At 41.4% G+C, this 102,363-nt stretch overlaps 7 protein-coding genes and 1 long non-coding RNA gene across 11 annotated transcripts in view; 2 read left to right on the top strand and 6 right to left on the bottom strand.

Annotated features, from left to right (window-relative positions):
• col15a1b (collagen, type XV, alpha 1b) overlaps positions 1 to 2,068 on the top strand; it is a 56,481-nt gene extending 54,413 nt beyond the window's left edge. For all 4 annotated transcript variants that reach the window (XM_080440658.1, XM_080440657.1, XM_080440656.1 and 1 more), the window contains 2 exons: positions 1,144 to 1,259; positions 1,655 to 2,068. In XM_080440658.1, coding sequence (XP_080296784.1) covers positions 1,144 to 1,259; positions 1,655 to 1,877 — 339 coding nt within the window. In that variant the 3' untranslated portion in view covers positions 1,878 to 2,068. The remainder of the gene's footprint in view (positions 1 to 1,143; positions 1,260 to 1,654) is intronic.
• A 1,852-nt stretch (positions 2,069 to 3,920) lies between these two features.
• On the bottom strand, positions 3,921 to 6,773 carry LOC308094169. Its single transcript, XR_013933925.1, has 2 exons — positions 4,675 to 6,773; positions 3,921 to 4,624 (listed from the first exon to the last, which is right to left on the bottom strand). It is a non-coding gene; the product is annotated as an uncharacterized lncRNA (long non-coding RNA).
• A 12,200-nt stretch (positions 6,774 to 18,973) lies between these two features.
• On the bottom strand, positions 18,974 to 36,123 carry LOC308093913 (cysteine-rich secretory protein LCCL domain-containing 1-like). Its single transcript, XM_080440308.1, has 15 exons — positions 35,899 to 36,123; positions 34,463 to 34,787; positions 28,657 to 28,775; positions 28,117 to 28,249; positions 27,555 to 27,670; positions 26,839 to 26,939; positions 25,998 to 26,159; positions 25,602 to 25,662; positions 24,161 to 24,227; positions 23,078 to 23,208; positions 22,919 to 22,962; positions 22,749 to 22,821; positions 22,430 to 22,499; positions 21,148 to 21,281; positions 18,974 to 20,638 (listed from the first exon to the last, which is right to left on the bottom strand). The coding sequence occupies exons 2-15, from the start codon at positions 34,718 to 34,720 to the stop codon at positions 20,587 to 20,589; spliced, it is 1,521 nt and encodes a 506-aa protein (XP_080296434.1). The 5' UTR covers positions 34,721 to 34,787; positions 35,899 to 36,123; the 3' UTR covers positions 18,974 to 20,586.
• A 7,749-nt stretch (positions 36,124 to 43,872) lies between these two features.
• Positions 43,873 to 46,186, top strand: mrps14 (mitochondrial ribosomal protein S14). Its single transcript, XM_080440097.1, has 3 exons — positions 43,873 to 43,962; positions 44,837 to 45,001; positions 45,214 to 46,186. Exons 1-3 carry the CDS (start codon positions 43,894 to 43,896, stop codon positions 45,394 to 45,396), a joined length of 417 nt encoding a protein of 138 aa, XP_080296223.1. The 5' UTR covers positions 43,873 to 43,893; the 3' UTR covers positions 45,397 to 46,186.
• LOC308093762 (uncharacterized protein) lies at positions 45,472 to 52,274 on the bottom strand. Its single transcript, XM_080440096.1, has 5 exons — positions 51,847 to 52,274; positions 49,205 to 49,298; positions 48,960 to 49,071; positions 48,599 to 48,845; positions 45,472 to 47,889 (listed from the first exon to the last, which is right to left on the bottom strand). The coding sequence occupies exons 1-5, from the start codon at positions 52,234 to 52,236 to the stop codon at positions 46,369 to 46,371; spliced, it is 2,364 nt and encodes a 787-aa protein (XP_080296222.1). The 5' UTR covers positions 52,237 to 52,274; the 3' UTR covers positions 45,472 to 46,368.
• Positions 52,275 to 60,123: 7,849 nt separating this feature from the next.
• On the bottom strand, positions 60,124 to 69,184 carry amotl2b (angiomotin like 2b). The gene is made up of 11 exons (XM_080440501.1): positions 68,948 to 69,184; positions 67,238 to 68,055; positions 66,363 to 66,531; positions 64,780 to 64,924; positions 64,567 to 64,656; positions 63,521 to 63,816; positions 63,245 to 63,420; positions 62,924 to 63,025; positions 62,506 to 62,690; positions 62,019 to 62,144; positions 60,124 to 61,502 (listed from the first exon to the last, which is right to left on the bottom strand). The coding sequence occupies exons 2-11, from the start codon at positions 67,987 to 67,989 to the stop codon at positions 61,417 to 61,419; spliced, it is 2,127 nt and encodes a 708-aa protein (XP_080296627.1). The 5' UTR covers positions 67,990 to 68,055; positions 68,948 to 69,184; the 3' UTR covers positions 60,124 to 61,416.
• Positions 69,185 to 83,297: 14,113 nt separating this feature from the next.
• Positions 83,298 to 91,209, bottom strand: aire (autoimmune regulator; the record flags this gene model as incomplete). The annotated part of the gene is made up of 12 exons (XM_080439862.1): positions 83,298 to 83,378; positions 84,483 to 84,572; positions 84,958 to 85,036; positions 85,740 to 85,861; positions 86,236 to 86,370; positions 86,961 to 87,027; positions 87,323 to 87,444; positions 87,546 to 87,676; positions 88,375 to 88,503; positions 89,901 to 90,026; positions 90,622 to 90,796; positions 91,063 to 91,209. The coding sequence occupies 12 exons, from the start codon at positions 91,207 to 91,209 to the stop codon at positions 83,298 to 83,300; spliced, it is 1,404 nt and encodes a 467-aa protein (XP_080295988.1).
• A 2,903-nt stretch (positions 91,210 to 94,112) lies between these two features.
• Positions 94,113 to 102,093, bottom strand: LOC308094045 (ras-related protein Rab-6B-like; the record flags this gene model as incomplete). The annotated part of the gene is made up of 8 exons (XM_080440489.1): positions 101,962 to 102,093; positions 99,668 to 99,726; positions 98,812 to 98,865; positions 98,080 to 98,185; positions 96,667 to 96,778; positions 95,985 to 96,078; positions 94,990 to 95,056; positions 94,113 to 94,177 (listed from the first exon to the last, which is right to left on the bottom strand). The coding sequence occupies exons 1-8, from the start codon at positions 102,029 to 102,031 to the stop codon at positions 94,113 to 94,115; spliced, it is 627 nt and encodes a 208-aa protein (XP_080296615.1). The 5' UTR covers positions 102,032 to 102,093.
• Positions 102,094 to 102,363: the final 270 nt, after the last annotated feature.

The raw sequence follows: 102,363 nt of genomic DNA, 5'->3' as shown, positions 1-102,363 counted from the left end.
GCATTCACATTCAAACAGTTTCTCTCCTCCAGGGGAGAAAAGACAAAGTGAAGAGCCATCATCACATCCCCATCCCCAGTCTCTTAAGTCTAATTAATCAATAGTAGATCTGTGTTGACGAGATGCAAATTGCCATGGGTGGAACAACTGAAGTCCCTCACCAACCTCTCAAAGCATTTACTAACAATTGAGATGAGGGCGACAGGTCTCCAGTCGTGTTACCTTGAGGTGCCTGGGGTGCTTGGGGACAGGATCAAAAAAGGTGTCGCGCACATCCATAGATCATGTAAAGGCAGGTGATTAACTTAAAATGACAAATATAGGAGAAAATGTAAAGTTTGCACACTGTAGCTCCCTTTGAAATTTTTCTTTTGGTACCACCTGAGTGGGCTGAGCGACGTTTCGAGCACACTGCTCTTCTTCAGACTAGTTTGGCATAACGGAGACGCCACTTTAAATACAATGCACAGGTCAAGTGATAACCTGATAGGTGACCAGTGTGCAATGACCATTGAAATGATTTAAAGTTAACAAAGTGAACATACAAAAGACAAATATCATTAAACACAGTATCAGAAGTGAGCATATACGTATGTAAATGTGAAACAATCCATTTCAATAATAAGCCTGCACAGACTCCAAGCCTGGGAGAGGGAGAGGTTGAAAATATCAGGAAACACACAAGCTCCAGGGCCTGGAGCCTTCCGGATGTTCACTCACTCTGAGCACGTCAGCCACGGAGATACTAGAGGTCTGGCCATCTCAAGGGGGGCTATCTCTGGCTTTTTGGGGCTGTTTGCCTCAAACCAAGCGACTCCCATTGAAGTCTGTCATTGTAACACCACCCTATTCTCCTCACATCATTGCTGTTGAACCGGTCTCCCACTCTATTCTTGTTCTGCCGTTTAGCCTTTCTGATGGTTTTTAGTGGGATTTTGTTAAATCCGCCGTGGTCCTGGAGCTGTGGGAAGTGTCACACAAGTGAAATGCTGTGCAAACGCTGCCAGTAAAAAATCAACGGTTTCTGTTTGAATATAATATATATATATTCAAACTGACATCTTTGGCAGGTCATCTATGCACTTCCTGATAAATGCGATGACTGTCTTAATACTCACTGATGTTATTCTCCTCTCCTCTCAGGGTGAGGTGTTGTTCAGCAGCTGGATGTCCATCTTCTCTGGGAATGGAGGCGTGTTCAACCCAGCCACACCCATCTACTCCTTTGATGGACGTAACATCATGACTGACTCAGCCTGGTAAGTGCGTGCGTGCGTTTGCAAGCTAGAGTCTTTAAACAATCTACAGTATTTAACCCATTTCGACCGGGAACCCCTATATGTAACTATACCTTTCAATCTGGGAACCCCTTTTGGGGTAGTTGTAGCTACTGTATGTACAGTATATAGCAGCATACCTTTTTTGTAATTGTTGAATACATTTTTGAAGTTTTTCAGAAAACTTTGGTCAGGATTTGGAAGGCCTTTTTAGAATCGGCCTTAGGTCTAAATCTCCATATACATTTTTCCTCACCACACATGTACAGTTGTAGCTGGATTAGATGCAGGCAGAGTTCCTATTGCAATCCCTCACATGTGCTATCTCTCTCTCTCTCTCTCTCTCTCTCTCTCTCTCTCTCTCTCTGTGTCTCCAGGCCAGAGAAGTTGATATGGCATGGTTCCAGCACAGCAGGAATCCGTGTGACTACTAACTACTGCGAGGCGTGGAGGACAGCAGACCTGGCAGTGACAGGCCAGGCTTCAATGCTGCAGACGGGTCGGCTGCTCGGACAGCACAGCCGCTCCTGCTCCAACCACTACATTGTGCTATGCATAGAGAATACCTATGTGGACAACACACATCACAGAAGGAATTGAGGAGAGGGGAGAGCACATTTGTAGGCAATGCACACACACACACGCGCACACGCGCACACACACACACACACACACACACACACACACACACACACACACACACACACACACACACACACACACACACACACACACACACACACACACACACACACACACACACACACACACACACACACACACACACACACGCAGGCATGCATGCATAAAGTGCAATGCAGGAAGTTTAGTACAACATACAGGTGCTCCATTGTTGAATGTGAACAGCAAACATTTACACTCAAGCTTTCACATGTGCCGGTCCGCGACCAGTGTTGGGAGTAAACGCATTACAAGTAACACCGTTACTGTAATCGGATTACATTTTCGGGTAACGGAGTATCCTAACTCGTTAGTTTTGCTTTAGATTAATCGGTTACTTAGTTACTTTTTCCATAACAATGGCGTTACTTTGATACATTTAAGACCTATATTTCCCTGTTCCTTCTGTTGCCACAAGGGGCAACGGAGAGTTGCACTGATGTTACACTCAAATCTGTGACTGATGCCTTGCTGTGTGTTGAGTGCGTAATAATTCTACTCAATAGGTCTCCACTTTTGGTGTGACAGTGTCACACGGCTGACAGTACTACTGGTTTGGTTTTGTATTACATTAATTTGTCGCACCTGCGACATGGCAGAGCTTGATAGAAGACAGAGAGGTTATCCTTTAGTAAGGTCGTGGAAGTATTCACATTATTTTTGGATTTGTTGGTGAAAAGAGAAGTAAGAACTTCAATGCAAATTAGCCTATGCCAGTATGCCTTGGTGAAGCCCAGCACAACTCCAAAACACTGTGGGCACTCCGGTAATCCTGTAACGTAATGAGTTACTTTTAAAAGTAATGTTACCCAACACTGGCCGGGACACACGCACACATGGTGTATACAGGTGTAGAGCTGTATATCCTATGAATGTTGGTATATAGATAACACATTTGTACAAACATGCACACACATGTACATGCACAAACATGCAGACACACACACACACACACACACACACACACACACACACATGCACAAAGCACATTTGGCAAGGAGTACACAAACAAAGCTGTACAAATGCAGAATCACAAACACACACACACACACACACACACAAACACACACACACACACACACACACACACACACACACACACACACACACACACACACACACACACACACACACACACACACACACACACACACACACACACACACACACACACACACACACACACACACGCACACACGCAGGCACCTACACTCCAGTAGGTGTGCAAGTATAAACACAAATAAACAGTCTAAGATAGTACTGTAGTGTTCACAAGTACAGTAGTTTAGCAACATGCACACGTGTGTGCACACACAGATACACACAAAGAAAATATATGTTCAAGTGCGCAGTGAACCTCCACTTACGATACTTCAGAACAAAATATTTGTTTTTCATGTATTTGTTTTGAATATGACCCCAGTCTATAGGGTAAGAATCCAAATCACTATTACATTAATTTATGCCTTTCACTAAGCACCTACTAGTATTGTATAACATCACACAAGATCTTACAATACAAAATAAGTCACTCTATACAGTCTGCTGTGGAATGGAAACATGTATATTGTGATATCAGTTCTCGACAATCTCAGTAGACTAACTGTAACAAACTTCAAAAGTCACCATCACAAATCCTTGGCAAAGATATCATTGTTTGATCCATTCTTTTTAAGAACAAAACAAACAGCCAAGGCTAAACTTGTATCATCTTTGGAATCGTTGTTTTAATATCCACTCTGTTACCATAACAGTATTGTTACCATGGACCCAGTACTGTACTGTGTATCAGGTGATGTTTTTTTTTCCTGAGAGTTACTTTACATCCTTGTCCTTCCGCTACTGTACCAGTAGTATTTACAGTTGTAGACCAAACCAGATTGTCAAGCTGATGTACAGACATACAGATGTTTTGGGCCACTAAAATAGCCAAACCTAGGTCTAATAGTTTTCAGAATCAAATTGTTCCTCTTTTCTTTGGATACAGTACCTCACCTCACCACTAAGGGTTTCATACTGAATGGACCCAGTTAGTCCATGTTGTTCTTCCATGTCATACTATTTACTTCCCATCACTGATGTCACCATTCAGGCCTCATTCCAATGTTCCAACATGTCTGTGCCTTGAAGGAAGATGTAAATATTTGTAAATTACCTTATGGCATCATTGTCCAATCATACCTGATTTCATTTATACAACATCTATGTTTGGATAGTTGAAAGACATAGACTGGGTTCATCTGACAAGCAACGTTACGTGACACCACACCGCATCACATACTGTATGATTATGTGCTGCTGTTTACTTGTTCCCAAGATGATTGGATTTGAGGAAAGCTCAGCCCCCCTCCCGTCTTAGTGGTGTAGAAACTAAATAACAAATAGATGTATAAAATATATTATATTCTCAAAAACTTGATTTAAAACAATTTTGAATTTTGTTGTATTTTGTATTTTTTTATTTCCCCAATTCCATTCTCCACATTGACGTGTGAGTACTTTACCCCTACACCCCCTGGACACCCCGTGAAATAGATTTTTTATTAAAATATAATGTTAATCCAGCAGGATGTGATTGCTCTATGAGTGATCTAGGGCGGCCAAGCTCTGATTATTCTTTTAGTGTCCAGTGGTTTACATAACATGTCTGAAAGGTTATGATAGTACTGACCATCATCATTACTCACACTACTCTTGTCTCCTGTATATGTGCCACGTCACAATTCTATTGGATGTAAACACACTGACTGCATACTAAAACTGTATGGGTTGGTTGGGAACTTTACTGTAGCTATGTGTTGAAACACCTGGATGTGTTAAACGCATAGTCTTTGTGGCACGATGAGCTGTCAAGGCGATACACATTACACACTTTTATGACGAGCTGAGAAGTCTCCCTTTTAAATCCAGTGAATGGTTGTTGTTTTTTCCTTCTGTCTTGCTGATATAACAAATCTTCATTTGTTATATTTGAAAGCCTGAGATCATTCAATCAAAATTTCTCCCATTTGTCTGACTGGTAGACATAAGGCTTTCCACATGAACCCATCTATGGGCTAGTCCAGGAAGTAGGATTTCACTGTGAAACAGGTATAATCCTGATCATTGTATGACGAATAGCCCATCTACAAGCTCACAATGCGCTGGGTTGTGAGCTTGTATATGTGCTTTTTTCCAGCGAGTGACATTGTTGTACGATGGAGCATAAATTCAGAAATAAGGTCCAAATGAGTAATGGCAGTACAGGTGTTCCATGTTGAAACATTGTACCAAAGTTTGAAGGTATGTTTTCTTTGGGGTACAATAACTGACAGCATGTGACAGCTCAAAATGGGATTTGAGAAAACTTTATTTTTTACTTTGCCATGTTTGTAAAGCTCAAAGGCATATATTTCATTCAGTTAAACTCTTCAAGAGCATTCATGAATGTGACCAAATTGTAAATCAAATCAATTCATCCAGATCAAATTGCGAAATAGTTTCAGAAGGACTGATTGGCACTCAATAACCAAATATAAAATATTGTGATTTGACAGATTCCAAATTCAGATAATCTAAATACAGCCTAGTGTTTTCACCATCAGGCCTAGATGGTGAACCGCATTATCCTGCTACCTAAAATAGCATCCAGGATTAGAATTTGGTCTCAACAACAAAATATGTGTTTTGAGCATTAGTATTAAAGTTAAAGTTAGTTTTTTTTCTTCTTTAAATTCTTAACAGCACATAATCAGGAAATCTAGTGACTGTTCACATTTCAACATTTCCATGAAAATGTATATAAGTGTTGTCCAAACCTGTATTTTTTTACTCTGTAGAAGTAGGTTTTTGTATGGCACTCACTAATTGACTAAATATGTTCCTTCACCAAGCGATGATTGAGATGTAGTGACAGTATATTCTGCCTGTGAAAAGGATATAGGCCTCAATCTGTTTACGAGGCACATAAGTGTTTTAAATATTTTTATTTTTAACCTCAAAGAACTGCTAGTTTTTTATTGTGTCTGATTCTGTTATTTCTTCTTCTTTTCTTTTTTTTTACAAAAAGAAAATTCGGTAGACCTGAGGAAAAAAAGTTTTTGTTTATACTCATTGACTGGTGCTCAGCGAATAAATGTCTTGTTTTTTTTCTAAGTACCGTCTCCTCGACATTTTTATTTTCATGATAGTTTGTAGACCTAAATGTCTTTCGTAAAGCCATGAAGTAAAGAATCTCCCATGAATCAACAGCTAATGAATCCTGTACTGTACTGTATGTGTGGGCATGTGAATGAAAAACTGATCGTCCACAATCTCACACATACACATACTAACTCACATTCACATACTCCACAATCACACGCACTAACCATGTGTCCTCCTTAACTAAGTGTTTATATAAAGTTTACTTATCTACTGCATACAATTGTAATTTTTTAAATAAGCCATATTGGACATGTCTTCCATCAAGACAGAGAGCAATCCACATAGCCCGTTTTTTTCCTGTCATAGAATGGACAATCCACCAGAGGGAAGTGATGTACTGTGCCACGTCTTCATACACTGGCAGGCGATAAACCTCAACAGGGACATTTAGATTTACACGAAGGCATGGAGGACACAAAGCATTTACACGTCCTGGGTCCCCAAGACCCCCTAGCACCCATAACCACATGCCACCTAAACTGCAGATACTGTTGTGCGGGCCTCAACACTAAACTTTTCTTGGTTTCCCTCCCATGAGCACAAGACATGCAAGGTCAATTATCATGTATCAGTATTTACTGAACATATGGAGACTAACAATAATCTGACGTGTCTTTTAGCATGCCATTGCACCCCTACTCTTTCCTCTCTGTACTGTTTCATGTGCACGACTGAGAGAGGCAAAAACTCCAATCGCCTTGGATTAAAGACAAAAAGAAAAACGATCTGTTATGAAGTATGTGTCCTTGTTCTGTTCTGTTCTGTTCTGTTCTGTTCTGTTCTGTTCTGTTCTGTTCTGTTCTGTTCTGTTCTCCCACAGCTTGGCATCGGTGCAATATTACCTGGTCCATGATTGAGCCACCACAGTTTCTCCTTTCTGAACAAAACTGCTATTTTATACGCCTCACATGGCTTAAGTGTGACTGTTGAAAAAAGTGAAAGAGAGAGAGGTAGAGCTGAAATCAAATCCCTTTAGCAAACAGCAAAAAGGTCAGTGCTGACGTAGGCCCGAGAAAAACCAGCTCTCCCTCAAGACTATATTCTTAAGTGGCTAGTTTCTATTTGTAGCATTTCTACCTGTTTACCAACTCCCCCGCTCCTAAACCAGGTAGCTGGACAAACATACTGAGGGGGTTTGGGCGACCTCTTGTGTCATCACATATTTCAAGGGCTTTTACTGTTCTGTCAGACAGCAAGATGCATTGTGAGTACATGGATATTAATGGTTTACCAGGTTGGGGTCAATTTACTTTCAAATCTGTCAATACAGGAAGGCTTGCTTTAAAACCCAAATGCATTAACGCTTTTGGCAAGAAAGAGTACAGCTATTGTACACAATATAGTAACCTAAAATAGTAAACTCTAAGAGACATGCAAATATATCTTTGATCTATTTACGATAACAGATAATAGTTATTTCAATGAGAATTTAATGACTTTATAAAAATTTAGTGTGACAATCCATGTCAATCAATTATTTATCAATTTTTTTCAATCAACTGTCATGCAGACAATGCTGACAAAGTTTGCATAAGGCATACATTATGGCACTGGCTCTCGGTCCTTGAAGGGGTTCCATGGGGTCCCCAGCTAAATTAATTACACTACAGTAGCATCAAAATTTAAAGTTTAACTCTATTTTATACATCGGTTATGCGAAAATAGTCAATCTACAAGCTCACTATGCAATGTGTTTTTAGATTGTGGATCTATTTTCAAAACATCTTGAAAGATTGTGAAGAATTTTGAATCATTTTGAAATAAGTTAACAACTCAAATCTTTTATGGGGGTCCCTGGCACAAACTATTTTCATATGGGGTTCCGTGGCCAAATACATATCAATTTGGCGGTCCTTGACATGAAAATGTTTGAAAACCACTGCACTATGGTACACAGTATACAGTATAGTGTATTCACTAGTTTCCTAGGCTGTGTGTTTTCCACTTCCTGTCGGATTTCATTGGATATCATTAGTCATCTGACCAGTTTCATTGGATTTCATTGGATCAAATCGACAGGAAGTGGAAAACACACAGGAAGTGGAAAGCCTAGTATCAGGTGAATACAGCATACAACAAATTGCAACAATTGCTTTTAGACAATGCATGCTGGACTGCCTGGTACAACCAGTAATTTACATATGATATGTTTTATCTTCTGCTTATTTCAGTTGCTGCCTACTATGCATTAGCATTAGATCTCTCTCTCTCTCTCTCTCTCTCTCTCTCTCTCTCTCTCTCTCTCTCTCTCTCTCTCTCTCTCTCCTTCTTCTTCTCTCTCTCTCTTACACACACCCACCTAAGCAAACTGAATATTCTACTGCATCTGCACAGCAAAGAAGAAAAAATAATTAATGAATTTCATAAATATCAAGATGAAAATAGTCTTGTCATCAGTGTGTACTTGGCCAACCCGAAGCGTCAGGGGGGCACCAGAGGAAAATGCCAGGGCGTCAGACAAACTATTCTTGGGAGAGGCAGAAAATTTCCATGGTTTTTTTGGGGGGGGTACAAACGGTGAAAGAAGGGGGGGTGTTAAGAACCATGCCTGTGAAGAAAAAAAAAAGAAATGTTGGTGTGAGAGAGAACGAGACAGAAAGAGAAAGTGAGAGAGAGGGACTGTGGGAAATACTGACCCTTTGCCACACTTGGTTGGCACTAGAGGTCTGTGTGTGGGTTACCAACAAAACAGGAGGAGGGAGAGTGATGCCAAAACCACAATTTGGTGGTGTGTGTGTGTGTGTGTGTGTGTGTGTGTGTGTGTGTGTGCGTGTGCGTGTGCGTCCGTGCGTGTGTGCGTGCGTGCGTGCGTGCGCACACACTCTCCCCCTCTCTTTGGGGATAAGCTACTCCTTTTTGTCTTTCCTACTTTCTTATTGTCTCTTTCTTGTGCTCTCTGTGTGTGCATACCTGCCAACCTCAGACCGTCCAATAACAGGAGATTTTTTCCCGGGGGGGGGGGGGGGGGGGGGCTTTTTAACAGAGTAGGGGGGGGGGGAATTTTTTAACAGAGTAGATGCATGTAATTTCCAGTATTCTGGTGGATTTTGGGAGTTTGACACTTTTATCAGGCTTTACTTACATAGGATCCATTAAAAAGTTAAAAGTAGCAATAAAAGAGCCATATTTAATCATAACATTTTGCTGGGGACCCCCTGGAACCCCCCCAAGGACCCCTGAGGGTCCCCGGACCCCACTTTGAGAACCAATGCTTAACGCTTTTTGAAAGTCCTGAAAAAAAAAACAAGACTCGCGCAACAAAAATCTGCAAGACACACCATCTCCGGTTTACTTCCCGTATCTGCATAGTCTCGCGTATCTGCGTGAAGTGTGCGGACGCCTTTTTAGGAGACTGGAAGCAGGTTGGCGTCTGCCCACTTCACGCTGATAGCTCTGCGATTCGCGAGACTATGCAGATACGGGAAGTAAACCGGAGATGGTGTGTCTTGCCAAATTAAGGTTTTGCTATTTTATAATGTTTATGCTGAAAAGTAACAGTTTTGGCCATAATGAGGTTTCCGCCAGACAATATATTTATATTTATATTGTACATGCAAAATTGCTGCTATACGAAAACGTATTGTTACTGCACTGTTTCTTATTTTTATTTTCATTTGTAATAAAATGTCACTGACATCACAACATTCACAAGGTGGTATTCTTTATTTTACGTATGGTCCAGTATATTATTAAGTATATCAGTCACTGTATTCCAGTGGGGCAAGGCAGCCTGCTGTAATATATAAAACATAACCCTAACCCTCAACAGTGGGATAAAATCAATATGGTAATGTCTTATGCAAATGAGCCATGCGGTCGAATGTAAACATTAGCCATGGTTCACATGATTGACAGTCATGTTTCAGGGCTAGTGTGACATATGATCTACAGCCTGTAGATCATGTGTTTACCTGTAGACTACAGGAAAAATATGTATTTATTTTCAAAAGAACCTGCACTTTTATTTCTACATTTACATATTAACATATTTGTATTCATTTATTCCTTTATTATTTATTTTTAAATATGGGAGCTATCTGGCCCTCCATACATTGTGTCTATAGGGTACTTATACTGGTCATAGTGTCTATAGGGTACGGTACTTAGGCAATAGACTGATTCACGACAAGTGAAAACAGAGGAAAACACCAAGCGATAGACTGATCCACGACAGGTGGAGTAAAACACCAGGCGATAGACTGATCACGACAGGAGGAAACGTAGTAAAACACCAGACTATAGACTGATCCATGACAGGTTGAAATGGAGTAACACATCAGACTACCCTGCTGGGAAAAAAATGCAAAAAACAGCTTATGATGGTTAATGGTTTTAGCTGGTCTTAACTGGACTTAGGCTGGTTTTGCTGGTTTACCAGGCTGATCAAACTGGTCATGCTGGTCTTGCTGGTTTGTCAGTATAGTTGGTCAGCTGGTCACCCACTGAGACGGATTCTGTGGGTCAAGCTGGTCGGCCAGCTGGCTGGCTGGAATGACCAGCAAAGCCAAGATAGTAAGCTGGGCAGTCCAAAAGAACACTTCCCAGACCTACTGTAGTTCAATGCAAAATTGCTGTGAATTTTTCAATGTTAACATATAAACAAACACTTCAAAAGCACTAAGTGAATGACTGGTGTAGAATACTCAGGGCCCTATCTTGTGCGGCACCTTATACTTTATGCCTAATCTTCTTATTTTTAGCAGATGCAATCTGCTCTACAAAGAGACAGAGACATCGTCATCTGCGACATCTATTTCATCCGCGACACCTATTTGTCATTGGCTGTCCTGGCTGTACTTCACTACTTTAAGCCAATGGGGAGCATTGGGGACACTTCCCCGTTTAAGCCAATGGGGAGACGGCCCGTCGTCCGCAGTACCACCCCTTCCGCCCCCTCCCCTCCCTGAGGAAATCAAGGCTTCTCAGTCCTGATTGCGGACCACAGACTAAATGCTAGCGTGCTTCCTCAGACCTAGTTGGACTATTAAGTTATTATTTGGCCATGTTCACCCTGACTTTAATCTTCGCTATTGTTGGGAAGACCTGTGTGTTGTCTAAGAAGGTTGCCAACACTTATATAAAAAACATAATTAGTGTTTAGCGGCGCACATTCAATGTGCCTCAACAACGGGGGAAATACCAAAACGCTCGCCCCAAAACGCTAGCGTGCTTCCTCAGACCTAGTTGGACTATTACGTTATTATTTGGCCATGTTCACCCTGACTTTAATCTTCGCTATTGTTGGGAAGACCCGTGTGTTGTCTAAGAAGGTTGCCAACACTTACATAAAAAACATAATTTGCGTTTAGCGGCGCACATTCAATGTGGCTCAACAACGGGGGAAATACCAAAACGCTCGCCCCAAAACACAGTCGCCCCTGGGCAAATCCGGCGGTATTACAGGCAAATCGGCAGTATATAGAATGGGGGGCGAGTGTGTTTTGGGGCGAGTTTTTTAAAATTTTCTCATTTGTTTTCCGAGGCGAACTTGTCCGCCCAGCCCAATACTTATGGAATACTTTCATTGCCGTAAGCAAGGAAATACTTCGTTTTGTTGTTACTTTTGGGTAAATGTATTTATGTATTTATTAAGTAGCCGTGTAATAAGCGGGATAATGCATGGGGAGGTAGTCATTATTGAAATTTAAAGCCCTTCAGGGCGATTAGGCGAGAAACAAGCAGGTCTATGATAACAATCACACACACACGCTGACAAGCCGCACACACACGGCGCGCGCACACACACACACACACACACACACACACACACACACACACACACACACACACACACACACACACACACACACACACACACACACACACACACACACACACACACACACAATACAGCATGCATCTGCTAATAATATGACTGTCAAGTCATAGTGTAGTGATCTAATGATCAGACTCTCAGCACAGAGATTCCATGGTTAAATCCCTGTCCTTCTGTAGTTCAATGTTGGAGTACTTTGAAATTGTCACGGCTAAAATACAAAAGAACGCTTCAACAGCACTAACAGACATGTGCCATGAGTGCCTGAGAGGTAGTGTAGTGGTCTAATGATCCTATGCCCGAGAGGTAGCGTAGTGTAGTGGTGTAATGATCTGTCTTTCAGCACAGACATTCCATGTTCAAATCCCTGTCATCCTATAGTTCAGTGTTGGAGTACTTTGACATTTTCAAGGCTGAAATACAAAAGAACAACTCAAAAGCATTAGAAGACACCTGCTGAGGGCCCAAAGCTGCCTTGGTGCAATGTTGTGGTGTGCTTGATCGGTTGCCTCTGCTCCAGACAGTTTGCAGGTTCAAGTCCCATGCCATCAAGGTACTGGGGGACCGCCTCACTCCCCCTGTTTCCTGAGAAGTAAAGGTGGGGGGTTATGTCTGAAAGAACTCTGTCCAGCTAATGTTTTACAGAAATAATTATATATAATAAAGTTCACATGCTGGTGCGCCATGTGGGCCTACCTTACAGCATGGGAAAGTAAAGATCATTTTTAATTTCTTTCTGTAAAAGGTTAACTGGACAGAGTTCTTTCAGACATAACCCCCCACCTTTACCTCTCAGGAAATGGTGGGGGGGGGGGGGTTCTATGTGTAAGTATGCAGGCATACTTACACATAGAAACCCCATTCAAACTTGAAAATGTTCAGCTTACTGTGGACACGAGTGCTTGTACATGAATCTTTGAAATGTTTTGTAGTTTTAGAAATATTTCACTTTAAACGTTCAGGAAATTATAATGGAAATCAATGGAAGATTTTGGTACCTCACAAACATACTTTCACCTAGAACCCCATTCACAATTTTATGAACTTCTTACTTTGACATCTTTTGTAGTTTTTGAGATATTTAACTTTTAAGAAAACGTTGGCACCTCACCGTTCCTTCATACTTTAACCTAGAGACTTGATTAACAAAATTCCAGCTTGCTGTGGACATGCACGCTGGAATAAATTTACATGAATGTGATGGGTCATTCCCCCAAAATAATGAAAGGCACTTGGCTCATGCACAAAATAAAATATTTTGAAAATGTCAAAATACTCCAGCATTGAACAGTATAGGAGAACTGGGACTTGAACATGGAATCTCTGTGCTGTGAGTCTGATAATTAGACCACTACACTATCTGTCAGCTGTTTTCAGACGGTCCCTGATGGTCCAACAGTACCTTGATGGCATGGCACTTGAACCTGCAAACTGTTTGTAGCAGAGGCAAGCACATCACACCATTGCACCAAGGCAGCTTTGGGCCCTCAGCAGGTGTCTTCTAAAGGTCGTTTCAGACGGGAAGCGGCCGACGGGCCTATGTAATTTTCGATGAGAGGCGGGCGATTATTTGGGATGCGCAGAGAAGCTGAGGGGCGGTGAGGCAGGCGGGCGCGGTCCAGTGAAATTCTCACGCGCGTGCTCGTTTGTGCACACACGCAGTTACAATAATCTTGACTTGACCTCATGTATTATATACATACAATACCCAGAAGTGAACCCCACAAAGTTTTTGTCAATTTCAGATTTTCTTCTTTTTTTGATACCTATCACATCCCACAGGGGATCTTCAGTTTTCAGCTTCCCCCAACTGTGCTACCAACAGAGGAGCGCGGAGGGGGGAGCAGTTAGGGGTTATGTGTCTTGCTCAGGGACACTTCGACACATTGCTTGTACCTAGGACCTTCGGGACCTCCGGAGTCCTAGGCGGGCTCACCAACCATTCAGCTATGGCCGCCTGACTCCTAATGTGGGAAAACAGGATATAACTGGACATCTGGAGAAACATCTATTGCATAGCGTAGTAGTAAGGAACCTTGTGGCCAGTTAGTGACTTCAGCATGGTCAATGAATTGAGTTAAAGTTAGCCACTTTTATATGGGTACAGCAATAAATAGAAGGACGGATATTAATACAAAATAAGTGGAGTAATGCAAATTGATTACTGCAAAACGCCACGGATAAAATACACATTGGGGACTTTGAGAACCTTTCAAGCTCTGTACCATGAGAAAGTGGATTGAAACAGTTCATAGTTATAAATACTTCATGACCATCATAAAACCCAGCTATGGGCAGATGATTAGCATGTTTCGCCACCAAAACACAGCTGCTAACTATGTTAAAATAATAAGAATGTCTAAATCTATGAGTGGTGCAGGGATGAGAGGAGGAAGGCCAACCACACACTCACACACATACACATACGCTCTACTTCTCTTCCTGTCCGCAGTGATTGTTGGCCCACATGCACGGTGTGTGTCCACCCAGGAGGAAACCACCTCAGGGACCGTCTAGAAAGCATGGGAATGATTGTACGAGTCACTTTTAGAAACTGCCTCACCTACATACATGCTCCACACACGCAAAAGTGCACTTTAATGGACACGTACAAGTATGAATGCTCATATGGAGGTGCACACGTGCACCCTCCAGACACGCGCAAGGACATTATGCACACACACACACACACACACACACACACACACACACACACACACACACACACACACACACACACACACACACACACACACACACACACACACACACACACACACACACACACACACACACACAAAAACATGATGATTCTCTCATGGCCAGCTTAGAATTTATTTCAAACCAACTTCAAAACCCTCATAATTGCTAACTCCGTTTTACATTTCTGTATTTAACAGACCAACACACACAATCAAAAAGGGTTTTATCGCTAAAACTGGCAACGCAGAAGTATGTTGTTACAGTAGCATTACACGAATAACTTCTCAGGCTATTTATTCATTTCCGATGAAAGGACTTTCCCTGTGCAGTTAAGTAGTGTGGATTAAGTGTCCTAGGCCTGTAACTAAGATTATTTAAAGAATATAGACAACCAAAGATGGGTGACTCAGTTGGGTTTTGTGCATAAACTCTGATACACGTTTACTGTGTGTCAGAGTAGGCTACTACTATTCTGTTCATGTAATGTCTTACTCAGGGGATGGCTGCTCTATGAGCAGAGATGGGAGAATACAAAAATAATACAATACAATACAAAATACTGGTCTGAGAAATGTATTTATGGTACAAATATTTTATATCTTATTTCAAAATACATGAAAATACCTTTTTTTAACTAATGCAATGATTAGTCAATTCATAGATTGATTTCCACATATCAAATTAATTGCCTATGTGAGAATTTCGAAGAATAAGTTGATCATATTACAAGCAGTGTGTTTTACATGGTGTTTGGAGCAGGCAGCCAAAATGTTTACCGCAGTGTGTGAGAGCGCAGGCCAGAGTGACCTTGTTAACGTTGAAAGCTAGACAAAAACTATGGCATGAAATGTACAATCCTACACCTCTGCCTGTACTTCACTGACACGAGGATACTGACCCCAGAATACTGACAACAGGATAATGACACAAAGATACTGACCAGGATATTATACTGCCACCAGGATTCTGACAACAAGATACGACACCAGGATACTGACACCAGGATATTGACACAAAGATACCGACCAGGATACTGACACCAGGATACTAACACCAGGATACTGACACCAGGATACTGACCAGGATACTGACACCAGGATACTGACCAGGATACTGACCAGGATACTGACACCAGGATACTGACACCAGGATACTGACACCAGGATACTGACACCAGGATACTGACACCAGGATACTGACACCAGGATACTGACACCAAGATACCGACCAGGATACTGACACCAGGATACTGACACCAAGATACCGACCAGGATACTGACACCAGGATACTGACCAGGATACTGACACCAGGATACTGACCAGGATACTGACCAGGATACTGACACCAGGATACTGACACCAGGATACTGACACCAGGATACTGACCAGGATACTGACACCAGGATATTGACCAGGATACTGACACCAGGATACTGACACCAGGATACTGACCAGGATACTGACACCAGGATATTGACCAGGATACTAACACCACGATACTGACACCAGGATATTGACCAAGATAGAGACCAGGATACTGACCAGGATACTGACCAGGATACTGACACTATACTGATACTAAAAAAGTACGAGTTTTTTTCCCTGGTTTGTGCCTGGCTCTAATTTTTCACTACCGAATAGCACACAATAGGACTAGTTGAGTATGAACCAAGGTGGTACGGTGGTAAGATACATGACTCAAAGGTCTGAGACTGTGAGTTCAAAACTCAGACTGGGAAGTCTATTGGTTCAAAAACAGATGAGGTTTGAGTCTGGCTCTAATCTTTAACTGATGAGCATGCAATAGAGCTAGTTGAGTATGAACCATGGTGGTACAGTGGTAAGATACATGCCTTTCAAAGATTGTGAGTTCAAAACTCAGTTTGAGAAATCTCATTGTAAAAAAAAGTGGTGAGTTTTCACATTTCCACTCTCCATCTAAATTCTACAAGGTTAAGTATTTTGTTCTCACATGCATCTTCCACATCCTTCCAGCAGTTTACTAAATATAGCCTAAAGGTTTACACCTATTTGCAGCCTAGACAGGTGTAAGTAACCTAATCCAAATTAGTTAAGTCTACAATTTAGCACTTTTGTAATGGAGCCCCTGAATACCTAGGTACCATATGCCCATGTCTTTTTATTTTGTTGTAATATAGAGAGTGCAGATACACATATCTGACATACAGCACTGTCATTGTAATAGGCAGTGTATTCTATGTGTGTGTGTGTGTGTGTGTGTGTGTGTGTGTGTGTGTGTGTGTGTGTGTGTGTGTGTGTGTGTGTGTGTGTGTGTGTGTGTGTGTGTGTGTGTGTGTGTGTGTGTGTGTGTGTGTGTGTGTGCGCGTGCGCGCGTATGCTAGTGCACGCGTGTACTGTATTTTATCCACTTGAAGTTGATGAAAGTGTAGATGTTCGGGCCGCTCCCACCTTCGACGCACCGCCAATCCGACCGATATGCCCATATGGAGATCTCTGTATCTGTCAGTCCTTTTATGCCCATATATGGATATCCCTGATGTCATCAGTACAATGCCCCTTCTGTGCCCATATATGGAGCTGGCTGATTTTTTTGCGCCTGATGCCTGACAATACCTTGAGGTTAGAAAACACACTCCATATTTGGGCATGGCTGCATTGGGAACTCCTTATAGGATTCCACATTTCAGTGTTCCAGTTTTCCTGTATATTATCATATAATAATGAAACATACTGGTTACACCAATTGACACAACCCATTTACACCACTTCACAATGTTGCTTCTACACCATCCCTATTCTGGCCATGTTATAATAGGAGAATATTCAGTGAAAATAGCCGCTCACAACGAGTCACAACATGACTAAATCTCGTCACTATATTTGGTGAAGACATTTGATGTGTAGAGGAAAAAAGGAGCGGGCCAAGTATATACCCCTGGGGGACACCGGTCAGCAAAGTATAGGGTTTAAAATTGATTAAACACACACAACATCTCTTTCTGGGTGACTGGCTGGCTGGCTGACTTTCTGACTGGTTGACTTTAGCAGCACACTGGAGTCCTGTGCCAATGGATGCCTCTACAACACAAGCCTGTGAATTTTGACAGCGTTGCGATGCATGCCTCTTCGCTCCGAGCAACCTTGGCAAAACTCAGTTAGCACCTTAACCCTTGGTTCATAGTTCCTTTGTGTGATATACAGTCAGGACTGAGGTCAAAACCTTTTCAATCCTTTCAAGTCACATTATCCTATTTTGAAAGTTTGAAATGGTCTCTTTATCTCCGCGTGCATGTGTTTTAATTAGTGCGGAAAACATAATCCACAATGGAAACAAGCCCTGGGGAATTTGTGTTATCCTTTTAGCATAACCTTTGAAAGTACTACCTTTACTAAAGTAATCAATCAATCAAAAAATCAGACATGTCTGTGATACACTGAATTAAAAGTATCATGCTCTTGCAAGCAGTCCTTTGCATTTCTGACAGGAGGTTAGTGCTACATTCCTAACATGTAATGATGCAAAATATAACCTTGAGTCAGCATTCTTGCTGCTATGAGAGGCTAGATGTAAGATGCTTTCTCCACTGCACAAAGGAGCCAGTTGTTTATATTAAAATGCATTTGGTTGCTCAAAAACACTACAGTCAGCAGTCCCTCTGCAGTGAGGTTTAAAAATGTCAAAATTAAGTCATCCATCCATGACGTTTCCTGAATCCTTTATTTGGAAGTATTCTTCTTATTATCTTGGCTCTGGGCAACAATGGGTTTGGCTATTCTAGATCCGCTGGTCTACTGTAATAACAATTACTGTAATGAATTTGACATTATAGGTCAACTTGAAATAACACAGAGTCGACTACTTTAACAACCACATGATCCCTAGCGTCCTTATTCTGGGGCAAACTTTGGCGATGCGTTGTGAACTTGTAGATCAGCTATTTTCAGCAGAGAGATTTGGTGTAGAGGCAAAAAGGAGCAGGCCGGGTATAGCGCCCTTGGTATAGAAGTATATGGTTTAAGTGCTTTAACATCAGCCCTGTCCCTGGAGCTGAAAACAAGCAGCTTTCTCTTCCTCACAAGCCCCCCTCTCCCATTTCCTGGAAGCGCCGCTGAGCTTTCTAGAAAGAAATTTAATTTGAAAGTTTGATTCACGGCTGAATTTGAGATGTTGTTGAAAAGTGAAAGCCAAAATTCCTGAGGCCTTTCCGGAAGAAGTAGAGCAGATATTAAAATAGCTTCTGCCACACGTCTCTGAAAACTGAACACAACTGTAACATAAAACAATGTAAACAGTCTGAGACAGCATTTTAGACATTGCTACATCATTCAAGGACAGCATATTATTTTACGAGACTTTAATGATGGACAGAGCATAAAACGTATAGAATATTGTGAGGTAGTACTTTATGATCTACAGGGATGTTATGTTAAATGAAACACGACTATAAGCTGCATTGTTTGATATTATAATTACATCTGTAATATCACAATGGATATTCGCACTGTTCACATTGATAAATGTGGCAGAGTTTCTGAAAATAAATAAAGCATATTTTGATTTTTTATGTAATTCTGCCATGCACAGACCTGGCCAGCCAGGCTTAATCTGTATTTAATGATAAAAGCTGGTCACATGTAGCATAAAATACAACATCATTATGTTACAAACACAGTGTTTACATAAATATGAATATATTGAAACAGAATATGTCACTTTAAAAAGAGCTTGAATGAAGAACATATCATGTGCATGCAAAAGCTGTGTTGCCATCCCCTGATTGTGATTTACTGTGATTGATATTGCGCTAGAAATATGCATCCTTTTAAAGAAAAGGGCAACGATAGCAATACAGCATTTGATAAAATGTTAAATATTATTTACAACAACCGTACGTATGTACAAAAATATACACGGCGTCTTTGGACTGGGTGTGCTGTCCATATTACTGTTTGGACTATTATGTTAGCAATACACCAGCCATTTTTTGGCAACTATGATGAGCAACAGTGTACTGTAAGTGGAATTACATTAGCATTACTACTGTAATCACAGTGCAACATCAGGCCAACAGGTGACATTTATGAGGCGTGTCTCACTTTGCTGCCCATCGACATCTCCGAACACATTGCCTGGGTTATTACGATTTAGAATTGATGCACACCACAACGCATTGTGAAATTACCTGAACACATAGGCCTAATTCTCAACACCAGTGTACAGAAGAAGTCTAATACAGTATTTCAGCTATATTTTCTTAAATTGTGTGAGGTGGCATAATTAAATGGGGCTAAATTTGATCAACATTGTTGTGTATATCAAGAGTTCATATCCAGATTGACTAAATGGTGGCTCATTTTGTAACAAAAACCTTTCTCTCCATCTTAACTGAATGATATAGGAATAGTGGGCTAATTGAACGTGCTCAACTCCATGAATGTTGAAAAAAGGTTTTGATGCCACTGCGAAACAAAAGCAATTAGAGGTATCCCAAATGTAAGTGTATCCACCTGGATTCAAACCCAGGTCTCCCGCAAGGGTAACCAAAATATATCACTCAGGTCAAAGGGAATCCCCCTTGGCAAAAGTAGCTATGAGGCTCCTGGTCTTCAGGCAGGACTACTCTGCTACTGTACATACAGTAAGCACTCTTGAAATGTCTTCTAAGAGAGACAAGATAAGGGTGTCCAAAGGGGGGAAATACTTCTGTGGATGGACAAGAAAAATACTGTACTTAATACTATAGATTATCAAAATGATCAAAAAAGGTTTATAATTGTATATCTCCCGCTTGGCTGTTACATGACTTATTTTCTATTTTGGCCATAGTGACACGAGAGGCCAGGCTACAGTTTTAGTGTCAGAGGCTGAATCATTCAGTCATGCGTGTACTGTAATTGCAGGTTGTGAGATGATGATGAATGGGTTTGCTGAATGTGAAGTAGCCATGTTTGATGGGCTCTCTGCTGTCGGAGTTTGACTTTTCAGATGACTGCAAACACTCTGAAGGCCTTTCCCCCTGTAGGGTTCACCAGGCTGGAGACAGGAGAGAGTGAAAGATGAAAGAAACAGTTCAATAATATACTGTACGTCATTAATTCATGAGAGTGTGTGTGTGTGTGTGTGTGTGTGTGTGTGTGTGTGTGTGTGTGTGTGTGTGTGTGTGTGTGTGTGTGTGTGTGTGTGTGTGTGTGTGTGTGTGTGTGTGTGTGTGTGTGTGTGTGTGTGTGTGTGTGTGTGTGTGTGTGTGTGTGTGTGAGTGATTGAGAAATTCCTCTGTGGATACAAGCTCCTTAAACAAAGTATGTATAGACACATTAGCTACACATGATATGGTGAATTTAATCATTCATGTTTCATTGTAATTCATGGTTGCTGGTTGCTTTATAGAAAATCCAGAATTGGATTGACAACATCTCTAAGGGCAAAAAAATATGCATTTTCCAAATACATGTTTTGAGTTAATTCTCATGATAGAAATACATGAACTAAGCAAATAAAAATGCATTGGACTATACTTAGAAGAATATCATTTTTTGAGGTACCTCTCTGAGGTGATACTATTCTGATAGCTGCCACTGTACTGGCTCCTCTTCTCTACTGGCATCACATCTAGATAGCCTCCTGATTCATTCTGAATCACCCCAGCATGGATGGCTGCTCGACATATACTGGATTTCTGGAAAAGACATACAGTAAGCCATCCAATCACATATTCATACAGTATCACATTTTGTACAAGATTTTCAATGCAATGTGCTTTAGAATTACAGAATACATAATTTTGCATGAAAATCAATTAATGATAGAAAAGAAATGATCATAATATGGTGAAACTTCCCATTTTAACACAATTAAGTTCTCTGTTGCATAATCAGGATAACCCACTAGTATGCTAGCTTAGCAACATAAATCTTAATCTTTTGGTTAAAATAGGGGTGATTCTTGTTGCTACTGTAAATGCTAACAAATGTGTTATAAAAGCAATAACACAATTGAGGCTGCAATATATCATGTAATACCATGGCAATCCCAATATATCACATCCTCAACATCCTATATTGTATCATTTACAAGTAAGACGCGCGAACGCGGTAAGCGAACGCAAAAAAAGAATGAAAAAAAATATTAAAAAAAAAAGTAACCAATAAAAAAAATAATTAAAAAAACAAAAAAATTCTGCGTTAAAAGGAGCATCTTAGAAAAATACAAATTCCCCCCAAAAAAACTTGGAATGTTTTTGAACAATTCAACAAAGTGTTTGAAGTGCCTGTTTCACCCACTTCCGGGGGGCGGAGCCAAAATCCGAGCCCGAAGTATTTGTTCGTAGACCCCCACTTAGGGGGGGTAGAAAAAGTTTGGGAGCGATTCGGGCACTTTTCATTTAACATGGGGTTTCAATGGGGAGTTTTTAGGAGCCTTCTCCGGGGCGTGGCTTCCGGGGGAAGGGGCGGGCTTAAACGCAACCTTGACAGGTGTGTTCAGTTTTCAAAGACCTTTCATTTGATGTATGGTACGTCTAAATTGGACATTTACTTATCTCAGAGGAGCTGCACACAGGCAGTGCACACAGAGAGACAGAGAGAGAGAGACACAACCCAAGCAGGGTTACATAGTAAGCTCCACTTGGTCGGAGGCGCGGCTTCGCCGCGCCTCCTCCCGCGTTCGCAATCATTTCATACCAAAGTTAGGTCAAATGATTCAACATGGATAACACTATAATCATTCAATGATCAGCATTCACACATGTCTCAGTGTAATAATTCAGTGATTATCAATCAAGTGCGTGATGATCATTGGGTTATCACTCAACAAGAAAGAACTTACATCCGAATAAAATTTTGTTCCAATGACCCTGGCTCGACTCTCATGCAAACAGTTCCTGGGACAGTACAACCTAAACAACAGACCAGGAGGTAATTTGAGTAAGATATTTACAGTACAGTGCGTACAGTGGGCTTATGTTCTCATTGGTAATATGGACTGATTGCACAGTTAGATGTAAAAAATGACATGTCAAACTACTCATATGGCACATTGTGGATTGTTTTATATACATATATGATATTTGGATATTATTAAAGCTCTCCACTTTACATTAATGAAACATCATTATTTCGAATGAATAGATAAAAGAGACCCAGACCGTGGACAGTGCCGCACAGGTTTCTTGAAAGGGCAGAAACTTGCCACAGTCATCTCACATGTCAGTGCCTTGACTGGGAAGGAAATACAAGAAAAATACTTTATATAATGAATATGCTGCTGAGTGTATTTTAAATGTTAAAATGTAATGCAACTGATTGCAATTCCTACCGGGCACTGTAGCTACTTTGAAAGAATTTGCACTTCTGTTTTTCCTGTAAATAAAAAAATAAAAAAGTAAATGTTGCTGTACAAAAACTAGATACTTTTAGCGCCTAAAACTAGATCATTCTAATAAATAATAAATGAATCAAATAAATGTATCCTCACCCAATAGACTGAATTCCATTCTTGTATGATTTGTTGAAATGTTGTTTTCTGCCTAGTCGGGTCACATCCAACCAGCCTCCATCGTTGTCGATAATGCCAGCATGTAACCCAGCTCCACACACACTGGATTGCTAAAGACAGGGACAGAAATAAAGACAACATGATGTACTATACTATCAAAATGCAGTAACTTACTTCAACTCATTATAAAGATATCTTGTGTCCTTGCTTACTGTAAATCGATTAAGAGCGTCTGCTAAATGCCTAAACTGTAAACTGTAAACTCATGACTGATATGAGAAGGTGGTTGGTTCGATTCCCCATGCTAGCTGAAGGTGGGGGCAGGGGGTTGGGGGGGGGGGGGTTCTAGCCCTAGCCCCCCCACCCCCACCTCGAACTGTTTACTGTCTCCAACAAAAAGGTTGTGGCATAACATTTTAATGGAGTCAGTGTATCCCTAGTGAATACATTACATGCTTGTTGCATTCCAAGTTGAACAATTTCCACAAAAGCTGGGATCCATATTTGGACTATATTGGACCTACATTGTCTTCCACTTTAATAAGAGGATTTCCTCACCAAGTCTAGCCTGTCTGTATACCAGCTTTTTAATGTTTCGTTTACAAACATACCTGTGTATATATATATTTTTATACATCACATGGTTTTTCTTTCTTCTAAAATCTACGGATGGACAGGAGGGGATTTCTTTTCTTTCTTACTCTTTATTTTTGTTTTTGTACTTTCTGCTCTTTCAATTTGTCATGTTATGTGTCTGAGCTGTCTTGTTGTTTTGTTTTCGTGATTGTGTTTTGCATATTTCGCGAACAAATAAATAAATATATGCCTTTGGCGATTCATTTCCAACCCCGGTAGGGTTTTGAAATGGCATTGGGGGAAAAAAATCCCACCCTCTGTAGTCTTCATAAACAAATGACGTGATTACGGGCCAATTGACAGAACCATTTATGTTTTCAGTCCGGGTGAGGAAATTTCTCATTTAGGCATCTAGTTGAAAAAGATTAGGAACGACTGTTACCAAACCGTTACCAAACAAATTGTAAATCTCAAATGATGACTTACCATGTCATAATATCCAGTCCCAGCAACCTTTCCTGGCCTGTCAAGGCAGCCAGGTGGACATTCATACCTATACATACATATGAAATAAATGATAGGTAAAGGCAATGCAACCATTATATACTGCATACACATTATTGTTGTACTATATTATATTATCATATACTATCTTACACTATTATATTTGCTACTATTGTTATTGTTACTACTTGTATCTCTTTCTGTCTCTCCTCTGTCTCTCCCTCTCTCTCTCTTCTTTCCCCCCGACACGGTCGAGGCAGAAGGCCGCCCACCCTAGAGCCTAGGGTCTGCCTGATGTTTCTTCCAGTTAAGGGGGAGTTTTTCGTTGCCACTGTCGCAAATTGCTTGCTCAGGGTGGGACTGTCGGGTCTCTGCTCTACATGTAAAGTGTCTTGAGACAACTTGTTGTGATTTGACACTTTAATAAAATTTAATTGAATTGAATTGAAGCTTATTTGTGTAGCACATTTCAACAATAAGGAAATTCTAAGTGCTTTACACAAAACATTAAGAGATTCAAGACAGAAGTGCATAAGAAACACAAAAAGGACATTTTAATTCAACTGAAAATAGTTATTAAAGAATATTTAAAAAAACATATATATGAGAATAAAGTTAGAATGCGGCACAATAATGAATATACATGTTTTAATTAATGATAAAAGGTAGCAACAAATAGAATAGGTCTTAAAGTTTGACAAGCAACTGCAGTTTAGATTAGTTTTGATTCTGGGTACAAAAAGCCGACCTGTCCCAGATGACCTGACAGGTCTGGATGGTTCATAATGTAGCAGAAGATCAGAAAAGTATTTTGAACCTAAACCCACTGAGTGCTGTACAAATCAACAGTAGTATTTTAAGTCAGTTCTTTGACAAACTGGAAGCCAATGTAAAGATCTGAGAACTGAAGTTTTAATATCGACTTTTTTGGTCTTAATGAGTACTCGAGCATCAGCATTCTGAATCAACTACAGTTGTCTGGTCCATTTCAGGGTAGTAGCTGAGTCTACTGAAGATGAATACATGCAGAAGTTCTTTTCAAATCCTACTGAAACATAGGTCCAGTATTCTTAGGTTTTGTCCAATTTCACTAGTTTTTGCCTGTATCCTGTATAAGTTCTCTCTCCTGATTGAATAAAGTTGTTATCCTGACCTGAAAATGCATTTTCTGTTTACTTAAGAGCTGGATAGATGGGGAGACCCTTGTTGAACAAACTCCTACAGCAATGATTACGGAATATAGAGCTATTTAATACTTATTTGAACAAAATAAAATACTTACTCTACCTTTAAGTATTAAGTCAATTCGGTAGTTTTCTCTGACATAAATATTACCTATTACACTATCTTAGATGTCCATATTAATAGTGAATCTTAATGGATGCAGGTCACGTATTGGTTAAAAGTATTCGTCAGTGTGTACCTGTTACAGGTTGTCCCCTTGCATTGATCTCGCAACTTTGTTTCACATTCCACCTGTTGGCCTAAAATAACGAACACAATTTCAATCAACATCTTTTTCATGTACTTTTATGTCAGTAGTCATATTGTACTGTATTTTAGTTATTTCTTTTTACTATAATGACTATTGTTTATTGCTTTTTTATTATTTATTTTTGCTACAATGTCAAGGAACCGAAACCTTGGATTTTACTCTTGTATTCCTGTATACTGTATGGGATGTAACAAATAAACTATCTATTCAGATCAATCAATCAATCTACACACACACACACACACACACACGCACTCTTTCATGAATGTTGAATTGATGCATGTTCCCTCTTTGAAGATACAGCATTGTGGGCCTGATTCTTACACATCTGCTCTGTGTTGACCACCTGGTTCCTCTCCAGGTGCTGGTTAGGGTCTGGAGACTGGGTCCTGGGCTGGGCCTCCCTGTCCCTCACTGGGTCAGGCTCTGGTTCAATGTAATTGTTCTCCTCCAGCTCTGGAGCAGGGCGCCTCTCAACACCCCCATCTGATGACAAAAGGGCAAGCAGAGAGTTTAAGTAAAATTAAAAAAATGTCTCATTCTTGCACATCCTTACACAAAATCTATCTATCCTTAAACCAAATGATTGTCTTATTTGGTGAGACTTAAATAAAAAAATTGGGGGGGAAATGGGACATCTATGTTCAATCTCACGATACTGCTTGGTAAGTTTCATATAGGCCTACACAAATCCACATTTTCTAAATCTTTCCCCTTTTAAAGGGTATTTTTAAATAGATTTTTATTACAATCTTTGAAACAGGTTAAACATGAGAAATTGTTGTCTACATTACATCATTATTATAATTAATTATTTGGTGATCTTTAGTCTAATATCCCTTATCACTTTGAAATGCTGTCTTCATTATTACATTTTTTATTTGAACTCTAAACTGTCATTTATATTTATATTTATTTTGTTTAATATAATAACTATATAATATATAATATATAATAATTATGATGTCTGACTTTGTATATTTGTTTTCATAAAGATGACATGCAAGGTTTCAGATCATTTCAGATGCAAGGAGAGGAGTGTAAAGACGTCATACTTTGCCACATGACTGTGTCACTCAACGGAAATAATTGATGTTTAACTGCAACTTGGTTGAGTGATACAGTCGTGCGATAAAACAAAATGTTTGGCTTGACCCAAACCCACCTTTGTAACAGAGGTTGTCCCTGCAGCCTCCTCCATAACTGGATGGACAGGCAGAGCAGGGGGCTCCATGCTTGTAGGGGGCATGACCCCACCAGTTCCCACTAGAAACACAACCACGACAGGGATTTTAGGACTCTCAGCAGCACCAGGTTTCTGAATAATTGATGATAAACGGCTGGTGCAAGATGACAAAAACAATTGACTTTGAAAGCTGCAATCCGTATTCCGTAGGTCTCATTCATGTCCTACCCAGGGTTTAAAGCCAGGTCTCCTGTGTGTGAGACCAAAGCTCTAACGCTCTTAAAACAGAACAAAGTGCCTGCTTGGCCAGGAAAGATAGTGCTCTTATGAGTTTCATACAGCACTACTGGTCAACGGGTGTCCTACCCAACACCAGGGACAACATTTCTCAATGGAAGAGTAAGGAGTCCACCAATGCAGATGTACTGGTTATATTGTATTAACATACTATTACTCTACCATCATAATATACTATTATATATTATCATTGGATTGGTTAGAATAACTTTTTATTCATTCAAATGAGCTTTAAACTCATTTATTTGCTATGATCCTCAATACATTGAAGAAACTGCACAGCGATCAATTCCTAATCATTGTGCATTTCTCAGATACATTTGTGTTGATCTTTGTTGATGTGGAGGAGGTTGGCATTTTGTATGATCTACTGAAACTTAGGAAAAGCCAGATCTTACGGTGGGGAATAGTTGCACACCAGGTACACAGCTTTGGTCCAGATCATCCCCCATACGTTCATGTTGTAGCACACATTGATAGCACAGCCAATGCGATTACTGGTTGCCCACACCATCTAAAATTCAAACAGTTTAAAAAAGAAAATAGTCAGTTCTCTCACATTTCTCTGTGGATTTCTCACATCGTCACTGTCGGGCGGAAAACTTGTATGTTCAAAACTGTTACTTTCAGGAAATGAAAAAACAGAGAGATTGTTTCAGTTCTCTAATGGTTATAATTAATTGGTCTCTCTCAACCTGGCGTCCCTATTTTGGGTATATCATTACAAGCGAAATCTTTCAAAAACAGCAGATCTACAAGCTCACAACACGTCACGATGTGAGCTTGTAGACCGGCTATTTCTTCCTACTTTTGCCCGAACCTATCATACGACAAAGTATCATTTTGTCATTCATTTATGAAAAAACATAGAAAGATGATATACAGAGACACAAGGTATCTGCCCAACAGCTTGGCTACACTAAAACTGGAACCCCCTCAAGGACCTATGGGGGTCCTTACCTGAGTGTAGTGAGTGCAAACAGGTCCGGAGCACCTGAAGGGACAGTGGGGGTTACACTCCTGGGGGTACGGGTAGCTGAAGTAGCTCACCTCATCATACCAGGCCTGTACGTGAAATGTAGGAGGACGGTCCCTGGTGGAGAGGAATGGGAACACTGATCAAATGTTGGAGGACGGCCCCAGGAATGGGAACACTGATCTCATTATTAACTGGAGCTACAGTACTACACAATACAATTCTGAGTGTTTGTTCATTTAACTTAATTAAAATAGGCCCCACCTTTACCAACCGCAACATTACAGTGATGTTCAAGTGAAAATGAATTCATTACTAATCCAATAATAAGATTGAGAAATAGGCCATTCTGCATAATGAGTACTACTACACTTGGTACTGTAAGTATATTTTGATGCCAATACAACTAAAATGACTCAAAAAGAAACATTTTGAATACAGGACATTTACTTGTAACAGAGTTTGTGTACATTGTGGTATTACTAATTTTACTTTACACTACTACAGCGTCAGTACATACAGACCTGCCCCAGTGTGCGCCAAGGTTCTGTCCTATTTGTGTCAACATGTGACTGGGGCCATGCTCCCACCGGCAGGTGTGTGCCCAGTGCTCCGAACTCCTCTCCAGCTCATAGTCCCACATCTAGAGAGCACACGCGCACGCGCACGCACGCACACACACACACGCCCACACGCACGCACACGCACGCACACGAGACAAGAGTGGTTCACTATGCACCATGCCAACATAACCATGTCAACACATCAGTATCACTGAAGATTTTAACGATGGTTTTATAGGATTTGTACCTTTATTACGATTCCTGTCATTTTAATCATTAGTATTATTGTCATCACCCGGGGAGGGGGAGCTGTGTAAGCTGTGTGTGTAAGGCAACACACAGCCAGAGCCTGCATTTGTCACAGTGCAATTTTGAGCTTGGGGAAAGGTGTAAAAATACACCTTTCCCCAAGCTCAAAATTGCACACAGCAGCACAGCATCCCACAGCAGCAGTGTTTCACCATAGTGTTATGGTATTCCTATTCTTCCTATTCTTTTTATTCATTTAGCTGATTATCGTCTATATGGTATGAATGGGAGTATGTTGTGGTCCATTGATTGGCAGGTGTCTAATTGTGCTCTCCTCTAGTAACATGGTTTACCTGGGCAGGGTTAAATATACACAATGCCAGCAGAGAGAGACAGAACTGGCTCAATGATGCAAAGTTATCAAGGACTGGAAACTCATAGCAAGCAGCAGACCCAAGGCTTGGCACACGTAGCATACTGTATATAGACATGGTGCGTATGTGGTCAATTGTGTCAGCAACAACCCACAGTAGCACTCAGCGTGCTACAGTGACATAAAGATCAATCGGCGGACAGGGACTTTTATACATTTACATTCTCATGCATTCTGGCGCATTTTTCTCCTCGGGTATCTTAATTATTATTGTTTTCAATTTAAGATGTTTATTAGCATTTTTGCCGTGAGCTATGGGATCTTTAGTGGCAGTAATCAAGGCTGCACATAGTTTGGGAGTGCACATCCCTGCCCTGGCTGTAGCCTTTGGATCGTGTACTTTTAATTGTTCAGTATACATTTGTATTCGTTCTTTGAGACATATTTTTGCTCAGTAGCGCACCACTATCGTCACGCATATTACGTCGCCCAGAAGGGCTCTTACGCACACAGCACACGTTCACGTTCAACGTTCAGTAGCACTTCCAGCCCCGGAAAAACAGCCGTTTACATTCACGCCAAAGACCAAAGCATTTACAACAAATTGGTCATGAACGTCCCATCACTACTTTCAAGTACTTTTCCAGTTACACAGTGCATGCGTGGAGAGACGCACACATGCTGTTAACGGAGAAACAACAACACAACAACACGGCTGGATGGCCAAAACACACCAGCCATGGGACCACACAACAAAACATCACTGGTCTTTCGCACACGCAAAGCCACAAAACAACGCGTGGCTCGAGCAGCTTCTGCAGCAGCAACAATAGGTAATTCTTTACGGTGCGTGCAGCCGAGGACTTTACTTTGTGTTTGTGTGTGTGTGTACGTATAAGGAGGACACTTGAGCTTTAGAACTCCATATACCGCGACAGTTATGAAAAGGAAAAGGACTTTATTTTGTGCAAGACGCAAGTGTCCATACTTGCCACATCAGCTAGCACTGTGTTTCTCTCTGTGTCTGTGTGTGTGTGTGTGTGTGTGTGTGTGTGTGTGTGTGTGTGTGACTCTGCGCTCATCTGTTGTGCGTCCTCTGTTGTTGCGTCGTGTTTGTCATTATGTAGCCATGTGCATGACCACAATAATTGTAATAATAGTATATAGCCTATATTGTAGGCTACTAGATGTGAGGGCCAGGCTACTAGATGTGAGGGCCGCGTAGCGGCCCGAACCCCTAGTATATTAAAATTGCCAAGTGGAGGTCAGTGGAGGTCACAAACGTAACATCCAGACTTGAGAGGCACACTGTTGCTCCGATCCGCACCAAACTTGAGAATGAGAATAGTCACAGCAAAAACTACTTTGCACACATATGGAGTGCTACAGCAGTGTTACTTCAGTATTTAACACTTAAAATGGCCATAACTTGGTGACCATTGCTCTGCCCCCGATCAGTGTACACGCACGCACGCACAACGCACGCACGCACGCACGCACGCACGCAAGCTTTCATGTCTAACGTAAAGTTTGTCTTGTGTTTTTTTGTGGATGTATGGTGGATGTAATTTAACACATGCCTCCCACAAGTTTAACACAGTATAGTTAAATCTAGGCTATGCCTATGAAACACACACACAGATTCGCACGCTTGTGCTCTGCAACCGCAAAGATGGAGAGATGGAGAGAGAGAGAGAGAGAGAGAGAGAGAGAGAGGGGGAGAGAGAGAGAGAGAGAGAGAGAGAGCACCATCAGAAGCTTAAATCTTGGTGTCAAGCCTGTTTTATGCTCCAGTGACAAAGTATCATGCGACAATAACACATTTTCAACTGCAAATATCTTTTTCCAGTTTCCAGTAAAAACCTTTACCGTTTTCCAGTAAGTACGCAACTTTTTCTTTATCATTGAAGCATACTGTAAATCAAGATTCATTATTCACCATGCTGGTTTCATACCAGTACGTTTTGGTCTCTTAAGAAAAGAAAAAAACTAAAGTAACAGAGACTCATTGTCCATCTTTACAGTAAAACCACTTGCTTTCTTTGCGTCAACTGTACACAAAATCAAACGCAATTGAAGTCAAAAGACCTGGAAACTATTTGCACACTTGTGGTTTCGGACAAAGGAGACCTGCATGGGTACGAGGCTTTAAGGAATTCTAATGCAGCTGCAAAGTGAAGTTACTGTCGAGATCGCTGGGGGTACAAAGAATAGGCCCAGTGTGCTGTTGGCATGCTGTTCAGTTGCATTAGGCCTATCACACATCAAAACTAATAGAATAATGCTACAGAGAGTACTGAATGACCACTATAATGTGTCCCATATGTTTGGTAAAAGCAAAATACAGAACACACTGTTGCCCATTCACTGCTATGGCCTTGGTCCTGGTTCCCGGCTCATTCATAGTCACATACTTGCAAGAGTGATGTTTGCACCCGTAGTACTTTGGACAAAATCCAACAGCGCAAGCCATCAACACACATTAAGTGTTTTTCTGCGCTAAAGTCACAGCTTTTATGCATGGTATGTTATTATGCACACTTGGAAACCACATGGACCCTAGCGTCCCAATTCTGAGCATGCCATAGTGGGTGAACATTCTGCAAAGATAGGCAAAAACATTCAGCAAAAATAGCTGATTTACAAGCTCACAACGCATTGCGACGAATTGTGAGCTTCCGATCTGCTATTTTCTTGAGGGACTCCAGTCAACCAAGTATATAGGGATTAAGTGGATAAGGTAATGGTATACAGGCATCAATTTACAGAGATGCAGATGAACAATTGTGGCTACAATTGTGACCAACAATATATTTGTCCACACTACTGTACATGTAGCTTACTTCCATACTTGCACTTCTGTCCATAGTAAATACTATGGTAGTATGGTGGTCCAATTGGATATACTTTTGTTCTTTGAAATCTGTCAAACTTTTGTATTTTAGAAGAAGTAGTCTTTGCATCATTGCTATTACACGCTGGGATGGTATTCAAGATGGGGCTCCAACTTTGACTGCCAGCAAAATAGTGTGGATTGTAATGACCCTTGGCAGCCCATTATTTTCTCCATGCCGTCCTTACTGGTCATGGTCAATTATCCAGCAAAGAGAAGGATGGGCTGCCCACCTGCCTAGAGAAAAAGATCACAGTAACAACTGCAGTGCAAATCTCCCTCTGCATTCCACAGAGCATTAACCCCCCCAAGACTCTGGAACCACCACTGCAACAATGGCAGGTGTAAGGCAAAAAGATAAGTCTGCAAAAATGTAAAATCTTACAGTTTCATTGTTTACATTGTTCAAGACATTGTAAGGGCATGATGCCTTAACCACTGGCGTCCCTATTTCGGGCATGTCATTAGTCCAAATATTAAAAAATCATTCAAAAACGCATGCAACATATTGTGAGCTTGTAGATCAGCTACTTTCACCATGCAACGCAGACAAAGTATAAAATAGGGCTTAAGTGGTTGAAGATAGTAAGCCAATCGTCTGAATGCCAAGTGTAAGGCAAAAGTGAGAGGGAAAAAAAGCCTGTAGGCGAGGTGAGGCACAGAATCCTGCTTTCCACATCATGTACTTTGAAAACCAAATATTCTAGTGCCTTCTTTGGCACAACCCTGCCTTACCACCACATTATCATCAGTAATAGTATACCTTTGCTAAAGAAACACTGGATTAGTGTGTGTAGCATAACATACATTTACACTGCTGTACCCCACACTTCAAACAGTGACGCTCCACGCGGCCAAAATAGATTCACCACCTCTGCAGCCGAATGAAATCCATGTCGGATCAAATAAAAGATAACATTCTCCCCAGCCAAGGTTTGAGTGAGTTGGGATGGATGGGGAGAGAGAGGATGGGAGTGCAAGGAGAGAGAGATGCAGAGAGAGACAGAGTGGCGAGAGGTGAAAGGGGGCTTGAAAGCATGCAGGAGCAAGGGAGGCTGAAGATTAAGAAAGGGAAAAAACGAGGGAGCAAGAAGAAATTGGAGTGAAAAAGAGGGTGAGGATAGCAAAGGTGGGATGGATGGTTGAGGTGAAAGGCAGGACAACACTGCGGGGGTGAGAGCTGGCACTGGGCCAGGGTTAGCAAGGGCAGGCAGACAGCCATAGAGAGGAGAGGTGGCTTTGCTTTGTGAGTCTCTCTCTCTCTCTCTCTCTCTCTCTCTCTCTCTCTCTCTCTCTCTCTCTCTCTCTCTCTCTCTCTCTCTCTCTCTCTCTCTCTCTCTCTCTCTCTCTCTCTCTCTCTCTCTCTCTCTCTCTCTCTCTCTCTCTCTCTCTCTCAGCGGTGGAAGAGGCACTGTGGTTTTCTTGCTTGGCAGCGAGTCTTACGCCTTTGATCAATCTGAGCTCTATGTGCTCTAAGGGCAGAGTGTCAAACCTCCCTCATCTGGCAGAAGTCGTGCCTCTAGCAGCACTATAGAGTTGTACTCTATTTCTGAAAGGGAATGGGGAATAGAATAGAATAGCTTGGCTTAACATGACAGCTGTCCAAGCACCAAGGGGCGTTTCACTGGACCTGGTTATCCTTAAGTGAACCAATAAATTCTGTCTGTTTGGTTGAATAACACAGGCTTGGAGTGATGATGACATTTGATCCTCTATCATAATTACCCTTTTTTGCCTTAAATCTAATATCCTGGGCTTATTTTAATGAATAAATGTTATTATAACCAATCTGTATGGTATATGTTAATACAAAGCACTTCTCTTTCCTTGTATCCCTTCTTGTCACCCATTTCTTGATAGTTAAACAATGCAGATACATGTTGGTTACTTGTTCAAAATTAAATATGTTCTGTGATTTAGATAGACATACTGTTTGTTTGACCATAAATGCTAAGAATATTATTTGGATAGATGCTAGGTTTGACGTTTACCTGGTATCTATCTGAGTTACCACTATTTTTTTTTGTTTTTTTTGTATCTACTTAAGTGACCATTTCCCTTTTTGTGTGTTGACTTGTGTGTCTGCTAAATGTCTAAATACAAGGAATGACACTTTGGTGTGCCAGACACCAACAGTAAGACAATAAGATGATGAATCATGAACACTTCTACAACAATGTAACAAAAACCACAAAATGCTTGTGTCTTGTACAAATCCGTCCATCGAGCTACCTAACACAAAAATGACTCACCATGTATTCCATGTTGGAGGCCTGGGGGTAGACCTGACCACGGAGCTTGTTGTGCAGATCCAGGATGAGATGCATGTCTCCCTCAGTGATGGCCCTCTTCCCCCTTGACCTGGCCCTCCACCAGTCATCGTCCTTGTCCTTGTACTTGTCCAAGATGGACTCCAGTTGTGTAGCGTTGGGGAAGACAAGCTGGGTCAGACAAAGGAGCAACCCGCTCACTCTCCAGCAGCCCAGATAAAGAGGAGGAATATGCTTCATGCTGGGTGCAAGTTGGAATCAGATGGATCCTGGACTCTGGGATGAAAAGTGCCAATTGTTTCGTTACCTGAAAGGAATAAGAGACAGAAGGGGGTGGAACATTATGCTGAACAACAATTTCAATTTGTGCATTCTCAACTGAAAAAAGGTGTCAGTTTTGCTGGGGATGTGGACACATGCATCCACTTGATCGTTGCGCTCTTGGCGCCTGTAACTTTGGAAGGCCACGAGAATGATGTGTGGAAAATAATGCAATGTGAATAATTACACTGATTGGTCATCATCATCAATATTGTCCTCTTAAGTAATATTTAAAAAATGATCTTTTCAGAATGTGTGCTTTATTTATGACAGTGGCAATGAATAGACAAGTTGGCAGGAGAGAGATGATGAATGACATGCAGTAAAGAACCTAAAGTCGGATTCAAACCGGAGCCCAGCTGCGAGAAAGACTATTATGGTATATACCAGGGGTTCCCAAAACTTTTAGCTCGACACCTAATAGAGAGTCTCCCCAGGACCCAAACCCAAACTAAAGAAAATAGCAGATCTACAAGCTCAAAACACATAGCGATGCAATGTGTTTTAAGCTTGTAGATCTGCTATTTTCACTACTTCTTGAAAGTATTTTTTTTACGTCTAATTAATGGATCGAATATATATGGATTTCTTTAGAAAAAACATTTGTTTTGGTGATTTTTTTTGAAAATCTTTTGAAATAATAATTCAAAACTAAATCTAGGAAACAAAAAATAAAACGGTATTTACTCCCATAAAAATTGGTCCGTGACCCACATATGGGTCCCGACCCACTGTTTGGGGAACCGTGGTGTATGCGCTCTTACCAGGTGAGCCACCAGAGAGTTGCGCTTTTGTAATAACATTATGATGATAGGGCCAAGGGACGTCAAATGACAAAGAAACATAATTCACAACCTCGTCAACCCTATGGGAGCATTATATCTGGTCCACACATTTCTACACAGTGCGACCTGACTGTGTAAATACAGTTTTCACACATTATGTCATTGGGAAAATATTTTTTGTTGGACACATGCAATATTTTATGCGCATGCGTGGGCTACCTACAGCTCAGTCCAATGCACGCAGGTAAGTTTTTTTGGTATATTTTGCAAAAAATAACGTCTGAATTTAATAAAAAATATTTTTTTCTTTACCTGTGACAAGGCAACATCCACAGGAATGAAAGATATGTCCAAGATGCGCAATTCCAGCTCCAACCCCGTCTTGGTTCAGGAAAATAGCCTAATCTGTTTGCCAATCAACGGTGTGAAATCATCCCGTCAGATTGACAGCGCTATCTATTGCACAGAATCAATGTGCTCTAGTATTATCCATCCAGCATGCAGTCATAGAGAGCTGTATGTACCTGTTGCATTCCTCAGGTCATCCAGTGCACTGTGGATTCATGAGCGCTGCTCTTTTTCGTTTATATGCCAAATCTGGGTTCAACGATGCGTAGCGCTGCGGACCACGCCCCCCCTGCCCCGGAGGACCACGCCCCCTGCCCCCGGCGGACCCGATAATAACTCTATGGGCGGACCACGCCCCCTGCCCCCGGCCCCATCCCGATAGGACTTCTGAGGGTTCCTCGGGTTGAACCAGGCCTGTTTGACAGTGATGGAAGAAGTAGCAGCCTACTCTCACATGTTTTCCTTAAGTAAAAGTATCAATGCTGCAATGTAGACATACTCTGTTACAAGTAGAAATCCCGTACTCAAAATGTACTTGAGTAAAAGTACAAAAGTATTGCCATCAAAATATACTTTAAAGTACCAAAAGTAAAAGTACTCATTGTGCAGAATGTCCCATTTCACAAGTTCAAAATGTGTAAAAAATATTTTGAAAATAGCAGATCTACAAGCTCACAATGCGAGGCATTGTGAGCTTGTAGATCTGCTATTTTCATATGGCTGAAATGTATACTGTAGGGCTGAAGTGGTTAATGTATGTTTTGTAATAATAATCAACACCCACAAAGTAACTATATTCAAATAAATGGAGTAAAAGTAGAATATTTTCCTCTGAGATGTAGTAGAGTAGAAGTAAAAGTACTGAAATTTGGAAATACTCAAGTAAAAATACCTCAAAATTGTACTTAAGTACAGTACTTGAGTAAATGTACTTAGTTACTTAACACCACTGCTATTTGAGGGCTGAACTTGATCCTACTCGAAATGACATGAAGGTAAACTTTGGAGGGTTATGAGAGCGCCACACTCATGTTATGTAAATGAACATCTCTGTTTGTTTGTTTGCTTGCTTGTTTGTTTGCTTGTTGTCTTTTTTTAAGTGACAGGAAACCACGGGCAAACTAGTTAATTCCCCCCAAAAAAGGCTGCAGTGTAAACAGGTCTAATTAAAACTGCTTTCGTTTAAGCACCAAGTTCAATGGATATTCTTTATACATTTAATTGAGAGCTTATTTAATAGCTTAAAATAGGCCTATTAGTTGCCATATGCCATACATTCGAACCATCAGTCTTTGTAGTCTATACCTTACTTGATCTCGAAAGTTGAACTGGACTGAGATCATGTCAGGCTTTCTCATGGCTGTGTGTGAGAATGGTTTGCACCAAGCTGCAGTGGCCACAGCCACTAGGGTGGCCTGTGTTCCTCTGGGACATGACCACAAAGCACTAATTCAGCTGCCATCAGGCGCACACACTGCTGGTTTACATACACTAGAACATTTGTGAAGGTTTGTGGGTAGGATGTGTGTCTGTCTGTGTGTGTGTGTGTGTGTGTGTGTGTGTGTGTGTGTGTGTGTGTGTGTGTGTGTGTGTGTGTGTGTGTGTGTGTGTGTGTGTGTGTGTGTGTGTGTGTGTGTGTGTGTGTGTGTGTCTGTGTGTCTGTGTGTGTGTGTGTGTGTGTGTGTGTGTGTGCCTTATACATTTCTCTTTCTCGAGCATCAGGTAATGTAGATACTGACATATTATGGTCAAAAGCTGAGTTTGGTTTCTTTGTAGTTATTCCTGTTTTTTTCCTTCCAGGCACACATACTGTAAAAGCTAATAAGGTAAGCACACACCGAGCGGAACAAGGTCTCTGTGGTTGTCGAACATCAGCATGGGTCACTGGGAGGTAAGAAAGAGTACCTAAACGATTACTACAAAATCTAGATCCAAAGTTACTGACAACCAAACTCTTCCAAAGTCCATTACAATAAGACAATAGCCTCTCTGAGAGCCTATTAGTTATAGTAGAAGCCTAAAACAGGATGAATTGTGTGAGATGTTTGCTTGCACATAGCCCCATACTTTTTGGAGCCAAGAAAAAATATTTTGGAAATGTGGGTCCCCTGAGAAACAGTATGAAAACCCCTGTGTTAAATCGCAGGGAACTGGGTACATGGAAGGAGTATTTTGGTAAATGGCACACAGTAACATCCTGATTTTTTTTTTACACACTCAGAGTTAAACTGATACTCAGGATTTTGCACCACTGTCAACGAATATTGAAGTGAAGGTACCAGTAAACTGCAATGCACGCACAGGAACACACAGAGGGAAATGAGCTCTGCCTCTGTTAATGTCAATGATGTAACCCAGGAGTTTTAAAATGATAGTCTTTGGCTGGAACAGAAATTCTGTAAATGTGTCTTTCTCCCCCTAATAACAACATCAAATTACATGGATCCAAATGCGTAAAGACACCAGAGAAACTTTGAGAACATCACCCATATGACCCACAAGTCCTGTGGGTCTGGCTACCCTTCCAGTCCACTTAGCTGGAAAGGTAGACAGTCAACAGACAGCCCAATGAAATGCAATTTCTCTCTCTCCTCTCTCTCTCTCTCTCTCTCTCTCTCTATCTCTCTCTTCTCCTCTCTCTCTCTCTCTCTCTCTCTCTCTCTCTCTCTCTCTCTCTTCTCTCTCTCTCTCTCTCTCTCTTCTCTTTCTCTCTCTCTTTCTCTCTCTCTCTCACACACACACACACACACACACACACACACACACACACACACACACACACACACACACAACACACACAACACACACACACACACACACACACACACACACACACACACACACACCACACACACACACACACACACACACACACACACACGAACAGCTGGGCCTCAACACATTGCTGTGCAGACAACAGCTCTATTCAACTATTTTCTAGCTGACTGGACGTTAAGTTGTGACTTGTACAAACAAGCAGAATACAACCAGTTTTGGTACTGAAATAGACTTCTGGCACAAACGCCACCAGGGGAATGAATTCTGGCCAGCTGGCTAGGCATCCAGCAAATAATTATAATAATAATTTTCACTTGTGCCACCCCAGCGTCTTGTGCAGATAAAGTGAGTCCTGATTCCCCTCCCCCTTTTTTTGGTGGAGGGGGTCACATTAGATGTAACCCTCAGATGCCTCTAATGATGGATAGCTCATTTTAGTATTTTATATCATTATTTCAGCTGAATGAATTAACAGACTGAACTGGGCAAATTCAATAGTACATGTACTACGTTGATTCAGTATTATTTATTATGGATACATCTTTATATTATGAATAATGTATACTATTAGGGTATACTTGTGCACAGGTTACATAATAATATAAGTTATATAATATATGGTATACTACCTACCTACCTACCTACCTACCTACCTACCTACCTACCCTACCTACCTACATACATATAGTAGTATGATGTAATAGTGCATGATAAAGTACAGTATAATGCATGATATAGCATGATATAGCAACATAGTATATAGGAGTATAGAAGTAATAGTATATAGTATATAATATAATAAAATTACAGGATATATTATAGCCATAATATAATATATAGATACTATAATTATGGTTGTATTGTGCATTATTATGTTATGTATGTTGTATGGTTATGTGTTATATACCTATGTGGTTATGGTCATTAATAACATATGTGTTGTGGTGACTATAATTATATGATTTTATAGCGTTAGTATTTATTATATTGCCATACTTAAATTTGTTCTCTTTTGTTTTGTCATGAAGTAACCAAACAAGAGTAAATTGTGTTGCCATTGTATGTATTGGATGTAGATAAGGGTAGGCACAATAAAGCTTATTAGCTTCAGTTCAGCCTACACCTTTTTTGGTCGTAATAATGTAATGCCTTATTAATATTGTTGTTTTGTTTATTACTGCTAAGTTCTACGAACATGGAGTGTATTGTTCAAGTTGTTTGAATTGATGACCAAATAAAAGTGCAAAGTGAAGTGAAAGTGATTCTATTGTGTAATGTTGAACATGATATTATTTCTTAGACTTAACTCTACCATGTGTCTTCATTTCATGATATTGCCAAAGCAGAGATGCAATAAAAAAGAATTAAGCGCCATCAGATTCCTTGGAGAAAGGTTGTCTAAACATATTTCACCACTTAAACCCTATATACTTAGTTGACAGTGGTCTATACTGGGTCCACTCCTTTTCCCCTCTAGTATACCAAATCTCTTGCCATTTTCGGCGTAATGTTTACCCCAAAATAGGGACGCAGGGTTCATGTGGGTAAGGTCAGAATTGAATTCACCAAGCCTTCCTTAGCGTAAACTAAACAGCACTTTCCTTTTTGCCTGTAACATACCATCTTAAAATTTACATGAATGGTATGTGTAGTCTCCGGTGGTTCTAACCACAATCTCAAGTGAGAAAAAAACAAATCAATTATGAATTGCAAATGCACTCGAACGTATATCAGTTTTCCTAGGTGGTTTAGCTGCTTTCCATCCATGCATCTCACATGAATAAAAAAGAAATAACACATTGACCTTCATTATACAACATAACCCTTATACAAAGCTGAACAAATAGCTTAGTTTTTCATTTGTGGGGGTCTTTGTGGTTTTCTAGGTGGGAGATCGTCAGATACTGTGCCAGCAACAGCAGGGGTCTTTACAGCTAAAACTGGAGCCATTTTATCTTTCACCAGATGTGCATTGCTTCCTTTCCATGGCCAAATCTGTTTATCACTGTCCATATTTCATAGGGTACCCTATGCCATCAACATACTAAATACCGCGACTGGAGCATTTGATCTATAGGCTTTAGGCTTATTCCGATTCAATTGACAGGAAGCCATGGCAGATTCACTTTTTGCTTCAATTAGACAGGTAAGTGAAGACAGACGGGAAAACAAGGGCAGAGAGGATGAATGACATAGTGGTGTGCAAGAGGGGTCAGCATCCCTTCCCTTGTGGTCTCAGAATCACCAGTGCCAGGTGTGAGGGAAAAAAAGTTCATTCGGGATTAAATTGGGAAGTCACACTTGTGGGCCCCCCCCCCCCCCCCCCATCACCATTGAAGTTCTTTAGAAGTTGTAAAGGGACATCCATTTGGCAATTTGAAATTTCTATCACCAGAAATACATGTCAATTAAATGTATTTTATTTCTTATTTACCATGAATGGAACTTAAAAAATATTTGATCATCGAAAACTCTGTACAGCCAGCCAGAATCAAACCAGATTTTTTTTGTGACTGACAGAAACACTAACTGTTCATTTCCAAGTCCACCCGCTCTCCAAGGATGTTCATCATGGATATAGGACAGACTATCCGGGTTTTACCTGCAGATGGATGACGCATAGCAATGCTGCTCTCTGCAGGACAGCAACATGGTTGCAGTTGTGGACTGTTGTAGTGTGGACACATCACTCCCTCTTACTAGCTCAGTACCTCTTTATGAATGTATTTATTAAACCAATTACATTACATACATCTGATGAAAAATCTTTGAAAAACACTGGGTTTCAACCAAATTGTGCACCACCTAGAAAGCACTAGCGTACTGTTATGTTGGGTTTGCACTAGAATGATATGCCAGTACAATGTTATTGTATTGTTATCAATGAACCAGGTAAATGAGGTGAAGACACACATCTCAATGCAGTCCCATTACAAAAGTGAATCAATGTGTAAACACTGCCTTGGCAAGATGACGGAAGTGAGAATTCTATTGCAAAAACAGCTCTGCTCTAAGTATTGATATTTCCTGATGTGGCCTTATTTGTGAGTCACATTTATCACCATGTTGATAGATGCGCAAATTGTTCAATATTATTTTGTTGGCTTAAACAATGTGCCAAAGCAAGTTCCTTGTATGAACATCAGTCTTTGGCTTGAAGTGTTTCTTATTAGGCTGCAGCATTTTACTTGTCAATTCATGTATATGAGTTTTAGCAGCCAATGAGCCAAGTATTATGGTGTTCATACCTTTATATCAAATGTTATGCCATAAGGTGGCCAATAATAAAATGTAAGATGAAGGTCATCAGCACAAAATATAACAGCCACGATTGACCAGACGTGGATCATGTTCAGAGAGAATGACAGCCTTGCCTGTTGATTGGGGCTTAGAGAACAACAGTCTGTGGCTAGTATCCATGCAGCTTCACTTAAAACCCTCTGGCGTCTCACATTTTGTTTTATAATGCAATTTGAATGGGTCCTGACTCCTGGGTCATGGGTGTCCTGGCCGACTTGGAAGGTTAATCACCTTGCTGATCAACAAGACAATGATAATGTATAGCTATAGCTATACATTACACAATGTATACACAAGCTAAAGCTTGTGTATACATTGTGTAAACTAGATTACCCAAATACTTTCTATCCATTTCCCAGGTGAAAGAAACATTAACCATAGTTAATCATTCCATGACCTAGAGCAGTGGTTCTGCTCTAGGTCAGAACCACAATGTATACACTGCTAAAGCTTGTGTATACATTGTGTAACCTAGATTACCCAAATACTTTCTATCCATTTCCCAGGTGAAAGAAACATTAACCATAGTTAATCATTCCATGACCTAGAGCAGTGGTTCTCAACCTCTTCGGGCAGTGACCGCTGAAAATAATCATATTTGAACTGGGGTCCCACCACCCTGATAAGGAGTTGAGGTGACGACCACAAAGAGTGTGGTGACATCTGGAGAGACAGAGGACGGCCGGAGAGACGGCAACCCGGGATGGAGAGGGTTGGCATTCCAAACCACTTCTTCCGTGAGGAAGAACCAAAAGCTACAGGCTGTTTAGTTTGGAGCCAAACTAAACAATAAAAGCCTGGAGATCGAGGGTAAGAGCCTCCTAGTGTCGCCAACAGCTGCAACATTTCAACTAAACTCGCCTGGCATTGGCCGGACTGATGGCTTGGATTCACTCACATATAGCACGTGTGGGTGGATCCGCGTTGTCGGTCTGGCTAGTGCCAGGTTAACCTGGCCTGGCATCGGCCGGACCATGCATGGATCTGCGTGGTCGGTCTGGCTAGTGCCATGCAGGCTAACCCCCTAACCCCCTAATTAGCACTGTCTCTAACTACCCCCAAGAGACAGTGGGGGCAGTAGCATGCCACTTGGACACAGGGCGGGGTCTGATCAGCCTTGGTCGGGTCACCTGGAGGAGGGTGTCTGTTGCAGAGCCGAAACACCCAGTGCCTCCAGGTAACAACACTGATGATGTGTTCAAGTTTGCGCATCAGTTGATGTTTTATTAACAGGTATTCAATTTCTCGGTTCCACAGATAAATAGTGAAAATAGCAGATACAAGCTCACATCGCTTTGCGAGGCGTTGTGAGCTTTGTTGATGACTTTTGATGTAGTAATGGTCTTTTTCTTTTTTGAGGTATTAAAAAGGTCTTTAAAGTCCTTAGATTGTCACCTCACTGTCATCTGGGGACCCCCAAAATCATTTGAGGACCCCTCTGGGATCCAGTCCAGACCCACAGGTTGAGAACCACAACCTATGACCTAGAGCTCCATATATGGAGCAGGCTGACACTTTTGGGTCTGACTCTGACGTCATGTACTGATGCATTTGGGTCTGGTCCATAAAGGTATAGGTCTGGCGTCATGGACTGACGCATTTGGGTGAATTGGGTCTGACGTCATGTGCACCGTATGACATGAGTGGACGGTGTCTAAAAAGCAGGTTCCCACAACTTCCCAGTCTAGATCAAGCAGGTCGGCAGCAGGTCTTGACCCAACCATCTATCTCCCGTTGATTTTTTTCAGATTAAAAAGACCCAGTTCTTGTTGTAAATACATCCATAGGATAGGAGCGCAGTGTCAAAACTTTCAAAATAATCACTACTCCTGGCCTCTAGGTGGCAACCTTCCCGCGACATTGAGGACAACTAAATCCAACATGGCGTCCTGCAGGCTGGCATGTACGAGGCTAAATGCCCTTTATTCCTCATTTTGTGCACCAAAACAGGTAATTGTGTGTATATGTATATCGATTCAAAGTTAATATCTGAACACGGTAAATGTTAATCAAGTAAACCCACCGACTGCGTCGACTGTTGATCAGTAAATGCAGAATATTGCCGAGAAACATCCTAGCTCTATTTTAGCTGATAGTCCATACACTGCATGTATCCCATAACACAGCCATAGAACATTAGGGAGTCATCTCGGAGGCATTCGTCTAATTTGAAGAGCTTTATGTGTACTCACCACCCCCTGTCATCTTGTATCACACCCATTTAAAGTTCTGGCAGAGAAAACATGTTATTTAGTAAAATATCTCCACCTTTCCGTGAGATCAACTTGGACAACCTTGTACGCTTGACAGGGTGGCATTCATAGCAGCGTTAAACACTTGTAAACGTACTTGGGTATGGGCACAGAGGTGCGTTTTGTTTGGTGCTGGTAATTCTAACACTTGTGTCCTCTGTCCCTTTAGGCGCTGGTGGGAAAAGTAATGTATTTTTAAGTACTCATAATGCAGAATGTCATAATGCGGAAGTTTTACGCATTGTGAGCTTGTAGATCGGCTATTTTAAAATGGTCGTAATGTATATAGAGCTGAATGTGGTTAATGTATGTTTTGTAATAATCTAAATCTACAGAGTAATTAAAGTTTTCAAATACTTGTAGAGTAAAAGTACAATATTTGCCTCTGAGATGTAGTAGAAGTAAAAGTACTGAAAATTGGAAATACCCCAGTCAAGTAAAAATACTTCAAAACTCTACTTAAATATAGTACTTGAGTAAATGTACTTAGTTACTTTACACAACTGCCCTTACGTGCTGATTGTCTTGTTCAGTCAGTGCTGCTGCTGATCTAACTCAATGATTCTGTGCAGGCGCTGCGGAGCTGCTGGGCTGCGATGGAGCAGGCGAGGGGTTACTATGTGGACTGGAGGATGGTGAGGGATGTCAAGAGACGACAGATGGCATTTGACTACGCAGATGAAAGGCTGCGGATCAATTCATTGAGGAAGAACACCATCCTGCCCAAAGAGCTTCAGGTAGGATACGTTTACCTTTTAACACTGTTAGATGAGTAATTAGTAGGCATGTTGTTTATTCTAATGTTGTATGCTGTTCACATTACAAGAAATCACTCTTTGTCAAGAGGATGTGACAGTCACTTCATAATTGATACAATCGATACAATCTGTAGGATAACATATTTAAAGTAACTTTACTCAGGTGCTGCTGTGTATTTTTGTCTTTGTAGGAAGTGGCAGACAAAGAAATCCATGCGTTACCCAGAGACAGCTGCCCTGTCCGGATACGCAACCGGTGCGTGATGACTTCTCGACCCCGGGGGGTCAAGATCAGGTGGCGACTCAGCCGTATTGTCTTCCGTCACCTGGCAGACCACAATCAGATGTCTGGGATCCAGAGGGCCAGGTGGTGATATGGAACGATGGAAATGGATAGCCAATAGGAAATGGATAGTCCATTTGTGTCTGGTCATTTCAAATACAAGACATCAGATACAAATCTCTTTATGGGGCAATTAAAACGTTCCACCACTCGTCCACCGATGGTTGGATGGCTTTGCTTTACCAGTATGACAGATTACGCATTCACATCCATCTACAATACTGGCAGTATGTTATACACACTGTTGGCTGGCTAAAATTGTATTTGTTGCTGTGTGAAAACCAGTAAAGGAGAACTCAAACAAAAATATATATTCATGATTGTATGAATAAATAAAATGTGTGTAAATTACTTGTCTGTCGTGTCCCTTGATGTACAGTACAGCATAGCTGTTGTATCAACTGAAATTTACACAAGGGATAGACATGTTTCAATAATTTCAGTTTGTCACAACAGCAGTAGAGCTGTTGTGGTCAATAGCAGACAACATATTTGGGAACTTATTGGGCAACTTAATCATCCCTCCCTAGTATAGCCAACTAATGCTGTAATTGACATTCAAACTCATGTGTTTCAGATTAACAAAATAAGCACAACCTAGAATTTAAACACTAAGTATATCTGCCAAATTGTAAAACTGATCAAAGCAAACTATGATGCTATGATGCAGACATCTTCAAATAGATTAGGCATTGGTCAAGCTTGAATGTTTGACTGCTATCATATTCTCCACTAGCCCCACATTGCATTAAAAACAAGATGCCAATTTTGCTGTTACCATTTGTATTAACTTTTTATCCCAAAATAAATGCATTACAAACGCAACATTAAAAGGCTCATTTAGAAGATCATAGTCTACATGCCATATTCCAAATGAGGTGACAGAAGATCACACCCCCAAGAAACTCCTTTGACCATTCTATAATTGTTGTTCCAGTCTCTTGCCAGAATAGTCAAGTCAAGACTTTCTAACCTATGTCACACAAATTCATTTACAGGATAGTCAGACCAAAGGATTCTTCTTTGGCCTTCCCCTACGTCCCCCTGTGCCCTTATATGTTTGGGCCCCACTCTTTTTCTTGGTTCTCCCACCTGGTGGGTTCTTTGGTCTTCCTTTAGATCTCCAGGTGGTCTTTTTCATTTTCTTGCTTGCCCTCTTCTCCTCTTCCTCATCTGCTGAGTCAGAGGCGGAATCACTGCTGCCCTCCATTTCAGCCCAGCTTATCACTGCATTTCTCTTAGGCTTTCCTTTAGGTCTGCCCGCAAACCTATTTTTCCACACTTTTGTACCCCTCTTGTCTTCTTCATCATCATCGTTGCACCATGTGTTCTTACTTCCTGCAGCCTCTACCATATCAACAGCAATGTTCTCCATTTCATTTGTCTCATCTGTGTCCACCTCAGACTCATTCCTGCACGTCTTCTCCAGCTGCACTTTCATCCCAGGGTCAGGGACTTGTCCATGATAACGCTGGATGTGACTCTTCAGGCTAACTTTGTGATTAAAGCTCTTATCACAGTGCTGACACTGATAGGGTTTCTCTCCTGTGTGGATGCGCATGTGGGATTTGAGATGGCCTGCCTGGCTGAATGATCGCTGGCATACCTGACATACAAACTGCTTTGCTCGTGTGTGCATAACCACATGTCTCTCCAGTGCACTAGTAGTGGGAAACTCCATGTTGCACATGTGACAAATTTGCACTTTCATCCCTGGGTCAGGGATTTGTCCATGATAACGTTGTATGTGACTCTTCAGGCTAACATTGTGATTAAAGCTCTTATCACAGTACTGACACTGGAAGGGTTTCTCCCCTGTGTGGACACGCATGTGGGATTTGAGGTGGCCTGACTGCTTGAATGAACGGCCACACAAGTCACATACAAACTGCTTTGCTTCAGTGTGAATTGCCATGTGCCTCCGCAGCGCACTGGTGTTGGGATACTCCATATTGCATATGTAGCAAATTTTCTTCTTTGGACCACTGTGACTCAACAGGTGGTCATTGCGCTCTTTGCTCCTGGAAAACACCTCTGGACAGTCAGGACACTGATAGGGCCTCTTTGCAGGTGGGTGGCTCCGCTCGTGTGCAAGTTTGTCTTGCGTTCGTTTGAAGGTTGAGAGGCAGAACTTGCACACATGCTTGAAGCCTCCCTTGTGGATCTTACTGTGAATTTTTAGATGAGGCTTCCTGGCAAATCTCTTACCACACACATTACAATGATAGGGCTTGATTTTGTGCTCACATGGGTGAGGATTGAGAATGTTGAAAGACATTCCACAATCTGGGCAAATTTGGCATAATTCTATGTCGACTTGTGCATCTGAGTCACTGTCAGTAAGTTCGCTGTCTGTATTGTGTTGCTCCGGGGGACCCCACATGCTGTCTGAACGGTGCTCTCCACCAGCCACCACCCTATTTTCTCCTTGCTCATCTGGGGAGTCACTTTCATCACTAAATGTAATTTCCGTAATTAACTGTGGAACGCTGCTGCAGCCTGGGTTGTCTCCTGAGAACACTGCCTGTGAAGGATATGAATTAAAGCTTGCATTAATATTACAGGCACCTTTGCATTTTATATATACTGTATATAAGGAATTCAATTCGTTTTATGCCATTAAAGATAGTTAACCACTTGAGCCCTATCTAGGCGATGCAATGTGTAGATCCACAATTTTCGCTAGCAGATGTGAAACTCTTTGCCTACAATGGCATGCTCAGAATAGGGACTAACAGTAGCAGTGAGTAGCCATTTTTTATTCATTGTTGATAGTCTATACATAAATATATATGTGTTATGTATAACTAGACCATACCCGTAGGGGGATATGAGCACCCAAGCCCCGGTGAAGGGCGCAGGCGAAAGTACAGACCTTGCTGCCCGTTTCTCGCGCGAAACCTGGCAACGTTATCTCCCATTGTTTTGACACATAATGGCTAAATCCGGGAATCAATAATCACTAACCTGCAGTCTATTAACCCATTCAGACCTGGAACGCATCTGTGTCACTTTAGATATCTTTGGCTATTCAAAAATAGCAGATATACAAGCTCATAGCGCGGCACCGAGTGCCGCGCTATGAGCTTGTGGATCTGCTATTTTAGAAAAATCGTGAAATTTAATTTTTTAGATTTTTTTCAAAAACATTTTTAAGAATCGCCTCAGGTCTTAATGGGTTAATTGTCTACTGGACGCTCTATTCCACATTATTTACATGGGCAAGTTCTTACCTGTTGTCCAGTTAATTCGGTACACACCGTCTGTTCCTGGCCATCAGCTGTTGGGGAGTATGAGTGTGGCTGGCTTTTCCACTGGTTGGAGTATTCACACTGTGGGCACTGTTGGGTGATGATCAGAAGGGAGCCATGCAGGATCTTTTCTAACGTACAGCTGCTACCACACAATGGGCAGTTGTGCTCGAGGCAGTCTTCATCCACCACATACAAATACTTGCCTCTCATTGGCAGATGTTGCAATCTGAAAGTAATATGGGAAAGTAAAAGTGATGGTTAAAGGAGTGGTTCACCCTAAAAATGACTTATTTTCTATCAATTACACACCCCATGAAGCCTTGAATTCATGGAGACTTACTTTTCTGTGTCTAAATCCTGTTGTGCCTGACCCCGTTCTAATGGGACAGCATATGAATGATCTGTTGACCATGAAGCTGAGACCATGCATTGCTCTGGCATCACCTGGATGGCTGAGAACAAACAAAATGGAAAATATATAATGTTCAGAATTACTCTAATGACTAATTAATTACTCTGTTGATCATCCTTTAACCCAATATATTTTAGGCCCACAAAAGAATCTGTCGTGTAAAAGGATCTTACCCTTTGAATTCAATATCAGTTCATTGGGATGAGAAGTTGAACAACTACACATGTCAAGGCAATCACATTGGCATCCAACATCTGTGGGTTTCTCCTACAGAAAAGGGTTCAAAGAATGGGGTTATATAAGTATACAGATTGTCCAGTATTAAAGCTACAATGTGTGATGTGTGACCACTAATGATAAACAAGGAGAATTTGGTAACAAGCTAGCATTATGTTTCGAAACAAGCCAGCTCTCCCTCTCCCCTATGGCACCTCCCCCCCATATCTTGTTGACCAACTAGTTGACTTGTTAACTATCAAAGATATTGCATCTGTAATTTAATTACTAGCCATTGTCAACTTGGTGACTTCTGAGGAGAGATCCTAATAGAACAGCCATTACAAATGTTACGTTTAGTTAAGAAGGAAGTACATAAGATAAAAGTAGCTCGTAAATCCGCTATTTTCAAAACATTCCCAAAATAGGGAGTGGGACACCAAAAAGCTGCTAGACAGCAAGCAATGTTATGTTATGTCAGCACATAAACAGCCCCCCCATCCCAGCACAAACTCAGCCAGTTTTGTATTACAGTATCTTCAACAATTTAAACTGTAGTCATTCCTTTTCTTTGTTATATACTGTGTGTGTGTGTGTGTGTGTGTGTGTGTGTGTGTGTGTGTGTGTGTGTGTGTGTGTGTGTGTGTGTGTGTGTATATATATATATGTATATATTATTTTCCTCCATATCATTCATTTTCCCACTTTCTTCCCAGACAATTATGCACCACTGACAGCGACGCTGTCGCAGAACACAAGCCATCCTAGTTTTAAACTGATTAATTATTGCATGCTACTATTAGGCAGCGTTTTTTTAATCAGACAGGCATAAATAAATCCTGACAGGTTACACCCGGCCCTCTCACTCTCCCAATTTAGCAAACCCACTGTTGACAGGAATAGGCATGTGGGCGCTCCACCTACAGAGAAGCATTATGGACGAGGCACTCTTCAAACTCATAGTATCAGCAGCACTGGATTGCAATTGGAGTGGGCGAGAAAGCAGACAGTCTAACCTTTTTGAATTTTTTTATTCAAAATAAAGAAATGAAAATAACCGCGTTAGCATCATGAACGTAGGTTAGAAGATATTAGCTGGAGGATCCATGTCATGATTGATAGACTGACTGACTTATCAGGGTGTACATTAACATTATCCCTTACTTGCATCAAAAAGGTAGTTTCTACAAAGAGCAACATCATTTGAATTATTAATCAGTCATTTAACAGTCAAGTGGGGTGTAAAGTAAGTAAATAGTCTCTTTGAGGAGAGACAGGCTGTCTTCTAGAGCCATAAAACCACAGAACTGAAACATGCTCAGTCTGAATAAAGCCTATTTATTAGGTACCATAACCACACATCATTATCAGACCTACATTTACCCTTCAATTTCTTGTTTATGCCCAAAATGACTGCAGATCCACAGGTTTTGTAGCAATTGTAGAAATGATAGGGGTCAAGCGTAATTTAAAAATCATGATATGTATTTGGCCCCATTTATAAAATACATCTCTGCACCAGTTACCTTTTGGGCAGGTCAACGCCGAACAAATAGAATAGATAGAATGTGTATCTGCGAATGAGTATTGTAAGCTTGTAAGTCGGCTATTTAAAAATAATTGTCTGACTTATGTCAGTGGTTCTCAAAGTGTTTGTTGAGGGGGTTGTAAATGCTGCAGGTTTGTAACTCTAGTCTCTGAGAGTGTACAAATAGAACCAAATGGATAGATGTGCACCTATATGTAGCCCATACATGGCTGTCATATATTATATGACAGTCATGGATGAATTTCAACATAGTTTCTCCCCTTTTGGCCCGTACATCTTACATAAACGTTCAGATTGCAAATATAAAGTGCTTACCCCATGGCCACGGATGTTACAATTATGTAAGGGCCCTCAGAAGACCCGTATCTTCCGTATTGTTCAATAAAAAGCATTTAAATCCGATCGGTGGCCATTTTCTCTGTATTTTCTCCATATGTTTTCAACTACGCAACCCTATCGGTTGGGAGGTGTATTGCACTGATACATTAACCATGAGAAAATGGCCACCGATAGGATTAAAATGCTTTTTTATTAACAATACGGAACATACGGGTACTTCTGAGGGCCCGTACATAATTGTAACATCCGTGGCCATGGGGTAAGCACTTATATTTGAAATCTGAACGTTTATGTAGATGTACGGGACAAAAAGGGAGAACGTGCAAACACTATGTTGAAGTTCATCCATTACGGTCATGACACCGTCTTGGATCCATTGCTACGGTGTTGGTAAATGCTCACCATCCCAGGCAGGAACCACATTAACCTCTGCCATGAAAGTGAATTTAAAAGTTGGGTAGGGGCCCGGACACAACTTTTAAATCCACTGTCCCTCGGGATCCATGAGGGGGGTCCACACAGCTAATGTAATCAAATGGACCCTCACAGGTCTGTAACTCTGCGGTTGTATAAATGGAACCAAATGGACCCGCAAGCAATTTTGGTTTCGTTTGAACACTGACTCGAAGAGTGCGGTGGTTCCTTGAAACTAGAAAGTTTGAGAAACACAACACTGACTTATTAAGCCCCATTCTCAGCACGTCCTTATACCTGCGGTGGTCCAGCTGACGATGAGCTGGCTGTGGCGGCATCATGGTCCGTCGCCTCGGCCCCGGTGTGTTCTGTGGAGGACCCGGTGTGTTGGGTGGACCCATGGCTCTGGGTGGACCAGGGGAACACGGTGGGGACAGAGCCGGGTCTCAGGTGGGGTTTGTACGCTGCGGTCTCAGGGTAGTCGCTTCTGGCGAAGTGTTTGCTGCACACACGTAAACACCGCAGCTGTGTGGCATCGATAGGGGTGTTGGGGTCGTAGCCCGGGTATCGGATAGCGAGCAGCCATAGTTTGCAGAGTTCTGGGTTTTTGGGGAAACAGTGAAAGGGCGTTTGGTGTATTTGAAATCTTTTGGGAAAGTTACCGCAGCCTGCGACCACGCAACGCATGATTTGTTTTCCCGTCGCGCGACTTCTTTCTCACAGCTTCTTCCTCTTGGACTTCAGAAAATGGCGGATGCGCTCGACTTCTTCTTCGCAGTGGTCGCATTTGCAATTTGGAGCCATAGACACGGGCACATCGCCGCCTATTGTCCCGGGGGCGAACATACAACAACAAACATCCTACAACAGCAGCAGCATCCTACTTGTTATGTTTTATGGAAGAAGGAGGCATGCATGTGGATATTACACAGTGGTGGTGGAAGAAGTACTCATATATTTTACTTAATTAAAAGTAAAAGGCCTGCTGTGTTCAAAATGTTACTTGAGTAAAAGTACAAAAGTATTGCCATCGAAATATACTTAAAGGGCAAGACCACTTTGGTAGAGGTTTGGGTTGTGTATTTACCTTGCGATGATGTAACTCCAAAGGTGGACAAGAAATAAAAAAGAATTGCTCCATTGATTAGAAATTGATAATTCAAAATATGCTCCTCATTGACTTACATTGTACGCTGAAACAGCTCTCAAAGTCACTATTTTAGCATGTAAACGAACACAATCAAAGCTAATTCAGACAATATAGAACATCACCAAACCCAGTACTGTTTATTTTTTTAATAAAAATGTCAACTTCCTGCTGATTTTACTATTTGAAGATCCGGATCCACGGATCCAGTCCTGGTTTTCTTCTTAATAAAAATAGCAAAATCAACAGGAAGTTAACATTTTTATTAAAAAAACAAACAGTACTGGGTTTGGTGATGTTCTATATTGTCTGAATCAACTTTGTTTGTGTTTGTTTATGTGCTAAAAGAGTGACTTTGAGAGCTGTTTTACCGTACAATGTAAGTCAATGAGGAGCATATTTTGAATTATCAATTTCTAATCAATGAAGCAATTATTTTAGATTTCTTGTCCACCTTTGGAGTTACATCATGGCTAGGTAAATACACAACCCAAACCTCTACCAAAGTGGTCTTGCCCTTTAAAGGTTTAATGACATTCACTTTTACACCACATTCAAAGTCTTTGTCCTGGTCCTTCAAAAGTGTACAAAAAGTTTTAAGTGAAAATTCCATTCCAGTGATCAATGGCAGGTGTTTTTCTCTCACATTTCTAAAGCCTTTTCAACTGCAATGAAAAAAGAAATCTTTGCCTGCGGGTGTCGCTGGTGAGGGATTTTGCCTGTCAATCATCGCCTCTGCTCCGCCCCCCCCAAAGGAAAGGATAGGGGAGGAGAGTGGGCGGGATTAATCGACTGTGACCTCACTGTCGAAGGGCCAAGCTCAGATTACTTTTCAGCCTAATTATTCAGAAAACCCCAGACCACAGAAAATCCACTGAATGTTCTAAGTTCAGGTTTTTTGGGTGTAATTGAAGTCATAAAACCCCAAATAAAACATTGAAAATAAAAAAAGTGAAAATGAATGTCATGATACCTTTAAAGAATTGTATCAAAAGTAAAAGTACTCAAATGTTTGAAAATAGCAGATCTACAAGCTCGCGATGCGACACGTTGTGAGCTTGTAGATCGGCTATTTTCAAATAGCCTATGTATAAAATAGGGCTGAAGTGGTTATATATGTTTTATAATATGATAATGTATATCTGCAAAGTAACTAGTAACTAAAGTTTCAATTAATTATAGTGAAGTAGAAGTACAATACTCCAATGAAGTAAAAAATACCTTAAAAAAGAACAGTACTCGAGTAAATGTTCTTAGTTACTTTACATCACTGGATATTACCAACATCTGGGAAGATGAATGGCAAAGTAACAACACACAAGCTCTTGAATGGCTGGACAGAGGGATCATACCAACGGAAAGCCTCGCTAGTGGCCACGACCTTGGCTGGACAACCTGGAAGTCACTAAATAGACTGCGTGTGGAACAGGGGAGGTGCAAAACACTGATGAAAGCCTGGAATTACACAGCAGAAGACATGTGCAGCTGTGGATCAGAGCAGACAATGTGCCGACACCCCCCGGTGCAGCCCAGAGGACCTGGCAGAACCTACTCCATCAGTTGTGGCCTGTGCCCGATACTGGCAGAACGACATCTAAGATTGCTATGGACTCGAAGAAGACTGGATATTACAATAGGCTAATATTGGTTTAAAACACAGAGGCTCCCCAGGGCTGTGGTTGATCTCTCATCTTCTTCATTCACACCAATTAAAAAACTTGCAACAACAACATACAGACTATTCAGATGTGCATGATGACATGCACATCTGAATAGTCTGTATGTCTGTATTCTAGTACAGTATAAAAACTCTCCTGCATCATCAAACAACCATCATGCAAAGCTGTGTTTTCACTACAGTGGCATTATATCTCCCAGACAGCCAGAAGAAAAAACACATCACACAGCCCCTCCACTCATTTCAACTACACACACCAGGGGTCACTGCTATACAGTCCCCCCCCTGGCCAAGACAAACATTACAAGAAATCCTTTAAATGACAATGAAGGAGTTGGACATTTGCACTACTTTGACATGGCACACAAACTTGCGATATTTGCACTGCCATATTTACGCATTTGCTCTTTTTGATCTTGTCTGTCTCCATATCTGTCTATTATTGCTTTTTTAGATTTAAGTTCTTCTGAACCACATCAAGCAGGAGGCAATCTGATTTTATTTTATTATTTTACAAAATCAGAATGCTTGTATGTTTACAAATTTGCTGGTTTTAGGAAAGTGCCACCACCAGGTGGAGCTATTTAACTTAGGAAGGATGTAGCATCAAAAGATGAGACTCGATGAGACTTGTCATGTGTTTGAAAGACCAACACATGAGTAAAAGATACAGCAGTTGCCAGTTGCCACAGGACATTGAATCCTGGGAATTGTTATAGAATTATCTACTGTTGTTTCAGTTAGGGGCTTTTGGGTCATGTTGATCTGCTGTACATAACCAGTGGATTATTCGTTCCAATTTAACAATCTGAACTGTGTTGAATGTCTTTGCAGTGAGTGAGAACATCTTTGCATGTACATGTTTTACCAAACCTGTTGAAACAGGAAGTGCATTGAATCAACTTGTAGGCATGTCATTTCTCACCATCCCTGTGCAGCAGTATGGTGTTCTAAATGCAGTGTTGCAAAATATAATTTCTTGGTACTTATTATATCCACCTGTCATTTAGATTTGGATTATATACCGTATATCCACTTCCATTAAACCTGGAGACATTATTACATCATTATTTATTTCAGAAATAAATCATTATCTCCTTTCATAAGGCAGAGATAAATAATAATTTGATTGAACTTCAATTATGATTGTTTTTCTGTTTAGGGTTGCTTTATTTGTATAGGGTCACTGACTATTACTATTATCAATAGTCAAATAGTGGCCATTAAAAGATTACCACTTACTTAAACACACTAGGACCACCACTGGTGTTACAGCAAAGCATTTATTTTGGTGCTATGTACTGTGATACCCCTTTGCTACTCAACATTATCAAAACATATAGTATCTAAGAATTCATCAGCTGTTTTATGAGAATAATTTAGGACTATGCTATGGGTATTTGTCTTCTGCGTCTCTTTGAACACTTAAATCCTACATAATTCACTGACCAGGGTCACCAGGGGTCTATACTTGCCCCCCAAATTGATCCGTATAAGTGTCCATTTTGAACCAAATGGACCCGTAAGTGTCCATTTGGTTCCATTTGTACACTCTCAGAGTTACAGACCTGTAAGGGTCCATTTGGTTCCTAACTATCAATCATTTAGCTGGGGACCCCCTGGAACTCCCTTAAGAACCCCTGGGGGTCCCCGGACCCCACTTTGAGAACCACTGTCATAGGGAGATGTTAAAGTGGTTCCTGGGATGGGGAGCATCCTATACGTGTACACTTCTGCCATTTTTCCAGAAAAAGGTTAACCAAATCTTGGCCATGAGCTCCCCACAACTACAGTATGAGACATAACACATATGTTCCCATAGGGTGGACTGACATGACACAAATATTCCCATAGGGCGGACTGTCAATTAAAGTCAGTGTTTGGTTGGGTGTAGAAAAGAAATTATACCACTCAGTGACGTACAGTTTCAGGTCAGGTAATTCCAGACGTGTGTGTGTGTGTGTGTGTGTGTGTGTGTGTGTGTGTGTGTGTGTGTGTGTGTGTGTGTGTGTGTGTGTGTGTGTGTGTGTGTGTGTGTGTGTGTGTGTGTGTGTGTGTGTGTGTGTGTGTGTGTGTGTGTGTGTGTGTGTGTGTGTGTGTGTGTGTGTGTCCACTACATCTCAGAGGAAAATATTGTACTTTTACTCCACTACAATTATTCGGAACCTTTAGTTACTAGTTACAAGTAGATTTAGATTATTATAAAATTCCATGAATCACTTATTACCAGACTTTTACTAGTAACTTGTGTTTCTACGTTTCAGTACTTTGTTTTACTTAAGTAACAAATGTGAGTACTTCCAGCACTGTTGTTAGGAGGTTAATCTATATTTATTGCACAATGTGGACACCACTGCAGTAGTCAAGAACCCTATTTTGCATAGGGGAACCAAGCCTACAAAAGACTTCGGCTTCATATATTTTAGAAATTAGATGAAAATCTGGTTGCATTGAATAGGAATGTTGTAAAGACGATTTTCCTCACTGAACTTGATTGCCTTCACAGTAAAAGCCTCGGTTTTAGCCTTTGTAACTCCAAGAGATGGGTCCATCTGGTTACGTTTGTTCAGATTTGTCTCAGATTTAAATGAACATCTCAGGATGTTACTGTATTGTATAACAGCAAAGTAACAATTGTGTGTTTAAGTATGAATTTCTTTGTTTGCTTTGTTTTGTTTTGTTTTGTTTTGTTTTAGCTTGAGACCTCTAAGCAAATGTCTTTCACACAACTGCAATCTGTATCAGGCTGGTGTGTGGGTGGGGACAAGTTATGTTCTTGGGTCCCTTCACACACAGTGACACATGTATTACTAAGATTCGAAGAATGTTTGGCTTATTTTTTCCCCTAAGAGAAACAAATGAGGGAACTTTGTCAAATGATTTTCCCTCTGGGTGTTTTGAGAATGTCAGCTAGCTGGGACAATCTGTGAAAAGTTATTGCATTTAATCAATGGATATCTTCCCCAAGGCCTGGCAGTCAGTCAATCTCTCACCGAACTAACACAACAAAGCAAACATTTTGTTATTGGTTTGAGTCTTGTCATTCGTGTCTGAACTTGGCAAAGAAGGGGTTAGTTTAGGCAGGACCTTGGATCAAAAGGTTTGTGACTCTTATTGAACGCCTGTGACCTAGTTCATAACAGAATGCTGTTGTGTACTGTCACCACTCTAATTAGCCCAGTGTGAGGATTGGATTCCTGTCTGTCTGTGTCCCAGAAGCCTCCTCCTCCCCCTTTGACTTTCATATCAGTGTTTACCATCAGCGAATTTGCTGAATGTGCTGAAACTTCAAAGAATGAAGCGTATTAGGCATGTGCTGTTAAACCGTAAAATGTCAAAAGAAGGCAATAAAACTCCTGCAATGCAAAAAAGAAAAGGAAAACAAAACAAAAAACTAAGATGTGTAGCCTCTCTGCATGTTTAGGCGCCAACAAAACCATTCCTTTCATGACAATCAAGGTCAGCGCAGAGCTCTCATGTGGTTGAGCAATAGCAAAAATGTAGCGAAATAAATTTTCCAGGACGTTTCCTGACATGCTAGAGCACACAGTGGTATGTGACCTCTGATCGCGCTCTCATCTAGGCCTAGGCGTACTGTAGCCTATGTCCCATCCTTTGATAACCCTGGGTGAAAAGCCTGACTAGGCTACTTCGTCGAAAATTGCCGATCTACAAGTTCATAGTGGCGTGTGAGCTTGTAGATCAGCTATTTTCGGCACGTGACACCGTTGTACGACGGAGTGTAAATTTAGGCAAAAGATGAAGCTGTTGTAGGTCCAAACATGTCGACCGCCTTTCACATTGGTTCAGGAATGTTGGCCGCTCTTCAAACTTCTGTCAGTCAGCGCGCTAGATAAACGCTCTCAGTTCATAAATAAGATTGATTGCGTTGCATACCGCCAGTTCCTGTTCTGTGTTTTCCCATACAAGCTGTTCTGTCATAAGCATTCATGCTATCCTGCCATCTAATTTCCTCTTTATAAAAAGCCCAAGCCCAGGCATGCTGAGGTGTTTTAAAGTGCCCTATCTAATTATCAAACCACACAAAGGCATACTTAACATCTGTGCCTTTTGGAGTGCATGCGTGCGTGCGTGCGTGTGCACGCGGCCGCACGCACGTGTGTGTGTGTGAGAGAGAGAGAGATTGGACACACCTACACACACATATTCTGTTTGCTTCATCCATGTGAGTCAGATTACACCAGAATGGAATCTGATTTACAGGTTACGGATTGCGCTTTACAAGTTACAAATATTTATGAGACTGTTGTGATTCCATATGGATTGCACTTTACCAGTTACACATATGAGACCAATCCAATTATGAATAAGTCATGCAAGTGTTTGCTAAAACCTAAAAAAAATAAAAATCTAAAAAGCAAAGCTTATCGATATGTCAACGATGACATTACAATTTGTTTGTAATGGCTCTAAATGTAGTGACAAAGTGGGGTCTGGTGAGTGGGACCCCCAGGGGTCCTTGAGGGGGCTCCAGAGGGTCCCCATAAAAATTACTTAATATAGCAGCATCAAAACCACTTTAACCACTTTAACCTAGCCTATGTGTCGCATTGAGATGCGTTGTGAGCTTGTGGTTCTTCTATTTTCAAAAAATCTTGAACAAATGTGAAAAACTAACAACACCAATCTTGTACGGGGTCCTTGGCACAAAATATTTGCCAATACTTGCCTTGCCATGAAAACGTTTGAAAAACACTACTGTAAGGAAATGATCACTAAACAGCTTTACTGAGCTCAAGGGTGTGTTGAATCCTACGTATATGCCCACAGGGCCACACATATACACGCAGACTGTTGGGATGTGTGTGTGAAAACTGTAGCTGTCAACCTCCCGCTCTGATGACCCCAGCACATTCTCTGTCATGGCTATTGTCCTGCCTCACTGTGAAGTCTCATTGTCAGCTCAGTGCCGCACAACCGGCACAAACTGGTACAAGTCAATATCTTGTGTGTGTGTGTGTGTGTGTGTGTGTGTGTGTGTGTGTGTGTGTGTGTGTGTGTGTGTGAGTGAGAGAGAGAGAGAGAAATATATATAGAAATGCAAACAGAAACAGGTATCACATAACAGAAGAGCTCATCATTCTATTCTATTCTCATCTCTATCTCATCCTCTTACACTGTGGCATGCCTCAAAATAGCACACAAACACCTCTCTAAGTCCGGGTGTTAATAGTGGAATCTGAGGACAATAAAATAGACCAATTATGAATGTAATGAATGTTGGCAACGGTGTGTTGCCGCTCATAGGTATGCTGAACGGGATCAGCCACTAATCTGGGAGGAACCTGCCTTTGTCAAGTATATCGTTACATTGTCCCTTTAAGAATGCTATGTATGTCAAACACTCTCTTCATTGCTCGAGCAGAGAACAAGAGAACAGGCCACCAGGGAAAGCTGAACCCAAAAGAATGCAGCTCTCTGGCATTCATTAACGAAAGAAGCTAGCTGCTCTGTAGAGGGACACGGAGGGAAGGGCCTTTCACTGCTCTGTGGAGGGACGCAGAGGTAAAGGCCTTTCATTGCTCTGTGGAGGGTGGGTGGGTTGTGGAACGTGTGAAGAAGAGCAGAGAGATAAGGTGACGTGGAGTGATTGGATGTGCAGAGGAATAGGAAGGTGAATAGTCAGTTATATTTTGCTTTCCACGTAAATGTCAGGTGCTTGGGTGAATTGTAACACTTTTCCACCTCATTCAGCCCAGTCACGAGTCAGGAAACCAGCTTTTGCATATATTAGAATATTTTATTGCTTTATGAAATGTTGCATGAATTTGATTTTAACAACCTTCATATTGTTAGGAGTTCACAGAAATGTCTTTGCTTGAGGTCAACACTTGGTTGGTTGGTATACAGCTTGACATGACCGTGATTGTCTGCACATAACTTACATAATAAACATAAGATAAACTCTTTGGCATCCTGCTCTCAGCACTATTATATCTAAAATAATACATCTGTATAAAATATATATATATAATTAACCTTTTTGTTAGTTCAAAGCTCACAGTAAACAAAAACCAAAAACGGTGTAGTTTGCAGCTTTTATCCCCATGACGTTCAGACCAGCAGATACGCCATATCAGGAAATAACACACCCACACGCGCACGCACACACACACACACACACACACACACACACAAACAAACATACTTTGAGAAGGAGAATATAATCACAAAAGAAGATGAAATCAACGCCATGCCACATCACCCTACTAAATAATAATAAAAAAAACTAAAACAAAAACAAAAAACATTGTCTTTTCTCTATATTTCGTATCACTACACATACTTTTGAGCCTCAGTAGAACCCGCTACTGAAGCTTTGGAAATATGGACAGCGAGACGATAGAAATCAACAGCGTTTCATGTTTTATGAGTTTAAGAGCAAAGGCGAAGTTTTCCCAACCAGATAAATTCCATGAGAATAAATTAACTCAGATTAACTCAACATTTTTTCAGGGGGAGGGGAATGCAGGTTGGGAGTTCACAAAGATAACCTTGTCCTGAAGATCGATCTAGAGGGGCTTGAGGCTTTAGCTAATATTTGGGGAATGTGGAAACCGGATTAGATAAATAGAAGCCCCTTGATTCTGTGAACAGGAAAAAGAGGGACAGGGGGATAGTATAAATGAGAAGCAATTATATAAATACTTTGGCATACACTCTCTGAGAACATGTTGCGCCATTACAATCCACAATACTGTCTGAGTACCGCAAAAGATTCACATTTGGTCCCCCAGACGGGGCAGCCTGCCAGCAGCTGCCCAGCTCCATGAGACAGACGGAGACAGAGCACAGCTCTGTCTCTTTAAATGTGAGATCAGTCTTTTTTTTTCTTCGTCTTCTGTTTTTTTAAACACACATTCTGCTGTCCTTCTGCAACATTCCTGCCACGTGTAACCTCTGTGTTATTTCCAACCTCTACATCAATGACATCGACTTTCGCTCTCCACAGCCGTCAAGACTCTTCGTTACTCTTTGTTCTTTTCTTTTGTGTCCAGAAGCAAACAGTCTTGTCTTTGTTTTAAATGAAGATTTCGACTGCCTCGGATTCCAGGTCATCTAAGCCTCTGAAGGGGTTCAATGGCAACTTCGGTGGTGCTGCCTTGTCTGAAAAAAAAGGAGGAAAAAGAGAATGAATAATTGTATGAATGTTTAATGAGTAAACATTGGAAAATTGCCCCAGATACAGCAATCCTGCCAATGGCTAAAGGTCAAAAGAGATTTTCCATACTGGAACAAACCACTCCAGTTAAGAGCGCTCAGTCAATAGGTCATCATTTCCTAACCGTGTACATTCCACAAGGCCCCGCATTATGAACTATGACCTGGACAGCTGGCGTCTCATTGGCTGGTTAAGCCATGGTATGGTTAATCAATGAGCGCCAGGAACCATCCATACTTAATGTGACGGCGTCAGGGTTCAAATCACATTTTACATGCATGCAGATGTGTTTGTGTGCTTGTGTATTGCTGTGTACAAATGGGTCCATGCATGTGTGACTTCGAGTATGTGCAGTATGCGTAGAAATTTCGTAGAATTCATGTACAATTAAATGTTCCGCATTGCCGGGTGGCTGGCTGATCTCGGCACACGCTCGCATACACGCCTGCAAGACGACTCACCGCTGTTGAGCTTGGTTGTGGTTGTGGCCTTCACATCCTCTTCATGATGGCCGAGGGCCCCGGGTTCGGACTGGACAGAGAAACGATGCAGTGGAAACTGCGTCTGGTCGTCTGACAGGCTTTTACCTGCAGGAAAGAAAACACCAATACTGTAAGGAATGCTTAAAACTACATTTGTTTCTTCAACTTTCTTACCAAGTACAAAACCTGTAATGACTCTACATACTGCTCAGTGCTTAACCAATTAAACCCTATATCCTTAGTTGACCGGGGTGTCCCAGAGTTTGATACTTGGTCCCCTTTTTTTTCACTCTAAACCAATTCTCCTTGCTGGAAATAGCCGATCTACAAACTCTCAGCTCGTCACATTGCGAAGCTTGTAGATCTGCTATTTTCATCGAATGCCCATAGAATAGGGACACTAGGGTTCATGTGGTTAAAAAAACACAGTTTTATAATCTGTAAAAAAAACAACAATGATCCTTACCTCTACTTTTGGCAGTGCAATTGGCAGTGCTGATGGAGGGAGTGGAGATGGCGGCTCGGAGCCCCACGTCCTTCTTCGTAAGGGTGACACGGCCGTCCTTCCTCCCCTGGTCCTGGTGCAGCCGCTGGTGAAGGATCTTGATCACAGCATCCTTCTCCAGGATCTGGGCATAGAGAGCACGGATCCTGATGACAAAAAAACAACAACAGCAGAGCCGTTAAAACACTATATGACCCAATGAATTGACTTATTTTGTTAACGAAACCCGAATGAGGGTTGTGTGCAAGAGATTGCATGCATTGTAAGTGACTTTAATCAGTTTATAGTAACATTAATTATTGAGCGAATGATAAATTATGAAGTAAATCTATCTGGTGTCTGTTGTCATAGTCAAAAAATAGCGTCTGTTAACCCGTACCTGTTTTCCATCTCCTGGTTCCTGTAGTCAGCGACTGGCAGGTCTTCGTTGAAGCTGTTGTTGGAGGAGTGACAGGGAGAGTGGTTGATGATGGTGGTGTCTCTGTGAAGGGAAAGAGATACCGTTAGGATCAGGACTGCAAAATTCAAAAGAAAGACAAAGTGTTAACCTACGAAACACCTAGCGACAAGCGAGTGTTCCCCAGCCTATTGCCTATAAATGGCAGCTAACACATTGACTGCATATTAACACACCAGATACACATGTATGTAGAACAAGATACCAGTGCATGTTTAACGTTATGATCTACGCCAGGCTCACCTCTGGGCCGCGGCGGTGGCAGCAACCTCCATGGCAAACTGCCTCATGGTGCTCTCCTCCAGGTACTTCTGCTCCCAACGCACCATGTCGGCCTCCAGGGCCAGGATGCGCTCCTCGCGCTCACGTAGTCGCTCGTGCAGAGAGCTCACCGTCACCCCTGGTGGCTGAGACTGTCTCTGCGGGGGAGGAGGGACAAGACGGGGTGGTTAGGTGATGTTAATACGCCGAAGTGCAGGCTGTGTCTTCGAATAGGAGGACGGGTAACTTCTGCGGTACCTGCTGGGCTCTCAGGCTCCTCAGCTCCTGCTCTAGACGCGTTCGAAGCCGCATCTCCAGGCTCTCCCTCTTCTCGCAGGTGGACTGCAGCTGGGCCAGGGCGCTCTGGAGCCGCTCCACCTTCTCCACATATGCCCTCTTCCTCCTCAGCTCCTCCTCCAGCTGACGGCCGCGGCCCCGAGACGCCTCCAGGGCCTCCTCCAACTGCTCTGCCCTCAGGCCCTGCTCGTCTGCTGTAGCCCGGAGCCGCTGGAGCTCCCGTTCCACGCGCTCCCGCTCAAGGTTCTGCTCCTCATCTAAGGTGAAAGCAAAAGGAGGCCGTATGGTTAGCGTATGTCTAACAGTAACAGATGATGGTAAATGATCATGATTTCTGTAATGGTGGTCTCAATCTCTAGATTGTGTGTTATGAGTTAAACGGTGCCCTGAAGAGAACTGCAAGCCACTGAGAAGCTGCCGGTCGAAAGTCACTTGAATACCCTTCCCACAAAGTAAAAATATCAGTCCGCCATTTCTCCCGACGGAGCCCAACCGCCCGCTAATAAGTCCCAGGATTCCAACATCGTGGCTGATGTTCTTCATTTACCCAAGCACTCATGGAATGCCGAGAGGAGGAGGTTGGAGGAAGTGGGGGTGGGCGCCCTATGCCTTTGACCCACATAGGGCAAGAACATTCCTCACTCGGACCACAGAAACACCTCCGCTCTGCTCTTATCCAGGTTCTTAAATAGACAATATAAATCAAGCTAAACAGGGGTTGGGGGGGGGGGTCTTATACTGTTGTTTGTGATTTATTTCTCCTCTAGTTTCCCCATTTCCTTCCCTCCAAGCAAGCTGGACTATATTCCCCATTATTAAGCCCACTTACCAAATAAGCAGAGGTTATGCAAGTGAAATTCCTGCATGCAGGATGTGCTTAGCTACTAAAGGGCCCCATGGTAGGCTTTCAATCCAATCAAGAATGTTGATCGCAACTGGGGTGGGAGGGGGCGGGGGTGTCACAGAGCCTGGGAGAGGAATCTAGTCAGACAGGATGACATGCTTACTCTGCTCAAGTAGTTTGGCCATGATGTGCTGGTTGTGGTCGGCAACCTCCACCTCTTTTGCGACATGTGTCCTGGCATTTTCAAGGTTTTCTGTGGAGCAAAGTGGGTCCCAGGTTAGTATTCACAGTACAGTAGTAATGTATCTGTGTCACCACACACTACAAAACAGGACTTCTATTTGTCTGTGGGGGTTGTGGGAAATGTAGTCTGTACCTCTCAGGTCTCTGTTGAAGTCTTGCAACCTCCTGATCTCAGCCACCAGTCTTTTTCTTAGGGTTTGCTCCAGGTTTTCTCTCTTACTGCTGCCCTGCATCAGGGTCTCATAGGCCTCTGAAATACGCTGGATTTCCTGCTCCAACTATAGGTGACAAGAGGAGTGCAAGAGAGCAGGGGGAAAGAGAGGAGAGATTCTTAGGTAAGCCACTTTGACATACCAGAGGGCAGAGGGGATATTGGTACAGTACATAAAAATACATATGGGCGCGAAGAGTGGTATGTATACGGTATAAACAGGACACATTCTGTGTGTGTGTGTGTACAGCATATAATTCTGAGCAGGAATTCTAACCAGCACCACTCCCTGTGTGACTGATTTATATCTACATTCCTGAGGGCCAACAGCCCTGGTTCCAGGTGTGAGTGCACAAACGCGCAAATACACAACACACATACACACACTATGATGAAACACACAAAGGCACTCACACAGAGCTCTGGGCAAGCTGCCAGTGCGGGAAAGGTGTGCATGCCTGTGCCTGGGCTGTGGACACACCATTACAGCAGTCACACAGGCATGTTTACTCAGGGCCGCGGCCCGACAGGGAAAACTTTCCAACCCTGGCAATTATCATTCTTTAAGGCTGAGACAAGGCAATGGCTTAATGACGTAACTTCAGCGGAAAGCAGTTGATTCTTTTTTTTTTTAATACATATAATGGCTAGAGTGAGTCGAGTCGACGTCTCACGGCCTGGTTCCATCCTGTTAAAGGTGGAAAGACATGCTTTGGCCTGTTGACTACGGAACTGACTATAAAACTCAGCACGTACGTTCACTACAGGACGATGCGTTATGCAAACGTTATGCTTGAAACAAATGACAGCTACTGTCAAGAAAATAAAGGAGTAAGAGTGAAGTACAAAAGGATCCTTTCATTTTTTATCAAAGCACGAAAGCAGTCGGCCGCCTGCCATGGATACTCTCTCTCTCCCTCTAGCCTCTTCTACGTGGGTCAGCTGTGCTGAGGAGGTCAACCACCCTGACATGTCCTGGATTAGACTGAAAATCTATAGCCTCAGTGGAACTAAAGGGCACACACACCCAGCCCTCCTCTGGGTCAACTACAACAATGAGGGAAGTGTGGACACAGTAGCTGCCTGATGGCCTCTGTTTGTGATTCTGTGGTATGGATGATAGCAGCTGCCGCTCTCATCTGTCCAGTGCAGATGAGGGCGTGTGCTGGATGTGCGAGGGACAACTGCTCACTAGGATAGTGTTTCCTAGACAGGTGCTAATGTCTAGCAAGGCATACGCCGCTTCAGTTTTCATCTGACTTCGGGACATGTAAGCCAATTTTACTTCCCTGGCACAAGTTTGTGCTGCCTGTGGTCTTGTTCATCTAACTGACAATCTTGGATATTTCCACTATAGTTCAGCAAAAAAACAAGCAAGCACCCCCCTCTCTCTCTGTTGGCCCTGTTAGGAGTATTCAAGTAATACATTTATTGCACCCTCAAGTGCACAATGTTTGCAAGAGCAACTGCATTAACTGCATTTTTTTAAATGGCGTTTTCTTTACCTTTTGGATGCGGCCCGTCTTCTCCCTGTGCGCTTCTAGCTCTTGCCTCAGCTTTTCATTCTCCATCATCAGCAGTTCCACTTGGTTGGGCTCCTCCAGGCCAGCAGGGGGCAGGCCGGTGAACATGTTGTAGCAGAATGTTTCAGCGGTCTGGCCAGGCTGCGCATACCTGGGGTTAGAGATAATTGATTTTATTTTAATAACTTGGCTATAATGTCTTAATTAAGTATGCACATTTCTCATTTCATCATGACATCAGCTGGTCGGTGAACATAAAGATGTCTGACATCTTGGCACCTTGCCTAAATTGGTCACAGCCACGGGGCTGTCTCAGCTGGCTACAGGGGTGTGAGAAACAACTATACTTATGCGAGGCATCGAAATACGAATCACTTAAACACCTGTCCTTCCATTCTCTTCTACCAGCAAACAGACAAGCAGACTCCAGGCTGCTAAGAATGTGTCAACCTATATGGGGAACATAGCTTTGGTGAAAGCATCCAAAGTATCGCAAGCACCTGTAACTAACCTTGTAGTAGTATGCAAGGCATTGCGAACGCTATGTGCATCAACTACCACCTGTGGAGCAGGACATGTTCCCCGCTTAAGTGTTTCAAAAGAAACATGACACACTGCTACAGAGATTCACTGGATTTTTGTTTACGCATGCAAGACGCAATGACAGTCCTGGGAGCTGATTACGAGAACGGCCATTTAAAAACTGAAATACAGGGCATGACGTAATATGTCTGTGATCATAATGATGGCTATGAAAATGGAAAACAGTGCCAGCGTAAACATGAATGCAAACACACACACACACACACACACACACACACACACACACACACACACACACACACACACACGTGTACCTGTGCTGCTGGGCCTGCAGAGGCTGTGGCTCCTGAGCCAGGTGGTGGGGGATAAATCCTTGGCCCTGGATGGGGGCTGAGTACTCTGGTGGTGGACTGCGCTTGTCCAGACCGGGCCCTGTGCTCTGGGGGCCATGTGGGGTGTAGTAAGCCAGCTCAGGGTAGCTGTTAGAATTGCTCTTGATGGCTCCTGCCACCTTTCCTGCTACATCAATCCTCTCTAGGGACATCTGCACAAGGAGGCGTTCACTGAGCGACCGAGCATGGCCGCGCTTCACCTCCATCAGGTTAGCCTCTTCGTGGAAGTCCCCCTCGTGCAGGAGGGTCTCCTCGTGGAGCTGCTTGAGAGGGCCTGCGGCGCCCTGCACAGCAGGGCCCCAGTGAGAAGCCAGGTACTGGGAGTGAGCCTTGGCCTGTTCATAAGTGGGCAGCTCCTCTCCGTGCAGCTCATAGAGCTGGTAGCCGTTCTCTGAGTGCTGGTAGTCTCCCTGGTGCTCCTGGCCCTGGGGCTCCTGCCTGGCAGACAGCTGGGGGAACTGAGGGTCTTCCTGCGTGAGGCTTTCAAGTGAGGAGCGGGGGCTCCTGGATGCATCGCCTCCACTACCGGGTCCACTGTTGCTTCCGCTGCCTCCGCGCAAGGCCTGCTGCTGGATGGCCAACAAGGTGCGGTTGTCTGTGGAGTTTCCATAGCGAAGCTGCTCTTGGATAAGCCGGTGCAGGACCGTGCCAGACGGTTCCTCAGTGGACGCCATGTAGGATTATGGACGTTGTTATGCTCTCCGGTGATCAGTTCGTTCTACAGTATTCAAGAATCAGCCCTAAACATGGAAGAGAGCAGAATTAATCAACACATTCATAATAATAACAAGAATGTCAGTGAAGGACTAGACACTAGATGATGTCAGTACTAAACATTTATGACATACAATAACTAATACAATATATATATATATATATATATATATATCTACACACACATTACTATTACTCAGAGCTCATCTAATGTGTACATGTACTTTATATGGGGCAGGCATGTGTCTCAAGGTTGACACATAAATTAAATATGATTTGCTAATAAGTATTTTAGTTAATTTGAAACTCATTCTGTTAATTTCGTCATCTTTTTTACCATTTTCTTTTTAGACCATATTGTGAACAGCATACACATAATATAATACATATAGGCCTACTGCCTTCCCAACAAGGACACCCTGTATACAAAACAAAAACAAACAAACCACCTAACAACACAACAAAAAAAAACAATAAAAACATATGTGGACAGGTTTCATTTCCTCATTTTGTGGAGAAATGTTTTGCTTAGTCTAGTAAGTCACTAACATAGTAGACTAGACTGTAAAGTTACTAAAACATCATTGGTGTTAGTGGTGGTGTGTGCAATCCAACCCAACTGAGAACAGCGACACGTGTGGACAGATTTGCTACTACATGCGAAAATGCGTGCGGCAAAATTCCATTCTCACGGGGGAGCAAAACCGCACGTAAGCCACATTTAGCCTCTAATAAAACTACACGTTTTCTCTTCGCGAAGTTATCCGGTTCCTAAAGCTTCCGTAAATAAGTTTTGATACGATAACGCAAGTCCAAATGGTTCTGAATAGCTCAAAACAGCAACAATGTGTGTGTCTGTGTGTGTATTACACTCGGTTTCTATTGTGGTAAAAAGTGGGGAAAAAAGCTCTCTCTTACCAGCTCAGGCTCTCTCTCTCTCTCTCCCCCCGGCGGAAAAAAGTATTAAACTTGGGAAGTTAATTTCGACGTATATTCCACTATTTCCCACAAAGTTTCTCGGTTCAGAAGTTTCTCATCCCCCCTCGTTGCTCTGTATTCCAACGGGCGGTCGTGGGTCTCGTCTCGTGTGCTTCGCTGTAGCTGAACTGAGCTCTGAAATGGTTGTCGAGAGGCGACGATAATAAGTAACCGAGGAGGGACTGAGGTCGGAATGACAGGAATGCAGAGCGCGAGGTCCCTCGGGGATCAGGAGCGTAAAACCACACGGTTCCAACGGGAGGGAGGAGGAGGAGGGAGCTGAGCTGAAACACTGCAGTTCTCTTTATTGCCGTGGGGAGTTTAGCGTGAAGTTTAGGACAGTTACTCCCATAGGCAGTGTGGTGTAAAGTAACTAATTACATTTACTCAAGTGCAGTTCTAAGAAGTACAGTTTTGAGTTTTTTTTTTTTTTTTTAACTTTAGTGGAGTATTTCCAATTTTCACTTTTTACTTTACTTACTCCGCACTGTCTGCACCTCAAAGGCAAATATTGTACTTTCACTCCACTTGTATTCAATTGAAAAGTTTAGTTACTAGTTACTTTGTAGATTTTGATTATTATTACAAAACATATACAGTAACCACTTCAGCCCTATATCAATTTCGGCCATTTGATAGCCGATCTACAAGCTCAATGCCTCGCCATGCGACGCATTGTATTTTCAAAAAGATTTTAATACATTTTATACATTTGAAAACTTGTGAAACGGGACATTCTGCATAATGAGTACTTTTTACCTTTGGTACTTTAAGTACATTTTTATATCAATACTTTTGTACTATAGAAATGTTTTTATTTTAATTCCAGACTTTTACTTGTAACAGAGTATTTCTACATTGCAATATTGATACTTTTAAAACATGAGTACTTTTTCCACCACTGCTCCCATACAGTTGGAATAATGAAACGAGGTGGAAAATATTACGGGACAGAACAAATGGATTATGAAGACGTCCATTTGGTTAATGCTGCATGCATGGCCTAAAGGCGCCAGAATCAAGATTATTTTGCACATAAACATAGAAGCCCATCGGGTGTGTAGTGGTTCTCCTCCTGTTTTGCTCGGGAAGAGAACATTTGTATTATTATGTAAAATTGTTTGTTTCCAGATAAATAAATACAAATTAAATAACTGATCTACAAGCTCATGACTTTGTACAAGTTGTGAGCTTGTAGATTGTCTGTTTTAGAAAATAGGGTTAAGTGGTTAAACTGATTAACTCATTTGCTGGGGATACCCCCCCAAGACCCCTGGAGACCCCATGCAGACCCCACTTTGAGAACCACACACATCTGACCAAACAGATTAAGCCGCCTAAAATAGGGAAGTTCTACCGCTCTTTCCAATGCCTATCGCCACCAGCAGAGCAATGTTTGTTCCCTCCATGCTTGTTGGTTGTAATGGATGCTAAAAGGTGGTGATAAGTAGCCTATGTTGTTAGTGAATACTTGTGTTCGTGGGGGAGAATGTGTATGTGTGTGGGAGATACAGAGAGAGAGAGAGAGAGAAAATGTGCACGTGTGCATGCATACTTTTCCCTCCCTGATGTGTGAGTGCGCGGCAGCTGCCGCCTGGTATCTGAGGCCTGCATCCATGAAGGTTCATAGTGTCTTCCCTGTGACCAGGGAGAATAGTGTGTCTTTGTAGCCAACCCCCTGCACCATGCACAAACACTCACTGCAGAATGCCACGTTGAAGCACCTGCTGTTCCATGTGTTCGAATCTCTAACATGCACACTCTGGCTGTCTTCCTTTGGAATGAGACATGAACTCTTAACACATAACCCGAATGCCTGAATGAATAATATAGTTCATTGTCCTTCCCTTCCCAAATTAATACATATAGTAGAACTGTTGATTTACATTTACATTCACTTTCAGAATTTCCGTTGCTTTGTGCCTATTTGTTTTTAATTTGTAGTTGAATTTCTTTTTTTTAAATGAATAGCACATTGAAACGTTGTTTGGAACGATGCTTTATATAAATAATGAATATTATTATTGTTCATTATTATTTGACAGCTGATGCTAAAAGGAGGAGTTCACCCAAAAAATTACTTATTTTCTATCAATTACACACCCCATGAAGCCTTGATTTCATGGATTTATTTTAGTTTTTATGGCATTCCTAAGACAATAATTTGATGAACGTGTGTATTTCCGGTAGGAAAATAATCTACTTTGTGTCTCCTACCGGATACATTAGCCGGTAGGAGACGGGAATCAAATGATTAGCTTAGGAATGCGACAAAAACAAAAAATAATCCATGGATTCAAGGCTTCATAGGGTGTGCAATTGATAGAAAATAAGTAATGTTTTGGGTGAACTCCTCCTTTAAATTAAACCTTCTTGCCATAGGGCTCAAAAGAGGCAGCTATTAGAAGAACAGAATACTTCTTTTAGTTGGGTTTCTTATGGAGATTCCCGCGGGTAATAACATCTCTATGACCAGCCTTATTTTTGTCTTTGAAGACCACAAGACGAGTCTTAGCTATTTACTACCCATATGTATAGAGGACTCCAGACGGGGAGTCTGAATTTTAGACAGGGCCCTTTAAATAGCAGAGTTGTTAGTCATAATAGCCTAATGGTGTCTGTGGAATGGGGATGAGGGAGGGGGGCGCAAATAAAGCAGCCTCTGATAGTTCTCTTAACAGGAGTAATGAGTATACATTTTCTCCTAAGGCTCAGAGTGAAACTACAAATTCACACACAAACTCTCAATGGCTTGATAACAGAAAACACCAGCAGCATATCACTGCAATTGATTCAACAGAATGTAGGGTCACATTTGGTCACTAGACACGGGACAATGGACTCATAGCACATAAAAATCTATAGGCCCTGCTTTGAATTGGCATTGATTCGCCAACGGCACGCATCCCTGAACTTCAACGGTCCATCTCTGTCTCTATTAGGACTACCCTCTAATTAAACACACACGCACGCACGCACGCACACACGCACACACATTCCAGTCATGTTTCAGATGGCAAACAGACTCATTTTAAAACCACCCTTGACACTACGTCTCTGCAAGTGGCATTCTGAGCAGACGACTGGTCAGCAAAGAGGGGCACGTTTGTATCTCACCCCTCCGATGTATTCTGGGAGGCTCCACTCTCTCCACCTTGTTAAAAAGACTTGCTCATGTCATTTAGCACTACATCACTACTTCCTCTACTCCCTTCATTGTGTGTGTGTGTGTGTGTGTGTGTGTGTGTGTGTGTGTGTGTGTGTGTGTGTGTGTGTGTGTGTGTGTGTGTGTGTGTGTGTGTGTGTGTGTGTGTGTGTGTGTGTGTGTTTGTACTTGTACTTGTACTTGTACTTGTACTTGTACTTGTACTTGTACTTGTACTTGTGTTGCTGTAGTTGTGAGGGCCCAATTTCCCCCACAATATGGTACACATTTATAGTGTGGAGAATTTTCCTGGTCTTCACAAGAGAAATGGCTGTTTTACGGTTCGGCTTACAATTAAGAAAAGATTCAGGCTGAAGTAAGGGTTAGGATTAGGCATTTAGAGGTTAGGATTAGGGGTTAGGGTTAGATTTATGAATTATACCTGATTTATACTTAATTGTGTGCTGGTGTCACGCACCAAAAATAGGCTATCTATAAACTCAAAAAAGGAAGGTAAAAATGGCATTTATAGAAAAAAAAATTATGTCCTCACAAGTATAGTAATACAAAAGTGTGTGTGTGTGTGTGCGTGCGTGCGTGCGTGCGTGTGTGTGTGTGTGTGTGTGTGTGTGTGTGTGTGTGTGTGTGTGTGTGTGTGTGTGTGTGTGTGTGTGTGTGTGTGTGTGTGTGTGTGTGTGTGCTGGCCCCTGCCCTCTATCTCTGCTGGTGGGACAACGCCTCTGGGCCATTTGCTCCCCATTGTGGAACACTTCCTGAGAACTTCCAAAGGAATGCAAGGCCGACCCTTTGAAAATTACTGACACTCTAAACAAGCCATTACAGTAAATGGGCATTCAAAATGACTTGCCACAAGCATTTCTCTGTCTGTATGTGGACTTTGAGCCCTCGAGCAGGACAAAAGTTACATCTCTGAGTTATTCTTTATGTGCATGTGGGAGAAGAGTGGCATGCAGGATATTTGAGAGCCGTACTCAAAAAGCACAATGCTTTGTTGTTACACGCGGAAACACACTGCCTCTGCGGTTTTGGTGGAAAGAAGAACACAATATAGAACGACAATGAGCATACTCAAAGTAGCAGTTATAAGAACAATAACAATTTTACTCTAAATTTGGTATGTGCCACCTTGGCATTCGTACATTTTGTATGGAAAACCATTTCTTAAATGTTTATGGAAAAGGAAGGAGTCTGGAGTTGTATGAGAAGTGCATTTGTGTGTACTGTATTTGAGTGTAATGATTCTTTGTCTGTACAGTCCCAACAGTTTGGGGCCAGGCTGCAAATTAGAATGATGAGAAATAGGGTTAAACACCCTTTTTGACAAAAACTAAATAAACAAATGTAATGGAGGGGTAAAAAGAATGAGATGATGTTACAGTAGATACTGTAATGTTGCAATTATAGTGGGTTTGAGCACAAACAGTCTCGCATCGGTTGTAGAGTCTTGATAAGTACAGTAAATCGCTTGAAACACGTCCATTTGTATAATTCTATCGCCTATGCATTAAACATAACTATCATCAACATTACCTGTGAATGCTGGTGGTAACTCCTTCCACTACCCTGATGATAATAATATACTGCCATAGGATTGCTGAACATTTCCGTATAAAAAAAATGAAAACAAAGGAATAAAAAACTAAAAACGTTTTGAACATTTTTGTAAATGTTCACACAAAATGACATGCCCAAAATAGAGACATCAGGGTTGAAAGTGGTTAAGAGAGACCACAGTGGAATTCAAGAACAAGATGGATGCTCCAGTGCTTGATTGTGTGGGAAAGAATGGGACAGAATAGAATACAGGGTCACCTGATATGGCAGGACTGGTGAGGAATGCAACTGGATAGGACGTGAAGCACTGGGATGGCTTCCTCTCCTTGGCTCTCACATCCACGGACGGCTTCCTCATTCACGGAGGCACAATAGGTGAGGATAAGGTGCAACGCACCCAAACGGTGTCCTGTTCTCAGCACACCTTTGATATCCATGCATTCCCATGTATTCATATTTCCTCAACAACTTGGGCAGTGACTTATGAATGATTCCAGGATAGTTTTTCAGATGATGTTGGTAGGCAAGCGTTGTTTATATAAGCACACACACTATACAGTGATAAATGGTAAATGGTGCATTTATATCAGTGGCCTTGACAAGTAAAGGTAATGTAATTCACCAAATATGGATGGAAAAAACTGTTGACTGTTTGTTTGACTGTGTTAAAGTAGACCTTTACAGGTTCATTTCTACACTCTCTGCAGATAAATTAACATTCAGCATTTTGTTCATACAGAAATTCCACAGCACTCGAATAACCTTTTATTAACTCCCAGGGAAATATCCAAACTGATCTGTTTTTATTGTGAAGTGGTTGGGCAACCCCTTCTTGTCCCAGCCAGTCAAGCTGCACTCCAGGGAACTTCCAACTTTTCTCAGCAGACAGACAGACATTTGAGTCATCATGACAGCAACATCTCATACAGTACGTGCATGTCTGCACAGTGCACACCTGTGTTTGCTTACTTACCAGCCCATGTGAGGCTGTCTTTGTGATAAGTCCCATGTAATTGAACTCAATTAAGCAAATTTGAGACATGGAATTAATCCAACTTATTCTATTGGACTGGGGCAATCTTGCTCTCAGTTCATTTAATTCAGGAACTGTACTCAAAGTTGTTACTGTTGAAAGAATGGGAACAGGGAGTTATCCATAATTTTTTATTTGCAGTTATTGAATATGTTGTGTAGGAAGTAATGTTTTCTTTTCCATTTTTAATCAGTTGAATTGACACCAACCTTTATTGTTAGCTGTTTTTCAACGTTGTGTTAGCTCTGTTTTCCAATGTAATGTGTACCTTACCTGCTTTGCCTAACTGGAAAAGCCACATTTTTTTCATGTACTGTGATATTTGAGATGCTCCTTTGGATTGTAATATGCAGGGGGAACGTCAGAGTAGGTAAACGTAACGTTTAGGCCAAGCAAAGCAGCACTGAATAAAATATGAGTTTTTTTCTTTCTTTCTTCTCCACGTAGGCTAGGGTAAAAAGTAGTTTTTATAATGAAAATAACTTGTTGAGGGATTCTAGACTGAATTCCCCAGTACTGCAGAATACATCTTGATATTACCATGGTGACTTGACCGTTGTTTCCCTTTGTCTGAAAACACTCAGAATACTTGGCATGTGCTCTTACTTATTACTCACACACCGCTGAGGGCAAATAGTTGAGGATCACCGTAATGATGTTCCTCCTTCCCCTTTCTTCCCAGCCTCAATTTCTGCTATCTGTTTTCTTTTCTTCCTTTCCACCTAATCTCAACGATGCATGAAAGGCCTGTTTTATTAGTGACAATGTGAACACAAAGGATTCTTAGCAGGCCAAGTGTGATGAGGTATTTAATAGGTGTAGGTCAGCTCAGAGAGAGAAGAAACAAGCTTTAAATACATGCAAGAGAAACTATTAGCCACAGGCTATACGAGTAACCTAACGTCCTCTACTTTTCTGTGGCATCCCACATATCCATTTCTAGGTGGTCTTATACTATGCAGTGCACCAAGATCCACCATGAGCTAATGTCCCATATTTATCCTGCCTCTCGGAGACCTGGTTTAGAATCACAGAGCAGATCCTCTTGGTATCTCAGTCATCCTCATCCTGAAGGCGAAACTGAAACAAAATCGGTGCCCCCATGCTCGGAGGCCCTTTTATAAATACCGGCCCAAGTTGCCAATTTGAGGTGAGAAAACATTTGCAGCAGCCGTCTGCCCCGGAGACAACGTGCCCGCCACAGACGAATGACACAGCAACAATCCATTGCACCCTGTCCTAAAAGAGCACCCCCCTCCTGCCCCACGTCACTCCACCGCCAGCCTGGGAGGTCACCAGAATGCCAGTCATTCAATTGGGCCCCGGCATGTGTGCCCTCCAGCGAATATCTCCACTCCTCTGTTGCTGAGCCTGCACATAGCATTTGATCTGATCACTGGCTTTGGCCAGCGGCATGATGGAAAGAGTGTGGGGGCTCTGTGTCTCTGTGAGTTCAGCACCTCTGAAAACCTAGCAGGGGCTTTCCATGGGCCTGCAGCAATGAGGGGAATGTGGGTGGGGGTCATGGGTTCAGAGTGATGGGGTAAAATGGCAGTGCTTGGGATTGAGGGGTTGAGCAGGTATGGGACGGAGCTTGTCAGGTCAAAAGCGATGGAGCTTGTGGTGATGTTAGGATGTTACATGGTATCTGATGAATGACAAATTGTTCTTGCTCGATAGGAAATGACTTGAAATAAGAGTGTTTGTGTGTTTATAGTTTGCGGTACCCAGATTCTATAAGCTCCGAATCAGAAATGTTAAGGTAATTCAATCTCATTTCCAAGATCCTTGATCCTTACCCTGACACCAAACCCATACCTAAACGTTACTTCTCAAATATAAGGTTCAAAGTTTAAGGTGTTATATGCCTAAACACATGCCTAAACACAACCATTTGTATTGAACCTTATACTGTACATAAAGTTAACCAGCTCTGACATGTCTAATCACAACCATTTTAACCATGAATTTAGCCTGGCCCGGGCTGGCTGTTTGGATTATGAATTACTGTGTGGGTATGATCAAAAACCACTAAATATTTGATATATGATATCATGCAGTATATATCATATTATACATAACGTTATACATCCAAAATAACATGAATTGATGTGCAAGCTGACTGCAGCCAGTTGGTCAGACAAACTGAAAGGTAATCTAGAGAAATGTCAGAGTTCAAGGGCTTGGTTGAACTTCTAGTAGAAATGGAGTGTATTTTATCATAAGCTGTCCACTGATTAATGTCAATTAGTAGTGCAGTCACTACTGTCCTGCTGCCAAGCACAGAACTGCTGGGTTTGAGACTGGGAAGAGAACATCTCTGAAAAGGAGGCCATTTCCCTTGAATGATATGACATAAAAGACACCTGCAATGTCAGGATGTACTACGTTGAAAGGCCTCTTCAGTTGAGACAACTTCATCACATTCTTATGCTTTGCTTGTTGTATACTGTGCAAATCAACCCATTGCTGAAAGTGTGGTGGGGGAAATCCATTATCTGTGGCTGATGAATTCCTACCTTGGTGTTACTACCAATGACTGATGATTCAGCCTGTGAAATATGTTAATGGTTGTAACCCAAGGCCTGGATCTGTCTGCTGACACACAAAGGATTTGTTGTGTTGACTCAAAGACGGCCATTGTTAATTTTATACAGACAGTCTATTTTTAAGGCTGCGTGGGGGACAAGCCAGGGGAAAAACATCTATTCTGAGATGAATAGAATTCAAATGATGTGTGACGCTGATTGGGAGAAATTCATTTGAACTGCTTATAAGACAGAGAAATATTGTTCATTAACCTAGATAAACGAAGGAGGCCAAGTTGTCAGTGGCACAACTGTGTCTATGTCCAATGTAGTTTATGTTCTCAGAAAACAGACAGAACACAAATACTAAACAACAACAAGTAACATATTGATAAGTCAATCAATTGAATTTCATACATATTCACACATATCTTCTTAAAAAATGTCTTGGATCTTCCAATATTTCACCTTTCTGTTGTCAAGAGATATTCAGAGGTGGGATATCATTAGTGCCTTATCAGCCAATAGCCTATAGCCAAACTAAATATTTTAGTTAAAGAATATCTTACATTTGAAGCACTCATAGGAAGGGGTTTTATATTTGTCCCAAACTGTCCCTATTTAAAACTGAAGATTTTAAGGGTTGATGTCTCATTTACAGTATATTTGAATATCTTCTATCTGATCAAATGACAAATGTATTGATACAATCAACCCACGGTCGATGTGATTGTAACTCCGCTAATCAATACCAGGTCCATGAAAAAGCAGTGAAATAGCTACGTGTCAGTACACAATAATTATGATATACTATGATGTACTTTTTTAAAGGAAATGAAAGACTCTCATTCCCAGATTATCGATTGGCTCAGGCATACCTACAATACCACTGGCCAGTTCCAAAGAGTGGAGGTGGAATTCACATCATCTGCTAGCCTTTCATTTACCCCTCATATAATTCTCACTTGGGACAAGGTAGTGATCACAGGCAGTTCCATTAGCACTGCTGTCCCAAAGAAAGAATGCAAACAGCCGAGAAGCCCTTCCAAGAATCCTCAGTTGAGGACATTTCTGGAATGTCCAAACGAGCCTCCTCTGCTGTGTTTACAGTTCCACACCGATGGCAACCCTGCAATCTGCCTTGCCAGCGTATCATTATCGGGCCTCCTCAGGGGACAGAGAGAGAGAGAGAGCGAGAGAGAGAGCGAGAGAGCGAGAGAGAGAGAGAGAGAGAGAGAGAGAGAGAGAGAGAGAGAGAGAGAGAGACAGACAGGGTCATTTTGTTCCCCCTGGTTAAAAGTTTGGACGTCTAGCTGACCATATAATCCTTCAGAAAAACACTATACCACATGGGGAGTTTTGCAAAAGCCATCAAACGTCGCAGGCATCTGCAAAATGTCAGTTAGATGTCTGTAGACGAATGACTAGATGCATGGGTGTCGTCTTGTCAAATTAGTGTTTTTGTACTGTGGTTACTACATACGTGTGGTCAAGAACAATTTTGTTGAGTGTCACGGCAAATGCATAGCCTACAGTACAGTACGCAAAGCCCCACAAAACCAGGAAAGGGAGGCGAACTCAGTTGTTTGAAGGCGGAAATTTTGTCTCGAGGACAGAAGGGGAAAGTAAAAGTTTTCTGGCAAAAGGGGAAAGGCACGTGACAGAGCAGTGTTGTAGGCCTGTGTGTGGTGTGTCTGCATGTGTGCATACGTGTGTGCGTGTGTGTGTGTGGGTGTTTGTGCGTGCGACCGTGCGTGCATGTGTTCACCCTCAGCCCACAGTGTGCTCTGACCAACTTCAGTGAGATCAGAAATACAAATAATAACATCTCAGGCCTGATTGACTTTGGACGAGCTCTTACATAGCAATGCATTGTTGGAACTGAACCATATTGCTGTATCAAACAGAGAAAACAATTATAGTTGGGTTTCAAAGGGATTTCAATATAGCTGCAGCAGACGCCGGCTTTAGTTACATACATGCTTGCTTTATAGATGGATTGTATTGAAGCACAGGCTGACAGCCAAGCCATCAAAGAAAGCAAAGCAAAAAATGCAATGGAATGCAACGGTAGGGCAACAGTGCGTCTTTCACACATAACATGGAAGTCGTTTTTTTTTTCCTTCAGAGTGGGTTTACTGTTAAATAACCCAAAAAATAACTAAACAAAAGCCACCCTAACCTAACTAACCCAAAATGATAGAACCAAAAGACAACAATTAACCTAAATTCTAACCAACAAAACAGGGGAAACCAAATATTACAAAATCACCCACCCTTACCAAAACCCAGCTGTTTCAGTCATTCAGATAACTTCAGCAGTGCAGTATACAAAAGAAAACACAGCATGGCATGTTTGCTGGCAGCCCAGGTGGAAGCAGAGAGATAAACCCGCAGGAGCTGAGAAGAACTGGCCTTTTATCATCATCCTCCACCATCAGCCTGGAACCAATCACCTCCTGCTGGTCACCTCCTGATCCCCACCTACTCTCTCACTCACTCACTCACTCACTCACTCACTCACTCACTCACTCACTCACTCACTCACTCACTCAGCTCACTCACTCACTCAGCTCACTCAGCTCACTCAGCTCACACACCTGCCACTCAACAGGAGCACCTCACACAACAGTTATACGTAAACATTATGACATGCATTAAGACCCCAGAGTCTTAACAATATTCACTGCCTTCCTCATTCTGCGCAGATTTGTAGAAGTACCATTGCAAGGGTAGACTAAACAATGGGTATTTTTTTTATATCAAATGAAAGGAAAAATTATAATAATAATGTCATCAACATTCATGAATATGACTATTATAAATCATTTAGAAGAATCCTATGGTTTAAGCGAATATATGTTAAGTCTAGTAAGCTAAATGATCTGAGACATACAGTATATCAATGTTAGGAGGGTAGAAGAATTAGGTACACACAGATTAGTGTAGTAAATTATTACTGCAGGCTACAAACAGAAGATGGTAGTTATTTTTATTTTTTTATCTCAGGCCTATAAAATACTGAATTTAGAATTTGAAGTCAGTGGAACAAGCAGCAAACTTAACACCAGAACTGAGAAAAAGCAGGGCTGCTACCATTTCCTGTCCACAACAATAGCACAAAGGGAGAAAGGTTCCTGACTGGAAGTGCGTCCTTCAGCCCCCAAATCTACCCCCCCCCCTCTCTTTCTCGTCATACCAGTAACCTGAAAGCTGATTGTATGACATTCTGTATAGTAGTGTGTATATCTGCCTGCCTCTTATATTTCATCATGATTTGTGTGCATGGGGTTCTCATCTTAAACAAGCTTAGTGCTTAATGAGGGTTTCCAGTTTAGTAGACCTTGTATTGTGAATTTGTACTTCCATGTACTGTTATGTACTGTCATGTACTATTCTCATGTCTTTCTAAATAAACTACATCAATCAATCAAAAAAAAACCTCAGTGGTGGCCAAAAAGGGACACATGTGAAGGCTGCCCACAAATATGATCATTTGGAATGCCAACATTAGTGAAGAGAGGATGGTCAAACCGTGAGAATTTCACTCAAATATTTCCAAAGAATTCCGCAGATCTGAGCAATAACATTGTAACAGGATGTGTGTGTGTGTGGGGGGGGGGGGGGGGGGAGGTGTGTGTGGGTGTGGGAGTGTGTGTGGGTGGGTGAGTGTTGGAGGAAGTTAGCCTTGAGACAAAACGAAACGTGTGTGTGTGTGTGTGTGTGTGTGTGTGTGTGTGTGTGTGTGTGTGTGTGTGTGTGTGTGTGTGTGTGTGTGTGTGTGTGTGTGTGTGTGTGTGTGTGTGTGTGTGTGTGTGTGTGTGTGTGTGTGTGTGTGTGTGTGTGTGTGTGTGCATACACAGTATATATATACGTATATTTATGCATCACTGCTTTTTGTTATCTCCTTCACATAACTAAAACATGGAACAATCATCTAAGAAACATCCCAGGCTTCCAAAATAAACGTCAAACAGTGCATGATACTCGGCTGTGAAGCCTGCAGAAGTCACAGCAGAGATTGAAGAGAGACTGTATATCCTTGAGCCGTTGAACCCAAATCAAAGCACCACCACGACGACTTGATATAAGCCGTGGTCCTCTGAACCATTGTACAATCAGATATGACCTTTGAAAAAATTTGTAAATGATCAGCAATTTTTTTCTCATGCTATTCGTGTGTAGGGTGATGTTTTCACATTTGTGATTGCATTCATTTCATTTTGAGGTACTTAGTAGATAAAGAAAACAACAATTGTGTTATCATATAATCATGTGAATGACTATTTGCATACCGGCGGGACAGTGTGGGTCACAAAGGAAATGATGAGCATGTGACATGTCACTATGTGTGTAAAAGGTGGTTTGTGATCCTCTTAGCCTGAAGAACACTCATGCATACAGTACATCAGTATCCCGTTTTCACCATAGAGAAGCAATGCAAGATGCCAGAGAGGCACCAGAGATGGAGGGCTTGCATAAGAAGAAAGCAGTGCCAGTAGGCCTGGTCTTGTCGAAATGCCAAGGTACATTAAATACATTCTGTTCATATTCAATGTTTGTTTTGGAAATAGAGTGCCGATGTCACTCTGGTAAACTCTCCCCCTTTCCATCTTTTTTGTTTTCATCCTAGAATCCCACTGAGAGGGCAGACAATTCAAACCAGCTTGTCTGCATACACAAATATTCTTCTGTGAAAGGAAACAGTTCCTGTTATCATATGGTACCATTTATTTGGGAATTCATCAGTGAAAGCAAACTATGAATGACAGTGTTCCACAACACGATCACTGGGCTGTCTGATGAGTGCCACCTAGAGGTAAGATTTTATTAAAGACTTGTATTAAAGTGAGTTTGCATTTTCACCAGATTTCATTTTATAATGGGTTTATGGTGTTAACTCCATCATCAGTTGTGACACATATTTCTAGCCGTGAAATTATTTATGGATTTTCTTTTCCCTCATTTAATTTGAGGGATTCCAACAAAACTGCTATTTAAGAGTGAAGCAAGCAAGACTAAGAGCAGTGTGAGCGTTCAAATAAAATAGCCTATTTTATTCGCCACTACATTAAAGTTTTATGCCCAAAATTACTGGTGAGTTTGGTTCCATTTGTACACCCTCAGAGTTAAATTAGCACTGAGAATTTTACAATGTAGATTGGGCTTCCCAAAAAAATGAAAAAACGGTTTCCATTTGTACCCTCTCAGAGTTACAGATCCCTTCAGGGTCCATTTGGGGACTCCCTGGGGGTCCCCGAACCAGACGTTGAGAAACGGTGCAACTAAAAAGCTTCACATTTCTCATCCCTTGTTTTGGGGCTGGAGGAGCCGTCGCCACGGCAACCAAATAACTGTTGGAGGGAAGAAGAATGTTTGTGCTGCCTGGCGGAGCTCCATCATCCCTCTGGCAGCAGCAGCTAGCGCTGCTAAAATCCCCTGACAAAAACAACATTCCACATCTAAGTGATAGTCTTCAAGGAATTCCTGTTAAATGGAGGCATTTCTCAGCGTGCATAACTCGTCAAACTGAAACCATCTGGTGCATTGTGTGTGAATGCGTATTGTTCCACACCGGAGCGGTGCAATAAGCGGACAACCATAACTTCAAGAGTGTGACTGTGAAATGTACCCGTAAGGGTCCATTTGGTTCCATTTGTACATTGACAGACAGACAGACACAAAGAGATAGACAGTGAGAGAAAGCATGTAAGTTTAGCATTTAGCTTTTTGTGCATTTCTGCATTACGTCTACTCATGTCTTGTGTTTTCTTCTCTGCTGGGTATGTCTGATTCTCATTCAAGAGATTGAAGATTCAGCGTTTTTTTAATTAATTTAATACATCTCATATACCGGTACACATCTGGGAGTGTGTTTGCACATCTGTGCTGTACAGGTGTACTTTAATGTATGCATTTATGTATCTGCATGTGTATTCATGCATGCATGCAAATGAGTACACATGTTCACACAAGCATGTGAGCAGAAACCCTTGTTTTTATTTTCCATCACTGGAAGTACCCCTGGGAGTCAGGGAGAGGCCTGGCAATGTTGTGGAAAGCCCACTGCAAGATTCCATCTATGGAGCCCGGCTGGAAAAGAAACACATAAATTGGTAGTCTGCCTAAAGCGGCATGGTCCTACGACACAGTATGAATTAGGCTCAACTTTGACAGACAGGTGTAGATATCAAGCACATGCACTTCTATCCACAGTAAAGTCCTTGGTGTTAATTTAATTCTGAAGAGTGCACACATGGAACCTTAAACCTCCACTATGTACATTTTTTATCAGAAGAAATGTATACCCTGTGCTAGGTAGGGTATGACCACTACTGGTTAACAAGTGATACTGCCTGAAGGTCACAATTCTATTTCTCCCCTGAGTAAGTATCTCAGGTAGTGCAGCTTTGAATTAACACCAGGAGTTTACCGTGTAGAAGTTCTGGGGTGCTTCGACCCTGAAAGCTGGCTCCTGTTGAGAGAAATACTGTAGGTAGTGAGAGTACTGTAAGTACTGGGAGTAATACAGCAGGTAATGACAGAAATACTGTAGGTATTGTCTGGGAGGAATACTGTAGATACTGAGATAAATACTCTAGGTAATGAGCTGAATATTAGGCTATCCGCTGTCACCGCCGGCACTCAGGAGCATTGTCCTGCTTTCAAAGTTTCAATATCTATCATTTCAAACTTGCTAATTGGCTTCTTGAAGAGTAGTAATTTAGTCAATTGTGGTGCCTAATCATTAACAAAATCCTATCGATACAGGCAAGTGTTCTGTCCAATTGAAATACCATTTGTGTCTTTGTAGCGGTATCTGAATATAAGTAACTACAACGGCATTTTCTTGTGCATTTAAGCTACTGCCGATATAATTTAATATCACTTTTAGGATAGCAGGCATGATTTATTTGAGTGACAAGAGGTCATTCCATTGACATGATACAATTCTGATTCAGATACCAATGTCTCTTGCACTGTAACATCCTGAATGTTAATTTAACTCTGAGAGGGTAAACATTAACCTTTCTCTGAGTTAAATTAACACACTTTTATAGTGTGTGTGTGTGTGTGTGTGTGTGTGTGTGTGTGTGTGTGTGTGTGTGTGTGTGTGTGTGTGTGTGTGTGTGTGTGTGTGTGTGTGTGTGTGTGTGTGTGTGTGTGTGTGTGTGTGTGAGATGATATGCTCACTTCACCCAGCATAGACTCTAGTTCATCCTTGTGGAGGACAGGCTCTGGAAGAGAAACGCTCTGCTCTTGATTGTGCACAGGTTGAACTACCTGGGAGAGGCATGCACACACACACACACACACACACACACACACACACACACACACACACACACACACACACACACACACACACACACACACACACACACACACACACACACACACACACACACACACACACACACACACACACACACACACACACACACACACACAGTGACACACACACACACACACACACACAAACCAGAGACAGAAAAGAAATGCTGAGTCTGCAGACAGGTCTGAAGGAGCTCATAAATTCCGTCTCACCTATTCATTGTATTGTTGATGCATTGATTTATGACTTACATGTGTTTATGCACAACATAAACACATGCACTTACAGGCTATATAGGTTACGCACACACAAATAATGAGCAGAGAAGCACACCTGCAGGCTTCTGGTTTCAGACTCCTTCTCTGCACAGCTGCTCCAGGGTCCAGTGCAAGACAAGCAGATGGATCTCCCCCTAGAGAACACATGGATCACTGAATTACATTTTTAGCGAACAGCACTATTCTATATCAAAACATTATAGAAAAGCACTTTTGAATGCTACATACTGATAGGAGGTCATTTTCAGTTTGGCCCTAAATGGAGGAACTTTGCTCTTGCCCTGGGATGGACGCTCATTATAGCATGTTTGAGTTCAGACATCTTGTAGAGGAGTGGTTCCCAAAATAGCCCTTAAGTGGTTTTAAAAGCACTGTCAGTGATTTGATGAACCCTTGCACCCACTGAATACTAGAAGGGAATAACCACTGTACAGCATTACATCAATATATTACACAGAGAATGTTACAGAATAAGTGTTACTACTACTATAAGAGACCCACACAATGATTTGTTATACTAACTCATATATTGCGTATCTCTTTATTTTATAAAGGGCATTGCCCATGATGTTATTCTATGTTATAGATTACATTGCATGTTCTGATGGTCCATTATTATCCATTAGTTGCCATTAGTTAGATATTGATCACTGTAAACAGATACCCTTAATGCACTGTGATCGATTCTCATGTGCGCTGTGTAATTTGTCGAGTCAATATAGTTTTTTTCCCCTCTTATCAAGAGCTCTGGCTTGGAAGGGGGGTTCTGCAAAACAACTAGTAGGCCTATAAAGCTGTCAAATAATTGTAGTGGAATACATTTTTAAGACATCTTACTTAGGGAAGTGGCAGTGTACGTGGTAATACTGGAGGCATTGGAGACAATGGGACAGGTCTCCTCCACCAAGATGACAAACACCACACACTTCCCTCACACTGACCACTTCTCCACCTAAACACTGATCTCACACACACACACACACACACACACACACACACACACACACACACACACACACACACACACACACACACACACACACACACACACACACACACACACACACACACACACACACACACACACACACACACACACACACACACACACAAACTTTTTTTAATTTATTTTTATTTTGGAAAATCTAAGAATACTATGCAATAAAGCAACAAAAATAATCTGTGCACCCATAGGCAGATTTCATGCCAAAGCAGAAGAAATATTGCCTGTGTGGAAAAAGCAATATGCCACTTGCTAAATGCAAAACAAACAGTACACAGCATTACAATGCAGTAATTTCATTTCAATCCATGCAACAACAACAAAATGTACCTGGTATCTGGCGGTGCGGCCACTCTTCGTGGTGACGGTGGACACAGAAGAGGTTGACAACGAGGAGAAGAACGATACATCTCTGGTGGAGTTATTGGAGGTGCTGGGGATCTGCTGAGGCTGGGCGTTGAGCAGCTGTGTGATAAAGATTGCATACATGAAGGGTTGGCTGCTTTTGAAATGTAATCCTAAAATTGTAAAAAGTAATATATTCATTCTTAATCAAAGTCATGTAACCTATTACATTTGATTACTTTTTGATTCCCTTCTAAAGAAATGTTTTATACCAGGATAGTCAGTGTGTGCATCCCATTATCCACATAAACCCTATATACTTTGTTGACCAGGGTCCATCTATACTTCTACGCCCCCTCCTTTTTTATCTCGACATTTAATCTCGAAAAGAAAGTCGATCTACAAGCTCATGACACGTTGTGTTACGACATGTTGTGAGGGTGAGCTTGTAATGTAGATTGGCTATTTTCGTAGAATGTTTTCACCAAATATTCACCTACTATTTATATCATGCCCAGAATAGGAACACTAGGATTGAATCAAAACTGCCAACCGAAAAGTAAAAGTCATTTTACATGTTTTAGTTCTAATTGTAACTGTTACTGTACACATTTATTACATGTAACTTAATTATGTAATTGCAATTACACTACTGTTTATGGTCCAAGATCATCTTACCCTATAACAGTTTATTAATGGATGTCACTTACCTGAACAGGTGGCAGGGCACTGTCCTTCATTCTGTTGCCACGGCAGAACTGACAACGCCAAGTACCACTGTGGATTGGAGATTGAAAATGGCATTGAATAGAGTCTATTCAATGACAGATTAATGTGAACAATACTGGTCCTTAAAACACACATATGGACATTAAAAACATATTCTCTTTAACTTTGTAAAGTCACATATTATGTGCACTAATGGACAAGAGGAGCTGAATTGACTCTGAGCTGAATATCGCTCTCTCAATGACAAAAATTTGACTTTTACTATAGACTATATATTGTGAGTCTTGTTGACCTCAAAGGTGATGAATGCTGCAAGTGACACAATGAGAAGTCATCTGGGCACCTTGGTATGGATGTGAGGGGAGGGTCCAGGCAGTTGAAATGGAAGGCCCTGGGACAGCCATCACAACATATCAACTCTCCACCATCCTTACACACGGCACACTCATCATCATTACCATGAACCTAAACACACACATGTATGACGGGGTAAGATATTGACACAGCTCCAGGCCTTATGAGTGACTCAACGGTTACTATCATTGTGAAACAGTGGCTCCAATGACCTCCATCTTAGCATTTGTCTCCCCTTTGTGGTAAAATGTAGTCTTAGCAGCCTTGTGAGTTCCATTTGTCTCCTCTAATGAACTAGAGGTGTAATACTCTCCACAGATTTTGATGCTTTTTTGGGCGCCCCCTGTCGGAATGACAGAAAAACAGAAAAGGAGATTCATTCAATCTTAACACATCTTAAACATTTATTTGTGATATATATGATATAGGTATAGCATGATCCATATTGTCTTTTACACCACTTTTAATTCAGACTTTAATCCATGTGAGAAGTCAAAAAAGATTGATGCTCATCAAGATGTCAGAAATTGTATGATATGCCCCTTTCAGTTCTTTAGCTCAGTGGTACACAAAGCGGGGTCCTTGAGGGGGTTCCAGGGGGTCCCCTACAAAATGTGTCAATATAGCATCAAAACCAGTTTAACAACTTTAACTCTATACTATTACCTGTATCGGCTGTTAGATAGCCGACCTATAAGCTCACGCATTGCGTTGTGATGTGTTGTGAGCTTGTAGATCTGCTATTTTCAAGAAATCTTCAAAAGGTTTGAAAGATTTCTTGAAAATAGCCGACCTATAAGCTCACGCATCACGTTGTGATATGTTGTGAGCTTGTAGATCTGCTATTTTCAAGAAATCTTTAAAACCTTTTGAACATTTTTGAATAATTTTAACAATACAAATCTTGTATGGAGGTCCCCGGCACAAACTATTATCAGACGTTGGTCCGTGACCAAATACATATTAACTTGGGGGTCCTTGACATGAAAAAGTTTGAGAACCACTGAGCTAACAAGCCAAAACATATTATTAACTGCTTACCATCAGAGCCAAACACCTGTTGGATATGAATCTCCTCTCTGGCCTCATGGCTGTTTGGTATCTCACTGCAGGAGGAAGAGGAGGGTATGGGGACAGCGCTCTGGATTGAGGTGGACATGCCTGGGACACCTACAGTATATTAAATAACATTTCTTATTACAGTATAATGTTTTTTTGTACTAATGCCTCTTGTTCTTGTCTGTTTATGAGAGCTGCTGTAACCTTAAATTCCCCTCTGGGATTAATAAAGTACCCACCTACCTTCCTAATGATCAGCTGTATAATAGATAAATCATTATCACATAATTGCAATAGATTTGGTTTGCTAGTTGAAGTGAAATGAGTCCATAACAGAAAGAAAGGACGCCATATGTTTCACAATGTAAGTTTGTTGTGGACCATTTTACTATTTCTTTGCTGTTAATGAGTAAATGGTTAAGAGCTCCCTGCTAAATGGCTTGGTAATTCACAATTACTTTTTGCAGCTGCTTGTTGAGGGACCACTGTTGCTTCGTTCTTCACTCTGCAAGACTTCACTTTACCCCCTGAAGCAAAGACAGCAGAATAGAAGTTTCTGTCCTCAGCAGCAGACATTCACAATGAAATCATACCACAACAATTTGCCTCCATACATTACATCATCTTATATAAGTCCCGCTTGTTACTGAATGCACAAGGGTGAATTGCTGCTGAAACATTACATTGTATGAGAAGGATTGTTTTCTCGTCAGTCCCGAGAAAGTGCAAATATATATGTGGGAAGTGAGTACATTGTGTCAAAGTCAACAGAACGTCACAAGGTCCGTGGAGACTACGGGTTTGATTCCTCCACGGTGCATCCAGCTTGGCCAGGCGTCCTATTGGAAAGAAATTGGGCCTCTTCCTTAATGACTGGTGTTATCAAGTATATTATAATTAAGGCTCTGTTCCATTTAGTGTAGCACAGAGGTTCTCAAGCTTTTTAATTTCAAGGACCCCATAATTCTGAGAGTATATAAATGGTTGGAACCCCCCATTGGCCGTGTTTGAGAATATATATATATATATATATATATATATATATATATATATATATATATATATATATATATATATATATATATATATATATGCACATACAGCAGGTCAAGACCATACTCTTTCAAATATACCCAAAAATTCCCCTTATGAGCAAGCAGTTGGCGGTGACGGCAAAGAAAAACTCCCTTTTAACGGGAAGAATCCTCAACCAGAACCTGGCTCTAGGTGGGCAGCCATCTGCCTTGACTGGTTGGGGGGTGAGAGAGAGAGAGAGAGAGGGGGGGGGGGGGCACACACACAGAGATAGTAGGTAGATCAGCTATTTTCAGCGTGTGTGACACTGTCATACGACAAAGTATGAATTGGGCTTTATTACACTTATTAAGAAAGGAATGACCTGGGCCATTGCTGTTCTTAAAACAGTGTTCAATACTCATCTTTGGCACAACTAAAATAAATAACAGTGAAATGATCAAAGATCAATCAAAAGTATAGTTCACACTCACCATTGCTGTTCTTATGCTGTGAATGGTGATGATGGGAGGCTGGTCCTCTGTCCTCTCTGCTTCTCTTCCTACTGTGAGCTCCTCTGGGGTCTTCTGAGGACTTCTTCCCCTGTCTGGAGTCCCTGACTGTCACAAAGGGAAAACAACAACGTATTTGACAAACAAATCATAATTATTAATTCCTTGGAAATGCCAAATAATTCCTATTGTTTGAACTAATTATACACAACACTAACATGATGAGTTGCTGCACTTGGCACACATTTGGTAAACATTTTGAAATGTGTTATTTGAGAAAAAAGCTCAACTAATACCAGACCTCACTCTGTTTGAATGAGACCCAACTTTTCAAAGCATCTTGCTACATAATACATACACTATTCTACCAACTGTTCCACATTTACTGAACCATGCTGATTGGAAATGATCTGTCCAATAGTATTCATTGTTAAATAATTGCCTATAATCTTACGTCTTACATCTCTGATTTGCTCTCCCCCTATGTGCAAATGCGTAGTCTAAGATCCTCAAGCATAGCACTTCTTAGTATTCCAAATTGCAGGTTAAAGACTGAAGGAGATCGGGCTCACTGAGTCGGTCCCTTGTTTTAAATCCCTGCTTAAAAATCACTTTTATAAATTAGCTCTTAGTGCCAACACCTTATTACGGCATTGTCATGATTACTTGAAGACCGCCTGTCCTATATTTGATCAGTCCTTACCAGGGTGCAGGCTGGTGAGCACAGTCAGCAGCTTGGGGTAGCTGTCCCGGTTGTAATCCCTGGCCAGACATCCCCAGAAGGCCTGGATGGTGGATCTGCTCTGCTCCAACACCCAGGACAGCAGGAAGTACATCGCCTTGTGGATTCCTTCATTGGCCTCCCTCTCCAAAGTGTCCTAGATTCATCACATATGGTGAAATAGGTAAGGCAATGGAGAAGCAATATTGTCTTTAACTTTAAGTTTATTAAACTAACTTAAATGAGTGAATGCGCAAAAAAATGTTGATAACAAAGGCGGTAGTAAAAATCATATATCAGACAGGCAACAGGCACGGTGATTTTCCACAAACATGAAATATAATACATTTATCAATATAAAGATGTACGGTAACTATCAACAGTCAAATACTCGTGGTTGATTGTGTTCTTAGTTTACTTTACCTTGAATAGTTGCTCAGTGATGACATTCCGATCAACCAGCCCATAAAGAAGGGGGAAAGGGTCGTCCACAGCCATGGCAATGTCAGTACGCAACTCTCTGAGCTGAGAGCGAGAGTCTGTGTCTCTAAAACCGTCCACGCTGGACATGATCTATAGTCAGCACATGTAAAGAATTGAATGGTATTGCTCTAAGCATGTGTGCAGTCCATGTAAACATGCTCAAAGTTGATCTCGCTTTTATGGGTTGAGTGATGTCATAAATGACCCTCTGACCTTGTGTGGTATAATTAATTGGAGGATATGTCGTGCCAGTGATAAGGTATTTACAGGTATAGCGTTTCATTCACATTTTATGTGGGCTGAGCTGGAGAGGTTAAGTGGTGGAGAGGCATGTGAAATGTTTGTGTCCAGATTTAGCAGTTTCTACTCCCACCTAGTTTCATTAAAAATAAAACAAGTGTTTCTGGTTTGAATGCGAAAGGACATTTTTAAAGAAATGTATTTGTAGTCACAATCGCGCTCAACCACACAATTTCTCAAATACCTTTGTGACTGCAGACCAATGAGTGGCCGTGGGAACTTGGAAAGTCTGCTGTTGAAAGAAGACTGCAAGTTTCACCCTCAGGGCCACAAGAGTCCATCTTTCAACCAGCTTGTCTCCTCAGTGGTCATCTGTCCAGTTAAGTCTGGTTTATACTCAATTATTTGATGGTGTCGCGCACCAAAAATACCTTATCTACAAGCTCATGTGCCACATCCATGATACATTGGGAGCCTGTAGATCTGATACTTTCGGCACGTTATGCTACATCGTACAATGTAGCATAAATTAAGCATAACTGTCTTAACTGCCCCAGTCTGTCTGTCTACCCTCAGGGCAATCAACCCTAGTGCTGTCTGTCCATCTAGGGGAATACCTGTCCTTACTGCTTGGGGACTGCCACAGGAGCTGAAGGTAAGTGAGCTGGCTTGTCACGGTGACAGTTTTCCTTTTAGAAGGTGCTTTCCACTTCAACTTCCCCACAAAACAATCAGGTTTGTCTGTGAGAAAGACATGCTGTGGTGGTTTGGAGGATTCCACAGTGTATAGAAAATCATATTGTGACCACTGTACAGACATGTCCTGTACTACGTACACATTGGTATTGTAAAAAAAAAATTGTTCACTTGTTTGAGTGAATTCATGATAAATCATATCCTCTCAGTCCTTTTTACTTGCTTATTTGCTTCACTGCCTTTATACAACATTCATAACATAAGAATACTCTGTAAGATGTTATATTAAGGTAACATTTATAATGCACTATAACCACATTTATAATGCATTATAATGCACTCATAAGGCATCATAACACTTGTTAAAATGTTTAGAATGATACATCTTATAACAAGGTTTATGAAGTATTATAACTTATAATAATATAATGTATAAGTGCTGGTCATAATGCATTATAACTACATGTACCATACCAGGTAACGCTTTACTTAAAAGTCAGGTCTATAATGCATTATAATCACATTTATAATGGAATTATAATGCTTCATAACACTCGTTATAAATGTTTATAATTATGCATAACAACGTATAACAAAGACACAAAGACACATAAACAAGACCTTTCTGCAGTAGGCCTAGTTTCTAATTCGAATCCGACTCGAGGCTCTTTGCTGCATTTGGATTTGCCGCCACTCTTTCCTGCCTTTCCTGTCACTCTGTTCACCATCTCTAGCAAAATAATAATAATAATATGCAAATATGCAATATGCAAATAAAAATAATAACATATAACTATAATATAATAATACAATATTATAATAATAAAAATAACAATTACTGTGTGCAAGCAATAACGTTTGAGGGAACTTCAATGGTATTAAAGTGCAGATCGAAACCCCATGATACTCAACAGAGGAAACTGTCTCACTACCAGGTAAATGTTGATGGTTAGGAGAGTGAAGCCCTTTAATCTGTAATTTATTCATCATTACACATTATTACATTATTCATACTGGTGAACAAGGACCACTTCTACAGAGGGACGTTCACAACATACATATTACATTATTATATACAGTGCAGTGCATTACAGTGGATCTTTATATGTGTATTACCTGGATGAAGGGAGAGAGGCAGGGAGGGAGGGAGGGAGGGAGAGATCTAGTGGGGGGGGGGTTAGGGAAGGAATCGAGTGGACATGTGGGTGGGGCCGGGGGAGGGGGGGGGTGATATTCAGTTGTGTTTTTTTATGTAATCTTTTTTTTTTTTACCACAGTACAGTTTGTTCTATAAAAGTTAAACCCATAGAGATAGAGTGCCACGTTTTTAACAGCTACTGTTAGGTGAACCTACTGTAAGTTGACTCTTGTGGGAATATCAAATGAGATATGTTTTTTTGTTTGTTTTTCTTTAGTTCATGAGATGATATAGAGAGAGAGAGAGAGAGAGAGAGAGAGAGAGAGAGAGAGAGAGAGAGAGAGAGAGCGAGAGAGAGAGAGAGAGAGAGAGAGAGAGAGATGCTATAAAACATTCTAAGATAGTCAACCTCCCCCCAGGGTGTATGATGACCCTGCAGGGCAGGCCGAAAAGGTCAAAGGTCAGATCAGGTCAGATCAGCGTGCATGCGTGCTGCAGACATTCAGACGTGGTCAGCCATCTTGGGGAAAAAATGGCCAACCCCACTATTTCTCCTCTTATGGTTAGGCAGCATTTTTGGTGCTTTCCCTTTTTATATATAAAAAATACAAAACATAACAACGAAAAGAACTCAATTTTACTCCAGTTTACTCCCCTTTTCATTTTCAAAAACTTTTTTTTTTTTTTTTTTTTTTTCATTGTGTCTTTTTTCCTTTTATCTTCCCGGCACTTACATATTGACAAAGTATACAATATTTTACAACTGAACAAGACTGAAAGATAACATTTGATTTATCCAATCAGATACAAGGCCCAGATCCCATATCCAATTAGAGAAGTCAACTGGAAGCTAACCAGTAGGAAGCAACACAATAAGCCTATGGTGTGAAAGGAGCTGTCCAATAGCAGCTTTGCATTAACATGAGCAACCGCCCTCAGGGACAGTAGGTTCTGCTGGTTTGTCCAGCTTGATGTCAATCACTGAAATTATAGATGTAAGGAAAACACAGATGAATGAGGAAGAGCGTTACTATTGGAGAATAATTATTCATTATACAATATTGTTATTAAGGTTGTTTGTATCTAACCTTTATATTTTACCATCACTTATTGTACTTATATAATACATTAGGATATTTGGTAGCTTGTAAGAGCCTAGATGTCTCCACTAGGCTTGATAGCTATTGTTTTGGTACAGCCTATCTTGTTATGGTTCAGCTTGTCCTTGTAGCAGCTAGTGTAACTATGGTTTGAGACTTGTGCTATTCGGCAGAACTACCGTACCGCCAACTTGAGTGTTATTGTACTTCTCCCCATGATATCATGTACATTAAAGCATAACCATCACCACCTAGAATATTGTCTCGACTCCTATTGCCTCTTCAATTGCTGATTGATCCAGAATTCCACAACACTATCTAATGGCCTCACTACTATTTTCAAATCACATTGTAAAACAAATTTGAATCGGCCTCTCTTGTCTCTCTCTAATTCACTCACTTTCACACACAAATACCACCTTGCCACCACCACTACAGCTCCAAGGCACTTGTTGTAAGTACCTAGACAACCAGTAGGTGGTACCACACAAGGCTGCTTATCGACGCCACCATTCAGACCCAATTCATGTTTTCTGTGTCGAGCACAAAAGGTCTAATGGCCACCGCCTCAGTAGACAGTGAGTTTTGATGCCAAGCCTTTGTGCTAGAGGCAACAACCGGAACTGCCTTTTTCTCTGTTGTTTGGCAGCCAAGGCTGTCGACACAGTGAGTCATTGTGTTTGTAAAGGATACTGCCTTCTGGGTTGGCATCATCCAGGCTCTCCATACCAGGTAGGGCCGCTGCAACACGGCGAAACAACTAGGAGGGAGGGCGAGCGAGTTAGAGGCAGATGGGAAGAGGGGGATAGAGAGAGAGAGAGGGAGGGAGAGAAAGGGAGGAAGTGGGGGATGGAAAGTGAAGGATGGCAGGATACAGATGAAAACAGAAAGATAGACAGAGAGGAAAGAATGAGTTGTTGGATTATGGGACTCTGTTTACTGTATAACAGATTTAATACAATTAACTAGAAAGGGGTGGTACGGGGAGCGCATATCTCTGCCAGATCGGGTTGCCTAGCCCGGGCAGTATAAGTTGTGAAAGCAAGTTTTAGTTAAATCACTATTTGCTCTGCTTTGTTTGGAGGCCCCTCAATGTGGGATTCAAATTTGGGGTCGATCGGAAGATGCATTCATGAATTTAGCAATTTTCTGTAAAATAGGCCCCTCTCGCAAGTATAGGAAGCCAATCTGAATGGAATATGGAAAATATGAATGGTACAAGTTTATCACATGACACCAGAGATGTACCAATTTGTGTAAGTTCCTACAAAATATGTAGGAATAGTAGCAAAAATATTTTTTTTAAGAAATTGGAAAATGTAGTTAGGCAGACATTTATATATATATATTTTATATGTGGAGTTGTGTGAAAGGGAAAGTTTGATTGTATGATCTACGGTTCAAGAGTTATAGGTCAAAACATGAAGCCGGTTTGAAAAATTTGGGGTGGAGTATCTTCCTCGGCCTACTGGCAGTGTGCCCACGTTTGACACTGATCAGTCCAGCAGTTTCCGAGATTAGCTGCGCACATACAGGCAGGCAGGCAGTCAGACACACACACACACACACACACACACACACACACACACACACACACACACACACACACACACACACACACACACACACACACGCACACGCCCAGAAGAGAGAGAATTCAGAAGATGCAGTGATAGTGTAAGAATTACCTGTTTAACATTGCAGCCTGTCTTGGCACTGGTCTCGATGAACATGACGTTGAGTTCTTTGGCTCTCTGCTCTCCCTCCTCGATAGTGATTTGCCTTTAAGAAAATCAGACCACACTTACAAGTAATACTTATTAATAATAATTCAACACTGATGTGATTTTATTTTATTTTATTAGAATATAGACTTTTCTTTTATTGTTTTGCAGACATGGACCACATTGCCTGTACATTTGGATTATTGTAAAAAGCTGCACAAATGTAATATACAGTACCAAATATTAATTTTGATTTTAAAGATGTAAATATAATATATACAAAATAAAAAATATTATCCAGAGCCTATAGTGACATATTACAACAATAGTATTAAATCAAAAGTGCCCATTTACAGAGCACACCCGTCTATTAGCCTACAAACTAAACTATGTAGCTTATGATGTACCTTATGACAGTTACCACACCAGTGGTTATCAAAGTGGGGTCCAAATGGACCCTTACAGGTATCTAACTCTGAGAGTGTACAAATGGAACCGGGTCCATTTGGTTCCATTTGTACACTCTCAGAGTCATGGTGCTCCTTAAAATTTAAAAGTTTCAGAACCACTGTCATACACCATCAGTCAACGACAAATTAACGATGAAAAAATCAAACGCTAATGAACAATCATTAACACTGCTCACCTCTTCTCCTCCAGATCTGTCTTGTTGCCCACTAGCATGATGATGACATCACTTCCTCTCTCCGTCCTGACATCATCAATCCACTTGCAGGTCTGCTGGAATGAGTTTACATCTGTGGATGCCAGAGAATTAGCTTTAATATAGAACATTGCTCTCAGATAACAGGCCACATTATTTGCAGCACATGGCTATTATGTGGCTGTGTGCTGCTTGTGTTTTCGACAAAGCCTTTTTTTGTGTTCCTTGTGCCTTTAAGCCAAGGTGTCCTTTTTTCCCCCTAAATGTTTATCCCACGATTTTGTAACCCCTATTTTTCACCCAGCGCCAATGCCTAAGCTTGTAATCCTGGGCGCTACTCTCACTCTGCCTGCCTGAGAGCCCCGAACTGAGCTCATGCTTCCTTCAACGCATGAGGAGTTAGCAGAGCGCTTCTTATCACCTGACAGGGGGGAGTTTCCCCGGTAGGGCGTAGTGCGTGGAAGGAACACGTTATTCCAACCAGTTCCTTTCCCCTCCATCAGGCGCCCCGGCTGACCAGGGGGAGGCAGTATAGAGACCAGGATTACTGCATGTTTTTTGTGAGGGTACCTACCCTAGGGGACAGGGAGAACATGCAAACTCCACACAACCCCACCTAGGGTATGGGCACTGATGACGCGGAGGAGAGACCACGCCCCCAGCGCCCACAGCGTCCCCGGCGGGAATCGAACACAGGACCTTCTAGCTGTGAGGCGACAGCACTACCGACTGCGCCACCGTGCCCCCAAGGTGTTCTTTTTTTACTCTTGTATATCTCTGCCCCCCCCCCAACCCAACACATGGCACTCAGTTTACACACACATTTGCACTCAAAGGACCACAATGGAAAATTTAAGCTCTTGTGCTATTTGTGTTTAATCCTTTTGATGGATATGTACAAATATATGTTCATGTAAATGCGTTTTTGTCAATAAAAACATCATCATCATTGGTTTGCTACAATTGAGGAGCTTCCTTTTTTGTAATCTGTCTGCAAGTAGGCCTAACTATCAAATGATGTGATGCTTTATTCTATCAGTGGACTGGCAATGTATCAATCAATAAATGCAGAGAAAATACATTGCCTTTCATAACAAGTAACACCACTTTGCTTTCGTGTCAGACAAGGAAGAGGAAGTAATCAATCCATAGGGGCCCTGTGATGTACTTTATCGATATGAAGCTGCATTGTTATATGGTATCCATAATAATAAAGGTCATCGGTTCCCCCTGCAAAGTAGGTGGCTGTTTATGTCTGACGTTTATGCCCTATATATACTTTATATCTATGGCATTAAACAGAATGAAAGGCAGGCTAATAGACAAAACAATAAAACGACAGACAGACGGACAGATAGATACCCCACATGCATAGATACATAAATAGGTACTAACTTGTGATATCATAGACAACCACAGCTACTGTAGAGTCTCGTATGTAGCTGGGGATGAGGCTCCTGAAACGTTCTTGACCAGCAGTGTCCCACAGCTGCAGTCTTACCTACACACATGCAGGCATGCACGTACGCGTGTGCACGCACGCACGCACGCACGCACGCACGCACGCACGCACGCACGCACGCACGCACGCACACACACACACACACACACACACACACAGTACATACTGTAACAATGCAACAGGGATTATACATGCTCACATGCACCCAAAACCTCATAAGAATACAGGGATACACATAGACCCACACAGATACATACACAAAAGCAAATACTGTACAGACATTCACAACTTCAGCTGATGTTTCCACAAGCATTATAAAACTACACATAAAATAGAGCTGTGTGTGTAGTAATTTACACAACCACACAGATGATTTACTAGGCTGACAGTAACAGTGGAAAAATAGGACAAACACAACCTAAAGCTTATGATTGAAAGGTCATGACTTCTTATTAGCTTATTACTGGTATAAACAATCCTATCTTGGTAATCAATGAAGAGAACAGTACAGTAATTAAACAAATTAAATCAAAGATTAGTCAAAGCAGGGGGAAGTAGGTCACTGAAACAAAACGCACTGATGGCAGTAACACTAAGCAGATGTAATATGTTCTCATGAGTATGTGTATGCAGGTGAATTTCATATAACAATCAAGGTTCCATACTGTTCGGTCCTCCAGGTACATGGTCTTAGAAAGGAAGTCAATCCCAATGGTTGCCTATGGTGCAAAAAAACAACACAAGACAAAGTGATCAGCGAGATCCAGACCTCAAAAACAAAATGTCTTCCTGCATGGCTGGTCACGATAGTGGCCATTGTGAAAGAGCAGGAAAACACAGAAAGCTTTTTGGGGAAAAAAAGAGGCAATAAGTGCTGAAAATTGAATAATGGTGGAAAGCTAATTTCATTTGGATTGCCCTAAGGAGTCAATCATTCAGACCTGTGATGTACCTCGATTCAAAGAAAAGCCCTAGCAAGAATAAACTGAATCCTCTTTCTAAGAGCTTAATACTCAATTGCTGCTATTTCCTTGGGATGATTTCATACAGTTATTGTATTAGAAATAGTGAACTTCATCCACTGTTGTTGCACATGCAGTATATGGACCCTTTATGGCGATGGAATCAAATCCACTAAAACAGAGAGACAACAAATGTTATGTAAATTAATCATATTGTTTCTAATCTCTGTATTAGATTAATTACTTAAAATAATGCTAAATACAGAATACAGAGTTGCATTTATATCCATAGAGAACATGTTCCACAACAAATTTGATAGATTTTGGCCTTACAAACAATCTATGCTCATATTCAGTAGGTGGGTTTGTTTAAAATGTAAATACGATATAAGTTATTGCACTCTCAGCTACACATCTCTACATACAAATGAAAAAGGAAAGCATGTACAAATCTGAACTATTATCCGCTTAACTTCAGTTCTCATCTCTGCCTCATCTTAACTGGTTTCTAACTTAAAACTGAACTGGTTCTGGCTGTGGTTCTGATATAGAGTCTCACCTGGTACGTATTGTCAAAGCTGTCATACATGAACCTGGTAATCAGAGACGTCTTCCCCACTGTAAGATAAGATAAGATAAGATGAGATAAGACAAGATAAAATGTGTTTAACAACATACGACTTAAGTTAGCTTGCTGTACTTAGCTTCAAAATGCAGGTATAAACAAGTGCAAATCGAATCATCACGATAATGCCAAAACAAAAGAGACTCATTTACATTTTGATCTTTAATGTGACAAAATACCATGAAATCCATTTTTTTAAACAGTATAGCTAATCCTTGACATCAAAGATTACTTGTCCAGCACTATCAAACCAATTTGAGCTTTTTTTGATTGATTGAATACTTTATTAGCAGTTTACAAAAAGTACAGAGGTACAGCTATACAATAATGCTAAAAGGATAACACAAAAAGCCCTGAGGGCTTGTTCCCATTGTGGTCTTATGTAGCTATATTGCAGTGCAACCTTAGCAATAACAGCCATTAACTAAACAGCATGAGAGGACATATCTATGACACAATGAGACTAAAAGGAAAGATGTTTGGCTGGTGAAAAGCACGAGGGAAACAGAGGCCATTTAAAACAAACCATATAATTAGGACTGAGCAAGGCCATCTATTCTGATCATCATACACACATTTTCAGGTATTTAATGAGACCATTTTGTTGTGAGTAAGATCATGATCTCTCCACCTGAACCTCAAGGTGAACCAAACGAGCCCCATTTTGTTGACAGCAGTCTGGTACAGTTTAACTCAGTCTTACTTAACCCATTAAGACCGGGAAAGCATCTGTGTCATTTTAGATTTCTTTGGCTATTCTAAAATAGCATATATATAAGCTCATAGCGCAGCACCAAGTGCCACGTTATGAGCTTGTAGATCTGCTATTTTTGAAAAATCTTAAAACATTTATGGCTTGATACACACAGCCATTTCTTTACATTATGTATAGGCCTATATATTAGCCATTGTAAAGTGCTTTTCCAACAGGCCCACGGTGCCAAAGCTATGCCCCCAGCAGTAAAGAGCAATTGTTTGGAAGTGCTGGTTTGCCAAGGGGCAGTGGCAGTGCTAGGCCCAGTTTCAGCACCACGGAGAGCACCATTGCAGCATCCCATTGTAAGGACAGGCTGAACTACAAGGCCTAAGCCAGCAAAACATATACTGTACTGTACATGCTCAATCAACTATACTCAACAGATAAACACAGACACATGCACATACACAGGCACACACACATGCATACAGTACATACAGTTAGTTTATTCTATAGTAGGCCTCCAAGATGCATTTAGACAGTGACCAGTTAGAATGTTATTATTTTTCACTTTTTAATTATTTCTATTTATTTTAACTTTGGTGTTACATTTGTACAGGGGGGCCATAGGAAGGACCACTGAAGATGTCTGATGTCTGAACACGTATTCAAGGAGCCTCATAGCGCTAAACCATTATCGATCAGTCCCTCCGAATCTGTGCCATCACATCAAACCTTAGTACACAGTCATTGTCACCTGAATAGATGGATTATTGAATATGAATATAATGTTATGGCACTGCCAGGGTGTTTTTTTATCTCACTGTTTATGATAGTGAAGTGCCAAACGACAGTGCGAGCTTTTGGGAATGAATGCTACACAGACATCGCCAACCTAGGGTGTGTCCCGAGCCGAACTGACACACACGGGAGGATGTTTGTTACCCTCTCCAAAACAATATATAGATATATTAAATGAAAATAAAACCAATGAATGCAAGAAAACGATCACATATATGAAGGAAATCTTAATGAATGCTCTAGCAGAGGCAAGGTGTATCTTAAACTAAACCGTTATCTAGAAACAGCTAATATTTGTGTCGGTCACTGCAGTAGGACCTACACTACTACATAAAAGACATCCGAATTCATATTGCCTATTATAAATTATGACAAATTTCCATAGATCTTGCTACAGGCAATTCAATGAAAATAAGTTTAATTCGTGATATAGCTCGATAGATGTGATTGTGCACTAAAAGTCGGTTGGGCTCGCATTTTATGTGCGTGCGTTTTTTCCACGACTAATCAAAAAAATATATAGGCACACAAGAACCGGTGAATCAACCACAAAGATGTGAAACATACGAAAGACAGCTGGTAGTCTATATACACATAGGACACGAATCCTTTAAAACTTCAATATCAGCAACGATTACAGACATCGCTTCCTAAGATACGCTACCACGCCTGGCGATGAATGATAACCAAACATTCACAGCTGATCATCACTCGCGAAGACGGGACTCACCGCTTTGCTCTCCTAAAAACACGAGTTTAAATTTCCTCAGAGGGTTCCCCAGATCTCCTCCAGTGGACATGGCTACGGCTGTGGATGGAGCGCTGCTGGGGTTATTATCACAGTTCTTCTAGATACTCTGCGGTTCTTCGGTCGTGCGTGTGTGTGTAGCCTATGTGTGTGTGTGTGTGTGTGTGCGGGGGATCCTCCTCTCGTCACAGAATGATGGGAATGCAGCTGAGCATCGTCCTGTCAATGTTTGCGCCTGCGCGACCTCACCTATTTAATTCCCTCACCTTTTCCATGATAAAGATTTAATCTCAGATTTCAGTGTCTTTATATGCATACTATTTGACTCACATATTCAAAGTAAACTTGGGTTATGTGGCAATTTTTATTTAATTTTATTTAACC

Source organism: Gymnoscopelus braueri (assembly GCF_963280865.1).
Source record: "Gymnoscopelus braueri genome assembly, chromosome: 10".
NCBI classification, from domain to species: domain Eukaryota; kingdom Metazoa; phylum Chordata; class Actinopteri; order Myctophiformes; family Myctophidae; genus Gymnoscopelus; species Gymnoscopelus braueri.
The sequence above is the reverse complement of the archived record's forward strand: the minus strand, read 5'-3'. Positions and strand labels throughout refer to the sequence as shown.

What these genes read in the sequence shown, in the direction of transcription:
- LOC308093913 (XM_080440308.1), bottom strand. Translation starts at nt 34,720, where the DNA reads ATGAAGCATATTCCTCCTCTTTATCTGGGCTGCTGGAGAGTGAGCGGG. An exon ending in GGACAACCTCTGTTACAAAG is followed by an intron (nt 26,160 to 26,838) that starts GTGGGTTTGGGT and finishes TTTTGTCATCAG; the next exon opens with ATGGGGGTGTTGAGAGGCGC. An exon ending in CAAAGTAGCTACAGTGCCCG is followed by an intron (nt 22,822 to 22,918) that starts GTAGGAATTGCA and finishes TTTCCTTCCCAG; the next exon opens with TCAAGGCACTGACATGTGAG.
- mrps14 (XM_080440097.1), top strand. Translation starts at nt 43,894, where the DNA reads ATGGCGTCCTGCAGGCTGGCATGTACGAGGCTAAATGCCCTTTATTCC. An exon ending in CATTTTGTGCACCAAAACAG is followed by an intron (nt 43,963 to 44,836) that starts GTAATTGTGTGT and finishes GATTCTGTGCAG; the next exon opens with GCGCTGCGGAGCTGCTGGGC. An exon ending in TCCTGCCCAAAGAGCTTCAG is followed by an intron (nt 45,002 to 45,213) that starts GTAGGATACGTT and finishes TTGTCTTTGTAG; the next exon opens with GAAGTGGCAGACAAAGAAAT.
- LOC308093762 (XM_080440096.1), bottom strand. Translation starts at nt 52,236, where the DNA reads ATGCGTTGCGTGGTCGCAGGCTGCGGTAACTTTCCCAAAAGATTTCAA. An exon ending in ACTGATATTGAATTCAAAGG is followed by an intron (nt 49,072 to 49,204) that starts GTAAGATCCTTT and finishes GTTTGTTCTCAG; the next exon opens with CCATCCAGGTGATGCCAGAG. An exon ending in CCGAATTAACTGGACAACAG is followed by an intron (nt 47,890 to 48,598) that starts GTAAGAACTTGC and finishes TATCCTTCACAG; the next exon opens with GCAGTGTTCTCAGGAGACAA.
- amotl2b (XM_080440501.1), bottom strand. Translation starts at nt 67,989, where the DNA reads ATGGCGTCCACTGAGGAACCGTCTGGCACGGTCCTGCACCGGCTTATC. An exon ending in CTTCAACAGAGACCTGAGAG is followed by an intron (nt 64,657 to 64,779) that starts GTACAGACTACA and finishes TTTGCTCCACAG; the next exon opens with AAAACCTTGAAAATGCCAGG. An exon ending in TTGCACTGCCAAAAGTAGAG is followed by an intron (nt 62,145 to 62,505) that starts GTAAGGATCATT and finishes TCTTTCCTGCAG; the next exon opens with GTAAAAGCCTGTCAGACGAC.